The sequence below is a fragment of the Pteronotus mesoamericanus genome, unplaced genomic scaffold, assembly GCF_021234165.1.
Source record: "Pteronotus mesoamericanus isolate MK-2021 breed Mesoamerican mustached bat unplaced genomic scaffold, CSHL_Meso_final contig_24, whole genome shotgun sequence".
Classification (NCBI taxonomy): domain Eukaryota; kingdom Metazoa; phylum Chordata; class Mammalia; order Chiroptera; family Mormoopidae; genus Pteronotus; species Pteronotus mesoamericanus.
The window spans coordinates 27,380,560-27,524,738 of record NW_026555100.1 but is presented as its reverse complement, the minus strand read 5'-3'; the positions used below and the strand labels follow the sequence as shown (position 1 = coordinate 27,524,738).

At 39.6% G+C, this 144,179-nt stretch overlaps 1 protein-coding gene across 9 annotated transcripts; it reads right to left on the bottom strand.

Annotated features, from left to right (window-relative positions):
* Nucleotides 1-30,353: 30,353 nt before the first annotated feature.
* PCGF5 (polycomb group ring finger 5) lies at nucleotides 30,354-139,531 on the bottom strand. Of its 9 annotated transcripts, XM_054572835.1 has the most exons (13): nucleotides 139,418-139,531; nucleotides 132,089-132,173; nucleotides 104,498-104,641; nucleotides 103,349-103,389; nucleotides 87,724-88,018; nucleotides 71,226-71,322; nucleotides 65,558-65,613; nucleotides 65,388-65,447; nucleotides 62,333-62,481; nucleotides 49,835-49,933; nucleotides 47,961-48,050; nucleotides 40,378-40,437; nucleotides 30,354-36,238 (listed from the first exon to the last, which is right to left on the bottom strand). In XM_054572835.1, exons 5-13 carry the CDS (start codon nucleotides 87,833-87,835, stop codon nucleotides 36,191-36,193), a joined length of 771 nt encoding a protein of 256 aa, XP_054428810.1. In that variant the 5' UTR covers nucleotides 87,836-88,018; nucleotides 103,349-103,389; nucleotides 104,498-104,641; nucleotides 132,089-132,173; nucleotides 139,418-139,531; the 3' UTR covers nucleotides 30,354-36,190. The 9 variants fall into 9 exon arrangements, with proteins under 9 accessions (XP_054428810.1, XP_054428811.1, XP_054428814.1 ...); XM_054572836.1 differs by lacking the exon at nucleotides 103,349-103,389; XM_054572839.1 differs by lacking the exon at nucleotides 132,089-132,173.
* Nucleotides 139,532-144,179: the final 4,648 nt, after the last annotated feature.

Below are 144,179 nucleotides of genomic sequence, written 5' to 3'. Positions count from 1 at the left end.
ATAGTGGACCTGCGACATAGCAATAGAAATGACCAAAATGAAAGAGAGAGAGACTGACACAAATGAGCAGAAAAATGAGTGAACTATGGGACAAAATCAAGCAGCCGAATGGTTGTGTAATTCCAGTCTCTGAAGGAGGGAAGGCAGAAAAAGTATTTGAAGAAATTAATGCCTGAAAAATTCCAAATTTGATAAAACAATAGACCTGTAGATCCAAGAAGCTCAACAAATCCCAAGTATAATAAACATAAAGGAAATTACATCAAAGGCACATTAGAATCAAATTGCTTAAAACTAGTGATGAAGAAAAAATCTTAAAAGCAGTCAGAGGAAAACAAGACATCATCTAACAGAGGAACAAGAATAGAAATGAGAATAGATTTCTTGTAGGAAAAAATACAAAAAAACAGTGGAGCAATATCTTCAAGCACTGAAAGAAAAAAAGCTTTAGAAGTAGAATTCTTTACTCAGGGAAAATACTTTCTGAAAATAAAGGCAAAATAACAATTTTTCAGACATACAAAAGCTGAAAGAAGTCATCACCGGCAGACTATATGACCAGTACTAGAAAAAAATGTTAAGGGTAGTCCTTCAGGCAGAAGGGACACTTTATCAGACAGAAATCAGATGTGCAAAAAAGGAGTGAAAAGCACTGGAAATAACTAAGTAAATGTAAAGATTTATTATTAATATTTAATATATTTAAAAAATAACCTGCTGTTCAAAGTGAAAAGATAACAACGTATTGTGGGGTGTATAACACATGCCCAAGTAAAATGTAAGACAAAAAAGAACAAAGTATGGGAGGGGAGAATGTATAATGTTTAAAACTCTTAGACTATACTTGGACTATATATCGCTTGAAGATAGACTGAAGTTAAATATTTGCACTATAAACTCTAAAGAAAGCACTAAAACGGCAAGAAAAAGTTATAGCTAGCAATTCAGGAAAGGATTTCTCAAATAATAGTTCTCAAATAGTTCACAAATAAGCCGAAAAAGAGGACAGGACAAGAAGAAAAGGTACAAAAACCACAAAATACAAATAGAAAACAAATTCTGGAGTCCATAGCTTTGCTGTATAATTCAAGATTTGACTGTGAGGAAGGAAGCCTTAGCGCCTTAGGGAAGCACTTACACATCTATCTCATTGTGTATGCGAATGTGTATATTTAGTGCATCCTTTCCTGTATGTCTGTTACTGGCCTGAGTGTTGGGAATACAATGGCAAACAAGCAGAGAGGAGCATGCTTGCTGACGAACTGAGAGACAAGGCCTGGTGACTAGTTCTTAGATCCAGACCTGCTTTTCACTGTATTTAGGGAGCTCTTCCACTCCGAGACTTCTTTGGATCTTGGAAGAGAGGAATGGAAATAGAACAAATTAAAACAGCATGAGACTTACCCTTCTTATTGCGATTGAGCTGTTTATTTTGAATACGCACTCCTTGGATTGCTGCCAGTTTTTGTTCCTATCTAAAGTTTCGAAATGTTAATTTTGACAGTTGTTGCTGGTATTCTTTTTGCTTTTATGGAGGAGCAAACTTTTGGAGGTTTTTACACTCCCATTTCTGCTGAAGTAGTTCTCTGTGATGTTAAAAATTGTATTTAAACCCATAAGCATGTATACATTGTAAACTAAAAACAAAAAGTGCACAAAATAAAGTGAATAAAAACATAAAATAAATGTTGGCCAAGTTCTAGAACATTATAAACACTGCTTCTCTTTCAATGTAACTTTGGAGTAGGGAGCAAACTCTAATCCCTGGGAAGACAACTATACATCTGTGTGTCTTGGGTGTAGGATTTCCAGGTAAAATACAGGATGCCCACTTAGAATTGAATTGCAATAAAAGCAAATAATATTCCAGTATAAGTATGTCCCAAATATCGAATGGGATACAATTTTACCAAAATATCATGTAATTTTTCTGTAAGTCAAGTATGACTGAGAAATCTAGTTTTTGTTTTTGCTAAATCTTGCAACCCTACCCAGGAACAATAACAAACTCTGGAACTGCAAGGAACAGAAAGCCTTCCCCACTTCCGTTGCTGGCCGCTGGAAAGGGCCTGGTCTCGGCTGTCAGCTGCGACCGCGGCGCAGGGAGGCCAGCGACTGCCCCGCCGCAGCCGGAGCGCAGGTGGGTTTCCGGTCGCGAGGCAGGGGAGGAAAAGTGAGGTCCCGGGGGTGCAGATAATGACCTGCGAGGCTTCCGCTTTCTATTTTAAAATGTTCGGTGCTACTCGACTATCTTACAAGTATGCATTCCTTTAACATTGTTTAAGTTGGAGTGAAAATATTAAAAAAATTAAAGTTTGTATTGAAGTGTAACATATATGGGAAAGAGTATGCCAGTCATTATACAGCACAATAAATTCACATGAATAAATTCTTGAGTTTATATTAATTAAAAGTATGTTACTTTTTAAACCGGATTCTAGGCTTTGAAAGCCCTTTTTCTGTCTTCTTTCTGAAATCCTTACTTCCTCTGACAGACCTACTTTCCTCCCCAGCTCCCTGGATTTTGCTCATTTAAGGCACTAAAGTATTTTTTTTCTGGACCATTACACATCACCTGTCAAATGCTGGTTAGGATCATGATCTGTCTTGATATGGAGGTGCCCTATCTCCTCAATTTTACTCTGAGCTCCTTGTTATGGGAAACAAGTGTCCCCCTCTTTACACCGCCAACTCATTAGCATTGTGCTCAATAGTTCAGTGAGTTTTGAATGGTAATGGTGATGATTGGCATCGATGGGTAATACATAGAATTAGCTCCTTAGGTTGCCCTTGGATTGTCCAAGGTTCATTCTAGTTGAGTCGGAGAGAATTTTTCCTGAGTTCCTTTTGGCTCCGGGGTTGCTTTCTATTCTAATATGACATAAGGTGAAGTCATGAATTTGAGCTGCCCATAAAATACTTCCTACATTGTTTCCAATGCCAATCTCTCATCTTCCCCCAAGGGCACCTGGGAAGATTGTTTCTGATGAAGTAAGAGAGAATTGCTAAACACTGAGGCTTATTCAGAAACTTTTGTATCCAGAGAACTAAAAGCTGCCAACCAATTGACCTTTGTATAATGATGGTTTTGAGTCTTGTTTGATTAATGGAAGTGTATTGTTGCCATTAAAGCTTAATCAGAATATCAATCCAATGCAACTTAAAATGATCCCAGTAGGCCTTCTCACCACAGCATCCCAGTTGCTTCGTCCCACAGGCTGAAGGGCCCATCGGCTCAGTTTCTGGTCAGGGCACGTGCCTGGGTTGCAGGCCAGCTCTCCAGTCGGGGGCGTGTGAGAGCAACCAACTGGTGATTCTCTCACACATTGATGTTTCTCTCCCTCTCTTGCTCCTTCCTTTCCCCTTCCTCTAAAAATAAATACATAAAGTCTTTTTAAAAAAGAACTTTTTGTCTTGAACTTTTCAAGAGGGTTCTTGTGTTTTGTTTTATTTTCATACAAATTTACCCAGAGTTTTATTCTATTCTTTTATTCTTAGATCCTTCATTCATATTGATATAAAGACCACTAGGAATTGAATTATCCCCAGGCCTCTCAGGTATTTGGCATTTTTAACTGAGACCAGGGGCTCACCCCTGTCCTGACTGTATAAAATGTCATCTCAGTTTAGAACTGGGGAAGGAGCGAAGGGAAGGGCCTTGTGCTGAAAATTTTCAGCACAGCAATGTAGAGGCTCTTTTGCTGCTGTTCCTAATCCATTATGTGCCTCCTAAGTAGGAACAATTTTCTTTGCTGGACATACCCTTCTGATCAGGTTTATTCCACAAATCAGGAGCCTTTGCCTCTAGAAACAAAGAAGAACATTTTACACAGGGTTCCATTGTTGGTTAACCCCCTCGACTTCAGTTGAAACCACAATGACTTTTCTATAGAAAAATCAATACAAGTTATATTTGTTTGAATCTTTTAAAGAGCAGCAACACTTTCTACATGTTCTTACAACCTCAGGAGTTAGATTCCTGGATCCAAGTGCACCTCTGGAAACTACCAGCTCTATGTCCTTGTGGTGAGTTACTTAACATCTTTGGTTTCCTCCTCTATAAAATGGAGATTATAATAGAACCAAGTTCATAGAGGTGCAGTGAGTATTAAAAGAAATACTGAAAGGAAAGCACTTAGCACACTGCACTGCACGCAACCCAGTAAAAGTTCTACAAATGGTAGCTATTGCTTTTACACTGTTTGGCTTCTTGTTCAAATCCATGGAGTTTTTTGAGACAAAAAATGTCGCAGAAATTCTGTAGTTACAGAGATCCATCACTACGTCTTTTAAACCTCTGCCCTCAGAAATATATTTCTGTTAAGGCCTTACTGTTTTACAAAACAGGTGAAGTTGTTTTTTCTCACTTGCATCTCACACATAAGACCCTATCCATTTCTTGAAACCAAAAATGGCAAAAACCCCTTCAGCAGAAAGCCGGGGAAAGGAGGCACAGGGGAATGAGACCAAAATAAACTCAATAACGTTTGTCTCTTTTCCAAGTATTTCTGGCAAATCAAGTCTAGTGTTCATACTAGTTCAATTGAGTGTATTGAAAAGATATGGGGACATAGTTATTTTCACACTGAGTTAAGATTTTCATCCCAGTAGGGTATATACACATCGAACACTGTGACATTAGGGTGAGCTGTTGGTCCCCTCCCAAGATTAACCTTCATGTTAAAAGGGGCTGAGGACTTACTGTGAAAGCCTTTTTTATCTGCTTGAATTCCAGGCAGGAAACACCCTGGCAGTGAATAGAAACGGTCTGATGCAGGGGACAGAGAGCATGTCTTTGTGTGACCCCGGGAGTGAAATGTACCAATGAATATCACTCACAATAACTCATAAGCACCCCTGGAAAATTACTCCAAAGGTTACCCTGACAACAAGGACGTGACCAGCCTTATGTCAGATGGCCCGGCAGGGATCTGAAGTCTGTCAAGTCCCAGGGCCGCCATCCCAGAGGAAGAAACCAATGTGACCGCAGCTCTTACCTGTCAGTGTTTCTCAGGCAGCGGTGTTGTCTGTTTTGACCATAATGGGATTTATTCATTGTTCATTTTGGGGAAAAAAAAAATGCTTGTCAAGGGGTGGTTGTGATTAAATCTGGTAAATTTTCTCTTTTGATACTTTTCCAGTGGATATTTTGCTCCTCACTAGCTATCTTACAAAATGTGGGGGAATCGGCAACATTGTTGACTGTGACCCATGGAAACTACTGGATTTATTGTTAGAAGGCAAATTAAAATAACAAAAAATTAAAAAATATAATAGATGGTATAATTCATAATTGTGCATTGAATAACATGTGCAACTGTAGAGGGTGGCCTGGGGCGATTTATCTGTTAGTGAGTGTGAGAGAACCGTATCTATCACTCAGCCCTTTCCTTCTGTGTATTTCTTTGGGGTCTGCCTTTCTGCAGAGAGATTCTCTATGTTGGAAACTACACAAGAGAGCCCTCCCTGCCCTGGAGACCTACAGGTGTCCAGCTCTTCCTGTGACCGAGTGGGTAAGTTTAGTTCCAGGGTATAGTATTACAAAGCCCACTGTTGCCTCAGAGCTAAACGTCATTCTCCAAATAGCTTGCTCCCTCTGGCCTTTATCTGTCTGATTCCTGAGTCTCTCTCAATTGATTCTGAACTTAGGCAGAGAAAAAGAAAGTAATATTTACTGACCCGTAAAGCCCCAACCTTCATCATTTATTGAGCAGCTAGTATATGCCAGATTTTCTGAACACATCATCTCATTCAATCCTCCTTATGCCTGTGAGGTTGGCATCACTATCTTCATTTTTCAGAAAAAATGAGGCCGGAGACATTCCGTGAGTGTTGGGTAGTAAGGTGTAGAGCTGGGATTTAAGCGTACAGCCTTCTTATTCCAAAGCTCTGTAACGGTTTCCAAATCACTTTTAGGGGCAGCACTTTTTTCCCCCTAAAAATGAAATATTTTAAGCCAAATATGTGAAACAGAAAAAAGATGAGATGCTCTGCTTGTCACGTGTGTGAGGGGCTCAGAGCTCCACTCACCTCATTCTCCCACCTTCCATTCTCTGTGGTGACTCCTGGGTGTGTCCGGGGTAGCTTGTCAGAGCACAGTGTGCAAGCAACGGCCTCTCTGGACAGCTAAGGGACCTTTGCAAGGAGGCTGCTCAAGTTGGGGGCTGCCAAGGAATAGGTTGCAGTTCTCAGCTGTCAGTCCTGGGAACAGCTAGCGGCAGCCACTTGCTGAGCAGGAGTCATTGCCGGAAACCAGATCCTTGCCTCCTGTGCCCTTTGCCCTGGGGCTACCCTGCTTCCTGACCTGCCAGGCTGGGGGAGCAGGTACGTCAGGGCAGCCCAGCTGTCTTTTAACTGTCCCTCAAGCCAGGCTGGGCCAACTCTTCCCCAGTGTGGGGAGGGCTGAAGGGCTAACAGAAAAGGGCGGACAAGGAAGGGCACAACCTCAGAAAACCTCCTGCTCAGCTGCATGTGGATGAGCCGCGTTTCTGATGGGAAGGGGAACAAAGCAAAGAAGCACACTGGTCACATGTGTCATTCTTTCCTTCTGCGCCAGTGAAAGGTTTAATTTACGAATCCTGCAAACCCTCCTGACGGTGGAAAGATCTGGCCATATGGAAAGGTTTCCTACGGTTGCCTTGGCTGGAGAGCATGTTTGTTAAGTTCGTGCTAATTGTCAGAGATTAGTCACAGGGATGTTTTAGGGGATGAAGTCAGCATCTCGGCCCTACGTGAGGGGAGAGCTGGCGTCAGTCACAAGACATTTCTGTGAATGGTTTGTTTTGCCCCTGCCTTTCCTTTCAGAGGAGAATAATTTGTGAGCTTTTCTGGTAACCAAGTCTTTGTTCAGTAACTAAGAAACATCACTTTGTTTAAGCCTCTAATAATTATTCTTATGACTCTCATCTTAGACAGGTTTTGCATTTCTTGCCTTAATTAAGCAGAGACTGCTTCCATTCCAGAGGTCCTCTGTGATTTTAATTTACATTTTGATAGATCCTGCGTGTGCAAGCTCTGGATGTTGTTTTTATCTGTGGACAGAGAAACTCAGTGATAAATGGTGTGCTTCTGAGTCCTTCTCTGTGTTTGCCCTGAATACGACAGAGGCTCTGCTGCCTGCTTCAGGAATATGGGAGAAAAACTCAAGCGTTTTTTTTAGTGGTAGCAGCCCCCAGTGGTAACTGGTCTAGTTATAGCTAATGTATAACAAGTTGCCCCCAAATTCAGTAGTTTAAAACAATCATTTTGCTTATGGTTTTGTGAGTAAGATTCAGGAGCAGATCAGCAGTTCTCACTGGGCTGTATGAAGCTGTGGCTGGCAGATGTCAGCTGGGGCTATGTTCCTGAGAAGGATCAGCTGAGCTGGGCGTCCGGAGCGGCTCAAGCCCATGGCCAGCAGTGGCTGTTGACTGGAAACTTCACTGGGGCTGACCAGAAGCCTACATGTGGCTTCTCCATGCTGTGGTCCCAGGTAGTTGGATTCCTGCGCGGTGGGGAGCCTGGCTTCTTAGGTGGTGGCAGGGCAGGTTTCCCCAGAATGAGTGTCCTAAGAGAACCAGGTAGAAGCAGTGTGGCTGCCTCTGACTTAGCCCCAGAAGTTACGTCACATCACTTCCACAGCATTTTATTGGTTACAGTTGAGTCACTACGATAGTCCCAAGGGGAAGCAACATAGACACTGCCCTAATGAGAAGGAATTTTCATTTGCTACACCCATTCTCCAGAATGATGAACTCCAGAGAGAATTAGACTACTTCTCCCATTCATTGACTTTCCAGCTAAGTTCTGCATTTTTCTATAGTAAGGGAAGAAATTTTATCCTTTTTTACCTTTAAATTTTCCATTCTCAGAGGAGGAAAAAAAAATGTATCTCTGATGTTTATTCATCTATTCTTTCATTCGACAAATGTATCAATTATGGGCTTGGCACTGCACCAGAAGACTGCAAGTGGGTGCCCATCCCCAAGGAACTCACGATGTGGCAGAGCAAGAAGGAGCCATGTGTTTCTAGAATTTCTTCAGCCACGTGTGTGTGACTTGCAAGAGCAACAGCTATCCCAGTGACGGTGTTGCGGAGTTGGAAGGCAGAAGGTATCTCTGAGACTGGAAGAAGAAGGAAGGAGTGGCAAATTTAAAGGGCCTCGTTGGGGCCAATCCCTGCAGCGGCGTCAGGACAGCACCTCACAGCCACCTGGCTCAGGGTCAGGTATTCGGGGTGGAGGAAGAAAAATGTAGAAAGAGATTAATTCTGGACATTTTAAGTTTCTGCTTGCTGCCTGGAGCCCTACCTGGGAGGGAGTAGATGTTGATAGACACTATTTGACAAGAAAGCAAGACTCAAAAGCTAGTGAAATGCTAAATAATTTCAAATATACAGTAATCTGGCTTCTCCATGTCTAGCTCCTCTCCTCACTGTTGGTAAGCTGTAAACAACTCAATGTGACCAGTGAAATGTTCAAAGCCAATGGTGTTCGAGCTACTGTGGGTATGGCTCTTTTCATTCATTCATCTATATAGTATTTGTTGGGCCCCTACGATGCACCAGGAACTTGCTAACCATAAGGAATGAATTGGTGAACATGATCTGTCTTAAACACCTTGTTTTTTTGGAACGTAGTTCTGTTTTGGTCAAATGTGTTGAACTTGTGTAAAGAGAATTGATTAATATCCAACCTCAAACCAAAATAGGAGCAGTCACTCCCGAAAGGAAATTTGATTTGGCTTAAATAACACCAAAAATGTCAAACGCTTGCATGGTGAGAATTATACCACCAGAACCACATGGTGAGTCCCAGGTTGCTGGCATGATGGCTGGGACCACAAAGACCTCCCAGTCCCAAGGGATTCAGTGTGAATTCCCTGTTTGTGCAGCACGTTGGCAGGTTAGGATGTTGACTTTTAATAAGAGTACAAGGATCAGAAGGCTTGCTGGTGCACTGGTATGTCTCCCTCTCACAGGGGGCACAGAGGAATCTCAATTGGCCATTAGTGGAACACTGATGAAGACAAACATCCCACCTGAAAAAGCTAAGACCATTTGTGATGGACAGAACTTCATGTCATGTTTTCTAAAAGTGAAAAACCTCAGTGAACAAAGAAATTCTTAGTGTTATAGTCCCCTTTGTTCTTCTGATTAAAATACGACCCCCTCCTTTTGCAGGGAGAGTACCTTAATCTATTTTCAGATACATATTTACATTTTTTTGCTGTGATTTACCTTGTTTTCAAAATGTGTATCCAAATCCCTTTTCAAAAGTGTGTTTACTTGAGAATAAAAGAGCTTCTCTTTGCTGTAGATTCTTAAACAATTTCTGGAAAGGTGGAGTAGGCAGGGTAAACTGGAGTGTACTCATGCATACAAAGGAAATGTAAAGCTGATGTTTCAAGGACTGAGAGGCCTGGGTTCTGTGGTGGCCACTCCCTCACAGCTTCCCACTACTCATTCTGTAGTGGCAAAAGCTGTATTTCAGAATTTCTGAGTCTGCGGCGTTTGGCACATGGTCATCTGTTGGATCTCAGATTCCTAATCATGTACCTGCAGAGACTGCAAGATTAGAGATAATAGTAGAAAAATTGGGGCTGTTGGCAGAGGCTGGTTATTTCCTGCAGCCTCCCCCGAAGGGAGAGCCTAAGGGGCACGCTCAGATGAAGTATGCCATGCCTGAAAGCAGAAATGGAAGGAAAGAGAGATTTTCAAATAGACTCTTTCTGCCCATAACCTGCAATCTAAGATGATTTAAAGTTCCATAATTTGGACATTTTCAAGGTTAGAAATCCCAAGTTTGTATAAAATCGATGCAAACCCCAAAACGCAGAAAAGAAAGATATTTAGCAAGAGGTAAAATGGATGGGATTAGGGTAAAAGCTAATCCGATTCCCCACTTACATCCCCTTAATATCGCTCATCAAACATTCTTCGCAAGACAAGAGGCACAATCTGGCTGAGACACCCTGGCAAGCTGGTTTCCCCTCTGCTCTGCTGCCTCTCCCACCACGTAGCTATTGTATCAATTGCGTCAAGGTGGAGGCCATTAAAGTTTGACCTTGAGGGCAGGCAGAGCATAGAGAACCACAGTGAGGAGGTAGGAACTGATGGGCTCTCACATGTCCTTCAGTCAAGGTTGCTGGCCATTATGGGTAAATTCCAAACCTAACTGGCAAAAGACTGGGACCATTCAAGCCCTAAGGTGGTTTGGAGGCCATAGAATTTGTACTGGTAGGAAGTGGGCTGCTAACTACAGCATTCTCTAGGGGAGCATCCTCTCCTGTGCTCGCCTGGGAGGTGGCCATGGAGGCCAGGAGGCCAGGAGGCAAGGGATGTCCTCCAGGAGAGCAGAACCTGCATGACCGGTTGGCTGGGTGATGGAAATAGTCCTTGCTCTTCCTGTTCTGCAGCATATAATATATGCTATGGACCGGTGACAATAGTGACTTTTTTGTATGGGAGCTTGTATTAGATTTATCCTTTTTGTGAGGTCTCAGTTAATTTTCACTTATGGACGGACTATGTAAATTTTGTGGAAGTATGAACATGTGTTGAATGGATGTGTCTAGATGTTGGAAAGCCAAAGAAGTGTACTGTGGAAGACCGTGGTTGGGTAGTTTTCAGCTCAGTGATCTTTCTCCCTTTTCCCCTTCCCAGCAGAGCCATTGTTTTGTTTGAAAGTGACTCAGGCAAAGGGACTATATTCCTAATTATAGAGATAAAAACTGTTGTTTCGTGCTAAGTGTGGTAATCCCATTTTCTTTGCTGTTGTTTGGTTTTATCAATGGGCTTGAATGTAATGCTGGCTAATGACTCTTGTTGGGTGTCTGGGGAAGATCTCTGGGGGGGGGGGGGAGAGAGAGAAAACGCATCTTTTGTTGCAGGACTGTAGGAAGTGCTTATTTCTGGATGGGACCCCGGGAGTGGCCTCAGACCCCTTGAGTCTATGGGGTGGGCAGTCCGATACAAAAAGAACCTAGATCCTTGTTGAGACCAAGGAACCAAGTTAACCCATCCACAAACTTCTTATGATGAAAAATAATAAATTTTCCTTATTGTTTAAACAAGCTGAACTGGGGCTTGTAATTATTTGCGTCCTAATTCCCACAGAGCATAAAGAAGGAAAACTACAGGTATTGATGAAAATTATATTTGGAATTTGTATCTTGAGGCTGGTGAGGAAAGGCTAGAGAGAAGAGCCCTGTGGATAAATTGCCATTTGTTTGCTTGGTAAAAAATTAGAAGGATGGTGTTGTCTTCCAGAAATCATGATATAAATTGCACTGGAGGGTTATTGACCTGTAGAGTCACTGACTGCTGTTATGCTGGTATAAACAATGTGCAGTCTGATGAGGTTTTTGGAAGGGTCATTTCTGAGGAGAACTGTGGCATGTTTTTCTATCAGAAGCTCTATTCTAAACAAGGACAGGGGCAGCTCATTGGCTGTTTTTCCTTCCGTGTGAGAAGGAAGCAGCCTGTGTCCTCACTTGAGCTGAGCAGGGTAATGATCTCAATAAAACTTCCAACTTCATAAAGGCAATTTCTCTCTGCTGAAAAGTTCCAGGCAGTTTGCCGAATTAGATCTTACCCCATCACGATCCATATATCACCAAGAAAACAAACAGCTCCTTCTGCTAGGTCCCCAGCACTGACTTCCAGGCTACTGTCCATAAGTAAAAATAAGATTTGGAAGACAAAGCTGGGGAGATGACTCAGCAATGAGAATGATCAACTACATGCAACAACGTGGATGTGTCTCACAAATGAGAAAGAAGCCAGATGCAAAACAGAACATGCTTCTTAAAGTACAGAAACAGGCAGAACTAATCTCTGTGTTAGAAGACGGGAGAGAGGCTGACTTGAGGTGGGGACTTCCAGCTGGCAGGGGGCAGGAAGGAGGCTTCTGTGTTACTAGAAACATTCTGATTCTTGATCTGGGTGTTGGTGATACAGGTGTGTATTTAGTGAAAAGTCATGATTGCTCAGTGCCCTTGTTTTTTGGTATATGGTAATTCAATAAAAAGTTTGCTTGAAAATTACATAAGTGGCCCTGTCTGGTGTGACTCAGTTGGTTGGAGCATTGTCTCATACGAGAAAAGGTCGCGGGCTTGATCCCCAGTCGGGGTGTGTCCAAGAAGGCGATCAATCAATGTTTTTCTCTCCTGTCAATGTTTCTCTATTTCTCTATCCCTTTCCCTCCCCCCCCCCTTTTCTCTCTTTCTAAAAGCAATGAAAAAGTGTCCTCAGGTGAGGAAAAAATAAATACAATTTTAAAAATGACATAAATGACCCTAAAATTCATAGTTTAAGAAAGACACAAGGCACACATATATACATACATACATATACAGTTAGCCTATGGTTTCCAAAGTAAACTGGACTTTTTGTAAAGAAAAACTAAGAATATAGAATTAGGTTTACCCAATCCAAGTGTCATTCAACTAATGTTATATATTTGCAAGTACTTTCCATTCTTCTCAGCAGTTTTGTCCGAGGGGCTAGCACGGGCTAAATGTGGTTGTGATTGTCTTTTTGGTGTTTGTGCTGGAGGGACACCCATTCTTCGGGGCTTGCAAAGGGTTAGAGCCTCTCCAACAAGGCACGGGTTGGGGCAGAGCAGGCAGGACGCAAGAGTCTTCCACACCACGAGGAATGGCAGCAAACAGTGCCCTGCGGACTGGTTCAGCCCGCGTTTCTGAGGCGTCTTCTCAGCACCGAGCACTCTGCAGGAAATAAGGGTATGAACATCAAGACCTGGCTCCTTTGTCTGGTTTTCTCTCAGTCTAACCAGAAGCTTGAATTCTGCCATCACCTCAACCCATTTACACAAACCCTAACTTTTAAGCAAAGTTTCTTTTCTCAGAATTAACTAGGAAATGTTCCCAAAGTCTCTGTCACACCCTTTGCATGTTAAAAGTAGCACATGTAAGAATAATCAGTGGGTGTCAGACAGACATGGCTTTACATCTTGCCCCCACTTGCTAACTGTGTCACCTCACAATGTATTCGCTCTTTGTAAACCTGTTTCCTCACTTGTAAAATGGGACAAACACGAGAATCTACATCATGGGTTGTTGTGTGGATTAAGTATGAGGAGTGAGGGAGGTTGTGAGGATTTGCACAGAGAGCTTGCTACCCTCAGCCGGCAAGTAGACAAATTCCATCAATACTAGCTGTCATGTGATCTCGGCATGGCTATTAACAGTCTCTCTGAAGACCCCAGCACGCTGTCTTCCTGTTCGTCTCTGCCCTTCATGCCTGTTAGACTAGGCGCCCCTTAGGGCAGGGCTGAGCTGTGCCTATCTTTCAGGTGTCCTTAGAAGCAGCCTGATGCCTCAATAAAAGTGGGAGCAATAAATGTTTACTGAGTTGAATATGTTTGTGTTTGACATTTAGTGACCTTTGGTTTATAAACCCAGCACCTCTGCAGAGGGACTTTGCATGCAAATGATGTCAGATACACTCAAAGGCTTCCACCTCAGGCCAGCAGGTATCTGCACTGTGGAAGACAAGAACCTGACACTTTTTACGGGCTTTCCTGGTTGAGGGAGGTGATGGTGGAAGTTGGAGGTCGTGGCGGTTGTGGCAGTCAAGAGCATGAGCCCCTCAAACTTGAATGTGAGGGAGAATCACTTAGAGAGTTTGGTAAAACACAGATTCCTGGGCCCCTCCTCAGTAGGTAGGTGGCTGGGGGAGGCTGAGAATATGCAATTCTAACAAGTTTCCGGGTGATGTTGATGTTGCTGGCTCGGGACAATCCTTTAAGAACCACAGGGCAATTAGAGCAGGGCTGGTGGAGCCTGGGCCACTTCAGATCAGCAAGTAACAGAGGCAGAGATAATTAAATCAGAATCTTGGGGGAGCAGGCCCCAGGCTGTGGAGTTGACCCTTGAATGCTTGGGTTTGAACTGCGTGAGTCCACTTATTTTTGAAAAAATCTGCATTTAAGTGAACCCACGCAGTTCAAACTGTGTTGTTCAAGGGTCAACTGTATTTCAGCTCCCCAGACGAATGCAATGTGTGTTTAGAGTTCATAACCCCCACATTACATCCACCAAGACAAATGGAAAACTTAAGGGGTAAGGGTAAGTGGTGTGGAGAGAGTCTTATACCTATGGAGTATGACCCAAAATTCATATATGTCAGTCAATCGTGACCGGTACTGACTGCCAAATAGCAAAAGAAGTCCCGCATATTTCTGGGAGGTTGCTCAGGTGATGAACGCAAGGAAATTGTTCAGTTCCCTGTTTGCTGTGCACATGTGGCCGTGGGGGAAATTTCAGTATAATTGGGAAGCTCTGTCGTGAGGACAGGGTTCTGGCCAAGCCCAGCGCGCTCATTCTGGACTCTGCAAAAGCAGGGATAGCTCGAGCACAGGGGCCCAGAAGGCTGGCCCCGAGACCCGTGAAGCTCTCTGCCCAACACTGATTTTCTAGGTATCGCCTGAAAACGCGGCCCAGTGTGGTTGCTTGGTAGGTGTCTTTTTTTTTTTTTTTTCTTTTTCTGTTGTTAAGTTTCCAAATGTACTTTTTGATGAAAATTTATCTCTAGCTGATTAATAACAGGCTACGTTTATGGGGCACTTACATTTGTTGAGGTACTTTCTATGTTATTATTTTATTTAAGCCTCCTAAAAGCCTGTAAATTAGGTACTCTCATTATTGCAGCTTTACAGGAAATGGAAGCGCAAAGTGCGTTAAGTAGCGTGTCCAAGGTCACATATTCAGTGAGTAGCAAAATCAATATTCAAGTGCAGGGACTGGCTCTGGGGGCTTTCACTGCACCAACAGCGCTCACAATGGTGTGGTCCTAGGACCCCTGGGGTCTCGGAGGCCCTTCAGAGGGGTTCTGCAAGGTCAAAATTATTTTGTAATAAGACTAAGATGTTACTACATTGCACTATAGTTCTGACATGAGGATTTTCCAGAGGATGTGTGATGCATGATGAGGTCATTGCTCTGCATGAGGACTTGTGTATTCTTGTGTTTTAAAATGTTCTCAGTTTTAACTTGTAATGATAAATACTGAACGATATTAACACATATAAACACAAGTTCCTTGGAGTTCTTCGTGTTTTTAAGAGCTGTGAAGGGTTCCCAGGAGCAAACAGTTTGAGAACCGGTTCTGCCTCTGAGGTGAATGATATCACCCTCGTGGAGGTATCCATCCATCTGGAGGGCCTTTGGGGACCCTCCTGCCCAGCTCCATTATATTACAGGTTAGGAAACTGAGGTCCAGATTGCCTGTGGTTTACAGAGGTCACACAAGGTCATGTGGCTGACAAAGATGTCAACACCAGCACTAGCACCGGGCCAACTTCCATGTGTTCTAATTCTGTCCGAAGAGAAACTGATTCATATTAAAAATTTTAAGAATTTGAGTAAAGATCGATTTGAATAAGGCAGCATCACGTCTAGCAGGTAGAAGGGCACTTCGTGGAGCTGTACAGAATGAAAGGCAGTTAAACTGCCAGGTCACTCTCCTTTCACGAACGGCAGGTATCCTAACTCATTCTTGCTGATTCCATTTCTGGGGGAGCTGAAACTGTACTGAGTTGTCTCAGTTTGGTGACATGGGACTTGGCCTAAGCAACTCCATTTGGGCCCTCTTGTGTTGTTTTTAACAATTCCCATTGATTGGTTTGTGACAAGGAGACCCGGCCGGTCCTTTCTCACAGGTGTTCCTAGGTTACCAGATGAGGCTGGAAGCCCCCCACAGCTTCCGCAGCACGTCTTCCACAGAAAAAAGGCTCACCCCCTAGTGCTTTTGGAATCTGTCCCTAATGTTCATTGTGCTCATACAAATCTCTCCTTTTAAGTGACAGTTTTTTCCCCCCAGAATATTTCAAATGAAATAAATATACATCAATTAGTGTGGAGCGGCAATCAGCAATCAGCTCCCTATTCATGCGAGCTGGTGACCCAGAGGCACCCCCCCCCCCGCCCCGCCTTGTGGAAGCAGCCAGGGGACAGGGACACTGCGTGGGAGGCCTGGCCCCACTATTACACACTGTAAACAGCCTTTCACAGTTCTTTCTCTTGAGGGTATAGATCCCTGAGAGATTGCCGGGATGAGGTTTCTCATTCTTTCCAAAGTCGAAGAGGCCAGCAAAGTTAAAAGCATTAGTGAAAGAGGCAGAGGTGCTTATCTCGCTCAGCCAGAGTTAATGAGGAGGAGACTGGGGTGCTCCTCTGACTGTAAACACCCGATTCTTGCACGCCCCACCCCTAAAGGCGGTGGGTTGCGTCCTCTCAGTCTTCACCCTCAAGGTCCACCTGCTTCATTCTGACTTGCCCCCAAAGGCAACAGACCTACTGAAGGCTGATGGCGCTCCCTGGAGGCCAGTGTGGGGAACTGTGTGACGTCCTGGCAACCACTTCCGCCTTCTCCCCGCCTTCCAGGGCCTTCTGCTCTGGTCCGATCCTCTGCTTGTTCTCTCTCTTGCCAAGTATATCACACACACACACAACCACGCACACACACGCGCACGCACACTTTCATATATGTGATCATCTAGAGGCATGCATACCCCTCTTTAACCCCTTTAATCATCTCAGCGCTTAACCAATTTTTGCAGGAGAAAATATGATTCCTTGTTTTTATTTCGTTTGTGTTGCCTTAACTTAATCACATCTAATAAGACTCACAGGAGTGTTAGTAAAATAATTCTACTAAGGGAAATCAATGGCACCAGCTTTGAAGTAAAATTAAGTGCAGTGGAGAGAACCTTGCAGGGCCAGATCCGCGACCCAGGCTCCCAGGTGTGGGTGATGAGTGGTGTTGGTGCGTGGGATTGAGGGGTTTCCTTGCTGTGGGGACTTTAAGTGCTAAAACTGGGACAGCTGGTCACCCTATTCCCAGGACTGGATGGCGGTCCAGGACTTTCATCCTCTGGGGGGATTCCTCTTCTATCAATCAGAAGTGGAAGAACTCAGAGAGAGGAGAGGAAAGGGAAAACAAGCAACCCTTACAAGTTACAGGCATTTGGGAGACACACTTTCACAGACATTTAGGAAGTTGTATTCAGTACTCTGAGTTAAATTCAATGGCTGGCCTCGTATTAATTTTGTTCTTGAATCCCTCATAATAAAATTCCTTAAATAATATAAAAGCAATCCAGAATTTTTTCCAAAGGAACAGTAATAATTTTCGTTTATATATATTTTGTCTAATTTCTTATTACTCTAAATAGGTTATGCATCTCATAAAAGTTGAAAAGTAATAGTTTCCTTTTAAAAAATTGAGACATAATTGACATATCAGTTTTGGGTGTACGACACAATGATTTGATTTTGCACATTTTTCAAATGATCACTACAATAAGTTTAGTTAATGTCCGTCTCCACAGGTAGTCACAGATTTTCTTCTTATGATGAACACTTTAAAGATTTACTCTCTTAGCAACTTTCAAATACACAACACAGTGTTACTAACTATCGTTACCATACTACACATTATATGCCTAGGGCTTTACATTTTATAACTGAACATTTGTGTCTTCTGATCACCTTCTCTCATTTCACTCTCCCCTGCCGCCACGCGCCTGCAACCTTTCTGGAAACCACCAATCTACTCTGTATCTATGAGTTCGGTTTCGTTCCTTTTTAAGAAATTTCCATATACAGGTGAGATGGTATTTGTCTTTTGTCTGGTTTATTTCCCTTGGCATAATGTCTTCAAGGTCCATCTATGTTGTCAAGAAGTGGTGAGGTTTCCTTTTTATGGTTTCCAGTGTTTGTGTAACATTCTCTTTATTCAATCATCCATTCATGGACATTGAGGTTGCTTCCAGGTCTTGGCTATTGCAAATGATGTTGCAATGAACATGGGGGAGCATATTTTTTTTTGAGTTAGTGTTTTCATTTTCTTTGGATAAATACCCAGAAGTGGATTTGCTAGATCATATTGTAGTTTTATTTTTAATTTTTTACTGTTTCCATAGCAGCTGTATGAATTTCATTCCCACCAGCAGTGCACAAGGGCTTCCTTTCCTCCACATCCTCACTAACATTTATTTCTTGTCCTTTTGATAATAGCTATTCTAACAGGTGTGAGGTAATATTGCCTTCTGGTTTTGATTTGCATTGCCCTGGTGATTAATGATATTGAACACTTTTTCATATTTCTATTGGCCATCTGTATATCTTCTGTAGAAAAATGTCTATTCAGATCCTCTAACCACTTTTAGAATGGATTTTTTTTTCCATTGAGTTGTATGAGTTCTGTGTATTTTTTGGATGTTAATACCTTATCAGATATATGATTTATGAATATTTTCTCCTATATTTTTATTCTGTTGATGGTTTTCTTTGCTGTGCAGAAACTTTTTAGCTGGTATGGTTCCACTTGTTTATTTTTCATTTTGTTGCCTTTGTTTTTGGTTTTAAATTTAAAAAAATGACCACCTATAAGCTAATATTAATTAGCTTATAGCCTATGTTTTCCCCTAGGAGTTTAATGATTTCAGGTCTTACATTCAAGCCTTTAATCCATTTTCAGTTATTTTGGTGTAAGGTGTAAGATAGTGGTTCAGAGTCATTCTTTTGCATGTGGTTGTTCAGTTTTCTGAAAATGATTAAATGAAGAGATTTTCTTCCCCCATTGTATATTCTTGGCTTATTATTGTTATATTGTTAAATATGCAGACCCAAATTGTATGTACATTGTGTATTCTTTGTAATTAATTGTTCATAAGTGTGGGTTTATTTCTGGACTCTATTCTGTTTCATCGATCTATGTGTCTGTTTTTAATGTCTACACCATACTGTTTTGATTACTATAGCTTCATAATATAGTTTGAAATTAGGAAGTGTGTTGCCTTCAGTTTTGTTCTTTCTTAAGGTTGCTTTGACTTTTGTAGTCATTTTTCATTCCATACAAATTTTAGAACTGTATGTCCTATACCTGTAAAAAAGAAAGTCACTGGAATTTTGATAGAGATTGCATTGAATCTATAGATTGCTTTGGATTAATGATTACCTTTTCCTGAGCACTTTTATTTACTCCTCAGAGCAACATTGTCTTTTCATTACATCAAATTGATAGATAAGTAAACTGAGTCTTAGAGTGCCTGATAACTTGCCCAGAGCAAATGCAGAGAAACATCGCACATCTGACCACAAAGTCTGTTCTCCTTCCTATGCATATTTGATTTGTTTTGCATATTATCTCTTACCTTATCAAAACAAAATGCAAGCTTGAAATTTTATAAACATCTCTCCCCGCTTCCATCCCAATAATTTTTTCATAGTCTATAATTTATCCCCCTCCAGTGTCTTTCCTGTGGCCTAAATGTTGTTCTCTAATAAAGTGCAAATGTCTCCTATAAGTTTTCCCATCCACCAGGAGAGCTCAGACTTAAGCTGCAGTCATACCTTGAGCTGATTGTCATGGGGGACCACTTGAGAGAAGCCACAAGTGCTGGCCCTCATGGGGCAGGCATCTGACTTCCTGGGAAAGACCCCAACTGCCTTATGAGGCCATGTTAGCCACAGTACTTAGAGAATCCTGTCTGAAGTCACTTTTTATCCCTTAGTGTTTATGTAGTTTCTGATATTTTATATAAATTCAAACAATGCAGCACAGAATGGAGCTAAGAGTGAGAGTTTCTCATTTCCTTCCTGCTGCAAATCACATGCCTCGTTTAATTTTTCTGTAACTATTTCCCTTAAAGTGAAATCCAATCACGTGTTTTTCTACTTCTAAGACTTTTTCTTATGAACTTACTTTTTGAGGAATATTTAACTTCCATCCACACTGGATCAGCTTTACATTAAGCTGTCATCGCAGAGAAAGACAATAGATCTCTCTTTTATAAATAAAGCTGATTGGTATAAAATAATCAGAGATTGATATGGATATTCTTTAGGCTGTTTCATTTCATTATTAGAAGTTAAATAAGCAAATTACATTTTTCCATAGCTCTAAATAAGGATCTAGTGCACCTGCACTCTTCCATTAAGAATTCATTGAATATCTTCCTGGTTGACAGACTATGCACTAACTTCTCCATCACCCTGTTGATGCATAAAGGAAGACAGCAAAACACAGGGGTCATAGATTATGTGACTGTGATGTGCCAGAAGTGAGGATCCCCAAAACCAGAACCACTAGGTCCAGGTGGTATGGACAAACATGCTCCCTCCTCCACTCTCTGCCAGCCCCAAAGGAAACCCCCAAGTTTTGGGGTCTTTTGACCTGACCTATTTTTCTGCTCTGTGACCCTCACACTTTAGGAGTTCTTCCTTAAAGAAAAGGGGAGACAGCCCACGTGTCTTTGAGATCACATGTCTCCTCTGCACTGCGGTGTGTTGCTTCTACAGTCAAACAAAAGGAAAGTTAAGAAGAAACAGTGACCACACAATACAGTTGAGTGCATATATTTGCAGACCTTTTCCTAAGCTATAATCTATTATACATGTGTGGTATTGTTTCATTCTTCTAACTAGCTTAAACTATTTGGTGGTTAAACAGTTATGACTTTTCAATTATTGAACATGTAATGTGACTGCACATTCTTCCTTGTTTATTACTCTATGTGATGTTTTTCTAACTCCGGTTTTTTGAATGGATGAACTTTATGTCGATGTTATGATTTCTCTTAAATTTCCCCCAACCCCATTCTTTGTTACTTGGAGCTTTGAGCCTGTTAGACTTTTCTATACTCATACGTGGGGGACATTGTGGGTTTTCAGCTAATTTGCTCTGAGAACCAATGATGGAGGGCAGGGGCCGCCTTGATTCAGGGCGTACCTCGCAGATGCAAAGAATTTCAGATTCCTTAGCACCCAGTCAGATCACATAAAGATGCACAGTGGGAGGAAATGTGAAGGACAGGTTTTTGAAAAGTAAGTTTTTCATTTATAAAAACTATGCATTGAGCATTTGCTGTGTGTCAGGCACTGTTCTAAGCCTGGAGGGTGCAGCGGTGAGGAGAGATGGATAATAAACAAACAAGAATAGCACCTACATTGTTGGAGTTTTAAAGTTAGAAATATAACATTCTTTTGTCACAATTTCAGATAATGCAGAGCATATAAAGCAAGAAATGAGGCCACTTTCCTCCAACTCTTTCCTCACTATAACAATGTCATGTGTATTCCTTTAGATTTTTACCAGGTTTGTACAAACATAGGCAGGGATGGGCACAAGTAGTTAAAAGTAATATAAATAATGCAATAATTAATACATAAATAATAATACAAGAATAAACTCTGTTTCGAGTCCTCACAACTGTAAGCCTACTTTTGCCCACCCCTGTACGCATATGTATTGTGTGTCGGGGGTGGGGATTATAATATATGTATTGTGCTTCACCTTTTTCTTCCTTATCAAGATGTTAAATGCAACCCTCCTCATCAGACCATATAGATCTACTGCCTTCTTTCCTATGCCACAGGAGGATTTATTAATCCCTTTCTTTATTGGTGGACGTTTAGATGGTTTCTACTTTCTTGCCGCAGTGAGTGTTTTTTGTATTACATCATTTGCAATGATGATAATATTTCCGTAAGCTAGAATTCTTCAGCCAGGATGTCTGGATCAAAGAACATGCATGTTAGTTTGATTTTTCTGATGAAATCATTTGAAAGTCACATAGGGGAGAAAAGGGGAAGGATTGGTGAAGAATCATAAAAAAAAAAACATCAGAAAAACCAGCTGCTAGTGAAGAGTGCAAACAGAACAAGATGGGAGTATAACTGACCACAGAAAATAACTGTCCGATGGCTTTGCCAGTCCATCAGGAATCCCCATAAATTCCACAGTTGGACCAAGTTATCCCATCTGAGCATCGTGAAATTGCTATCAGATGGTTTTTATTTCATGCTATTGGCCCTCACTCAGACTGTATATTTTGTGGAAGCACAATAAGCACTGCCAAATTTAACCCATCAAACAGTGTATTGAATTACACTAAATTTATTTCATTTAGTCAGTATTCCCAAAGTGCCCGCTCTGCATGTCAGGCACCCTGCTGGACCCTGGAGATGCAGCAGTGAATCCAACAAATGTCATCAAACTCAACAGGCTGGCATGGGAGAGAGCTATTAATCCAACCCCACAAACATAAAGTTCCCACTGTGACATGATGAGGTATCTGATACCTACCAGAGCCTCTAGCCCCGTCATGGAGTTCTGGAAAGACTTCCCTGAGGAGAGGTCTCTTGGGTTGAGTTGGGAAGAGTTACATCAATTAGGTAATGATGGCTACTGAATGAAGGGTTCTTTAGAGCTACTTAGGTAAGAGGAAGGGAGTGGTAAGCATCAGCAATCAGGAGAAACTAGCAAGGTAAGGGGTGCAAGAAAGCCAGGTGAGTCTGGATGGGACTTGTAGATCATGACTGTGATGTTGTGATTTATTATAATGTATATTTGCTCTTTATCCCCATTTCTGCACTTGCCAGAAATGGGGATAAAGAGCAAATATACATTATATTTTCCACTTTCTAAGTGATTAGAGTGGTGAACGTGTCTTGCCTGTTTATAACAAACTCTGTTTAACCACCTGTGAGTTTGCTAATGATGTGACTTTTGGAAATCACCTAAGGATGGGGGCTCATACCTAGAGGACCAACCATGCGGTTGAAGGGTTGGAACGCTCAGCCTCGCCTTCCAGACCTCTAGGAAAGAGAGAGGGGCTGGAAGTTGAATTGATTACCAATGGCCAGTGGTGTAATTAATCATGCCTATGTAATGAAGCCTCCATTTAAAAAAAAAGGATGGGATTAAGAGCTTTCAGGCTGGTGAACATGTGGTGGTTCGGGGTGAGTGGCTTCCCCAAGCTCACCTTGGAGAGAATGTGGAAGCCCTGTGCTGTTTCCCTATGCATTTCTTCCACCTGGCCATTCTTGTGGTTTATTTTTATAATAAACTGGTAATCTAGTAAGTAAAATGTTTCCCTGAGCTCTGTGAGTTGCTCTGGCAACTTAATTAAATCTATAGCTGGTAAATCAGAAGCCTAGGTGACAACCTGGACTTGCAGCTGACATCTGAGGGGGTGGGGCCAGTCTTGTGTGATAGAGCCCTACACCTGTGGGATCTGACACTCTCGACAGTGTCAGAGTTGAACTGAATTGTAGGGCACCCAGCTGGCGTCAGAGAATTTGCTGGCCTGGGGCCCCTGCCCCCCATATACACTGAAATTTGGTAGAGTCCTTTGGGCAAGCATGAGTCAAAACGTGAGTGAGGAAGAGGGTAGAACCCAGAACATGAAGGTCCTCATAGACCATTTTAAGGATGCTGTTTATCCTAAGAGAAATAGGAAGCCTTTAAAAGGCTCTAAGCAAAAGGTTGGGGGAGGGGGAGGATGGGGTGATATAATCAGATTTGCAATTTGAAAACATTGTTCTAGACATAGAGAATGGGTATAAGAGGGGGGCGTGGTGAGAGCCCATATAAAGGCCCAAATACAAGACTTTTACAGCCGTTCAGTTAAGAGAATGTGGTAGATTGACTAAGGCGGTGGTAGACGAGATGCAGGCCCAACGCAGAGATATTGCGGAGGTAAACAGATAGTGCTGGGTGGATTGGCGGAGGGTTAGGAAGGGGATTGACCCCTAGGTTTCAGTGTGGGGAACTAGATACATCATGGAACCTTCACTGAGGCCGGGCGTACTGGGAACAGCACTCTTTGGGGAGAGGATCTGAAATTCTGCTTTGATAATGTTTAACTGTAAATGTCTTTGAAGGAGCCAAGAGGAGCTTCCTAGTGGGCTGGCTGTTGGGCATGTGGCTCAGAGCTCGGAGGAGTGATGGGCTTTGGAGAGATTGGTCTGCTGGTCCTCTGAACAGATGTGGTCACTGAAACCATGGGCCTCGGTGAGATCCCTCAGGATGAGCATAAAGGGCAAGAAGAGAACCCAGGGCCAGTTCCAGGAGACTGTCCACAGTTAAAGACCCAGCAGAAGAGGGAGACATTTGTATGGCCCTGAATGTAAATACCTCAAAGTTTGCTCCCTAGACATCTCACTTGTCCCCACCTAGTCCAGAGAGGAAGAATGAGAATCAGGGGAGACTTGCATCGTGAAAGCCAAGAGAAGAGAATTTTTTTTTAAGAAGAATGCAATGGCCCCCTTGTTGAATTCTGCTGAGGGTACAATAACTTGGGCACTGAAGTTTGGATTTCTTTGTGTGCCTAGGCACTGCATCCCTAAGGGAGATGGATATGTTGGCGATGACCTTATCTTGGCCTTTTACTGTTTTATAGACCCTCTGTGTCCTTCTCTTTCTTCCTATTCCAGACTGAGTGGTCCTGCAAGTCTCCTCCTGGAGCCTCAGTCCTTGGTTGTTTGAGCTTTCTGTTTCTGAGAGGGGCTCTATTTAATTTGTCACAAATACACTTTCACCGCAGTTGAATTTGCTTGATAGATCTTGGAAGCTGAAAAATCTGTGGTATCTGTAGGGCTCTCTTTTTCAGCGTAGTGATTGCCAGGAAGATCCTTTTGTATGCATGACCCAGAATAGTGCCGGGCATGTAGAAGGTGCACAACTGTTGCTTATTAAAAGCCGTGGTGGTTAAAGACATGGGCTCTGGAATGTGACAGACCTGCATCCAAATTCCAGCTTTAACAGTCACTAGCTCTGTGACTTAAGGCAAATTACATAACCTCTCTGAGTCAGTTTCCTCATCTGCAAAATGAGGATCATAACAAAACCTCAAAGTTTCTGAGGACTAAGTGAGATATACATGTAAGGGGTTTAGCAGTCTGACAAATATTATGCACTTAAGAATCATAGCAACAGTTTCTTCTGCTGTTGTATTTTCATTAGATTTTTTTTTTTGTTGGATTCTTCCAGTTTTTTCCAGAAAGTACTTGGATTCCAGATTGGCAGTCTATTTGTCCTTAGTTTGTGTGTGAGTGAGGGAGTCACTTAAGTCTAAAAATAACCTGCCATCTTTCTGCTTTAGACACTTTTCTCTGTGCTCCCAAGTACCCTGTATGTATCTCTGTCACTGCTCTGAGCACGCAGCGTTAAAATTTACTCATCCATGTATCTGTCAGCTTCGCTGGGCAATGAAATCCTTGAAGGACCTGGTACCAGCACAATATCTAGCATATAGTAGGAGCTTTAAAAAAAGGTTTATTAGCCCTAGCTGAATGTGGATCGAGTACTGGTCTGTGAACGGAAGGGTCCTGGTTTGATTCCCAGTCTAGGACACATGCCTGGGTTGTGAGCCAGGTCCCCAGTGGGCGGGGGCGGGGGGCCTGCGAGAGGCAACCACACATTGATGTTTCTTTCCCTCTCTTTCTCCCTCCCTTCTCCTCTCTAAAAATAAATAAAATCCTTAAAAAAAAACTTTATTAAAAGCATAAAGGAACGATAGTGCATGACTAATGAGGCCTGAGCATGGAGCAACCATGAGACATATCTCTAAATTTGCAGGACTTGAAGCAAGAATGACTCATAGCATGTCCCTAAATATTTCAGAGTGATATATAAAGCCACACAGACATGCTCTGTTCTTACCTGGGGCCCTGCAGCCTAATCCCCAGAGGGCAGGGCAGGCTGTTCTCTCCCTGGGCAGCCAGCTGCCTGTGAGCTTGGGTGGTTTTATGGACCTGCTGGGGTGGCAGGGGGTCAGAGGGCGGGCAGCAGAAGCCTGGCCTTGGCACGGGTGCCCAGGTTGCCTGGGTCCACTGGAACCTGCCTGCACCCCGGATGAAGACTCACTTGTCAAGATCCCCAGGGAGCCAGGGCCTCCCCAGATTATCCCACCCAGAGGTGAGGGAGGGGTTGCAGCCATCTGTGTGCCTGAACAGTCACGTGGGCGAGCTGGGCTGTGTGACTTTAACCAAGGAGCACCCCTTCTGTAGTTTCCCGGGTTAGAGACCATGACCCCCACTTCCCTTCCCCCTGAGGGCCCCCATTATATGGCATGTTCCTCTCCCCTAATTCCTGTTTATTTGATTAGTTATTGAACTTTTGAAAAAGTTTCTTAAAAGACCAAACAGGAAAAAAAAATGTGTTGTGCAGCTTGTGATTTGCAGGGCCTTCTATTGGCCGGGGGCCCTCCTGCCCCAGCCTGGAGATGGCGGCGGCAGGCCATCGGTGGCTCCGTGAAGAACAGTGAGTTCATAGTGTAGAGTCACCGCTCATCTAACTCAGGTTTTTTTCTTCCCCCCCTGAGCACTACCGTAGGCCAGGCCCTGTGCTAGGGGCGGGTCACGGGGCTGAACTACACTGGCGGGTGTGTGCTCAGGGAGCTAGCAGCCCGGCAGGAAACAATGGAATGAGTGTTACAGGAAGGGGGCGGGGGGGGGGGGGGGGGGGGGAGGGGTGTCGCCAAGGCGGGAGCTAGAGACGGGAAGTGACTTGCCCAAGGCTGCACAGCTAGTGAGTGGCAGAACCAGGAATGAAGTGGGGCTTCTGGACCGCTGCTCGTTTTCCTACCATCACCCCACTCAACCCAGAGCTCTGGGGCTGCCTCGGAGGGACACCCAGTGGCAGCTCCAAGCCGTTCCGCAGTGAGCATATTTTTAAGAACCAGAAACACTGTCTTTGGGCTGTCCCCTCCCTTACTCCCTTGGCCACCCCTCACTCACTGCCACCAGCTGCTCCCCCAACTGTTTCCACGTGAGAGGCCTGGGAAATGAAGGCCGCCCGGGGCCAGCAGGGTGGACTGAGCCGCCCGGGAGAGCCCGCACCAGCGCCACGGTCAGAGGACAGCCTCTGCGTGGTAGATCTGCAAAACAGGAGGCTGGGTTTGCTTCCTCCTCCCTATGCTGCTCCCCCTCGGAGTGCCCGAGAGTCAGCAGTTGTCTTGGATTCGGGGTTAGGACACGACTCCGTTTGCCTTTCTTCAGTCCAGCCCTCAGCTCCCGGGGGCAGCCTTTTTGAAAGAATCTGGCCTGGGATGGCGCCAGGGCCTCAGTCCCTCCCTCTGGGTTGGATACTGCACAGCAGAGCACAGCAGCGTCTCTTTCCATCTGCCTGTGCCATCCGGAGCTGTGTGGGGTCATGGGCTGTGTGTCATCTTGCCTCTGGACCAGGTGACCACAGAGAGAGCCATGTTTCCTTGGGAGCCTGGGCGGCCTCTGTTCCACGGGACAGGACGGTGGAGGAGGAGGGGTGCGCTCATACCCCAGGGCCACACGCTGCCCAAGGCTCCAGGTTGCCTGGTGGGGTCCCGATCAAAGACAATGCTGCAGGGATTACGGAGGGAGGGTTTATGCGGAGGATTTCTGTGGTGTGAGCTGGGCTGGGCGCACCATTCCTCAGGACGGACAGGTGGAGGGTGCTGCTCCCTCCACCAAGTCTAGTGGGAGCGGAGCTCCAGCAGCACCCACGGAGAGCTCTGTGTGTGTTACTGTGGCTCTGGGGACACCTTGCATGTGAGTCATCACACTCATAGGAACCTAAAGGCCGGCAGTGGGAGACAGCTACCAGGCTGATGAGAAACAGAATCATCCTTGATGGTGGGTCACTGTTGCATGCCCCTTGGGGTCCCTATGAGGGACCTGCAATAGGAGTGTCGGCCGGGAGCCACTTGGAAGGGACCCTGCATGAGCTGGCAACCTGTGCGAAGAGACAGCCCCTGTCATAAGAGGCTGTGGGCTGTGCCACTGGAACAGAAGGTGAGGACCAGCAGGGGCAGCCCACCGAGACAGACACATGGCCCCTGCAAGGTGAGTGGAGGTTGGAGGGCCGGAAGGGCACCCTCTGAAGAACCCAGGGCTGCCGAGAAAGAAGGGACTGTGAATGTCAGGCAGCGCTACCTTGGCTTGGGGCCCCTTAGACCAGCCCTGCTGCACTCAGCTTCCCCGCCTCCCCCACCTCGCACCCAAACCAGGGAGGGGAGGAGACGGAGGACACCATCCCCCTCTATTTTGGGAAGAAGGTGACCTTTTATCATGCCCGAGTTAGGAGCAGGGGAGAGTGTAACCCTGCAATGAAAACTGAAACGTTGATTAATATACTGAACTGAACTTTCCAATTTCTGAATGAGACTGTGTTTTGTGCTGAAAAAGTCCCAGGACTGCTGACATTTTTATCCAGTGGAAGGGGACTAGGAGAGGCACAAATTAAATAAGTAGGTGTTTTAATTACATCTTGGGTGCTCTGCTAGCTCAGCATCACGTTTACAGTAGGGTCTCATTCACCGTGCAGGAGGGACGAAGTAAGGTACCCACGCTTAGCTAAACAGTGGTGGAGCCCAAGCTGGAGTCAGGCCCGTCTGGTTCCAGCGCCTGTGGGAGAACAGGGCTGTATAAAGGGCTCTGGGGACAGAGCAGGCCAGGCCCACCACTGAGAGCAGGTGCTACGGGCTGGGCCGCGAGGGAAGACTGTGGCTTCTCCAGCAGGGGGCGCTCCGGCCAGCAGGGCAGCAGGCTCTGTGCAGAGCTCTCGTGAGCGGGTGCTGCTGCTCTGGTCACCGCTCTGCCCCACCTTGGCTTCCTGTGGACTGCAGGGCTCCTCGTAGCTCTAATTGCTCTCTTTCTCAGGACTCTTTCCACTGCTCTTTGCCTCCCTAGTTCCAGCTTCTTTTTCATGCATCTGCTTAAATGTCATTTTCTCAGAAAGGTCTGGACTTACGATTCTGGCTCACAGAATTTATTATCTTCAGAACCCTCACTGTTCTTGTTATTACATATTTATTCAATTTCTAATGTTCAGTCCTTCCCCATCCTGGAACCTCCATTAACATAAGGGTAGTCTGTTTGCCTCACCCATTCTATCCCCCATAGCCTAGCACAGCGCCTGGTATACAGTGGGTGCTCAAAACAGTGTGTTGGCCACAAGAATGACATACATACTGTGTCGTCTTAGGCACACACTGGCTGCCAAGTGTTTATCCTCCATGTGATCGAGCCTGCAGGGGCCAGGAGGGCCTGAACACAATCTCTATAGAGCTTGCAGCTAAAGAGGGACCCAGTGGCCCAGGGGAACAGAATTTGCTCTTGAAAAAAGAAATCGCCTTTCGGTCCTGTGTTGGGACCCAAATACATCTCTGGTGATGGTGAGTTATTTAGATTCACTTTTACATCATTAAAATTGGGCTAGGAATGCCTACCTCATAGGTATGTTCTAATGATTAAATGGGTGTGAGGGAAAGGGAAGAGTCTTGTAAAGTGCCTACTATGTGCTAGACCCTGTGCTGGGTTGTTTCTGTATTAGCACATTCAGTGGGAATGCGTTTTATGAGCTACCATGTGAATGGAATAGCTCTAGGTAAGCAAAACTTGAGTTGACAGTATTTTAGTTCACAGCAAATCACAGAACATTGGCGTGCCCTTGGGTTGCAGCTGGGTTGAGACGGGAAACAAGCATGCTGTCCTTTGCTGTTTCCTCCGGCATTTCTCTGAGCACTTTCTGCGGCCTTGCATTCCTCTGCACACCTATGGGTAGGTTGGTACTGTTCCCGCTCCACCAGCGAGGACACAAGACTCAGCCAAGTTAATTGCCCAAAGTTACATAACAGAGTGATCCTGCTCTTAAACCCAGGCCTATGGGGCACCACATGGCCGTGAGGAACTGAAGAGTGTCCTCCCAAATTCCTATGTTGAAGCTGTAACTCTCTAATAGAATCTAAGAATGTGACTTGTATTTGAGATACTGACTTCAAATGGGATCATAAGGGCCAGCGGGGGGAGGGGGGCGGGGAGGGGGGACGACCCTGATCCAATGTGATGGATGCGCCTTTGAGAAGAGGAACGACACCAGACTTGGTAGAGGTAATTGTCGGCACTGCCTCTGCTTTCTGAAATCTGGGTTCTTTCACTACGGTTGTGTGGGTGTCAGTTACTACGCAAACGTGTCGTGTGAAGGTGGAGGTACACCACACTGTCACTATCCCTCTTGAAGCTCATACTCTAATGGGAGGACTAACAAACATCAATTACTGTGGTTGTCATAAAAGTGCTGAGGGTTGCAGCGGAGGGAGAAAGTCTGGACAGGCGGGTGTCACTAGCATAAGACAAAGCTTCAGGCCATCAAAGTAACAGCAGGCAGAGAGAAGAATCACGGCAGCCCCCCTGACCGGAGTCTTCCTTTAGCTTACCCAGAATGCCTGAGGCAAGTATACAGGGAGGTACTGATAAAAACAAAGTCGCTATCTACCTGGCTAAAGAAAGCAGTCTTTCAACCCTCTTGGGCCTTTCTTTGATATCCAATTACATCCAAAAGATTATTTGGATATGATGAATATAACAAAGTAAGTTCTCAAGCACATGTGTGTGCACTCAAAGTATTATTTGAAGGGCAGTCTACCATCTTAAACAGCTCAAACTCTAGAAAATGTTTATCATCTCAAAAACTCAACAAATTTCAATAAAATTTGCTACAGTAATACCTAATGGATACTTTTAAATGGAGATACAGGCTACAACTATTACTATTAATGATGACAGACAACAGATTATGCAATCAATTTTTTAATAACAAAGATACTATTTTTAACATGGTCAAGTATACTTGGCTAAGTCCAGATTTAAAAAACAGAAGTATCTAGCCCAACAGTACGACCATACAGCTTGTACAGAACATTCCATAGATCAACAGAAAATACATCTGAGCACAAAAATAAAAAATATTTAAAGAGAATCTCTAAGCAGCATTTTATTTCTGCAAAACAGACATATATCTTGTACTGATTAAATATCTACAAGTGCTTTTCCTTTACAAAAATACATATATTCTTAATAGACTAAGTCATTAACAATGACCTGGTAATCTTTCACTTCAATTTGAATGATTTATAAGCGAAATCTTACAACCACAAAAAGGTTTTTTATTTGTATTAAGATGTTACCACTTTTGACAAAAAAAGCTTAAAATATTTTATATTTCAAAGGAAAATTAGCAACACAACTGTACAATATATTCTATGATGGTTTTGTGTGATGTGAGGGCTACTCTATTAAAAACTGGTGCTCGCTGTTGTGTTGCCCGATGCAGGGACGCGCAGGACACCGGTGCCCCCTCACAGGCTCTTGTCGTGACCACAGCTTTGTAAGGACACTTAGGCCCCATCCCCATTCTAAAAAATACAGCAAAAGAAAACTGACCCCAAACATTATCAGTCTGATCCCATTACATTTCTACTGTGTAGAACTCCTGCTCCAGTGGACTGACGAGAAGTCTGTGGATAAATACTGTTTACTGTCTCTACGAGGCCCAGAAACATTTAATCTTCATTTGTACTAGATTAGTTTCTTATTCCATGAAGCTCTGAAGGATGGAAGAAAACTACACCCAGTATTTAACATATATCAGTTTCACTCGATTCTAGATTTAAAGGTAGTTAATTAAAATTAAAAAGCATTCCTGAACAATGTCTCAGTGTTGGATCCTAGAAAAAGGGGCATAACAGGTATACAGACACATTTTAAAAAGCATTTAAAATTAAATTATTTGTAATTTCATAACTTTCTAAAAAAGAAGTGCTCGAGCATTTCAGTTGTTTGAAAGCACAGTAAGAATAGCAAATAAAGACATTACTTGTGAAAACTACGTTATACTAGGAAGGGAATCACTTTTAAACTACTGGGAAATGCCATTGTGGTAAGAAAAAAATTGCGAAAACCTTGTAATGTGTATTTAAGTACATTTTAATGAACATTTCCTGATGTTTTTCCATCAAAATATTACCGAACTAAATATATCAAGTAAATCCAGAATTGGTTGGTTATTTTGTGCTTTCAAAGGGTTTCAGAGTCTCTAGTGTATTTAATATTTTTCAATCATGAATAAGCCAGATGTGGCAGACAAGTTCCTTACTGTAGAGAGAGATATATATCTTAACATAATAATAGCATTTTGTGTTTTTGTGTTTCTAATCCAGAAAATTAGTTATGGCAAACTCATTCATTTTTGCAATGTTCCTACAACCAATATCTTAATGTGTAAAGCTTACTTAGCTTGCTGGAAAATTCATTATGATAAACCACAGCATGTAACAGTGCATCCATTTTTATCCTCTCCAAGGAGGTCTATGCAGTGGTCTATTAGAAAGACTTCATGGTGCGAGCTTTATCTTTAAGGTGGCCCATGGCGTGAGCTCCCAAGGAGAATGGTGTAAGGGGAGTGTCTAACTAAGTGTATGTATGTTTTGATCTTGATCTGAGACCCATTTTGCCAGATTTGGCTGCATGGTTGAATTCTAATAACAATAAAGTAATCACTGAGAAACAGGACAGGGACTTAAAACAGGCCTTTATGAAAATTTTGCTTTTGAATACAGGAAAAGCATTGATGTATGTGAGTCCAACAGAATGTACTATTTTCTATACAAGTAAGCATGTCAGCACTTTTACCAAAGTCTGTCTTTAATAAAATTTCTCATATTATTAAGAACCCAGGAACCAAATAGACATAACGTTTGTTACTACTGCCTCCATGGAATAAAAAGCTTCTCAAGTTAGAATTTAAAATCTGCATTTCAATTTTCTTTTCCATGTATGTCCTCCTCCATCCAGAGAAAGGCTATCTGCTATGTTTATCTCTCTCTCAACTTTGAGGATTTCCTAAGATCTGTAAAATAGTTCTGGAAAAACAAGAAACATATTTGAAAGAAAGTGTGCTCTGCTAATTGTAAGAAAAACCTGCATTTGATTCATCTCACCATGGAAATTCATTTTAAAGCCTTTCTTTGGTGATAACTTAGCAATTACTCAAGGTTATTGCCTAATATAAAATTAAATTGCAATCTAAAAATTTCCACCCTCCAAACTGTTAAGACCGTCTCTCCAACATCATTATTAATTAGCAGTAAAATGTCTTTGGTGATACGTACTTCCTTATGAAAATCTTTTAAAAAGTGATTACTCTAACTTACAAGTGCCAATTTAGATATGAAATCATTCATAGGAGACAGGTACAGATAACTCAATGTATGCAGTAAATCTAAAACAGAAATGCACAGTTGCAATGAGGCACTTTCTCTTAAATATTTCAATAAAGCTAGACAGTTCATAATATTACATAACACACTTTTTTTTCTCTTACAGAATCATTTAAATTTAGATTAAATTTGAGTATAATATAGTTGAGCAAACTCATTACATTTATAAAATGTGGCATATTAGTATGGGACAGATTTTCAATGAATAATGAAATAACATACTTTTCTAAAAGTAGATAAAAGACATCATCTAAGGTAGCTTTATCCCAGATTGAATGGGCTAATATTACCTCATCAATGAGCCTTTTAATTTTTGTACTTCTTGAAAGCATTTTTTTTAATCTAGAGAAAAGGCCACATTCTAATTTTTCTATTAACTGATGCGATTTACTTCAGTTAAAGTGATGTCTATAAATAACAAGCCTTTATATCCAAGGTTCCTTGACCCTTTTACTAATATGATATCTAAGGCAGAGAAAACAGATTACAAAATCTTTTATGGAAGTACAATTCTTTCAGTTTCTTACTTGAAAGAAACAACACATTAAAGAAAAACTTGATTTTATTTCTTCTCTGATTTTGCAGATTTAGAGGATTATTCCTATGTTATTTATATAAAGTGTTTTACTAGCACCCTAAGTTTATAAAACTAACCACAAAAGTTGCCTGTATTTTTTTCTATACCTGGTTTCTTGCAAATTCCATAACCTAACTTAGGGAATAATTATCTGGGGATTTAGTGTGTTACTAGATATGAAAGAGGTCCCATACTTAGAAAATCATAGTTGATCATTTATCAAAAAGAGGTCAGCTGAAGAAATCTGTGGTTCTAGCAGTGATACCGCGTTACTCAGGACCACCATAAAATGTACACCTTCCCCAAATGACAACTGATGTCCTTTATGTCAGGTTTTCACATGTTTTGGCACATATTCCATTGCATTTCAGTAAAAACATTAATACATTAGAACTATTCTAAATTCCATAATTGCTTCCTATATATAGGGTCCGACAGAAGTAATGCCTGCTAGAGTGTGATTGGTAGGTAGTGATATGGGTGTAATAATTTAGTTTTAATTTGAATAGTTCCCCTAAAATGTCGCATGGTGTGCTTGAGTATGATATTGTTATGTTACAGAATTACATGCTTATGATTTTGTAATAAAAGATTTTGTAATAAAAAAGGGGCGTTATTTGTGCCAGACCCTGTATTTCCTTGGAAAATAGTGAAATTACATATGATGAAGCAACAGGACAACTTTAAAGAGATTGTATATATAAAATTCACTTAGGGTTGTATGTTTTGGCTTCGGACCCAAAAACATCCAGGTTTCATTAGTGGTTTTAAAAATGCACTCTCAATACATTTTGCATTAAGTCAATTAAAATTAACTTCCCTATGAAAACATTATTTTAACCACTGATCTAGATGTCACAAATTTATGATAAATTTTAAAATTTCATAGGGATATAGGGAGTTAGATTTCACAGCATAAAATAATTTCTGTAGCTACAGAGTAAATTCAAGTTTTGGTTGACTGTGATGGTAACGGTCTATTCCAACCATTTTGAAGATTCTGAACAACAACAAAAAAATCTGCCTTTAAAATTCTTCTTGTTAGCCCTTCTGAGCACAGATACAATGAAATTGCCATAACCTTTTTCAGAGAAGCCAGAACAAAAACAATTTAAAGTAGACTTGACTTGAAACAAAGATATATGGAAGAGAGAATTACGATATTTTAGCCTTTTCACTGTGAAATGAATCAAGATTTAGCTGTATTTTGTATGTGTTTCTTAGAGTTGTACAATATTTTATTCTAAGAAGGATTTTGAGAGTCAGAAGGCATTAATCTGTGATACATTTTACTGGAAAATGTAGCACATCTACCATGTATACAGTATAAAAACTATGTGTGTAACACACAGATTGTGCTCATGTCAGATTTCTAAAACAAATATTTTTCCTACCGTTCAAGATTTTTTCCTAAGTTTCCGAGGTTAACTTGTTTTGAAGCAAATAATAAAACAATTTCCAAAGAAGTTTTTTTGAAAACTACTATAAATTTTAAAACATTTAAAATGAAGTTCTTCACATAAGTTAAAGTAACAAGACTTCTTTGACTTGCACACGAATCTCAAAATTAATGGAAGACTTAACAAAACTGCAAAATCAAGGACATTATCACAGCTCTGACCTTAATGAACTTACTTATAAAACAGTAATCCCATTTCCCCCAATTGCTACAGCATCTAAAATGAAATATCCTCAGACTATTAATTTTGGTTAACATATTTACTACACTGCTTTTATTCTATTGTATGCAAATGTTTTGGAAATGTGATAGGTAACTAACAGTTTTAATCTACAATTGCTCTGAGACTTTTGAGATCCATAAAATAGCTAATTATTATCTGCTCTAAAGATCCTAATATTTAAAATCATCATAACCCTCTGCATGCCACAGCGACACATACCTAAGGCCAAAGTAAAAAGAGAAACAATTTACTCATTAAATGAGAGCAACAATAGAATAATGCATCCATAGAATGGGCTATACAATGACAGTTCATGAAGCAGCACCCTCTAGTCATAAGGCATTATGAAAGGAGATTAACCTTACTTACAAATTAATTTTGTTAGAAGTAAATGTGATCAGCTGCCAACATTTTGAATAGTTGTGAATCTAACTTCGGTTCTCCAAGAAGCACATACATTTTCAATCTGGAGGGCTAACATACCCTCCTTGTGCACCTGGCAGACTACACTGACAGATGACTTAAAATGCCTACAATTACAATGTGCACAAAGAATAACTGGAATCCTTCCCCAAAGATGAACTATTTTGCACACAAAAATCTTGCTGAGAACAGGACAGTGGCTCAGAAACCACTTTTCTGAATATATTTCCCATACGAAATAATTTCAAGATATAATAATTACTAGTTTCTTGTACAATACACTATTTAAACAAGAATAAAATAGTAAGTATGTGAAAACTGCAACACCACAAAGATTAAGTTCTAGTACTAGTGTAATCAAACATTAGAACAGTCTTGGGACAGGCAAGCAAACACCCAGAGGGCTGCATCGCGGCGCACGGCGGACTGACCCCCACCGTGACCTGCACACTGTGAGACGACACAAGTAACTTATGCAGATGGTTCAGTAGCAGAATGGCACTTGGTTTGCTCTTAATAGAAATAACATAAATGCGACCGACAATTTAGAGACAGAAAATGGCCTTATTTGCATGCTGAAAATCTGGTTGTGTCCCTCTAGTCCACACACCGTTCACTGTGCAGTCTGTCCAGAGTAAACAAATAGTGCAGGGTTCATCTCAGTGGGATCTAGGCCCCTTGGTCTAACCAAAATCAATTCTTGGTCGATACTGCAATACCATGGGATATGACTATAAAATAAAAACAGATGATGAGTAAGACTGTGTTTATATAAAAACAATATAGATTATATACAAAAGATTTTAAGAATGAAGAGTTATAATTTCCAATACTTGCTGATACTAGTGATTACAACAAGGTGACATTAAAACTCTTTATATTTTTAATTAAATTTATTGGGGTAACATTGATTATGAACATTCCATAAATTTCAGGTGTATAACATTATAATTCACTGCTGTATACTCTGCTGCTTGCTCACCCCCCAAAGTCTATAGTTTCCTTCCATTACCATATATTTGACCCCCTTTACCCAATTTGTCCTTCCCCACCTCACGTCCCCTCTGGTAAACACCGTTCTGTTGTATCTATGAAAACTCTGCATTTTTTAATTGCCATTATTTTTCTAGAATCAGTAAAGTTTTCCATAGTATACAACAAAGGTCAAGTTAGAAGGCCTAGAGAGGTCACACTGGTTGCCTGTGTGAATGATACTAATGTAACACTTAGGGTGAGGCAGGGCCTGTGGAGGACTGAAAGCTACAATGCCCTTCTTAAAGGTGTTCAAAAATCATTAACCGCCTGGGGATGAACAAGGCAAGTCCATACCTGGATTCAAACAGGGCTGCTGTTTGTGAGCGCCCACTGACTCACAAATTAACAATGACACCTTCTTCCGAGAATCTATTTCTTTTTAGTCAGTTTTGACATTTGTTTTCTTTTTTAGAAAAACAAGTAGCTAATTTGTTACACAAAATATTTAGGTTTACTGCCTCCTTTTCAATAATCAGTTGATACTATTAAATACTTAGACTCGATTCTTCTATAATTGAATGGTTTAGATTGTCCTTCATGTTACTCTATGTAAAACACACACACACACACACACACACACACACACACACACACACATATTAACATATGGTACTAGAGAGCTTCCCGTAGATAAATGGTATATGCTACACTGCTACCTCTGTGTCTGTTTTTACCCTCTGTTTTTATCGCATGTATAGAACCCAAGTCAGAAAGGGTCTGGAGAACCAATGGTTTTCCTGTTTTTAAAGCTGCAGATTTCTCCTTTTCAAATGAACTTTTGAGGAGCTACTTTCATGAAACCAAAAAGGGCTGTAATGGCCATTGGCTGTTTCCCCTTTATCTCAGTGTGGGTGAACGCGAAAGTCCAGGACAGAGAACCATTTGTCTTCATATGAATGAAAGGGACAGATGGAGATTCTGCAATGCTGAAGATGACCTTATCACAGCTATGTTGCGCACCGAGAAAACTCAGTGTCAGAATCTCTTTCACCATTCAGCCCAGGATGGGACTGGAGGGTGGGAATGAGCGTTGCTAGGACTGGTGGTACCACCACCAGTGTTTCTAGGGGCTGGAGTAAAAGTCACAGATGGTCTCTCAGGGTTTCCATGCTCTAAAGTGATTTTGGTTTAAATTTTGTTCGCTTGTTTTTATTTTAAACTTTATTTTGTTCTCCCTGAATCAAGTAGCTGGGAGCGGGCCATGGAAATCTGCACTTTATCAAATCCCCTGGGTTTTCTGAAGCCCAGCCAGATTTGGGGACGGCTACCGAAACACCCAACCCAAACTTCACTGCTTCCCATGCCAGCAGAGCCCAGCCCACAGCTTGGCTTTCGTCACAATGATTCTGCTACCTTTGCTTTCCACTCCTGACTGCTAATTCTGCACACTTTCTGCAAATAATTAAGCCATTTGTTCTAGAATTTGTTCATAATATATAGAAGAATCCATCACTGATTTTACTGGCATGAAGGTGGAGAGGGAAGTACTATAAAACGGCTTGGTTAAGTAGTTGAGGTTTTCTCAGTTTAAGGCCAAAAATGGTTTTGTTTGCCACCTCCCCCCGCCCAGGGAGCCATTTGTGTTTGTTCGCTCTATGGCGACATATGAAGCTTAATAGTTTCATTGACATCTGCTACAGTACTGGAAATTAAGATGAACTTAAGCTCTATTTGTGTTTCAGTTTGTTTTCTCAATCTAAGGAAATATGGCGTATCACTCCTCCCAGTGTTAAGTGACTGCACTGAAGGACCCTGCATTTCGTAGAGCTGCTGCTAGTCCTCAGTCTCATGAGGAACTAAATATAGATACTTCCAAAGTGTTTATTTCAAATGGGATGTTAGAAAATCCTACAATTAACTCTGATGTACTGTTTTTCTTAAAAACAAGTTCTTTATCATAACAACAACCTGGCTTTACTGTAATTTGGAGAATACAGAAAAACACCAAAAAAAAAAAAAAAAAAAAAGGAACATCATTTATGTCACCATCCAAAGATAACTACCATAATTATTTTAGTTTATATCCTTCTAATCTTTTTGCCTATGTACTTAGTTGTCTTTCAAAACTGAAATCATACTACATATATTGTTTGGTAAATAATTTTGTCCATTTAAGGATTTTGTCCATTTAAAAATAAATTTATTTCTATACTACTTAATATGATCATTTTTAAAAGCTGTGCGTGTCTTTACATAAATGAGTTATAAATTATATTTTATATGTGTTTTATATATATGCATATATATACATATATACATATGAAAAAATAAGTTAGCAAACAAATCTTTTTTGCTGTATATTTCACTTTATTCCTCCCCTCTTTTATTTGCTATTGCAAATTAATCTTGACCCAATGATCTACAGTCTAGTCCCTGTACCCACCTTACCCACTACCCCTGGATTGGTTCCTAGAAGTGGATCTGCTGGTTCAAACAGCATACACATTTTTAAAGCCTTTTTGCTAAATACTGCCACACAGGAAAGTGGACTCCAAGAAAGTTGTTCTATTTTTATATCTCCAAAAGAAGTAGGAATGCCCTAGCGCAGTGTATTAAGAACTCAACTTTCAAAAAGTATATTTTTAATATTTAGAATAAAAAACCAAAATATTTCTCCTTGCCCCCAAATTTTGAACATAGTTTTAAGATATGCAAATTCAAGGGTATGACCATGAAGTAAGAATTATTTCTCTTTTTTTCTGTTCTGTTAAAAAGTTTTTCAGTTACTATTTACATGCAACGTTATATTAGTTTCAGGCACACAGCATAGTGGTTAGACAATCATATACTTTACAAAGTGTTCCCTGACATTTCCAGTACACACCTGGCACCATACATAGTTATGACAATATTATTGACTATATTCCCTATGCTGTACTTCCTATTTCTGTGACTATTCTATAACTGCCAATTTATACCTCTTAACTCCTTCACCTTTCACCCAGTCCCCTAATCCCTGTCCCGCCCTGGCAATCACCAATTTGGTCTCTGTGTCTATGTCTATTTTGTCTGTTTGTTACATTGGTCTTTAGATTCTACACATGTGTGAAATCATATGGTTTTGTCTTTTTCTGACTGACTTATTGCACTTAGCATAATACCCTCTAGGTCTATCCATGCTGTTGCAAATGGTAATATTTTGTTCTTTTCTTATGGCTGAGTAATATTCCAAACAATAGGAATTTTAAAGAAATGCTATGATTAATCCATGGATGAAGGCTGATCATAGATCATGTATGTACAGTAACTGTTACTCTACTACCTTTAGTCCCTTCTGTTTTCCAAATTTATAATGTATATGCCATAAACTTTCCTCAGGTCCATGTTTGACTTTTCTCAGTGCATTATTAAATTTGGTCACTATTATTCTGTATTAAAAGCAGTAACCCCGTAAAGCACTGAGGGCAGGGCCTAGCAAGCAAGTTCGCAATTACATTTAGCTGCTGCCGTTATTCAGCTTCACTTCATCTGGCATTTTATTTCACTTGTGGGTAAAATATTAATTTTAAAAAATAACACCAAAAGAAGTATTAAGCATGGAGCGGAGATCCAATATGGAGGAGAGATTTCTCAAGGGATAAAACTGGTAATTATTAGAAATCCCTAACTCATAAACATTTATAATTTCATTTTTAGTTTAGTAAAATAAGTAGTTATTTCAAGAGCACAAAAATAATGGAAAACTTTGGGGACTTAATTTGAAAAGAAGTTCTGTAGCTCCAGTAAGTACTTGTTCACAAAGTTACATGCCTTAGAAACTTGAGTTTGGGGTGAAAGCAGTCCCCCTCGGGGCGGCATCGCCGGGGTCATATGTACAGTCGTGAGTGCCTCTTACCTGATACAAAGGGCCATCCTGAGGGCAGACTTGCGAAGCTGAGCAGTTCAGACACCGAAACTGCGGAGGAGATGAACTCATCAGATAAGAGGCATCCACAACTGGATACATATTTAAAACTGATAATTTAAAAATATTTTAACGTCAAACGAGTCAACATGATTAATTTTAAGTAAAAACTTTCCAAAATATGGTATTTTTTAAAAAATTGATTTTAAGAACTTAGTGACTGGTAAAATTTAGCTTGAAGTAATTTTAATACCTAAATAAGAGTTTTGCTAATATTCTGCAAATATTTTACCAAAATGGTAGCCCATCCTTTCCATACCCTCTTCAAACACTAATTCCTGGGAAAACCCTCGCCGCTTCTGTCCAGGAGGGGCGCCCTATTTCTTCCATCCCTTTCCATGAGTAATTTCTTCTAGATCTCCTCTTCAACTGCCTCCTGAAAGTAACACTGTTTAAGGGAATCAGAGCTCTGACAAGGGCATGAAATTTGCCTCAACCTGTGAGCGATCCATTTTCTGTTTTAGATTCGGTTCTGTACATTGTTTAGATTATATTCTTAGTCTCCATATGTAATTTAATACTATCAGATTGTGAGCTTCTTCAGTTTTTATTTTATTTACATTTGCAATCTTAATAGTTAAGGCCCAGAACTGGTTGGTACAAAGCAGCACTGAAAAATGTTTTTTGAGTAAGTCAATGAATGAACATATTTTAAAACTATTGAGTAAATTCATTTGTAAACTAACTTTTAGAAGTTTAACCATTCATATTAAAAATCATTCCCAAAAATTGATTTTTCACTAGTATGTTCAACATAATGTTCAATGTTATGCTAACATAATTATGCATATGTGAATTCAACATTGCATATATCTTCCAAGTGGAAAAATATATATATAAAAATGTAAGTTGTATATTAACCAGGGTAAATCTAATATCCCAGAGCAGCTTTTAAAAAGATGTAGTTTGAAAGAATACTTAAGTAAGCAATAATTAAAACAATACTGGCAGCCTTTTATAGAAAATTTTAGAAATTTTCCATTTCCCCCAAGACTTCAGCAATTTTTCACCTACAAGTTAGTCCCTGAATTTCTGTACAGGGCTCATCAACATGCCATAAAACGTGCCCGGCACTGCTATCCTCGGCAACCTCCCCCTCCCTCTCTGAAGAGTCCCCACGCTCTGTCTTTCAAACTTGGCCTAACTATGCATGTCCCAAATAGCATTTAATCAGAGTAAAGAGTTAAGGTGGAAAGAGACAGTTTTACTATCCCCCCCACCCCATAACTCTCTTTGGTGTCAGTCAAGATAGATACTTGCTTTTCCTAAAACTGCTTGATAATTCAAATAAAGCAAAGCCAGACAAATGTGGTACAGCAACTTCAGATATGGACTGGCAGGGCTGCTGGAAGATAAAGCTGACCAGGGTCATCTGGGAAAGACGGGTTCTACCGAGAGTGGGTACGGTACCCCCTGCCAAGAAGAGGTGAGCAGGAAGGACATGGATGAAGGTTGATCACAGATCATCTATGTACAGTAATTGTTACTCTACTACCTTTAGTCCCTTCTGTTTTCCAAATTTATAATATATATGCCATAAACTTTCCTCAGGTCCATGTTTGACTTTTCTTGGTGAATTATTAAATCTCTTAAACAGAGATATTAACAGTAAGCTCTCAGATAAGACTAAGTGTAAGGGGAATTATAATAATAAAACTAACATACATAAGCTATTAATAACATTTATTATGCCAGGCACACTGCTAAGTACTTTATACTATCTCATTAATTCTTACTAAAATTTTTCAAGGTAGCTAGCACTTCCTAAATTTTAAGGATCAAAAAACTGAGGCAACACTAGAAAGCAGGACACAAGTGGGAGGAAATAGCTGCAGCATATATAACAAAAGCTTGATATCCAGAATACATAAAGAGCTGCTAGAAGTCAGTAAGAGACAAACATTACATGAAAAACGTAACACAGCAATGGATATGAAAAGAAATCTCACAGAAGAAATATAAAACTGGTAATATGCAGTGTTGGTGAGGATGTCAGAAAATGGGCATTTTCATACATCATTGGTGTGATTATAAATTGCTAAAACCTTTTCAGAAGACTATCTGTTACTACCTATCAAAATTTAAAACATGCATACCCCATTGTAAATCCACACCTGGAATCTAGCCAATGAATATACTTGCAAATGTGCAAAAAGATAGATGTACTGGCATTGTATCTCACTTCCTGTAATGTCAGAAAATTAGGAAAACATCTAAATGTCCAGTGAAGAGGAGTGTTAATCAAGTTATGCTACAGCCACACAAACAGAATGCTATCAACTTGTTACAAAGAATTACTTCAAATTTTACTGATTCTCCACAAGACATATTATCAAATAAAAAAAAGCTGCAGAACAATATATATAATTCCATTTATATTTCAAAAAATGTGATGAATACTGCATGGATGTTATAAACAGGATCCATGTTTGGTACTTAGTCAACTAAGTCCCTTCTAAACTGAGATCTAATTCTGTAATTCTACACTCTCAATTCATAGGTGTGGAAGCCACAGGGCAAGCCAGTGGTCATGGATAACATCTCCTAAAACCCTGTTACTCAAAGGATGGTCCAAAAGTCATATGCATTGGCATCCCTTGGAAGACTGTTAAAAATGCAGATTCTTGGTCCCCACCCCCAACCTACTGAGTCAATCTGTTATTTTACCAAGATCCCCAGATGATTTGTAGTCACGTAGACAAGCACTATTTTTTTAAAGGTACATTTTATCCCACTAATAAGCAAAAGATGAACCAATATTAATAAGCTAATGTTGTGGATAACAATCTTGAGTATAACAATCTTGAGGCTGCAGAACTGTTATGAACTGAAAAATTTCTAAGAGTAAACTAAGATTGACCAGATATCTGATTTGCAAAGATAAAAATCTTTTCAAAAATGCATCACAATGAAGCCAAAGATCTAGAAATAACGGGGGCATATAAAATAGGCTGAGCTTGAAGTGGAGCTGCTCTAGGCTAAGGGAGAGGCGCACTGCTATATGGTACAGGAGCTGTGTCGCACTCTTGAGAAATGGAGGCAAAATTGATTTCCCTGAGATTCTCCTTGGGGTCTACAAACAGGACAAGGTATAGAGGTGATCTGTGTATGAAGTATCCTTGCCTGAGGCAAAAGACCCAGAAGGGCGAGGTGGCATCCAATATGAACTGTCTTTATTCAGAGACAGAGTGTAGAATGGGTAAGGAGATATTCCACCACACTGAATAGAATAAAAAACTGCAAAGATGCCAACTGCCAAATCAAACTAGAAGTTTAATCCAATGACCATCACAATCCTATTCTCAAGCCCATCTGTAAAAAATAAATGGGAAAAAACTAACCAACACAATTTTGTAAAGAATTAAGAAGTAGCTTTGCCCTAACAGATACTAAAACACAGCATAAAGTAACCTAGAAGGCCCAATTATTTGCCTTGTAAGTTAGTTTGGACTTTATTCAAATTTAACCCAAAGGAAATGGACAATTGAGGGGTTCTAGATAGTGCTGTTTTGTGATCAAACTTTTATAAAAGCAATATAATGTGTAATGCTGGTATAGAGAGAAGACCTGCTCAGAAGAACAAAATACAATGCCCAGGAATGAATGAATGAATGAATGAATGAATGAATGTATGCACACACATACAAATATATATGATGGTACACGCACATCTGTGTGTGTACAAATACATGTAGATACATATGCATAGATAATAGTGACATCTGAAAACAATGAGGAAAAGCATAGATTATTCAATAAATTGTGTATCTGACAAAAAACCCCCCTAGATTGTGAGATTCTTAGCCTTGTTGTAGATAGGTGTGTGTAAATAAGCAAATCCCAGGCGGACTAAAATGTTTAATGTAAAGATGCACTAAAAGCAAGTGAAAGAACCACCAGGTGGGCACTTGAGGAGGGCGGCTGTCCCCAGCCCGAGGCGGAGGCAGGCAGTGAGGCCAGAGGGCGAAGTGCTGTGAGCTTTCAGACCCTGGCATCTTGCTAGCAATGGAGGGTAGAGGTGGGAAGGTATGTGACTGCTAGTAGGGGTTTAATCAAGAAATGACTTTTATTGTTAATATGTCCATTCATTTCAATGGTCAGAATTCATTAATTACTATTATTATAACTCATATTTAAGTGGAACAAGAGCAAAAATTTTAAACTGGTTTAACAAAAACAACTGGAAAGTTGAGATTCAGATAAATGGAATAATCTTTAGGATATATTTTGTATAACTATTACCTTAGAAAACATTTCATTCAATTTACTCTTCAAATATTTATTCAGTGTCTCTATTAGGCACTGTTCTCAGTGCTGAGACTCAGCAGTATACAAATATGATCCCTGACTTCTTTTACATTTCAATTGGGGGACAAACAATACACATAAACAAGAGGCACAGTATATCAGATGGTATGAAATACTATGGAAGGCACAGAACAGGATTAAGAGGGGAGGGGGTTGGGGGGCTGGGTGAAAAAGGAGAAGGGATTAAACAAAGGGGAAAAAAAACCTTCACGGGCACAGGCAACAGCATGGTGACTACCAGGGGGAAAGGAGGTGGGGAAGGTGGAAGAGGGTAAAGGGGGAATAAATGGGGATGGAAGGAGCCTTGACTTGGCGTGAACACTCAATACAATACACAGATGATGTATTATAGAACTGAACGACAGAAACCTATATAATTTTACTAACCTATGTCACCCCAACAAATTCATTAGTTTTTTTTTAAAGATTAAGAGTGCCAGAGTGGGAAAGGGGATTGTAATATTAAGTAAAGTCAGGGGGCTTGCTGAGGTGGTGACGTGGAAGTGAAATTCTTTGAGTGAAGGGGTAAAGGGAGAACATTAGGTGACACCTAGGGAGGCCAGAGCAAGTCTGGCCACAGGAGAGAAAACACACAGGCCAGTGAGGCCAGAGTGCAGGGGGCCAGAGAGAGGGAGAAAGGGTACGACCCGAGAGGTATCTGGGGAAAATCATGGGGGTCTGCATCTATAGGTCCCTGGAAAAATTTTGGCTTTTGTCTACATGCTACAAGGACTTTGGCTTTTATCTACGTGCTACTGGATGTTACTGGAGAGTTCAAAGCAGAGAAGTGACATGTTCTACCATGTTCCAACTGCTGCACTGGACGAAGATGGGAGGGGGAAACAGGTGGCAGAAGGAGTGGAAGCACCGAGCGCATGTAGGAGGCTTCGGTAGAAATTCTGGAGAATAGTTGACAGTGGCCTGGATCAGGGTGGCTGAGTGAGGCTGGTAAGATGCAACGGGGTTCTGATTGTCTTGTACACTATATAGGAATATATATGTAGTGTAGAGGTCGCCATATTTGCTAAAGATGGATAAAAGAAAAAGAAGCAGGGTTGACTTCAGGGATCTTGACCTGAGAAAGTGGAAAAATGGCACTACTAGTTCTGGAAGGATTGAGATTGTGAAGACTAAGGGAGAAACAGGTTGGAGGAGAGGAGCAAACAAGTACAGGTTTGTCATGCTGGAAAGAAAGAAAACAGGCTAATATATTATTTTACTGATGCACTAAATAGAAAATATAGTCATTTCTCTATTGGTTGAGTATTTAGGTGAATGAAAAATCGTATGATAGTGAACCATTTTTGAACCATCTGTTGTTAAAATATGCCTTAAACAACTAAGGATTTCAAGCTATTCTGAAAGCGGTAATCAAAATTGTAACTGTAGCAAAGGTTGATTTAACTTATAGTCTATCAATAACAATTCCAATGCATTAGCTGTTTCATGCTTTGACCTTAAAATGACTGGCAGCGTGGGCGACCTTGGGAAGGGATCTTGTGATGGACGGTGAGCGCTAACAGGGCCCCACAGTGGATGACTACTTACATCCCTTCAACCTTAAGGCAAACCCACTCATAACAGTGGTTTCAAGCACATACTGAAATGCCCAAAAACCTATCAAAGAAAGCTAAAATTTTATCAATAGGACATTAATATTAAGTGTAGTATCACAATATCTAGGCCCCATCGATGCTGAGTAATGACTCTAGCATCTGTGCCTGCTGTCTGAAACATTTTAGTTGGAGGGATTAAATGAGGGTGAGGATCATTAAAAAACTAGGAAATGTTGGGTAAAGGCGAGTAGTAATTTACCAGAAACACAGACAGATTTTTTTTTTTTAAAAAGAGCTCTAGAGAGGTTTAGTAAGTTCAAGGGCATACAACTAGTTGGTGACTAGTAACTGAACATATATTTTCTTCCTGGTCATGATAATTCAGCCTCACAAAGAAGGCTTTACCCAAGTGAGACACAAATAGAAAAAAAAATTGTGACTAAGAAGCTACGTGCTTCATTTACTATTGTATCATAAAGACATTTCTTCCTAAAAATAGCCAAATATCCTACCCATTGAATGGCACACAAAAAGATATTTTGAGGTTTCATAGAAGCTCCATAGACATTTACATTTAATAAAAGTATGTTTTTGAACCACCTTACCATGGCAACCCTCATTATATTTGGACTCTTTATTAGCTACCTTTGTGTGAGATTAATTTTTCTTAATTTTGAGATTTTTATAATTAATTTATATTTTCATAATATAATGAAACCTAGCTTATAGAGAGGTTAAAATTACAGAGTTTAAAAATAATTACATGTTGTACCCTAAGTACCACATAATCTTAAGGGCTAAATGGAGGTCATTTAGTCTAACCTTCTAGTCAATCTTAATGTTTACTCATGTGACCAGATTATGATGAGAGTTTCTGTTGGCACTGCTACTATATTCCTTTCTACTACATACTAGCTTTATAATCCCTAGCCCCTGATATTTCCCTAATATCAATGTTACATATAATTCAGATGAGGTATGCCTGAACCTTCTAATTAACCCTGATGAAAGATACAGTTCAAAATATGAAATTTTCCTTTTAGCAGTTTTGGATTTTCTTAAGATTTTTCCTTTTAATCATTTCTCCCATATTGCTTAGGTTGTAAGGCACAATAATCTAATCTGACATCAGAAATCACTGCAAATGTGCTTATCCTTCAGTCTAATTTTATATTTTCAATATAAATCAAGTACCTAAAAAAATTTATCTAGATTTTACCCTATTTGTCCCCTCTACCATGACCAAAAAAATAGTATCTTATCAACCATTAAACATATTAGACAGGGCATAACTTAGTCTCCTCACTTTACCTCCTACTCCATATAGTTCAATGTTCCCATATTTTATTAGGTTTTAAAAAAATGTGAGTGCCATCTTCTCTGTCTTGAGGTTAGTAGAACTCTGAATATATTTTACCGGGGTTTTAAACTCACCTTAAATGTACCAAAACCACATTTAACACAAACCTTGGTCTTGTACTTGGGACTAATTATCATGGAGTAGCTGGGAGAAACAATAAAAGGAAACCAGTTCTTTCTCTTTCTCAAGCTAGATTGTTCTTTGAGTTTCTAAGTAACACTGCTAAATTTGAGTAATGTAACGGTATGTAACTAAATATACACACAGAAGTAAATATAAAAGCAATTTACATTTTCGCCTCTTAGTCGCCATCTCGTCATGTAGATGAATTCCATAGTATGATCCTTCCCCATAATTTCACCATTGCACAGCACATCCAACTTTAAAAAGAATAGTTACAGGCCCATTAACATAAGAATTTTGAATGTATATGTGTTTTACATGTTTTTTCAAATTTCAAAAAAGATTCAGATAAAATAGAAATATTATTCATTTACTTAAAAAGAACACTGTTTTTACTTAAAGCAGATATAAATATCATGAAGCACTTTTTGTCTTGTCCCACCTACCTGTATCTCAAGTTCATATACACAATTCTGCAAAGCAATGTAAATTTTCTTAGTCCATGTCTCTGTGCAAGCTTTGAGATTTTAAGACATAGATCTGTGATTGCTTCTTACTGAGAAGAAACTGTGGAAACCTCACAGTTCCTCACAGTGGTTTTAGAGTCATCTCTCAGAATCCTTTCACTTTTCCAGCCCAAGATTTGAAGGAGTTACTTTCCTCTTATTAGTTTGTATTTGAAGAGGGCAAATGAATGAATGTAGAGATGTGATTCACGGGGCCTTCAAGGCTAAGTTGACAGCACCGGTAAGACCATGCCACTGGCCTGCGTCTCCTAGGGCTCTCAGGCCTCCCTGCTCTGCTTGGTTGATAACTTGCATTAATACTTCCAGGACCCTCTTCTCACCTTGCATGAAAACTTCAAAAAAGGGTTGTACTTATCAATGCTCACCTTTATAGGAACCAAATGACACCCATATGTGACTATCATTTACTAATTCAACAAAGAATAATGAAATGTTTATCATAGGTCCCTATAAATAAAGCATTTTTGTTCTCTAGCTATTAAGAGCAAACTAACAGAATTAAATTTAAAGGGTGGAAAGGGGGAAGAAAAACGGCTTTTAAATAACTGGCTAGACAGAGAACAGAGTTTTGAAACTTAAGTCTAAATGAGTATAGTGCTAATTGTATTAGACAAGTTATTAGCTAAAATATATTGATTTTTTTGATGATTTACGGTGTCTCATATAGACCTCAAAATGTTTTTCAGGTATTATTTTATGTTTAAAAGAACAAAATAGATCATTTCATTTTATCTCTCCTATAAAATAGATTCATAACCAATGCTGTTACAGAATTTTCAGCTGTATTTCCCTAAATCATCCCCTACATGTTGGGCAGTAAAATGGGGGGCGGGGGGAGGAACGGCATTAAATATTACTGAAAAATCATAGAAAAAGTCCTTTGCATTAGGATAGATAAGGACATTGTGCTATGATCAGCATCAGGGCACTTTCTCTCTGTAAAGAAATTGGTAAACGACATTTATGCAGATGCAACATTAAAACACTAGGCTTTACATAATGGTAAACAGTATATATACCATGCAAAAAAAGGAATGTTATTTACAAAATCCCTTTTCACACTGTTTTACATTTTAAAAAAGAAGTCAATGAAGAGTAGGTAAAAATGGATCACAAAAATCTCAGATTAAAAAAAACAAAAACAAAAAAGACACAGTCTGTGGCACACTGGTATAAAAAAACCAAAATAGAATCCAATAACTGAGATACTTATTTCGAGAATACTAAATGTTATTTAAGTATCTCCTCTAATTATAAAACACTAAGTACCTTAGTATCATGTTTTAGTCAGAAGGTTAAACAGAAACTTTCGGTTTATAACAGAAATATTCTGTTTATAGGAAAGATTATATAAACAGAATATTACATTTTAAGAATTAAATTTTTAACATGAAAATAACCAAAGTTTCCACAAATTTAAATTAAATATATTGTCAGTTAATTTTTATTTATGCTATTAGAATTTTACTTCGGATCAGAATAATCAAAATGATCAATGTCAGATTATTACTTACCTCATAAGAACTTGGAAGTTTTAGTTTTAAACTTAGAAATTTTTTTATAGTTCCCACAGTTACACGTGTAGAACATCGAATGAATTTCTTCATTAAACCCTACAGGAAATAAAGATTACTAATTAAAATATTCTACCTTGTTTTATAAAGAAATCACAGGTGTTGTTTCCACTACCATCCCGAGTACTTTCAAAATGTATTCTGAAAATGTTTCAATTCACAACTCTTTATTACTCCTGAGTAAAAATGTTCCTAATTCTTAGATTATGTGATATTTCTTCAAGAATGTACTATCATGTGTGCCAAGAAAATCCTGGCAAACAGAAGACTGGCATATCTCTACACATTTTGGTAAAGAATACATCATGAGTTTTAACTGAAAGTAAAGAAAGGTCAAAAAATATTTTATTATATAATGTCACTTCTGAAAGCATTAGGGGCGTTTAGAAAAGTCTCAAAACTTTTAAATGTTTTAAAAAGGAGCAATGATTTCAAATGGGGCCCTAGGGGTCAATACAGAGAGGCCAGTTTGTCAACAAGAGCCCCTGCAACAAAGTCCTGTAGAAGGGACTCTTCCCTGGGGAGAGACACAACCAGTCAGTGTTTGATGCTCTGTGGCAGTGCTCTACGGGAAGAAAAACAATGCTCTATGCACCTTATTTTTTTTTAACTTCATAAGCAGTACTAACTTACTCTAAGGCTGAATATCACTAACATTTAAGAATCAAAGCAGAATGGACACAGAAGCTAAAAATGAACTGAAATGAGGTTGTAGGCATGATAAACATGAACCAACTTGTAAAACAAACTTACATCCCCAAACCTTAGAAAATATCAATATTTTCTAAGAAAATATAAAAAACTAGCAACTGGATCTTTTAAAGATATAAAGTATTACTTCTACTTATATGTATACAAAATTAGACAATTTGGAAATGTTCTTAAATTCACTGCGTCAAAAGCAGATACAGTCAATATGTATTTCCCAGCAAATGTATTCCCAGGAAAATATATTTCCTAGCAACGACCAACAGAAACAAATCTACTTAGTCACAAATCAGATGGTAAAGTATCCATTAAAAGAAAAGAGAAGTTAAAAATGATCTCTAAAGCAAACATACTCTAACCATTTCAAAGAGGAAGATGGACATTCTATACAGCATGAAAACAAAGGGATAAACATCCACACAGATCTCTGTTATCTGGCCACATCTCAACCACATCAAGGTTTCCTGTCTCCTTTCTTGCTCCAAACGGCTAATACATTTTATAGGTCTCAGTTAAATTAGAGAATAGTGTGAGGGTACTGAAAGATCCTCTAGGTATATGCTCATCTGTAGAGAAATCTGTTTAAAGAACCTGCTGAGATTACTATGAAATAATAATCTTTTAGAAATTATTAGTAATAAGAGGGATGTCAGAAGAGTTGAGAAGATTTATAAAAAGTACAAAAAAGCTTGTCTCTGAAATTTATAATTTAATGAAATTTGACATCAATGTCTAACAAAATTCCAGGCTGGAATTTAGTATTTAACTTGTAGTTACTTAGAAAATAAAAATAATTATGCATTCTCTCTATAGAGACACTTTCTAATTATGTCAAATAACCCTTTTTGTTTCCTAGCTAGGTATACCTGGGATTGCTCTACCGCAACGATTATTAACCTTTTTCATCTCATGGCACATATAAACTAATTACTAAAATTCTACGGCATGTCAAATACACACACGTGCGCGCGTGCAAACACACACACACACACACACACACACACACACACACAAATAGGTATAATTTTGATTCATGGACACCAGAGAGCTATTGTTGTGTTGGATATTGTCATTTTTTTACCTGGAAAACCTAAGGGAATAGAGGTCAATGCCCCTGACTAAGTAGTTTTAAAAATTCTTTTCTAAAACTATGTTTTGAAAATTCTTTCAGCTCACCGGTTGAAAAATCACTGCTCTACAGATCTCTGAAAAGTAATTACCACTTTTTAAGAGGGGCAGTGACAACTGAGAGTGTCCAGTAGGAGACGATGGGATGGTAGGCAGAACCTTAGAGAGATGACCCTGCGAGCAGCGCTGCTTCCCTCCCACTCTCTCTCATAGCCCACATGGAAGAGGGAGGTGTGCGCCCGACACGGGGTGACGGGGAGACGCTGCCTGGCGCGGTGGCTGGTGTAGCCCAGGCCCTGTGCAGCGGCCCTGAGGGATCGCCATTTCTGGCACGCTTGTGTATTTGCCAAAATGATTTAAGGAAAGAGATTTGTTTTATGTTTTCAGAATGTTACCTTTCCCTTTCAAGACCCAATCCTCTTGCCTTCTTTTTCCTTCCAACTTGGGCCAGAAGAGGAACAGTTCAAAATATGCTTTTTTTCTGCTTTAATGTGGTTGCCCTAGAGTATTCTTTATTCCTTTGTTCTAGGAGAGTTAAAAGACTATATCTGAAATTAGATAGTGGTCCATATCGCAAGTTAGATAGGCTTCTAGTCCTAGGATACAAATCAAACATTTCTAGTTCTTATGAGAATGATTATTGAGGTTTTATTTGTTTGTTTTTGATTGTTCCTTAAACCCAAAGCCCTTACAATGTTTTCTCTCATCTTCAGAATGATATGGTTATTATCTCTACCAGCTAAAGTTTGACTTTTTAAAAATTGATATATAATTCAAATATCGTAAGTCACTATTTAAAGCATACAATGAGGTTGTACAACCATTGCCCCTCTAATTTCAGGACATTTTCATCACACAAAGAAGCTCCATCCCCATCAGCAGTCACTACTCATTCTTCCCTTTCCCCAGGTCCTGACAACTACTAATCTAATTTCCATCCCTATAGATTTGCCTATTATGGACATTTCATATAAGTAGAATTGTATAATATGTGGCCTTCTGTGTCTGGCTTCTTTCACTTAGCATAATGTTTTCAAGATTTATTCATGTTGTACATGTTGTGGCGTGTAGCAGTATTTCATTCTAGTTTATCACTGAAAAATACTCCAGTGGGCAGGTTTATTTTGTTTACATATTCATCAGATGATGGACAGTTGTTTTCACTTTCTGGCTATTATACTGCATAATGCTGTCATAAATATTCCTGTACAAGATTTTGTGTGAATGTGTGTTTTCAATTCTCTTGGGTATATATTTGAAAATGAAGTTGTTGGGTCATATGGTAACCCTATGTTTAACTTTTTGAGAAATTGCCAAACTGCTTTTCACACTGGCTGTGCGTCATCCTACCTTCCACCAGTAATGTATAGAGTTCCAATTTCTCCACATTCTACCCAACATTTAATTTTTTCCTTAAAAAAATAGCCTTCCTAGAGGATGTGAAGTGATATCTCATTGTGATTTTGATTTGCATAGCCCTAATGACTAATGAGGTTTAGCATTTTTTCATGTGCTTATTGGCCATTTGTGTACCTTCTTTGGAGATATACAAAATAAGATATACAAATCCTTTGCCCACTTAAAACAAAAGTTATCTTTTTGTTGTTGGTTTGTAAGAGTTCTTTATAAATTCTGGATACTAAAGGCTTATCAGATGGATTTGCAAATATTTTCTCCCATTCTGTAGGTTTTCTTTTCACTTTCTTGATAGTGTTCTTTGATGTACAAAAGCTTTCAATTTTGGCAAAGTTTTGTTTATATTTTCTTTTGATGCTTGTGGTGATGGTATTATTTCTAAAAATCCACTGTCAAATCCAAGATCATGAAAATGTATCCCTATGTTTTCTTCTTAAAGTTTTACAGTTTTAGCTTTTTCATTTAGGTATTTGATCCATTTTGAACTAATTTTTGTATGTAGCATGAGGTAGGGATCCAACTTCATTTTTTAATATGTGGATGTTCAATTGTTCCGGCACAATTTGTTGAATGGTGCCATGCTTTCCCCTTGGATTATCTTGGCCCCATATCAAAAATAAACTCATCATAGATATATGGGTTTATTTCTGACTCTCAATTCTATTTCACTGATCTGTATGTTTACCTTTATGCCAAGTAAGTGTTTTCACTGAATCTGAAGAGCAATTTGGATAGGATTGCTGTATTAAGCTTTCAAATCCATGAATATGGGATGTCTCATTTATTTAGGCCTTTTAAACATTTTTTAGCTTTCAGTGTATCAGTATTACATTTTTTTTTTTGGTTAAATATATTCCCAAGTATTTTATTGTTTTGATGCTATTATAAATGGAATTGCTTTCTTAATTTCATTTTTGGATTGTCATTCCAACTTTACTCCTAATTCTTATATCCAGCAACCTTGCTAATAAACTTAATAACTATAAGTTTTTCTGTGGATTCCTAAAGATTTTCTATACACAAGATCATGCCATCTGAAAATAGAGTTATACTTCTTTTCCAATCTGGATGCTTTTAATTTCTTTTCCTTGTCAAACTGCTCCAGCCAGAACCTCCAGTAAAATATTGAATCGAAGTGGTGAGAGAAGATATCCTTGTCTTGCTCCTGATTTGAGGGGGAAGAGCTTTCGGTGTCTCTTACCATTAATTATGGTGATAGCTGTAGGTTTTTGTAAATTGCTTTTTATCACATTAAGGAAGTTCCCTTCTATTTAATTTGTTGAGTGTTGGGTTTTGTCAAAGAGTTTCTCTTTGTTTTATTGAGATGACCTTGTGGGCTTTCACCCCTTTATTCTAGTTATGGTGTACAACCATTGATTAATTTTTGCCTGTTGGTCATGGCGTATAGTCCTTTTTATAAGCTGAATTCAGTTTGCTAGTATTTTTTGAGGATTTTTGCATCTGTATTAATGAAGAAAACGTCACAGTTTTTCTGTTAAAAAGCACTTTTTTGTAATTTTTATTGTGGTAAAAAAATAACGTAAAATTTACCATCTTAACCATTTTTAACTGTACAGTTCAGTAATGCTATATATATTCACATGTTGTGAAACAGATCTTCAGAATTTTTTCATGATGACAAACAAACTCTATAAGGATTAAGTAACAATTCCTTTCTCCCCTGGTAAACACCACTCTACTTTCTGTTTCTATGAATTTGACTAGATACCTCAAGTGGAATCATAACAACATGTCTTTCTTATGACTGACTTATTTCACTTGGTATAATGTCCTCAAGCTCACCCATGTTGTAGGATACGACCTTTTTAAGGCTGAGTAATATTACATTGTATGTGCTGTATTTTGTTTATCCACTTATATATTGATGGACATTCGGACTGCTTCTACCTCTTGGCTATTGTGAATAATGCAACAATGAACATGGGTGTCCAAATAGCTCAAGACTCGGCTTTCAACTTTTGGGGATATATACCCAAAAATGAGATTGCCTGATCACATGGTAGTTCTTTCTATTTTTAGAAATTTTCAGGAAACCTCCATCCTGCTTTCCATAGAGGTTGCACCTTTTACAATTTTCCAATAGTGCACAGGTTTTAATGTCTCTATACATACTTACTGACACTCTTTTCTGTTTTATTTTTGACACTAGTCATTCTAATGGGTGTGAAGTGATACGTTTTAATTTGCATTTCTCTGGTAATTATTGATGTTGGGCATCTTTTCATGTGCTTCTTGGCCATTTGTATGTATCTTTGGAGAAAGGTCTACTTAAATCCTTGGCCCATTTTTTAATTGGATTATTTGATTGTTTTTCTTTCTCAAAAATGAGAGCTCTCATTTTTTTCTTCTGGTCTGCATCTGTTTTTCTGCCAATACTGTGCTGTTTTGATTATCACTGTTTTATTGTATAATTTGAAATCAGGTAGTGTGATACCTCTGGTTTCATTCTTTTTTCTCAGAATTGCTTTGGCTATTCAGGGTCTTTTGCGGTTACATACAAACCTGATGGGTTTTTTTTTGTTCTACTTCTTTAAAAAATGACATTGGGTTTTGATGGAGATTGCATTAAAGCTGTATATTGCTTTGGGTAATATGGACATCTTAATTATATTGATTCTTCCAATCCATGGACATGGAATACCTTTCCATTTTATTGTATTTTTTTTCAATCTCTTTTAATAACGCTTAGTAGTTTTAAGTATGTAAGTCCTTCATATCCATTGTTAGGTTCATTCGTAGGTATTTTATTCTTTTTGTTGCAATTGTAAAATGAATTGTTTTTTCTGTTTATGAAATTTCATTGTTAGTATATAGGAATGCAGTGGGTTTTTGTACATTGATTCTGCAACTTTATGGTATTCATTGTTTCTAAGAGTCTTTTGGTGGAATCTTTAGGGTTTTCTATATACAGAATCATGTCATCTGCAGAAAGTGCCTTTATTTATTTCTCTTGCCTAATTGCTTGGGCTAGGACTCCCAGAACTATGTTGAAGAAGGATGGTGAGAGTGGATATCCTTTTCTTGTTCCTGGTTTTAGAGGAAAAGCTTTAGGTTTTTTACCACTGAGTAGGATATTAGCTGAGGGTTTGTCATATATGGCCTTTGTCATGTTGAGGTACTTTTCCCCTCTATATCCATTTTATTGAGTGTTTTAATCATAAATAGACATATCTCATCAAATGTTTTTTCTGCATCTGTTGACAAGATCATATGGCTTTTATCTTTTATACTGTTAATGTGCTGTATTACACTGCTTGATTTGCACATGAGGAACCTTCCTTGTGCCCCTGGAATGATTCCAATCCTTTCAAGTTTATTGAAACTTGTTTTATGGCCTAAGGTATAGTCTATTCTGACAGATATTCATTATGCACTTCAGAAAAATGTGTATTCTGCTGTTGTTGGGTATTCTGTCAATGTCTGTCAAATCTAGCTAGCTTTAGTGCTGTTCAAATCTTCTGTTTCCTTATTGACCTTTTTGCCTAGTTCTACGTATTATTGACAGTATAGTATATTGTTCAGCTGTCCGTTTCTCCCTTCAATTCTGACGGTTTTTGCTTCACATATTAAGGGGCTCTGTTGTTAGGTATGTTTACGTTTAACTTATATTTTCTTGATGAATTGACACTTTCGTCATTAAAAAATTTCCTTCTTTGTCTCTGACAATTTTTGTCTGCAAGTCTCTTTTTTTTCTGATATTACTATAGCCATTGCTGTTTTTTTGGTTACTGTTTTGCATGGCATTTCTTTTTCCAATCTATCTTCAACCTATTTGTGTTTTTGAGTCTAAGGTGTCTCTTGTAGACAGCCGATAGTTGTACCATATATTTTTATCCATTCTGCCAATCTCTGTTTTTCACTGGAGAGTTTAATCCATTTCCATTTAATGTAATTACTGATAGGGTAGGATTTATATCTGCCACTTGCTATTTCTGTTTTAAATGTCTTAAGTCCTCTTGTTCCTCTATTTCTCAATTACTTCTTTATTTCATGTTAAAGAGATATTTTAATTGCCTTATAACTTCTTTTCCTACATATATTCAAGTTTCTTTGTGACTTCACTTGGGATGACAATAAACATCTAAATTTATAATAATCTACTTTGGAGTATTACTATCTTAATTTCAATAATATACAAATATTTGCTCTTACATGCCTCCATTCTGCCCATCCGCCCCAAATGTGAGAAACAAAAAAATACATTTTGTCTTTTATATTTACCTGTGTAGCTACCTTTACCAGTGTCCTTTATTAATGTGGATTTGAGTTATGGTCTAGGGTCCATTCATTTAGGCCTTAAGGATGTCCCCTTCATTATTTTTTTTTTTTGAAGGGAAGGTCTGGTAGGTTCACATTCTGTTAGTTTTTATCTCGGAATATCTTAATATTTCCTCCCTTTTTAAAAGATATAGATTTTTGACAGATATAGAATACTCACTGGCAGTTCTGTTTTTTCCCATCATTCTGCTTATGTCATCCCACTGCCTTCTGGACTCTATCTTCTGATGAGTAATTAGCTGCCAATATTACTGAAGATCATTTGTAAGTGATGAGTCACTTCTTTATTGTTGCTTTCAAGATTCTCTCTTTCAATAGTTTGATTATGATGTCTCTTGCTATAAGTTTCTTTTTTTATCATACCTGATATGTTGAGCTTCTATATTTGTAATGTTTTCATCAAATTCAGGAAGTTTCTGGCCCTCATTTCTCCAATTATACTTTCTGCCCCTCTTTTTTTTTTTTTTTTTAAATTAATTTTAAGAGAAGGAAAGGAAGGGAGAAAAAGAGAGAAACACTGATCAATTGCCTCTCACATGCGCCCTGACGGGGGACCAACCAGCAATCCAGGCATGTGGCCTGACTGGGAATCGAACCTGGGATCTTTTACTTTGCAGGATGATGCCCAACCAACTGAGACACACTGGTCAGGGCTGCCCCTCTTGTTTTTTCTTTTTAGAGACTTCTATTATATATGTATGTTGATAAGCTTGATAGCGTTCTACAGGTCTCTTGAGAATTTGTTCATTTTTATTCATTTTTTTTTCCTGTTCCTCAAACAGAATACACTCATCTATCTTCAAGTTTTTGGGTTCTTTTCCTATGGTTCAGTTCTGCTGTTGAGCCTCTCCAGTGCATTTTTCATTTCCGTTATTCTTTTCAACTCCAGAATATTTTAAAAACAATTTCTTTTTAAATATTTTTTATTTGGTGAAATTTTCTTGTACTTTCATTTAGATGTTTAGACATGGTTACTTTTAGTACTTTGCACATACTTAAAATGGATGATTTAAAATCTATTAAGTCCAATGTCTGGACTTCTTCAGGGACAGATTTATTGACTACTTCTTTCCGGTATATGCGCTGATACTTGCTTGTTTCTATTTGTCTCTCTCCCTCTCTCTCTCTTTTTTTTAAACTTAACACTTTAAATAATATGACAACCATGAAAAATCAGATTCCCTCTGCCCCCTCAGGATTTATTGTTGTGGCTGCTTCTTATTGCTTCTCTTTAATGACTTACCTAAACTTAAACTAATTCTGTAAAGTGTGTATTCTTTACATAATATGGTCACTAGTTTCCATCTACTGATTGAACAGAGATTTCCTTATACACTTGTAAAAAGTAAGTCTACAGTCTTTGATGAGGGACTCTGTATTTGTTTTGGGGAACATCTCCAACAGTAAATCAGGTTGTTGAAAACTCTGCCTTAGTTTTCACTTCCTGCTTGTGCAGAGCCTCAGGGTTAGCCAGATGGGAGAGCTTAGCAACCTACTGATGCTTTTCCTGAGCACCTATACAGTCCCATGTATATGTCTACTCTTCTAGATTCCCAAGATTATGTCTGAGCTTTTCAAAGCCCCTTGTAAGTAGGGTATTATTCCAGGAACCACCAGATAGGTCAAATAATGACAATCATTTGGCAATTAGAGTTTCAAAGAGCTCCACTCTCTTTGGTCCCTCTGGTGCCTGACAGGCTGTAGTGGGAACATGGGCTGTTATTTTTTTAAGACTACTCCAGGCCTGGAGAGTGGGGAATGGGACTAAGGCAAGTTAAAATGACACAACATCAGACATTTTTCTTGATTAATTGCCCTATAGATTTCTGCGAGCTTTTGGTTAATTATTAGAATTCTGAATAAATTAATTTTGGAAGTCTTTTTCTGCCAGTTTTTTTTAATTGGTTTTATAGAGGAGCAAATTTTTAGAGGTCTTTACTATTTTCAGTGCCTTACTGCTTTTGCATTGGCTTTTAAATTATAAAAGCAATAGCTATCTCATGTAAACTATACATGTAACTACTCCACCATCACATCTGAGAATCACATCTTACTGCAAAGGAATAAGATGGTTGAGGAGGGAAACAGACATTGTTTCCCTGCCTTTAATAGTTTAGAATTATCTTCCAAAGACAATATAAAAAAAAAAAAACATTAAAAAAGAAAAAAAGCATTAGTGCCTGGTATCTTCATGAACACAATAAATGCTGATTTAGTAAATAACAAACTAAGCCCTAACTGAGTAACAAATGTAAGTCCTATAGGATTTCAGAGACAAGGATTCACTAAGGTAGAAAAAGCATCACAAAGAATAGAGATTTCTGCTGGAGTCTTGACAGAAGCATAGGAAGGTGGTGAGAAGAGGGAAGAACATGCCAAAACAGAAAGATTGTTCAAAATTTTAGAGAATTTTAATATTCTTAATATAAGGCCTTATATATTCTGGATGCAAGCCCTTTGTCAGGTATGAGTGTCAATTCATATGTAAAGCAATAATTGTTTGTCTTGAGAGGACAAATTCCTCTCACTGGTCTTATTCGTTTCACTGATGGGTACAATGGCAGATAAACTAATGGCAGGGGCTAGCTAGGTAAAGGCCTTGAATGCCATCTTAAGGAGTTAAGACTTGATTCTATTGGCCAGACTGCAAACTATGACCACGGCTCTCAAGTCAACTCGGGATGGGCACCTATCTTTTAAAGCAAAATTTTACTAGAACACAACCATGCCAGTTCATTCATCATAGTCTATGGCTGCTCTGGAGCTACAATGAGTAAGTTGAGTAGCTGCAACACAGACTATATGGCCCGCAGAGCTTAAAATATTTACTATCTGACCCGGATTTCGTCCTTCACTCTCTGTGCCTTAAGCACACTCAGACTGTGGACTCAACCCTGGATGATAAAAGAGTAATTAAAGGTACAAAAAATACTTAATAGACTACTTTGAACAATCTACATATAAAGTGAGCAGCACTAGACTGGGGAGTTTTTCAGGACTTACGACAGGCTGAATGCAAAGAGTAAAAGGCCAAAGATTACTCCAAGGTTTTAAACTTGTATGATGCAGTGAAAGATGGTAATGATAACTGAAATTGCATGTTTGGAGTAAATTTAAGTGAAAATATAATGAATTCATCTTTAAATATGTGCAGTTTTAGGTGTTAGGGAAATTCCCAATTGGGACACTTACTTTCAAATGAAAAATCCTGCAAAGAAGTATACTTCACATTTATTTATAAAATACTCAGCCTTTCTACTGACTTAATTCTCACTACAAGATAATAACTCATGTATTCAAGAATAAAGGATAATCCAATCTCTACTAAGAAGAACCTCCCAAAATGGGGATTACAGAAGTGACTGGCAATGAGAGAAATGTAAAGGTTATTAAAAACTCTGATAAAAAGACTTACAGAAAAGAAATGATGGTGATCCATCAGAGCATAAAAAGCAATAGAGAAGCCTGGGAAAATTAATAGGCACAATAGCCACATCTCTAAAGATTTCTGCACTTTATGATGTGCCGTATCCAACCAGCCTCTAGTAATTAAATCATTATCTTATTGTATTATACTGTTTATTTGTATAAGACCTCATCAAAGTTCCTTGAGTAAAATTTTTTTCTTATTTACATCTTCACTGTTCCATATTCACATAGTTGATTAGTACTCATTGACTCATTATGCTCATATATTCTTTGTTGCGAGATTCTGGGAACACTTAATCTAAGATGAAAATTCATTTTTAATTACCTAAAAGAAAAATGTCATTATGTATTAGTGAAAATTCATGCCCTGGCTGATGTGCCTCAGTGGACTGAGCATTGGCCTGCAAACGAAAAGGTCACTGGTTCGATTCCTAGTTGGGGTACATGCCTGGGTTAAGGGCCAGGTCCCCAGTTAGGGGCATGCGAGAGGCAAGTGATGGGCATCTCTCATGCTGATGTTTCTTTCCCACTCTTTCTCCCTCCTTTCCCCCTCTCTAACAATAAATAAATAAATAAAATCTTAAAAAAATGTATTAGTGAAAATTCAGCCCACTGGCTTACAGATTATACAGTGGAAGTAAAAGAAGAGACATTGAATATAGTTATTTGAATAATACATGGAATACAAAGAAAGCAGCATTCTCTCTTTGGCTAACATTTATTTGCTAGGACAAAGTGACAAAAATCTATTTAAATGATAAAGTAGTAAACTTTTACAATGAAAACAAAAGTTTCTTGCAATTAAAAAGCAAGAAGGGTGTTTTAAACTCTCTAGTATGGAGATCCTTTATGAAAAGGTACAATTAGCAGATAGATACAGAGAGAAACAGTGTTAGAAATGGAGATTCTATAGGAAATATCTGGGCGCATCCCAGAACTTTAAAAGATCACAGGCATTTTATGACATCCAATTTTACTTCAGAACCAATTAATTATTCATAAAATGTGTTTGCTATGACATAGTTTTTTATGAGTTGCAAATAAAAAAGAGAAACGGAGAAAATTAGAAGAGGATGAAAAAAAAGGTTGGAGATACCACCAAACATGAAATGATGAGTCTGAGTTGGTTACCACACTTTAGAAGGGAAAAACAATGCATATGAAGTTCCAACAAAGGTATATCAAGGAGGTGGACAGGAGAAAATAGAGACGTGATTCTCAGCATCAGCCACTAGGTGGTGGCATTGGCCCAGGACAGTTCAGTTGTGTGGGTTGGAAATCGGGTGCATGGAGTAAGCAATTGCTGGGCCACTTGTAGGTACAGGACTGTCAGAGAATGGTATTCTACTTGACTATATTAAAAACTTTGAGGGCAAACATTAGGAAAATTCATCAACAAATTATCAAAGGTTTACTATAAAATAATTATAAAAAATACAACTGTACTCATCCACTCACCTTTACTACATTGTCCCCTGATTGTCCGTTATTTCGTAAACAATCTAAACATATAGCAATTTGTGGGTCACTTCTGTGATAGTCTTTATCATCTTGATTTTCATCACCTTCTTCATCTACTTTAGGTTTGTCAACTTTTGAAGTATCATCTGTAAAATTTAAACAAAACTAAGATATAACTCAAAGTTGATATTAAAGTTAAGCAACAATATATTAATCATTGAAACAAAAATCAACTTTAAAATCTTCCAACTAACTCAACAATAAAGATATTTTTAAAAACTAACAGTGACTTAACATAGCTCACCGGGACATCCAACTAAAAGATTCAGAACTACTTTATTTGGTCACAAAAATAACTGCAATTAGTGATTAGATCACTTTGAAAGTAAATAGGATATAAAAATACTTCCAAATTTTATATATATTCAAATTTAAAACCAAATACTCTTTTAAAACTATAAAGTAGTGATTTCCAATCAGTGTGCCATGGCACATTGGTGTGCTGCAAGATTACACCATTAAAATATCCGATTATTTTAAACAGGAGCACTGAAATCTTTTCTCTTAGACTGTCAAATAAAATTATGACAAGAGCCAACACAACAATAGCTATCTGGTGTGAATGAATCAAAAGTATAGCTATTTGTCAGACCAGCAAAAAATATATTTTAGTAATTAGTTTTTGTGTGCCATGAGATGAAAAAGGTTGAAAATCACTATATATAAAATATTCTAAGTTCTCAAAATTTCAAATTAGTAGATATTCATAAAATCAGCTAGTTAAATGAGTAGAATTATCTTTTTAAACATGTACATAGCTATATAACATGTTAAAACTCCATTAAAGGAATCTAAATAGTATACTTCACATTATACCTGAATGTATTTAAGCTATGAAATACCTTCGGCCTACATATAATACGACTATATTTGTTGATTCATTCATTTATTGAGTGCCTTCATCTCTATTAGATATGCACTGTTCTAGGCTTGAGGGAACAATACTGAAGCTAGAATGTTATCATCCTCATTCTCATAGTAGTCAGGGTATAGGAGGAGATTCAGAAAACTGAAGAAAACAGATGGAGAAGTCAGGTAAGGCCTTTGGTGGAAGAGATAAAATAGACAGTGTGGCCACATATATGAAAGATAATAAACCCAAATTTGGAATGAAGCAGAGATTCAGGGAAAATTTCCAGATAAAATATCTCTAAGCTGAAACTCAAAAGAATTAGCCAGCCAAGCATTACAGTATAGAAAAGCCCGGGGGAGGGAGGGCGCAAAAACAGGTTAGCTCCTATATACTGACTGTAATACAAGCATCACAATTGTATCATAAAAAGCAAGTGGGGTCTCTTCTGCATTCTTTCTTCTACATATTTATATGGAACCCACATAGGCAGTAGTTGCATCTTAAACCAAACTACCTCCTCCCAGAACAGATCCAAATTCTCCACTGAAACTAAAAATCAAAAATTACAAAATAAAAGAGGGAGAAACAGGGCCCTGGCTGGTGTGGTTCAGTAGATTTGAGTGCCAGCCTGCAAACCAAAGGGTCGCCGGTTCGATTCCCAATCAGGACGTATGCCTGGGTTACAGGCCAGGTCCCTGGTTGGGGGCGACTGGTCTACTAGTCAATGTATCTCTCATAAATTAATGTTTCTCTTCCTCTCTTTCTTCTTCCCTTGCCCTCTCTGAAAATAAAGATATAAAATATTTTTTAAAAAGAGGGAGAAGTAATGGGAAAAGGAAGAAAAATACAAAGTAGGCTGCAGTCCTTCACAAGTCAATCTGTAAGATACATAGAGTCATAAACTAAACTTACAATATAGCTTCTGATGCCAATCCCCTGGAATTTTGTCCTCTTGAAAAGGTAGTCAAAAATTGGAACATTTGGTCAACTTTACATGGTCTATATTTTTTCTATAGCACTAAATTATAATTTACATTTGGGTAAAACAAGCCTTTAGTTAAATGATTTTTTGTCAGGCTTGTTTTCATTTTAGTTAATTCATCTTTTGTCAGGCCTATTTTGTGGTTACAGATAAAAAATAATCCCTTACTACCTTATCCCGCTTATTCAAAACTATGCTCAAACCTCCCCTAATACATGAAGCTGGCATTGCACAGTTAAATTAAACTAATGAAACTATGATCCCCATTTTACAAATGAAAACAGAAAAAGCATTTTCTCACCCATTTTACTTATTATGTATAATGAACAATCCTTTGATCTTATGGGAAAACCAGAGGTGGGAGATTGAGCTCACAAATGAAGCTATGAAAACACACATGTTGTTGTAAGATTTAAGTGGTATTTAGGTCATCTTTAAATAAATTTTATATTTAAATCTTATACATAATAGGAAGTGATACTACTTCCTTATAATTTCAGGTATGTTATACTTTTTTTCTTTGTGTCTTATTACATACTTACTAAAAACCTTCCTCTGCCCAGTAATGTTTGCTACTTTGCTAAAATTATTAAAAATGTACTGATTGCTGAGTCTACTAGGACCCAAAAGAGAAACTGAACTTTGAACATTGATGATAGGAAAAATTCCAATAAACACCTAGAAATATTTTTCAAATTTCAGGATATGTCAGCTCCACTATGAAAACTTCATTTCAAGATCCCCTTGCTATGCACTCAGCCACATCTCAGTTCCTTCTCCTATTCAAACAAACATACAATATAAAATAAAACAAAACCTTTCACTGTTTAGTTTCAGGCTATGGCTCTTTCTTACTTCAGTTTCCTTTAGGTCTCCAGCAAATACTGCTACAATCAGTAGTCAAGTTTTCTGTTTTATCTCCTTTTTCTCTTCCCAAAGTCCAATTTCCTCTATTTCCTATCATCTTTAACTGGAGTGGTCTCAGTCTTTTATATAAAAGTTTCATAATAGGAGAAAGGTTCATAATATGAATAAAGGACCACATGAATTTTGTACAGGAGAAATGTGAGCTTGGAGAGAGAGATTAGTTCACCAAAGCTACAAAAATCTAGCCAATTTGAAAGATGCTGTCAGATACAGACGTAAGAAAAAGTCACCTTGTCCATTTTCTTGAGGCTTATTTTTCTTCCAAAATTCAGATTCGCGCTGAAGTTCTTCTAATTTAAAAGAAAAAAAGCACAAAAATAATAGGAACAATCATATAATATGTCACAGAAATGCTGGTTTCATAAAATGCAAATCTGCAAGTAGCCAAGGAGCAACTTACGTTCTCGTAGTCCAGGGACCAGTTTAAATATGATTTCCTCTAATGTATTATCCAACCTTCCAAAGGGGAAAAAGAGAATAGACTAACAATGAAGATATCAAAATCCAATATAAACAATCTGAGATCTCCATCTTATAGAACAAGTAGAACATGCACAGTTTCAACACATCTATACCAAAGTTCTCTGCACGTGGAGCACACTTATTTCTAGCTTTTCCCACAGTGGTAGATTTGTTACAAAAATGGTCCTAGTCCCCAGCTCACTCTATATCTACACTCTCTGAACACGACTTAGACTCCCTCCCTTAATCAAGAGAGGGATTCAATCTACGCACCCCCAAAATATGGGCTAACTTTGAAATATGCTTAGGCCAATAGAATATGACACAAAAGACACTGCTTAGTTCTGAGCCTAAGCCTAAACAGGCACTACGTGCTTTTGTTTGCTCTCTCTCAGAATCCTGCCAACCATGAGAACAAGTATGGAGGATGAGGCACCATGTACAAGAGAACCTCGCTGCCCACCTGAGGTCAGCAGAGTGGCCTATCTATTCAATCAGCAGCTAATTGCAGTCACATGAGTGAGTCCAGCCAAGGCCAGAGGAACCACCTAGATCTGTGAATCAAAGAATTGTGAGGAATAAGAAATGCTTTTCTTTAAAAAAAAAAAAAAAAAAAAAGTTGTTTTAAGCATGACATTTAAGGGGTGGTTGTTTTTGCAGCAATAGCTGAAATACTCTCAAAATCTCTACTGCAACTCTAGCTCTTTCGTATAAAGGAAATAAATTCTATTTCTCTCTTCTGAGAAATTTAGACCATTTAGTCATTCTCTCTCTTCTTAGATAAAAAATGTAAATATTTATCTTGACATTATTCTAGTTTTCTTTTCCTGATAAGAGTGTAACTCTTCTTTTTCATGCCTTTCATTTCTTTAATCTCATTCTCTTGCTCCCATAATTCCCTCTCCTCTCTTCCTACCTTCATCCTGCTCAGCAGCATTATTCTTCTCTAATTACAAACATGTAGTTTCCTTTATCTTAAGAAATCCAACCTACATTTAACCTGTCTTTTCAAGCTGTTAGCTGTTTCCCAATCTTTCCTTCCAACTGGAAAAACTCTGAAAGTGTAATTGACATTATTTCTGTCACATACTGTTTTTGCTTCCTTTCCTGAACTCCCCAAATCATCCACAACTTCCAACTGAATAGGTTTAAGATTTTTTAATTATTTTGCAAAGTCACTTTTCTCTTATACTGTTCTGAAGCAGTTTGATAGGGTTGTCTACAACAGCTTCCTTCAAAATGTTTGTTCCTGGTTTTATTTTTTTCTGTCTCCCTAGAGAAAGTATTTTTCTTTTCCACCTGCCCCTAAATCAAGTATTTTCAATGCTCTGCATTCCACACGCTCTGACCTTTCCTGTAGGCTGCCTTCCTGGAGGACCTCATCCACTTCTGTGACTTTGTATAAACAGATAACATATATTTAAATTAACTTATACATATTTATATTAAAATTATGTTTAATTAATTACCATATAAGCAGATAACTTTTATATACACAGGTATTACATCTCTCTGCTGAGCTCATGTTCCACATCCCCAACCCATGTTGAATATTTCAAGTACCTCCTTTTGTTCATCTGTGTTACTGTCTCATTCATCCACAAACAAAATACTGAAAACCACTCTCATTGTCTTTTTAAAAATTACATTTACAAAAAAGACCATATTTCTTTCCAAAAGGCTCAACATGAAAGACTTTTCTTAATACGCATACTTCTTCCCACCCTTCTCAATTCACACATTTATATCTCCAAGCTCCACTGACAGTTCCTTCTAGATACTTCTCCCATCTCATCTTTCCATACTTGCCACCGTTCTCGTTCCTCAATTACCACACTACTTACAATAGGACAGTGTAGAGCTATTTTCCTTTAACTTGACCTGCTCATGATAATCAAATTAGTGCTTAAGAAAGATTCATTATTTGCCTGCTCAAGAACTAATTTCTTCCCACCACCTGGCTTCAAGTCTTTATATAACTTGAGCCCAATCTACAAACCATAACTGGTGGTGTTATCTTACCATGTCTCTTCTCTAGCCAGCAGGAATGCCTTGTCTTTTGCAATCTGTTTCTCTCCCTTATTCACTTCATCCTGGCTCAGTTACTCTTTTCCTATTCTCCAACCAAATCAATGTTACCTTATTCTTCAAGACTTAACTCAAATACTAACTTGTTCACAAAGTTTCCACTGACTATTTAATAGTAGTCGTACTTAAAAGTAGCATTTCTCTTCTTAATTTTTTTTCTTTTATCAAAGTAATACATATTTATAATTCAAAAGTCACGCTTCGCCATAAATCTTATATTAATGTAAGTTTTATATTAATACACTAGAAAAGATTAATATACTATGTAACATTCTTATCCTGATTCCTACAACCCCAGAGGCAATCACATTCAAGTCCAACCAGTTTCTTGTAGTATTTACTTTCATATATATATGTATGTACACACATATATGTACACACACAAACACACACACACACACACACACACGACAAAGCCATGCTTTTTTTGCTATGCAGATTTTTTCTGACGTCCTTTTAGGGAAGATAAAGGTTTAAGTTCTCTCAGTTCTCTGATATCCTGCCATTCCCCCTCCTTTCCTCCTAACATACATCTTTTCCTTACTTTCATCTTCTGACATAGTCTTATTACTATTTTTTAAAATAACAGTGTTTATATGGCTATGATTATATAAATATTCACAGTGTACTATGTCTATAGATGCCCCCTCATTCAGCTCTTTCCTTCCCCTGGAGTCAGAAAATAAAAAAAAAGAAAGCAATTACTGTGCACTTATTCCTAAATTCTCTAGAAGAATTTCTTCTCACTTATGCACAAACAAATCAGGAATCCACTACTTTCATTTCTATTCCTCTGAGATATCCCTCACCAATCTGATATCCTCTCTGTTCTCCTCACCCAGTTTAGGACTGATTTACTCCACAGTCAGTTAATAAAAGCCACATCCATGTATATACTTCAATTCCCTTGTCTTCTATTCACTTGCTCAAAACTACTTGGTACAACCACAACTCTACTTAAATCCAGCTCTCCATTAACTCTGCACTTTGCACCCATGGCTGCGGGAAAAAAATCCACAACCACATCCCTTCAAATTCATAACTATAACCCAAATGTGCCTTTAAGGTTGCCAGGAAGCATACTGCATTTCCCCAGTCCATTTATTCTCTCACTTTCCTGGACAACACACTTTTTTCTGTCCTCAAACCCCTACATCCGTCCTTCTCCATCCTTACTCTTAACTGGTAAAGATCCTCCTCTGTCACCTCCCAGTATATTTAGTCACCTGGGTCTGCTCAACCATCGCCATCATCAGTCTGCTTTCCAGTTCCCATTGTTGCTACATTGTTTTTCATCCTTTCAACCAGTATTAATTGAGAATCTGTGACATTCCAGGAGTTATCTTAGGTGTCAGGAATACTAACATTCTTGTTCTTATTATCTCTGGGTTTGCCTTTAAAAAAATGCCTTCATAGCAATTTTAGTGGTATAGAAGAAAAAAATCCCTTTCTATAGAGACTATCATTAGATAAACAAAAACTGAAATATGGAAGGCGATTAAAGTATTATACCAAAGTAACCATATTGTGGTTACGTAAGGTAACATCTCTATTCTTAGGAAATACACACTAAAGAACTCAAAGGTAAGGGTAATGCTGTTCAAGTGATTCAGAAAAAAACACAGAGCAAACATGTACGCATATGATAAAGCAAATGAGATAAAATGTTAACAACAGACTACAAATATTCCCTGTACTACTTTTATTTTTGCAAATTTTTATAGTTTTTAATTATTTTCAAATAAAAATTTAAAGAAATAGATATATTTTAGCCAAGGGATTAGATTTAATTAAATAGATACCTGAAGGAATCCAGTCACTAACAGTCAAAACCAAAAGTTAATTTGTTAAAACATAGCACTTTAAAATGGAATAGGTAATAATTACTATTTGTTCACAGTTTTTGATAAAAAGCATCAGGAAAAAATTTTATTTGACAGAAAAAGTTTGCTCTGTTCTCCTCTGAATCATTTAAATCAGAATTTCTTGCCCTCAGCACTACTGACATGTTGGTCTGGATTGTGGGAAAGCGGGAGCTGTCCTGTGAATATAGGATGCTCACCAGCATCCCTACCTAGCCTCTACCTACTAGGTGCCAGCAGCACCCACCCAGTCCTGACAATCAAAAATACCTCCAGACACTGCTAAATGTGCACTGGGGGAGGGCCAAAATCACCCCTGATTGAGAAGCACTGATATAAATCTAATCAACAGAAGCCTTGCTCAGGACTATGGACTACAGTAGACCAATGGTTCTCAATGTTAGCATATTTCAGACTCATCTGGAGGGCTCGCTACCTCGATAGGCTCCACTCTCAGAGTTTTTGATTCAGCAAGTCTGAGGTGGGGTCTGAGAGCTGTCATTTCTAACAAGATACTCATAGCTTGGGGACCACACTTTGAAAAACACTGGGCTAGACATTTACCTGCAGATAAATGACTTCAAGTATAGGCACCAAAATAGAAAAAAAAAAGTCTGAAATGTAAAACTTGCCAATCCAGATTTATGGAATGATGACAAACATCACACAGAAATGAACATTATATAAGGCTAACGAGAGAACATCTAGTACAGTTTTTAGATGTGTACTTCCCTAAGATCCACAGATTATCTGTGATAGAGCTATGCCAGGAACAGTGGGAAGAAAATAGGTTTAGTGGTGAGGACACTTGACTTAAAGCTGGGAAGTGACATTTGAGTTTGCTGAGACCTTAGGCAAATTCATGGTAAATTGTAATTTTCTAATCTGGAAAAAAGGGTTTGGATTAGGATCTTACAGACCATTTCCATCTTTAAAACTAAATGATTATACTTAAGTAAATGGTAGCCATTTAAAAAAAATTCTATAAGTTTTACATAAATGTGAACTCTTTTTTGGACATATGATAAATTAAAAACAATTAAGAGTACCAAAATTAGTCTTCCTCACTATTAAGTCTGCCCTCTTTCCCATACCATGTAGCTCAACAAAAGTAAGAGTTTTGTACCCTGACTGGTGTGGCTCTGTGGGTTGGGCTTCATACTGCAAACTAAAAGGTCGTTGGTTCTCTTCCCAGTCAGGGCACATGCCTGGGTTGCGGCCAGACTCCCAGCTGGGGACATGCCAAAGGCAGCTGATCGATGTTTTTTTCCTTTTTTTCTCCCTCCCTTCCCCTCTAACAAATAAATAAATGAAGTCTTAAAAGGAAAAGTAGTGTGAATAGAATATTAAAATACTGAAAATTAGCCACAACTAAATTAACTCTGAGAGCCTGAGAAAAAGTTATAATTTTTAATTTGGAAATGTATTTTTAAAATATCTAATACGTACATCCTTCTTTTTTAATTCTGCTTAATAAAATACTGCAAAATGAAATAAAATGTTTAAAATGAAAATCATAAACTTTTTAGGAAAATCATAAAACCTATATTAACTGAGTCAAGATGCCAACAAATATTATGATGCACAATAAAAATTATTAAGTGTTTATGTAATTTATTTAAGTTAGATGAACTATAATAAAATACATTTACTTACCTCAACATTTCTAATGGATTTGTCTCATGAACTTGGTTGCCACACCTTGGACAATCATTGCTATCTTCAAAGTGCTGAACAATACAAGTCTTACAGACTAAGAAGAAAGAAGGTGTTAGGTTAAAATGCATCATTTGGATTTTGAATATAATTAGAAATAGTCTTTAAAAATTAACCATTATAGGTAGAGTACTAGTCTTTAATCAAATTTTAAATTGTAACACTGAAAAAAAACTCAAATGAAATAAAGCCTACTGCCACAATATAAAAAGTATATAGCTTGTTGTTTATTTTTTTAAATTATATTAACAAGCCAAATTTATTCATACTAATATAAAAAAGCTAGTTCATGTAATAAAAATGGTTCTTCTTAAAGTAGGACCAAAAAATGTTTTTACCTTCATTGTTAAGTCTGCATTTATTTCTTTTGCTAGAAATTTATTTTAATGCAAAGTAAATAGCTCATTTAAAAAAATGAGCGTTTTCAATGTTTGTATTATTTTTTATTGGCAGTATGCTCCTGGGACAAAGCATGAGTTACAAGGGAACTTCTGGCCTTTGCAAAGTACGAAGAGTCTGTGCTTACAGTAGGTCCATGATTCCATGGAGCACAAAATATGGTAGTGGCATCAAGTTGGTACAAAGGCACGAGAAGTAAAGTGAAAGAATGATGGCAAAATTGACAGGGAAAATTAAGATTTTAAATAAAGATTCTAAACTAAGATAATAGAAATGTGATTTGTTATTTTTTTGGCTACAAGCCTATATATGGCCTACATTTCCTTCAAATAAACTAATCTTTCTTGCTATGAATCTCTCTCACCTTTCCCTAAGCTTCTATTATCTACTTTGCCAACTGTCTTGCCTCAAAACCTTACACATATTTACAGCACTGAACTGTAAGAAATGTTCAATCCACTTCCCTATCTCAATACCCCCTCCTCTAATACAGAGAGGCTCCCCTAAACCCCATTTTACAATGCCATTACAAACAACTTCTTTTTCCCATCCTCATGCCCCACACTATCTAAAAGAAGTAAAAGTTTATCTAAAAGACTGAGCAAGAGTAAACACTAAAGGATTCTGATCACTGAAATTAGGTCTGAAAGTTCAAGCATATTACATACACTAGTCAGAGCAACAATGGTCAGGAAGAATTCTTCTAGGTATCGAATTTTAAAATCATTAATACGTGTAGACAATAATATCTTGGTATTTCTTTTCATTGATTCAATAGACATTTACTCAAGACCACACACTGTACTAGGAGTTAGGATGCAGGAGTAAATAAAACAAAGTCCATTCCCTTACAGAGCTTTTATTCTATTTGGGAAAACAAATAAAGGATTTTAGTAATAGTGAGACTTCAAAAAAAAAGGTAGAGAGTACTGTAGGCTGACAGCTATTTTTAGATAGTGTGATCAGGGTAGGACTTTCTAAGAAGGTGATACTGAGCATATTTTTTTAAGTACACCTGGATCCCACTTTCTCTTTTTACGATTACATACAGATGTTAGGGTAATACCCTGCATTACAATTCTCTCAAAATATGGGTTAAGCATAGTATCAGAAAACATTAAAAATAAAAAAGATTAGATTTAAATATATCTTATGTCCTCCAAATCTCTTGGTTCTAAAAAGGTGCTAAAAGTCTTTGAAAAAGCCAAAATAATGTTTGAGAAGGGAGGGCCACCTTGTTAAGCCATACTGAAGTGGAGGACAGAGAAGCTAAATTCCTTTAGAAGATTGCTAGTATTTGCTCTTTCCCCTAGAACACTGGTAAGTATCTGAAATTTGGGAAAGGAAAAAAAAAAAAAAAAAAAGACAGATTAGAGACAAAAGTAAAGGTTGATCCCTTCCCAGAGCTCTGATCCTTGTGGTTCGAAAGGTTTATCACACTCAAGGACTGAGGAATTTCTGGTTGTCTATAGCCTTGGCCAAATACAGAGACACGTGATATGCCCAGAGCAAGCCCTGATCTGAGTCAACCAAAAGGCTGAGGGTTAGGAGTCTGTCATCTGAAGGACAAAAACACTAATCTAGGTTGCTGAAGACAGAAGTGTTAACACTCATCCACCCAGAGGTGCATACAGTTTCAAGAATAAGTCTGTGTTAATTGCTTAAGACCAATACAACAGCAGTGCCCAAGGATGCTGATGGGGAATATTAGTCTATAGTCTAGATCTAGACCATCCAATATGGTAGCCACTAGCCAACATGGGGCTACTGAGCACATGAAATGTTGCCAGTTCAAGTTGAGATGTGCGGTAAATGTAAAATACAGTAGGTTTTAAAGGCTTACCATGTAAAAATAATCTCAGTAATTTTTTATAATTACATGTTTGAATAATATTTTAGACACACTGGATTAAATAAAATATTCAAATTATTTTCATTTTTTTCTTTTAAAAAATGTGGCTACTAGAACATTTTAAATTAACAGGTGGCTCACACTTTATTTCCACTGAACAGTGTTAGTCTAGCAGGACATAAAAAGCCCCATCCGGAGAAGAATTTATATTTCACACCAACATTTGAGATACAATATGTTATTTTACTTTTGCAGATGAAGAAGAGGTTCCTACGAGCCAGGTAATCTATTGACTCTCATGAATGGCAGCACAGAGACTTGAATTCAGGTTTTCTGATATGAAACCACAAATTTTATGTCAAATTTTGAAGATTTTTTAACTTTACAAAGGAAAAGAATGATATTTCTACATTACGTAATGTGCCTCCAGGCCTAAAACATCTTAAGCATCTCTGTTAAATCTGTTAAAGATTTTTTAACTTTACAAAGGAAAAGGATCCTAAAACATCCTAAGCATCTCTGTTAAATCTGACCACCAAGTACACATGACAGATAAGCCATCCCACAGGGCATAGGAATTTACCTTATTACATTGTTACATGAAAGAAATGAAAAAAAAAAAAGTTTTCCAGAGGCTAAGGCCAAAAAATTGTTTTTAATTTTTTTAAAATAGTTTTAGAAAGAAAAAATCTGAAATGTTGAAATATATTTTTACTCTAATTTTCATTTTTGTTCAGATGATTTGGCGGTGGCTGTCATCATTGTCATTATAATCATCAACACAGGGTATATGTACCAGGCACCACCCTAAGTGCTTCAACATATATTTAATTCAACAAAATTTAATTATTTAATCCACATTACAACCCTATTAATTAGGCGATGTTACTGGGCCTCTCACAGATGGAAAAAGTAAGTAGAGAACTTCATCAGTTTGCCAAAAACCCGCAAGTCAGTAAGGTAGTAAAAGCCAGGATTTTACTGAAGAGCCCATTTTCTTAACCAATACATGCCTATGTGATACATTTTCTTCTAATTTTACTTCTATTGGTCTGTGATAATTTGTTTAAAAAAGCCTTCACCCTTAGTTTGGGAGCCTTAAATATGTCTACTTGTAGAGTTAGAACTCCTTTAAAACTGAGTATTTAGCACAAAATAGCTCTTTTAAGCACCTTACTTATTCCTTAAAACAAACAAACAAAAAAAACCAACAACAACCCTGTAGTAAATACATTTACCTCCCACATGCTTTTAAAATTAGAACCTGAGAAAATCCAAGCCAGAAGTTCAGTGAGGATTTGCTTTCCCTTAGATGTTTACAAAACTTATCTCTACAAAATACCCCTTGATTCTTAATTTTTAATTTGGTTTATATCAGCTGTAAAACACATTTTTAAATATCTTACAAGATTTAATGCCAAGCTCTTTAATTGCTCAACTGCTGTACTGGTTAACTCAAGTGGTCCAAGATAAAAAGGTCCCAGTCTGGGTTAAAACTATATGGAAACTAATTAGAATCTTCATTCTCACCAGCAACTGTACCAGCAGATAGATGTTGTAGCCACGAGAAACACATAGCTCAGAAAGGGAGTTAGGCTCACCAAAGCTATCCCCAGTTGAAAAAAACACTTAAATAGCAACAAGTGCTAACATTTACTGAGCACTAACCAAATATCAGGCTCTGGGCTCAGGGCTTTGCATAGACTATGGTATGGAGTGCTACCATCCCCCTTGGGCAATGACGAATGCACTACTGGAGAGCCTGAGTAGGCTGCCACGGCTGTCCACAGCTGCCCAGCTGTGTAGCACAGGTGACATCTATCCCCAGGCTGTGTGCCTCCAGGCCTAAAAACCAAATCACTATGCAAGGCACCATAAAGGCAGTAACTCTTGGTTCCTGGCATCAAGATTTCTTATTTTTAACTGATTTTTATATTTAGTCCATCACAAACATCATGAAACTTCTGCCTAAAGCTTACTAAGTGAAATCCTTTTTAATTATTTCTTAGATTTGAACTATATTGTTGCACGTGTGTCAACTACAACAGTGGTTCTCAGGTTCAGATGGGTACTACAGTCACCACCGAGAATTTTTAAAGAACAAATTCATGCCCCCCCCCACCCCCAAACCAATTAAGTCAGAGTCTCTGAAAGTAGCACCAGGACTCTAACTTTGCAAAGCTCTCCACTAAGACAGTCGAAAGATAACTGGGAAATCCTGGCCAGAGGAAGCCAGGAGCTGGCCACAAAATCCTTACTGACTAGTACCTCTGATGGAAGGACCCATTCAAAGATTTGGCTCTCTACCAAATCATAGTCAGAAGTCACTTTACTATTTACCATTAGGAAATCACTGTCACAGGACAAAACATAGTCAAAGAATATGGGATTACCATAATCTCTCCCTATAATGCAGAGGCAAAGGTAGTACAGCACAATTTTTCTAGACAAAAGACAATCTTGAGGCAGACTGCCTGGATTTGAATCTCAGTTCTGCCATTAGGCACATTACTTACTTTGTGCTTCTTTGGTACAAGGGAGATTGCAAGGAAACCTATCTCACAGGATTCTTGTAAGGATTAAATGAGATCATATATGCAAAATGTGTAAATTAGTATATGGCAACTTGTAAACAGTCAGTAAATATAAGCTAGAACTATAAATCATATCACTTGATGAACAAAAAATCATAACAAGGAGAATCAGAGTATTGAATATTGAATGGCAACAGACTATGATTAGTTTGATGTGTCCATCTTATGACACATGATCTTGCTAAAGGAACTTGAAATGTCTATTATGTATTGGTATTAATCCTCTGCAGCTATGATCACCCTAGAGATAGTCTTACAACTCAAGTATATTTTCTACACATTGTTTCACCTGAATGGGAACTGCCTATCTTTGCACGTATGATACTTCTTTTTCTGGGTTGGAGGGTCCAAGATTCACTACCACTTCTCCATTATACATTCTTTCCCTCACTTCACATGTGTAATACAATTCCAGCACAGTGCCACTGGTCTAGGAACTACCTTGTTCTGTCTCTTCACTTTATACCTGCTCTGAAGTACTACTGTATGTTGATTTCATAGTTTAACTAAAGAAAAGCCACCCTACGTCCTTATTTTTAAGTTCTTGAGAGGTTGGGGAGGGTGATGTTCTTCACAACAGGTACTAGGACCATTTGTTGTTGCTCCCTTGGATATAGCCACATCGCTATGTATCAGAGAGCTAGTTTCCCAGCTCTGATGACACAAAGTAATCTATACAAATTTCTTTTCTTGAGCACTAATTTTGCTATCATTGATAATAAAACAATAATCTTTTCCCTCATATCCTTGGTGATGTCACTCATTAGTAATGTTGTTTATGAAAAGTGATCAAATGCTGACTTCCTTTGTTAAAATCATCCTAATGTGTTGGTTTTATCTGTCAACATAGAAGCAAGTTTTTCTTCCTTCCTTAAGCACTGTCACCATCTTATGTGCCCTTCTTGAGTAACACTCACTTGATACAGTTTGTTTTGAAAATTTTATCTGTTATCTACTAACAGTTTATAAGTAAACTGTGGTCATCTGCAAAGAGAAGACACATCAACTTCCAGATTTTGACACATATTCTTATGGGTGAAACTGACAATATCTTCACAAAAATTTTCCAGAATATTTGCTTCCATGAGAGAGTATTTCCTGGTTTTACTTGTGTAAGGAACCAATAGATACCTTTCTTTATGTGGCACATTTCTTTCAAAGGCCTACATGAGTTGCAATTTCATGAATAATATTAAGGATAGCATTACTTTCTACTAAGAAGAATGCTTTATTGTTTGTCCCACCAGAGAAGCAGGCAGCAAAGTAGTGGGATCTTACATCAAGCAGGCCAGGAGTCCAAATTGTCCAGGAAGGCTGTAATTTCATAGACAGACTTATGGAGTCAAGGGGGACCCGAAGGTTAGGGTGGAGCTTGGTAGCTTGGTGAGTACAGCAATACCCTCATACCCCTCCTGATCAATATAAATTCTGTGACCAGAGTAACCACTACCTTGCATATATTCTTGAAAACTTTGTTCTTCTCTACTTCAACTTTTCTACCTCTCTTTTTCATCATACTTGCTCAGTTAAACTATTAATCCTGGCTAAATCCAACATACTCTGTTCACACAAGATTATAGCTGTGGAAGGAAAATATGCACCATGCTGATTGGTCTCTCACCTTAAATTCATGACTAAGAACCTAAAGTGGGTCCTTCATCTGCCAGGCATTCATACCCAATGCACCAAGTCCATTATGATCTCCATCAATACTTCATACCTTCTCCTCTCTCCTCAAATCCACAACATGTCCTCCCTCAATGTCACTCTCCACTGATGACCTCGCTTTCATTTTACTGAAAACAAAAGTAAAACAACTGAAACAAAGAGAATTCATACCACCACATTACTAGCATCCATACTTTGTATTCTTATTTTCAGAATTTCCATGTGCCTATATCTAAAGTCAATCTCTGCTCTGTGCACTTGGTCCTGACCCAAGGACACTGCTTCAGCATCCTTCCTTTCACCTACATTAGTCTTTTGGTATCTACTGAAGATTCCCATCAACCTTCAAACACATTCTCTATCTTAAAACAAAACAACTGTTGACCCCTTGACCCCACTTCTCTTGTCAGCTATTACTCCATTTCATAACATTCTTTACTATCTAATGCATAGTTTCAAAAGTTAAAAGAACTGTGTATCTCATATACTTCTTAACATTGTTACTAATAATAGATGGCACCTAGATTAAGACCTACAATTATTCTTCCTTATTTAAAAATAATCATCAAAACAAGTACTATAATCACTTTCATGAATGAGTGACTAGTTACTGCCAAAATACTGTTTGAAATATGTAAGATCACTACATCAGCAAACTCATTTCTAGTACAACCCTAAAACAGTATATCTGTACCCACTAAGTCTTTTATGTAACTTCTACATAAGCCTTTGATTTTTTCCTTAAAAAATGATAAACAATTTATTTAAACTAAAAAAAGAAAACACCAAAAAATGAAAACAGTTCACCCATTTCTCCCCTGCCTCAGGCAACCACCAATCTATTCTCTGTATCTATCAGTGTGAGATTTTAAAATGTTTTTTTCAGATTCCATCTATGAGAGAGATCATAATCATCCAGTGTTTTTCTCCAACTTATTTCACTTAGCATAATGTCCATTCATGTTATCACAAATGGCAAGATTTCATTCTTCCTTATTAGAGAATAATATTCCTGTGTGTGTATGTATACCATATCAGATATTTTCTTTTATCTATTCATCCATTGATGGATACTTAGGTAGTTTCCATATCTTGCCCATTGTAAATAATGCTATAATAAACATGGGGGTTCATGTATCTTTTCAAGTTGGGGTTTTTGTTTTCTTTCAATAAATATCCAGAAGTGAAATTGCTGGATCAAATGGTAGTTCAATTTTTAATATTTTGAGGAACCTCTGTACTGTTTCCATAGTAGCTGCAGCAGTTTATAGTCCCACTAACAGTGCACAGGGGCACCCTCTCCTCCACTTTCTCACCAAAATGATACTTCTTCTGTTTGCTAATAGCCATTCTAATAGGTATGAAGTGATATTGCCATTATAGTTTGGATTTTCATTTCTTTCATGATTGGTGATGCTGAGTACTTTTTCATGTACTTGTTGCTGGCCATATGTATGGCTTTGGAAAAATGTCTACTCAAAACCTCTGCCCATTTTTTAATCAGGCTATTCTTTTGCTCTTGAGTTGTATGAGTTTTCTGTATTTTGGATATTAGCCACTTATCAGATACATGATTTGCAATTATTTTCTCCCACTCAGCCAGTTGCCTTTTCATTTTGTTGCTAGCTTCCTATGCTGTACAGAAGCTTTTTAGTTTGATATAGTACTACTTGTTTATTTTTGCTTTTGGTGTAAGATTCAGAAAATCATCATCAAGGCCTATGTCAAGGAGCTTACTACCTATGTTTTCTTCCAGGAGTTTCATGGTTTCAGGCATGTTTTACTTTTAAGTCTTTTTCTTAATCCTTACCTGAAGACATTTTTTCATTGCTTTTAAAGAGAGAGGAACAGAGCAGGAGAGGATGAGAGGATGGGGGGGAGGGAGGGGAAGTAAGAGAGAGAGAATAGAAAGAGAAAATGAGAATTCTATTGGTTGCCTTCTCAAATGTGCCCCGACTGGGGATCAAACCCGCAACCTGTGTGCGCGCCCTGACTGGTATCAACCAGTGACCTTTCAGTCTACAGGACAATGCTCCAACCAACTGAGCCACATTGGCCAGGGCTTACTTTCAAGTATTTAACCTATTTTGAGTTCATTTTTTGTTTATGGTATAAGATAGTGGTCCAGTTTCATTATTTTGCTGTGGCTATCTGATTTTCCCACCATTTATTGAAGAGACTGTTCTTTGCCCATTTTATATTTTTGGCTCCTTTGTTGTAAATCATAGAGCATATATGTATATTTATTTCTGGGTTCTCTATTGTGTTCCATTGATATCTGTGTCTATTTTATGACAATATCACACTGCTTTATTTACTCTATAGTAATTTGTAATATAGTTTGAAATCACGGAGCATGATGTTTCCATCTTTGTTCTTTTTTTCTAAAGATTGCTTTAGCTATTTGGGGTCTTTCATAACTCTATGCAAATTTTAGTATTGTTTGTTCTATTTTTGTAAAAAAAATGCCACTGGGTTTTTGATAGGGATTGCACTGAATCTGTATATTGCTTTGGGTGGTATGGACATTTTAATGATATTAAGTCACCTGATCCATAAGGATGAAATATCTTTTCATTTATTTTTATCTTCTTCAATTCTTTCATTAATGTCTTATAGCTTGCAACATACATATCTATCACCTCCTTGGTTAAAGTTATTCCTAAATATTTTATTCTTTTTGATGCAATTGCAAATGGAATTGTTTCCTTCATTTCTGTTTCTGATAGTTTGTTGTTAGTATACAGAAACACAATAGATTATTGTGTACTGATTTTGTATGCTGCAAGTTTACTGAATTCATTTATTCTAACAGTTTTTTGATGGGATCAAAAATTTCGATAGACCTTTAATTTTTATTCTAAAAACAAATCTTGACTCTAAAAACTCAAATTTTATAAAGAGTACGTTCTAAAGAGAATTAGAAGGTTCAATTTATATATATTCTTCATTATAATGGCTATTTATTCAGGATCAATAATAAATTCAGATCATGCCTTGATATGTATGTATGTATGTGTACATACAGAGACAGGTATACAGTTATGAAAACATAAGGAGACTCATTATATATACATTTTAAATTCATATGTTGTTAAAGAAATTTCAGAAAATATAGCCAAGCAGAGAAAAAACTAGGGGAGTGGCAATTTAATATGAAGATATGTCCGAGTCAGCTGTCCAGGATTCAGAACCCAGCTCTAGCACTCATTAGCTATGTTTCTTAACCTTTCAGAGTCTCTGTGGAAAACACTGAAATATGAATCTGAAATATTCTGCCCTCAAACCTTCTCGTAGTTTGCTCCTTCCTGTTATTTTTGGACTCTGCTCAAATGGTAAGTGTCAAGAAAAACCTTCCTGTTTTATTTTTCCCTCATAGCATTTGATACACACAGCATCTGAAATTACACTGTTTACTTGTGTATTATCTGTTTCTCCTATTAGAACATAAATTCTAGGAAGGCACAAACTATGTCTGTCTCATTTATTGTTGTGTTTCCACTGGCTAGAATAAGAACTGGAAAAATGTAGGTGCTAATAAACATTTGTTGAATGATTAAATACCTTCTAGAAGGATCCTTGGTAAGATTAAGACAATGTAAAGCTCACAATCCCATATATGACATTCAATAAATGACAGATATTAGTTTAATCTTTCATTAGCATTTAATTACTGCATGATTAGAAGTACAAACTGCCTAGTTCAAGAGATGCTAGTGTTATAAATGTGTGGTCCAGAGCGCTGTTTCTCAGACTTTAGTGCACCACAGAATCACCTGAAGAGCCTGTCATTACACAGGTTTGTGGCCTTCTCCCCAGAGATTCTGATTCAGAAGGTCTACAGTAAGGCCTACAGATAAGCACTTCTAACAAGTTCCCAGGTGATGCTGCCAGTAGATGCTGCTAGTCTGGTGAATGCATCTTGAATAGCAAGTATATGTAGCACAAGATTTTTAAACATTTGAGTATCAATGTATTGAAAGTTCTCTATAACTTAAATTCTTGTGTATTTATAATACTTTTTGAAAGAAAATAAATGGTAATACTTAAATTTTACCATTTTAAGATTAAGTTATTCCTTCATTCTCCCATATTACCACACAAAATGAGCAAGTCCTTTAATTGTCACATCAAGTATATTTAGTTATCAGTTAACCCTTGTTCTTTGTGTAAGTTAAAAACTAAGTACAACAATGTGTTTTTCCAAAGAATTTATTCTTAGGGGGATTAATGCCATAATCTCTGAAAGGGCAAAAAGAAAGAAATCCTGTCCTATACCACAGAATTCTGAGTCTAAACCTTCCCATTTTTCCTGAGGAAAGAATCATTAGGTTCTTAAAGCAGACTCTAACCACAAGAGAGTGAAGGACCAATGCACTGTATTCTTCACATTTTAACTGCTGGAACAAAGCTCCTTTGTTCTCAGTTTAGGTGAAGAGTCTTCCATCTTAAGTCAACAACCTATACAGCCACCAGCAAATACACTCTAAGTAACCTCAGAAAGTTTCTCAGGACCCTGATGCAAGAGAGAGAGAGCATCCCTTAAGCTAGAACCACCAATCCCCCGTTCCCAACCCAGCATCTCTCCCTCACCTTACCTAAGTCCCACAAGACTCCACTTACATACTTTAGAAGACAGTTTTTCAAAATTCATTAAGTCCTGAACAACACTGTCTATATGCCTTTCAAGCTACCTATCACTGCATTTGAATCTCTGAAAGGAAAAACACACAATAAACTAATGAACTCACTGGCTATTTATTTATTCATTCATTTAAGCTTTTACTGAGCACTCAAGTACCAGGTACTGATAATACACTTAACCCAAATCTGTCTGTGGTAGCAGGTGGGTGGCATATCTGGAGGAGATGATTTTTGGAGAATGGGTAACTGCTAGCCAGGTATATAGGAGAAGAGCATTCCAAGCAGAGCAAGTAGCTAAACCAATTATTTGCAAGTGTGTATTAGATGGTGGGACAAAAGTGAGTCACACCTAAGTAGCTTTAATTTATTCTGAGGATACTAGGGTATCTTTAGGAAATTTTGGGTCAGCTAAAGAGTGATGAAGACAGTAAGATGTTTAAAAAATCACCACTGGTTAGGTGTAGGCTGCAGTGACTTCGGTGAGAAGTAATGAGGGCCTAAACAAACAGTCACAGGGGGAAGGAAGCGAAGTGACAGATTTAAGAGATATTAAAGGGAAAGACCAGTCAGGACTTTGTCCCTGTTTTGGTCGTGAAGGTAAAGAGAGTCAACTGTGCACCACATTTCCTGTTTGGATAACTGAGTGTTAGAATCCCATTCATTCATTTTTACATATGTTGAATTCCAGGCAGCTTTAGGACATCTGAGCAGACATCCAGTGGGATTCTGAAGCTCAGAGGAAAGGACTATACCAGAAATAAAGATTTGGGAGAGACTGGCATAGGTAGTTGTCGTCTCAGAGTAGATGAGTTCACAAAGAAAAACACAGATCCAAATACATATGCAGAAATTTCTTCTTGTCTGATGAGTTTTGCTTGATAGATTAAGTTTCAAATTTATCCTATTTTTTAACCACTCTATCCTAGTGGCTAGCAAAGTGCCTGACATCTATTTATTTATTTTAAAAAATTTAATAATTGTGTGAAAGTTTATTTCCTTAGATTTGTTGATTAAAATTATCTCATAGACTTATAACCCTAGTTGATGTAGATTTAGTTCCTCTAGTATTAAGTGATTATTTAAAACTAAAAACTCATTAGTGTTTTAAATTCTTACCTCACTTAAAACTCTTATCTTTTTACAGAATGTCCTTGGCCTGCTGTAGGGAAGTGGTATTAGTAGGCTTTTGTAAGTGGCCCCCCCACCAGCTCCTTGCCAGGAGCCCAGGATGCCGCCTGCCCTGCCATCTCTGCCTCCCCCTTCCTTCTGACTGGCTTGCCCCTTTCTTCTTCTGTCTAGCTGGATGGCTGGGAATGTCAAGGGCTGCTGCAGCCAGCCGCCCTGCTGCTCCTTTCGGCTCTTCTTTCCACATGTACGGGGAAGCCAGTCAGTGTTAGCTGTAGAATTTCTCAATCGAAGAATGGAAGAGCAACAACCTTTCTGATTTGATGAGAAAGAGCTGAATTGCCTTTGCAGAGTATTTTGAAAAAAGAATAAAGCAAGTTCATCTATCCATATCGAAGTAGGGAGAGCCACTCATGATCCCCGCTTCCCACCCCAATGCACCTCCACTGCAGCCAGGCCCCAAAATTAATGTCCCTGCTGAGAAGGCCTAGGACCTGTGTCTTTGGGAATTTCAGAAAACACTATTTCCTTCTCTTGCATTCCATTCTGCTGCCATATCCTGACACACGCCTGTTATTTTAACATTCTGTTTCATTATTTTCATCACATTTATCAACATCCAATTTTATTTTATACATTTCTTAACTTGCTTACTCTTTCTTCACTTGACCAGAAAGTCCAGAAGGACAGATTCCATATCTGGCTTTGCTCACTAATAATAAAACTCCACTTATATATTTTGAACTTGAACAGTAAGACCAACATCTTTATAATTAATTTTCATAATGAGACCTATTCTTTACTTATAGTATCATAAACTTATAGTCTTTGTACAATCTTAATAAAATATTATTTTTATATGACTAAATCAAGATTGAAAATATTATGAGGTATCACAATGTCACTTAACGCTTCTCATTTTCCTCCTGTCCATTTGGCCATCTTACTTTCTATTTTATATTGCTCCCAAATCATAGTACCACTATATCTGTCCCACATTATACACGAGAAAACCAGGTAACATCAAAGACCCAACCAATGACTGAGAGAGGAACACTGCTTCGTGGTACTATTTATTTTATCAATATAAATAAGGGAGTATATTGCAAGTGGGATAATTTTTGCCTTATTATAAGCCCTAATATAACTACAGACAAAAACAACAACAAAAAACAACATAGAAATCCAAGGACTGGAAAGTGCATAAATATTAGCACTACAGAAGCCTCGGGTCTCCTTAGATACTGGGTTGAGTGCCTGACCCCATCATTTACTCTGTTCTGTGTTCTCTGTTGGTGATAAAAGGCCACATTTGTGATTTACCACTGTCTTTTAATTATACTTCTGCCATTTACATTCTCTCTCAGTGAAGAGGCTTGATGACTTCCAAGGGATTTTTCAGCCCAGGATGATTTGTGCAGTTAAACTGTCACTTACCCCTTTATACCTTAAATTGTTGTTGCAAACATAAATATAACTCTTGCTTATAAACTGATTATTTATACTTCTAGAATCTTTTGTTTTTCCTCCAAAAAAGTAACATTTAAATTGGGATTTCATTATGCCCCAAATACTTTTTCTTTGAGAACAGATAAAATCTATATTAAATAGGTAAGGAAAAAAAAAAAAGAATTTGTGTTTTCTTCTTGTCTTCCAAACAGAGTTGGCAACTATTGCTGGAAACATCCAAATATTTTTTTTTTAAAAAGAAGAAGCACAAATGTTAGAAGAAGCATAGCAAAACAGAGTATGGACCATGTTCAGGTACCATGGTTGGTCTAGTGGAAAACATGGAAGTGTAAGATAAAGTCCCCACTCTAGCGTAGCCACATCCTATTGGCCCTTCCTCCAAAATATATCCTCAGTCCAATCACTCTTCCCTACTGCCATCTCACATCTCATCGCCCAAGGTGAAGGTCCTGTAATTTTTCAGTTGACTTGCAACAATAGCCTTTTAATGGCTCTTCCTTGGACCTGCCAAGGGCATTCCTGCCTGAAGCCCTTGTATTTGATTTTTCCTCTGCCTACAATGCTCTTCCCATATATTCACAGAGCTCAATCCCTTAAGGTTTCTGTTCATATGTCCTCATATCAAAGAGGTCAACCCTGACACTCTATATAAAATAACCCCATCTCTACTATCTACAAGCTGCTTTCGTTCCTCTGCATAGCATTTATCATTAATGTCACACATCCTTATTATTAGTTTCCCCTAAAACTTCTTGAGAGCAGATTTTTTTTTTAAACTACCTTGTTCATTGCTGTATCCACCGTGTCTAGAATGGTGCATGGCACACAGTAGGTATTCAATAAATATCTATTGGATGATATTTAACTGGTAATTGTTCAAGTTAAATAATGATACATGGCAACAGTGACTTAGTATTTCAAAACAGTTCACAGTTCATTGCAAAATGAACAGCACAGGCCAGTAATACCCAAAGGAATATACACGAGCATAACCTGGAGAGGTTTTCCAAACTACACCTCCCCAGACCTCACCACAACCACCACCAAACCTCTCTGGGTGGACTTCTGAGCGTGTGTATGTTTAAACAGCTTCCTGGGTGATTCTATTTTTTTAATTGTGGTGAAATACATACAATATAAATTTGCAATTTTAACCATTTCCAGATGATTGTATTCTGCACCCCTGTTTAAAACTACTTTTATAATATCATGCCAGTTCAGCAGAGGGAGTATAGCTGAAAGCAGCATTAAAAAAAGAGAGAGACCATTTTATCTTAGAACATGGATTTCGGAATTGAATACAGGTCCACTACTCATTAGATGTGATACCAGGCAAATTACTTAACTCTAGGTTTCCATGGCCACAGAATGAAGAAAACTTTATACCCTCTTTTCCTTCTCACATCCACTCCAAATTGATTCACAGTTACTGTAAAGCTAAAGTGAAATCTAGTACATATATAAAATATCTACTTTTGTGCACATGATAGGCATTAAACTAGAATTACTGGAATTACTTTCATTGAAATAGAAAAATAAATTCATGTTGGCACTACCACAAAAGAATGTAAAATCCTGGCATATGTGACTATAAAATTTTCTCTTTCTCTACTGATAGGGCAGGTGAGAAAGAAACTTGTTAGGAATTCCATAGATATGATAACCTTAGAACAAAGACTCTTAAACTTGACTGTCCTTCACAGTCACCTGGAGAGCTTTTTTTTTTAAATCTTTATTGTTTTCCCCCCATTACTATTGAGTCCCGCACACCCGCTCCCCGCCAGCGATCATCCCACCGCTGTCCATGTCCCTGAGTCCTTTTTCCTTTTTGCTCCACCCCTCCACCCATGCCCCACCCCCACTAGCTGTCATCTTGTTCTCTACCTGGAGAATCTGTTAAATACATATCGATGGGCTCATTCCCAGAGTTTCTGATTCAATAATACTTGGGTGGGAGCTAATAACTTTCATTTCTAACAAGTTCCCAGGTGATGCTGAAGTTGCTGGTTATTAATTGAAGGGTACAAAGGTTTTGTTATACAAGATGATGTCTACTGTACAGCATGGTGCCTGTGAGTAACAATACTGTGCTGTACACCTAAAATTTGCTAAGAGGGTTTATTTAATGTTAAGTGTTCTTATCACAACAATAATAATAAATAACAGGCTGAGAAAGAACTTTGGGAAGTGATGAATACGTTATGACATAGATGTGGTGATGGTTTCACTGGTATATACTTACCTCTAAATTCATCAAGTTGTATACATTAAATATTTACAACTGTTTGTCAACCATACCTCAATAAAGTAGTTTAAAAAGTGAATTAAAGTATGCATATTTTAACAAAACCTTTCAGCAGATTCCTTCAGTATAATTTTTAAAAAATACAAACCTAAAATAGTTTACTTTTAAAAAACTATAACCCATGATATGCTTATGATTTTTAGAACATTTATAAATCAGATAAAAGTCAACTATGATAATCTGATTAACAAAAGAGTAATTTCATGTCACTGGTATCCCAATGACAAATAAAGATAATCCTGAAAATATATTTAAAGTTAATTTGTAGAATACTCATTGTTTTAAAAGTTAAGAACTAGATAAAAACAAAATGTGGTAATTTTAAAAGAGCAAGTGTAACCCATGACTTCTGATGGGTATATAACATAAAAGATTACTTACAGGTATGAAGGCATTCCGTCACTGTAGTTGGCTTGATCAGATATCCTTTACAGATATAGCAGGTGATGTAAGGATTGAAATCTTTCACCAAGTGTTTCCTTTGGGTAGCCATTCGTAGTTAACTAGGACTGGCTTCAGTAGTTCAGGTAAAGAAGAGTATTAAGTGGATGAAAGTCTGATCCCAAGAGCTGGTATGGAGTTCCCAACTGGATATCCTGAGGCATGAGAACTAACATCCAGATCTGTCATGAAATTGTTGGTCATTACTCCTTTTGGCAGTTCCACTTTCCCATACCTGTTTCCACAATAATTTAAAAGATGAGGAAAAAACGGGTGTTAAATTCCTTATACTGTATTAATCTCATTATATTAGCAGCAAGTGTTACATGTTCCAAACTGGGTAAACAGGTGAAGAGAACATTTCCCTCATTTTAATCTTAATTTGTAAACCTGCTACAATTTAATTCAGAATAATGGCAAACTCACCCAGTCCTGAAGCCTCAACTATCACCTCTATGTCACCAATGACATCCAAGGCCACTAACTCCCGTTTTGACAATTTTCCCTGTGCAGCAAAGATTTTAACTATCTGCTTGACTGCTCTATTAGGAGTTCCTGGCAATACAAGTTAAAGGATTCAAAACCGAAGTTATTATTGTCCCTGTCAAAATTTCCATTTTGTACCCATGCTCAGTGTGCAGTCAAATCAAGCTGATGTCCTTTTCCTTTCCATCCACAGCCACCTCATGCACCTACCTTCAGTCCATCTTATATTCTGCTTCGAGGTTAGCAAGAATGACAAAGAATGTCAGCGTCTCCTCTTTACAAATAGAAAAACGTTTACATTTCTTAGCTTGTTATGTAAGACCCTCCATAGACTGACCTTATCATACCCTTCAACACCCAGGCGGACTGAGAGGATCACTCTCCCCCACAGTCCACTCCCCAGGGCTCTCAGCCCTCTAATTGAGGGTCCTCCCTCTCCTCTGATCAGTGACTTTCAACCAATGTGCCATAAGAATTTTTAAAACATGCAATACCTGACTAGTCAGGGGCAGTGACCTCTCTTCCCTTAGACTGTCAAATAAAAAAATGACAACAGCCAACACAACAGCAGCCATCCACTGTGAATGAATCAAAATTATACCTATTTGTCAGATCAGCAAAAAATATATTTTTTGGTGTGCCACAGAATTTTAGTAATTAGTTTATGTGTGCCATGAGATGAAAAAGGTTGAAAATTGCTGCTCTAGAGCCTACCTGTCCTCCAAAACCCTTCTCCAGTGCTAACCTCAGTGTAACCTCTCCGTACTTTTTAACCCTTACTTCTCTTTTACATATTTTGTTTTATAGTTACATTCACTCTTCATCTCCTCTCTTAGACTGCAAAAATCTCTGACAGAAACTGGTCAAATTTAGTAAGTGTATATATAACCTGGGCAATGTTATTTATCCTAAGTCTCAGGATTTTTTTTTTGTTTGTTTTTAACCTTAAAATGAAAATAAGAGTGTCAACCTTCAGGAGTGGTGAGGATGAAAGGAGACAATATACATAAAACTAGCCCAGTAAAACTGAAAGTCACTAACCTTTTTCCAAACACGTTCAGCAAAACTGACCTGTACATAAGGTTACTTTAAAAAAAAAAAAAGTTTTAAAGGTCTCTTATAATAAATCTAACCTCTCAGAAAACACGACGTGAAAAAGGTGTTGATTTCCTAAGTTTAATTCTATAAACAGGAACTTTTTTTCCTATCTTAGCCGTTCAGTCACAGATAAGTATACATAAAGCAACCGGAAAAGTAAAAGGCATCATTCCATCCACACATCGCCACTGAGAATGTGCAAGGGATAGGTTCTGCGTGTAATTCTCCCATCCGCTCGGAATATTGCGTGGAGGATGTAGCAGAAAGGGAGCATAATTAACAGACGGGGGCTCTGGGTCCCCGTCCTTAGCGTTGCATGACCTTCAGCTAGGCATTTAATATCCGCGCCTGGGTCTGCGCTTTCCCCTCCAGACACTGGGATTGAGGGCCCTGCCTTTCCCACAGGTAGGTTTGCCAAGAAGCTCCAAGTAAGAGAAAGTCCTCTGAAAGAGGAAACGCACGGTCCGGACCTGGGGCAGTATTAAGATCCTAAGCCACGGAGCACTGTCACCAAAACAGAAAGCAAATAAGTCAGTGCACTGACAGCGCAGGGACGACAGGGAAGTTTTCTGCGTCGTCCAGCGGAGGGACCCGGCAGTACGGCCCTGGGCGGTCCAGGCACAAGTCTGCCCCGCCCGCCCCGCAGGTGCCCGGGGGCCCGCGGACGCCGCTGCTCCGCCGGGCCCGGCAAGCTTGGGAGGACGCACCGCCTCTCCCCGGGCCGGGCGCTCGCAGCCCGCCGCCCTCTCCGTCCCCGAGGGGAGGCCGCGCCTCCGAAGCCCCCACACCCCCAGTCGGCCACCCCCGCCCCAGAACTCTCCTGGTTCCAAACAGCGCGGGCCGCGGCAGGTGCCTGGAGGTGCCGCTGCCGTTCCCCCTCCGAGCCCCAACTTGAACTGGGAGTGCGGGGGCGGCGAGGTCCCGGCCCCTCGGCCACTCTCAAGCCCGCCCGGTACCTACCCCGCGGCGGCTTGCCCTCCAGCGCGCCGGCCTCACAGGGAAGGAAAGTGAAAGAGAAACAGCGCCTGCCGCGGCCTGGCCGGTGCCGGCGCCCCGTCCGCCCTCCCCCTGCAGGCGGGAGCGCGCCGGCTCCGCGGGGCCACTCGGCTCGGGCACGATAGGGCGCGACGGGCCTCGGGGCGCAGGGCCGGTGCCGCCTCCAAGGGCAACTCCACCCCCTTTCAACCGCCGGCGCCACTGGCTGGCCACGCCCCGGGCACGCCCCCGGCGCCACGCCCGCAGGCCACGCCCGCCGGTCCGCGCTCCACGCAGGTGCGGGGCGCCTCGCCCGCCCTGCTGCGGCAGCTTCTGTGCGACACGTAGCTTTGGCCAAATTTTTTATCGGTTCTTATTCTCTCTCTCCACCACCAACTCCTCCCAGTTGTTTTCATTATAACAATGTCTGGTATAGTTCTCCTGGTGGATTTAAAATTAGCCGTCAGTGTTGAAAATGGGTCACCCTGCGAAATAGTGTACTGAGCTGCATCTTCCCCAAGCCAGTCCCACCGGGTTGAGAGGGGAACGAAGACATCCTTTGACTTGCATCTTATTTAAAAATCATTAACTTGTTACTATGGGGTGGGTACAGATTGCATGATCGTTGATAACTGTAAACAAGCAGGAGCACTTTGGGGTAAATAGTTATGACTGCAAGGGTCAAAACAAAAAGTGTTACCTTTTATTGTTTTGTTCGGGATCTACAAAAGACCATTCATTGCAAAAAGTGTATTCAAAAGCATGCATTAAAAGATTCATCAAAGTCATTCAATACTATTCTGTATTCTACAACTTAGAAATGTCCATTATAACCACTATTTTGCTAAACATAACTTAGACCTGGTTCTTGGCTTCTTAGAGGACCGCAATCCAGTAAATCCCAGGGTAGCAGGGGAAACAGGGTGGTCGCCATCCGTAAAAAAAGTAACGAAAGTTAAAACTGACATCCCAAAGGGAATCAGCAACTTTCATTCTTGTGTAGTAGTATAAAGAGGTAAAGGTGTTGCAATTGCATCATCTTTGCTTCTGCAGAAGTGAGAGCAGTGATGTTTAGGGAGTTGACAGCAGTGTGTGTGTGTGTGTGTGGAGGGGGACGACTAATGCAAATTATTTGCTTTATTTCTTATTGACAGGAGTCACCTTCCTTATTACCACAGTGATAGACTGTGAAGATGGCTCTAGTGACAAACCAATGAACTCAATAACTGCTAATCCACCAGTTGAACAGGTTCAAAGATCCATTTCAAATTTAAAATACACCAAAAAACAGTCTAGGAGAGCTTCATAAAATATCCAATTCATAATGAAACTATGTAGAGTGGGCATAACATTTTTTAAAAATACCATTTTTAATATCACAGCTGGAGCAATACATTTTCTGAAACAGCTATTAATATCAATAACCACATTTTTAAGGCAAACGTGGTCTTTTTAAGCCAACATGCCCCTTTCCAAGTTGGGTCAACTTCAGTAAGTCACAGCAATCACAATGAAAATGGAAAACAAGTCAGGTCAAGTGACTTTCTGGCTGAAAGATTATTCTTCAGATCTTTCATCTGGGATACTAAATAGATCAATATGTGAAAAGTCACCCTATTACTAGTGTATTTAAAATATGTAATAGAAGATATTACTGTACATATTGTTACAACACACTATATAACTTGGTATTTTCCTAATTTGCACATTAACCTACTTTAAATATATTTTTAAAGGATAACACTTAATGAAGTCCAGGTGGCTTAAATGTGATTGCTGATCATTGTTGATCAACATTGTAAGTGGGGTTAATTAGCACTGAGGAAATGAGGTTGAGGATGGATATGAGGAGGACCTGCATTGCCAATGGAACGAGGGGGCCACAAAGATGCTATAGAGCAGTACCTGGAGACAGATGTGGAGGTGGGTCGCCATAATCAAAAGTGAAAAGGGTGTACTTGGGAGAGAACAGCAACCTATGCAAGGAAATCTGTACCTGGTGTCCCTAGGGGCAGGATGATTTGTAAAAAATGCTCAGTGGTTTCTCCCTTTCCCTCTTGAGCAACCACCTTGCCTTTTCCATTCCAAGAAAAAAAAATGCATAAACACGAAAAAATAAAAATAAAACAAAAACCTCACCTATCTGGTTTAAAAAAATAACAACAAAAGAAAACTCATGAGAGAATGTTACGAAGGGGCAAGTTTCCTGACCTATGTGCAGGTTCTAAGCATTTAAACCCGACTTTCAGCTGCTGTGTTGCCTGTCCTCCCCTGGGACAGCTTTACAGTAATTCACTCTTTAGTCCCTCGCCTCTGATGGGGCTGGAACAAACCACAGAAGCTTCAATATGAGGGGATGGCTCTGATAACAAATCTCAAATAGCAGTGGGACCCTCAAGTGAACAAAGGCCTGGAAGCAACTGGATATGCAGGACTAGGAAAAAGAAAAAGCAGATAAAAAGAATCATAGGTGGGAGTACGCTTATCACTAATCTACTTCAGCTTTCTCATTTTACAGATATGGCTGCCAAGATCCTGAGAAGTGGCAAATTCATAATCACAGAGCTGATTTTGGTAAAGCCAAGACCCAAACTAACGTGCTACTTCCATATTATTTACACCTCTCAAGATAACTTCTCAACTCTAAGAATTTAAGGGAGGTCCGGTAAGGAACAAATTAACTTAAAGAAAATAAAGGAACAAGGGGAGAGAAGAATGGATGAGGGAAGGAAGGAACTGCTTAGGTGGTATTTAGGAGGGAACTGGACACTGGTGATTTACTATCAAAGAAGCATAATCTGAAAGCAATAACGTGTTTCGTTTGATCATTGATCCAGATTCGTCCAGGGAACCATTAATGGCTCTTGATACCCCTTTGAACTACTTGGAACTATCTGTATACCTAACAAATGTTTTCATTACTTTATATTTTATGTCTAGATTTTTATTTCCATTAAGGCTGGACAATGGATGTGTAATTCTGTACTGAACAGTTCACAATCCTTCCTCATCTAATAAATATATCATCAATGAACTGTTTAATGGCATAAGGTTTTAACAATAGGGTTATATCTTTACATTTCCCTGAAATAATAAATAATATGACTTTTTAATTATGGTAAATTATTTTAATGTCTTAAATATGCTATTTAATCTTTTAACATGGAGTATCTCTAACATAAAACTACCCTCTGTATTCTAAATATCTCCCTACAAAGATTTCAGAATATATTAAAATTTAAAGTGTCCTACTGTGTCCAAATGTATTTACTTTATGGCCATGGATATATGATGACCTAAAACAAATGATGGGGGAATGGGGGGAACAGAGAACTAAAGGACTTCCAATCGCCCTTGACCAAGATTCTCTTTCTCCTAATGCAGCTCTCTCCTGCGATCAGTAATTCTCGAGGAGTCTCTCTGCTAAATGTCTCTTGAATACTTCCATTTAACCTACCCTGGTTTAGATCACTTTCTCTCTATCATCTCTACCTTCCATTACTTCGATGAACTCTTAAGCAGTCTCCCTACAGCTCTTCTCTGCCAAAACATTCTCCACGGCACAGCCAGAGACTCTTTCTAACTACAAATTTGTATAAATTTGATCACGTTCTTCCTTGACTTTAAAAACAAAAAACAACAACAACAAAACACCTTGTGATAAAGCCGAACACTTAATAAGCCCGTCCTGGATCCCAGTCACTTCTACAGTATTTCCCTTGGACCCGATGCTGCAGCCAAAATGAACCTTTTCACCCTCTAGCTAGAGAGGTGGGTCTTTTTTCAAATGTGCACCCTGTCCCAATCCCCTCACCTCTCCCAACCCATGTTAAATCTGGTCAAGTCTTATTTATCCTCTTCGTATCAGAAGATCTCAAGGGCCACCTTCACAGACTCCTCAAAGCTGCTGAAGAGTTTCCTGGATATACGAACGCCACATTCATACATAATAACTCATACTGGTTCTCTCAAGTCCCACATCACACTGTCTGGATTATCTGATTTACTGGTCTGAACCTTCTACTCGTGTGTAAGTGCAGTGGATACATTTGCCTAACTGTGCATCCCTAGCAGAGTGGATGGCAAACAGTAAACATTCATATAAATACTGACTGAAAAGCTGAATGATTGCACACACTCGAAAACATATTCTGTGTATTCTTTCTTTGGTTTCTCCTTGGAGGGATCTTTACAAAAAATGTGCTAAGGCATAATCCCTGCCCGCTAGGGCTACTAATTAAAATCACACCAGGGAGTGGAGACTTATCTACAAGAAACAATTATGGAGCAATTCACCAAATTTATTAATAAATTGTTAAGTGGAACATGATCAAATGATCACAATGCCCATTGAAAGATGGAATACCATGGGTGGGTAAGAAGTTAGTTCTGCATGCGTAAGACTGCCAGTTACAAAACAGCAAGGTAGAACACCAAGAGCTGAGGTATTAGATGAGAAAGGGAGAAAGAAGAGAGAAATGAAGTCAATGTACTAAAAGTGGGTACAGATAAATAGCATACATATAGGGGCAAGATTAGTCTGTGAAAGACTGTGTAGCTAGCTAAATATTTCAAAGTGCTTTAAATACATTATGCTAAAGAGACAGTTTGACAATTTTTTTTCTCCTTTGAGAGACAGAAAAACTAGCTGTATTTTTTTTACTGTGATGTCAACAGTTGGCTGAAGCAAGTTCCATTTATACTGAAAGAACAGAGACTGTAAGTAAAATAGGTACAGACTACAGGAAAAAACAGGATTTACTCCAATCATCAGGGCTATGATATTTTAAAACATTATAGAACCACAACTGTTATTTTTGGAGGTCAGATTAAATCTCTGAGGATCACAAATGAACAAATAACTTCAATACAGAAACTACGAATATTCCATCAAATCTGAATGTAGATAATTCTAAGTTAGGAGGGACTGTAGAAAAGTTAGGAAAAAACTTCCTGCCATTAAAAAAGATATGAAATTCAATTGAGGCAAATGCACTACAGAAACTTAGTAACATCAATATTCAAAGGAGACTAGGCACAAGAATTGAAATGGTCCTGACTTTACAGGTAGCTACGGTTTAGAAGTAAGAACACAGTCCAGAGAACCTGGTTTTTCAGCAGGGCAAGTCACTTAACTTCCTTTGGCTTCATTTTCTGCCTATGAAACCTGAGCTTAATATTATCATCTTAAACACTGGTCTACAGGGAAGATTTTTCTTTATATACTTGTATGCTGTTAAAATGAGCATATAGAAGATTAAATGAGATGATAAGCAAAAAGTGTTTTTTAAATTGTAAATTGTAAGAAATATAAGGTATAAGTGGTAATTTTGTGGAGCGCCAGCAGTTGAATAGTACCTAATAATTCTCTATCACCCAGCAGAGGTCTTGGTACTAAGATATATCCACAGATTGTTGGTAGAACAGATGAGACACTCGGGCATGTGATGGATCCAGGACACAGCATAAAACAAGGCACGCAGTGATCAGGAAGCTCTCCTCCTTCTGCACCAACATTCATCCACTCATTTTACAAAATCAAGTTGGGGAGACCTAAATATTTCACTAAGCAATTCCAAATCATACAAAGAAAACTAGTTCCCCCAAAATATTTAATAATTTGAGTTAGTTCAACATTGTAGAAGTGGTGTGCTAAATCTTTATTCATTCCCCTCAAATGAAGTGGTAGCAGAAATGTTTTCCATCAAAATGCAAATTCTCCAGGCAGCACCGTAGTTAAGTTCTTAGGATCCCAGCCTGCCAGAATTAGACGACTTCTTAGTCCATAGGATAGGACAAAGGCCAGGGACGGACCGGAGGCTTTAGTTATGAGTTAACTCTTTGGCAGGGTATTAGCTGTAACATTTTGCTGGCTGGGAGGCTGGGAAGCTGGAAGGAGGAAAGGAAGAGTATCTGAGAAAGGATGGCAAACCACCCAAGATGATCTTTGCTCTTGTGCTTCATAATTTTGTCTTGAATCAAAAACAAAACCAAAAACAAACGAACAAAAAACTCTTGAAAACAAATGGCAAATTAATGTGTTCATACTGTCATCAACTATTCAAAGCCTTAACGACAAAGATACTGGTTATTTTTTACATAGGTTTGCAGAAAAGCTAAGAGAAAACTGGTGTAAATTAAAACTGGTGTAAATTATATTAACTATAATATAAGATAGACATACTTATTTCTTGACCTTCAGGGTGATAAATCCTACAATAGTCTCAGAAGCTGTGATAACTTGTCCTTGATAATTCAAAAAGAAAGAAACAATATTTGTTTTCAGTGGTTTCTTCAATTCTGTCTGTTGAAAGAAGTGACTGGAAAATCTCCTGCCATTTATCAAACCTTCCTAATGAGAAGCTGAAAGAGAGCACTAGCATCTTAGGTTAGAGATGAATGAGAATACGAGGTGGATTCATAGAAAAGTGTACAGAACATAAGTTCCATGAGGGCAAGGTATTTTTCATTACTGCTTTATCCCTTGAATTAAGTCTAAAACATAACATGCTCTCATTAAATATGTGTTGAACAAATGAACATGCAAATAAATGAAATCTGACTTTGCAGTCAAGACTGCTTAGGTTCACATTCTGGCACAATCTCTTATTGGCTATGTGTAATAGGGCAAAGAACTTTTTTGGGTCTCAGTTTTCATCACTTAAATGGATGTGATAAAAGTACAAATCTCAGAGGAGTTTTTAAGAGGATTATATGAGACAATACAAGTAATACACTTAGTACATACATAGTAAGCAAACAAACGCTTGCAGAATTTTAAGACTGTCGTGTCTATATGATATTCCTGCTATTGGGACAAAACAACAATAAAAAAAGAATATAATTTAAGGCCTGGTGACAAACAAATACTTGAAACAAATGCCTTGGTACAATGTATTTGCTTTTAGGAAGTACATGGAGGCAGCAGTTGGTCACCCAACTTTCCTGTCAAGTGCCCTTCTTTCCCCTACAAGAATTTTAAAATAAGGCTTCTAAGTGGTAAATGAGTCAAGTATGAAAACCATGGCTTAACTTATTCATCACAAGATGAAATAAAAAAATACCATATATACAGAAGGCTAAAGAGTTTTATGAACACTTAAAACTCCAACTGAGTGACCTGGGTATAGTTTTAGCAAGGCAGGACTGAAATGTGACATATTTAGTAATCTAACATGTAATCAATTATATTTTACCTTACTTGAAATAACTTTGTATAAGTAGGGGAAAATGATGAGCAAGAATCACACAAAAGGGATGTGCAAAGAACAAGGTGTGGACCGTGTGTAGGCAACACTGTCTTACATAGGGAGACACTGAACTTGGCAAACTCTGACCTAGTCACCAGAGAAGTATGCTTGATCCTACCCAGAAATGGGTCATGTGACCTCAATTATCATCCTTCATCTTTGGCTCTGGTCCACACATCCACCAAGTCACCCTGTGAGTGTTATTTTGTGTTCTCTTGTACCAAAATACTATAAGCAAATACATGAACTAAAAGTTAATATTTTGTGACTATTTTGTCACGTAAATTTTGAGCTCTTACTCTTTAATTTCAATTGACTAATATCATTGTATTGTGTTGTATTCTTCAGGAAAAGATGTGTCGTTTTAGAGCTGAGGACCTTAAGAAAATTTGATCAGCTTACCCTGGACCAAATCAAGTGGCGAATCAGTCAGGGACAAGGTAAGAATCTTCCTGTTTCTGTAAAGCATACTTCCTTCAGTAAAAAAATTATGGATAAGCCAGTCACAAAAGGACAACTATTATAATGACTCCACTTATATGAGGTACCTAGACCAGTCAAGTTCATAGAGACAGAAAGCAGAATGGTGGTTTCGGGGGCGGAGAAGGGGAACAGAGTCCCTGTGTAATGGACACAGAGATTCAGCTGGGGAAGATGAAGAGTCCTGGCATGGATGGTGTTGATGGCTGTACAACAATACAAACATATTTACTGCCACTGAACTGTACACATAAAATGGTTAAATGATAAATTTTTTCGTTATGTATGTCTTATAATAAAAATGTTATTGGGAAAAATCTTTTAAAAAAAAGTAAAAGAAAATCACCAACAAACAGTAAGACCCTTGGCAAGCTGTTTCATGACCCTTGACCTGCCCATCTACAGAACTGCTTAGACTTGGAATACATAATTTCTAGCAGGACTTGAAGTTCTTCAATTGTTTGGTTGTAAAGTTTTGAAGCATTACGTAAAGTAGGGGTCAGCAAATTGTATCTGTAACATGGTAGGTGGTAAACATTTTAGGCTTTGTACACACACCACAGTTCCAATTATTGAACTCTTCCCACATAGGACAAAGACTGCCAAAAACATTATGTCAAGGAATGTGTGTAGCTATGTTCCAATGAAACTTTATTCAAGAAACAGGCAGTGAACCAGATTTGGCCCTTGGGCGATATTTTGCTGAGTCCCGACCTGGAGAAGATCTCTGTGAACACGTATAGATGATTGGAATTAAAAACTTCCTATATTCCCAGGGTTGATCACATCTACAATTCCAATAACTCTTCATGACTGTTTCAAACCAGAATGCTTGTAGTGCAACAACTTAACCTTATGATTTCTATGTTTCAGGCAATGAATAGAATATAGAATACAGTGGTTTAACTAACCAAAAGGTGACGGTATCATCACTATTCTCACCATCACCATCCTCAAATGGCCCAGAGAGTTAGAAATTGTCTTTTATTCTTTGTAAAGGTTTGCCACAATCTCCTCTTTCTCCTTTGTCACAATGGAGAAAGTCTACCAACAAAGAGAAAAGGACTATTAAACCAAACAGTCCCTATTTGTCATGGAGCAGGCTTTACCTCTCACCTCTGACTTCAAGACCCCAAACAGTCCTGGTGGCATTTCAAGAGAAAGTATTTTTCCGTTTTACCTGGGGTTCTAGACTGCTGATCTAGAAACACACACAGGGCTTTGAGCGGTACACTATCTGCTCACATGTTTAGACGCAGTGCCGCAAGCTGGCCTGACCTGGCCAGGTCATGCTGGAGTGTGAGTGCGTGTGTCCACTCCAGCCTCCCTGTGGCCACCTCGGCGCCTGCATCCTGGTCTGAGAAGAGGCCCTTAAGGACAGGGTAGTGAGAACTCGTCACCTCATCTCCTCGTAAGGATAGCAGCTGCAACTAGAGAGGGCACATTGGAAATAAGGATGCTGCAGCTCTGGGGATGAGATTCGGCCTGCCAGGTTAAGGAGACATACAGGATGCTTCTAATTCTCTGACGGTGAAAGGAATTTATGCAGCTGACAGGTACTGGCAATGTTCTCCCCTGCTAGCTTTTTGGATGACTGTTAAATGCAAACCCAGAAGAATCTGTGAACAGAGTAAAAGAGTTTCAAAGTACTTTTCACACAAGTCATCAAGACCAAGGTCCATTCACTACCTGTGTTGCTGAATTACAAAAGAGGAGACTTTGATATTCAATCACCTGAATACCAACATTTTAATTTACTATATCAAAAAACTGCAGAAAAACCCAGGATAGAGATGTAATTACATGTATTTGCCTATGCTTTTAAAAGGTAAGTTTTGTCAAGAATTGTCATTCTTGATTTAAACAACTTACAATGATAATTCACTTCTTAACAATTTCAGAAGGATGATGCTTACCACATATACTAACAAGGAAGTTAATTGGAAGTTGATAATTATAAATTAGTAGATAGCCATTTCCTTTACAGTTATTCCCTGAACAATTTATTCTTTAATCCTTTTTACAAATGAAGTCCAAAGTTTTAAGTGGACTACTCATTTCTACCAGAAAAGGAAAGGATGTTTGTAATTAGAAACTGAAATTCTAAGTATAGGCATGAATACTTGTATGAATGCTTTATGTCATACAAGTTAAGATAATTCACTTCAGAAGTATCAAATAAAAAACCAGTCATTAATAAAACTAAAGAAGTAGAAGTTAGCTTTTAAAAGTTGACATTTATAATACCCATACTCAACACCAATGTGAACCTTTCACACTTCTGTACTTTACTAACTTCATTGCTTTAATATGCCACATGAAACATACATACTTCACATACGCATTTATCATGTGTTAAATATTGCACGACTTTATTCTAACTGCATATTATGGGTTGAATTGTGTCCCTCCAAAAGACATGTTGTTGAAGTCCTAACCTCTGGTAACTGTGAAAATAAGGTCTTTGATGGTTTAGTCGAGTTACAGTGAGGTCACACTGGCGTAGCTGGGCTCTTCATCTAAGAGGACTAGTGTCCTCATGAGAACGAGACAGAGAGAGACATGCCATGTGAAGACACAGACGCATGGAGAGAAGGTAGCCATGTGGCAGCACAGGCAGAAACTGGAGCAGCAGCGCCAGGGCTGTGCGCTGGGGGCGGGCGGGGAAGGGGCGTGGGATTTATACGGCGCTTAATTCTGTGTGTCCTTTTGAATCATTTCAAAGGAATCAGATATAGATGAATACTTACACTGTCTGGTATAGAACTAATTTGTGCTATACATAGCCAAATAGAGCGATTACTTGATACATATATATACAGGCATACATATATGTACATGTCCACACATATGACAGTATATTTTAAAGACTGCATGGACACCGACTAGCATGATGTGTTTTTTTAAAAGTAAGTCACGCTTACTTTTAACTGATTATCTCTTTTCTGTTTTATAAGACAGATATCATCAAGACTTAATTAACAACTGTTGATGTTGGTACATGCATGGCATTGAATTTGGAGTGCTACACAGAACTATTAGCATTTATAAGCCTTGACCCTTGAAACCATTGAAATGGCACATAAGAACACTCCATACTATATATGGAAACATCTATAATATTCAGAATCAAAATACAGGCAAGTAGCACTTAGGAAGTAAAGCTTACTATGATAAAGAAAAATGTGGGTGTTTTGTAATGTTATGCTTTGAAGATGCTGTGCTATATCCTTTGTAATGCTTGTGCTATAAAAATTTTCATACAATTGCCACCATAAAGATAGAACTGAAGTGCAACTCACTCATATTTTTACAAAGATAAAAGCTTAGTAAAAATTCAAACTTCCTACTGGACAAGTTAAACTTCCTTTCAGCTAAAAATCTCACAGTTAAAAGAAAGAGAAACTTCAAGGAAAGGTATGAAAAGAATTCCTGTTTTTATATGGAGAGCTGCCTTCCATTTTCTTACCCGCACAGAGTGTAAACACAACAGAATTAGCATGCGTGTGTTATGTAAGTCAGGCACAACAATTCTTACAGGGATATTCACAGTTATTTGCCATTTTGATTTATTCAGATTCAATTCTCCATCTTATCCCTGTCAGCACAGCAGCCTCTGGGTACACAATATAAAATATTAACCAAGAAACAAAAAGGAAAGCAAGCAAACTTTCAGTTGCTTCTGGCCTAATAATTCACTTCCTCTAACAGACCAGCCTAAGAGTTCTTGGGGGCTATTGAGGGGCACGGCCAATTACGTTGATCAAATTACTTCTGAATGACTGTCAAGCGTGATCATTCTTAAAATCTGTGAAATGGAGACATAGTGAAAACAGAATGGCTTTGCTCAACATGTCAAACTGCACACTTTTCAGACTCTTCCAGGACGGTCTGGAAATGGCCGTGACATCTCTGAATGCCTGCCTTCCACCCCCTCCAGGTAAAAGGCAACTCCTCAAAGCCGCCTCAAGCTTCAACCCATGAAGTTTTCAACAAGTGGAAACTTACCCTGCACATCAGAGTCAGCTTCCTAAGGCAAGGCTGACACTCCTACCTTCCCTTGCCTAATAACTAATGATGCAATGAGCTGTAACAAGTACCCAGCACTGTGAGACAAATAAAATTACTGTCCTCATTTTACAAATGAGGAAACCATGGTACAGAGAGTTTGCAGGACAACCAGGATCACGCAGCTCACGACCAACGGAGGCAGGACTGGAACCCAGCAACGTGGCTCTCGAGCCATCCTTGGGCTGCCTGACCACCTTCCAGACCACGCTGCTCTGAGATGCGTCTGGGGCCTGGCACCACACAGCTTTGCCACCTTATCCCCTGTCTTTCCAACACAGAGCTTCTACTCCACACCTGGGCCAGACTCCTCACTGTCCTGCAAACACAACGTGAACACCGACCTCTAACCTTTGCTTATACTGTTCCCCACTAAATGGAATGCCCTCCCTCCTTCTCTTCAGCATCGATGGAGGCCAACTGTGACTCTATTACATCTTCCCAAACTGTTCCTTCTTCTAACCTTTCCACCTCATCTGAGTCTCTCTTTTCTGCTGGAGAGCGGTGTACCTGGTATTTCACTAGTGCAGTGTTAGTATTGATGTTTCATGCTCTCGCATCAGCTCAGATGGTATGCAGTCTGAAGGCAGGGCCAGGGAGGGCCCAGCACAGGTCTGTGAACCTAGTGGGTGCTCAAGAAATGCTGGCTGAACTTGTAACACCCTCTATAGCAGTACAGTAAGTAAAATTAATGCAGCATACTGTGATGAAGTAACACTCTAAGAAATCATCTTAGGACTCTGAGTAAAACTAAAGGTGCACGTAACTTCCTGGTACTCTGCAACCCCACAACCAATTCCACCAGTTTATCACGTCAACCAAGCAGGCACTTCTGTGTTTGGATATAGCAAGTCAGACTATGCATATGTGTGCGCATTAACAGCCAGGGACTGATATTCGAGCAATGTTCCAATACAGCATTGGAAATATAATGAGGATCCAAGTTTGTTGGAATCAAAATGATGTTTTGAAAAAGCTAGTAAGATGGGAAATGAAAATAAAATACACCCAGTTGCCATTCCGTTTTGCTTTGGATCATTTGTTTAGCAAACACTTCCCAGTACCTACATGTTAAATATTGTTCGGGGCACTGTGAAGGGTGCCACCACAGTCTATCTCGGGGGGTGTGTGTGCACGCACGTGTGCAGGTGCGTGCGTGTGTGTGTATGTGCGTGTGTGTGTGTGTGAGAGAGAGAGAAGCAGCTCACCTGAGAATTTTTCAATGTTAGAGTGAGATATTCTTCTATGTCTGAAAGAGAAAATAGATGAGACTTGCTCTCTTACTGCTGTCACCAAATTTTACACACAATTCTGAGAGGTTATAAAGATAATAGAGGCCTGAATCAGAATCAAACATTTGATTTTCAGTGAGGTTTTTTTTTTTTTTTTTTTTTAAAGAGCGAACCGGAGAGACCCAACAGCAGAAAGACAGGTGTGGCCTAATTGGTGCCAGGTGCCTAGCACTCAAGGCACTGAAACAGCTTTCCTGTTTTGCGCAGGGGTTTGGCCCCCCAGCCGTGGCCATGCTTCCGAATACCCTGATAGTGGCCGCACAGACCCCCCGTTCTGCTGGCCCCATGCTTCTATAGCAACCATGGAACATCTGTGGGCCAGTCATCTCAAACCTGCGAAGTCTGGTGGCATCTTCTAACAAAGAAAACATAAAGGTATCTACTTGTTTATGCATCTAACTAGGAGATTTCCAGGTTAGGCCTCAGAAGTAAGTTTTTCATAATGTGGCTACATTTAACACCCTCTCTAACACACACATTACTCAAAGAAGCAGAATAAAATTTCTATGAACTCCACATAGTTCCATGAGCAATAAACATGTACTGTGATCAAGAAAGGCATCACAAGAGCTACAGCGCTTGAAAGGGACTCTAGCAGCAGGTAGGTTCTTTGCAGAAAGGGGAGGAGTGCCTAACACCCCTCAGCAGGGAGGTGGGGGCCAGCCTTCTGGAAGGAAGGGGGAGCAGAGAAAGAGTCCTGGGGCATGTGAAGTTGTGAATCATTCATTTGCAAGTCAGAAATCACCCAAGCTCCACTTGCGTCTAATACTCGTATCAGCTCTCTTGATGCCAGAAAGAGCAAAACATAGAAATGGTGGAAATTAAAATAAACAAACAGCAAACACAGACAAAACATTCATTTTTGAAATCTTCCAGATTCTGCTAAGTGAATAAGTTGGTACGTGCACATCGATTCCACACTCCTTCATTCTCCAGTGCTTATTAGCTGCTAAACCAGGATGATTATATAAATTTTTTATCAACAAATGTCTTCATCAGTTTAGGCTGCTATAACAAAATATCATAAACCGGGAGGCTTATAAACAACAGAAATTGATTTCTCACAGCTCTGGAGGCTGAAGTCCAAGATCAGGGTGCCAGCACAGCTTCGTCCTCAGGAGAACCCTCTTTCAAGCTGCAGACGGCAGGCTACTGCTGTATCCTCATGTGGCCAGGAGCGGGGCAGAGGAAGCAAGATCTCTCCTGTTTCTAGGGGCATGAATCACTTTCATGGAGACTCTACCTTACAATGTCATCTAACCCTAATCACGTCCCAAGGGCCTACCTCCTAAAGCCATCATATTAGGTGGTAGGGTTTCAACATATGAATGTAGGGGGACACAAACATTCAGTCCATAACATGAGGTATCCTCTGGTTCCTGATGCCTCCTCTGAGACCTCCGCAGGATTCCCTTGCATGTAACGTTCTCTTCTTCTATAGGGAAGACTGCATCCATTCTCAATAGAATGAAGTAAAGCGAAATGTAAAAAAGTCAGATGACAGATGGGTAAATAAAATTGTGTAAGGAAAAAAAAAAGGATTACTCATAAATTGTAAATAGATTAAATGAGACTACTAAGCAATGCAAAACACCATGTACATTTCAAATTTTTTATAAATGTAGTGGTCGCAAACTGCAGATGGCCAGAGTGTCAACAACAATCTGTCTAGAAATGGCTTTAAAAGGGAAAAAGAAATTATTTGCCCCAAAGCCACTGAAATCTGCCGACAGGAAGCTCATAATCCCTGCAGAACAAACAAAAAAAAAATTGACCATTTATTTTTTGATGAAGAGAGCTCAAATTGCCTGACGTTCCTTGGAATCAATAAAGTTCGGTCTGACTAATAGAGAATGCTGGTAGAGACACTCTCCACTGATGTCATCAGTATTTTCCCTGATCCCAGGTAGCAGGAGTTGAAGGCAGCTCCTTGAAAGGTCAGGATTTCTAGGGAAATGCAAAACAAGCCCAAGTGAGGGGAATACCGAGGAAGTTCCTCATTACCCTGGTTTCTGAGAATTAAGCAGCTGGGGTGTGGCTCTTTTCTCCCCACTGCCTTCCAGAGCTCACACACATTTCAAAGGATCAGTCTCTGTGTGAATGAGGCAAAATTTTTGTCTTAATACAAGAAGAGCAAGACATGTTTTAAGTCTCCCAGATCAGCCTACAGACCCCTACATCTTTGCTACATCAACTGCAATCCATGGACCATCAGCATCAGCATCACCAGGGAGCTTGTTAGGAATGCAGAATCTGGGGCCCCAGGTGATTCGCAGGCAATTAAAATTTCAGAAGCACCATGAACGTACTAAAAATATTTCTTTCTCCTGGGATTAGATATTTCTATCCCCAAATGCTAGGGATAAGTGCAGTGAGACAATCTTACAATCTGAGCATCAAAATGAATGATAGTAATGGATTATAACTTTTATTTATTTATTTATAAATTCTCACCTGAGGACATGTTTATCGATTTTAGAGAGGGGGGAAAGGGAGGAACAGAAGGAAAGAACCATCCATGTGAGAAACATCAGTTGGTTACCTCTCAGACGTGGCCCCCAACTGGGCCGAACCTGCAAGCTAGGAATGAGCCCTGACTGGGAATCGAACTGGTGACCTTTCAGTTTATAGAATGATGCTCCCATCAACCGAACCACACCAGCCAGGGCTAACACACTGATTTTACTCATCATCCATATTTATAATAAGGAAATAAACAAATGGGTAAACCAAAAGCTCTTATTTATGATAGAATACCAACTTATAAAATGAATGAAAGTTAGAAAATCACCATTTCACAACCACCATCATTATCATGGATTCAGGCAAGAATCTCTAAAGATCCTAAAACCATTAGGGGGAAGTTCGTTGGGGAGTAGAACAATTACATAGTTTTGTAGATTCTCTCAACACGTTATTTCTAAATTACGAAAGGAAGACGATAACTTTCCAGTGAAGAAATCTGTTGGACCCTACCTAAACCAAGGGATCAAATTTAATGTCATGACCACGTGACATCATGTACCTGCTGAGGTGCTGCACTTAGAAGGTTAGATGTCACCTGTGTAATATTTCTGCCAAAAATGTATAACCTAACTCTAATCATGAGGAAATATAAAATAAACCCACATTGGGGAACACTTTACAAAACAAATGGGCTATACTTTTCAAAAATGTTCAGTGTCATGAAAGACAAACAGGAAGATTAAAGAGGCTTGATAACTAAATGCAATATGTGATCCTAGACTGTTTCCTGGACTGAGACTTCCTCCCCGTTGTTGTCTGTATATTGTTGTTATAAAGGACATCAACAAGACAAGTCTACCATTAGACAACACTATTGTATCAATGTTACATTTTCTGAGTATGGTAACTGTATCTCCTTTTTAGGTGATACAAACTGAAGTACTCAGAGGTGAAGGGTCATATCTGCAACTTATTCTTAAATAGTTCAGTGAGAATTATAATAATATGCATACCTAGAAAGAGAGCAAACGTGGCAAAATGTTAACAAATGTTCAACCTAAGTGAAAGGTACGCAGATGTTCATTGAACTATCCGAGCACACCTTCTGTAGATTTTGAATTTATCCAAATAAAAAAGTTAGAAATAGAAAAGAAACAACAGTGAAAATTATGGCCCCCCACAACCTTCTAGTAGAAGAATATAAACTACTATCACCAACTTCACCTTCTCCTTACCCAAAGTGGTCTCGGAATTGAATACCAAATAAATGACAGACTGAAAAAAGTTTTTTAAAAAGATCTTTAAAAGTTTTTTATTTTCTTTTTTTGGGAGGGAAAAAGCACTTTCTAGACTACAAGCCCCTTCTTTGAAAATGCACCTTTTAATTCCTTCTACTATGTGTAAGGGTGTGTTATTATTACAGGAAATAGAGTGGTGAAGCAGACAGATATCCTGTTCTCATGGAGCTTACATTCTAGTAGAAGGAAACAGACAATAGACAAATAAACAATGTCAGGTAGTTGTTAAGTGCAATAAAGAAAAGTGAAGCTGAGAGGGACTGCAGGGGTGTGAGGTGTGTTATTTAAAACAGAGTGATTAGAAAAGGACTATAGTCAGGCAACATTGAGCAGAAAGACCTGAATGAGGTGAGCGACTAACCTGTGCAGGGAACTGGGTAAAAAGCACACCGGGCAGAAGGCCACATGCCTGTGCAAAGGCAGGAGGCAGGATCCTGCTCCAACTAGAGTAGAGAGAGGAAGGAGTGGGTAGAAGCAGAGGTCAGAGGTCATGCAGTCCCTCACAGGCAGTGATCAAGACTTTCCTGTTTACTCAGATAAGCTGATTGCTGCCTCCCACCTCTTCCATCCAAAGTCCCCCTTGCTCTGGACAGCCAGCTCCACAACCCCGCCACAAAGGGAGCACCGAGGGGAAGCTGCTAAGTTTGCTCTGCTCGGTGTGGAAGGCTCTGTGCAGGCCTCTCATTTCTGTTGATTCCATCTCAGGGTATTTCTTCCTCACTCTAGAAACACACTGTCTAACTCCTGACTCCCTTCCCTACTCTTTTAACCCCCGAAGGTCTTAAAAATGTTCTCTTTGGTTTGGGGGTTAAAAAAAACAATGAGCCCTACCATAGTTCGTAAGTTTAAGAGTAACACTGGCAACACCCAGTGCTGGTTTTCCCAGATGCCATTATCCCTTCCTGGATGTGAAGGTTTGAAGGGGATGGAAGCAAACAAAGCAGGAGTGCTGTGCAGTGAAAAAAAAGTCTTTGAAAAAGCCCAGAAAGTGCTTCAGAAAACAACTGTACCGACCTCTCCATTCTCCTTTAATCAAACCCCGTTTTCTTCAAGCTCTGCTGTGAAGCTCCTTGAAGGCGGGGGTTATCCTGCTGTCTTTTACTCCTAGTGACAAGGACAGAGCCTGGTATTTGGCAGTTCCTTAATAAATATTTACGGGACTCTTTTATAAAGACTAAAATGCCAATTTCTTGGTAAGCTGATAAGGACTGCCAAATACTAATATACCATGCCTTTCATCTCTCTGAACTGCAAATGCACCATGAATGGTTCGGATGCAGCCCCGTGCATGGTGTGCTTGTTTGGCACACAGCAGGAACTCCCTAGGTATTTCATGGACAGAGGGCTGGTTAGATGGCTGGTGAGCTTCACAGGCCAGCCCACACATTGGACAGCAGTTGTGTGGGCTGGCCTGTGAAACCGTCATTTGTGATATTTATAACATTGCTTCCAGAGGAAAAAGCATACCTTGAGCTTGGTTCACAACAATCAGTTTATAAGCAGACTTTGGGATGCGACCCTGTCGCCTGTAACATTGCTCCCTGGGACTGTAGGTACGTTCTCCCTCATAGGTGGTTTGTGAGGGTGGCAGATCCCTGCTCCACGGGGGCTGAGCTGAGTGTATACAGATTAAAATTCTCCAGTAATTTGGAACCTCAGAAAAAAGAAAATTAATTCAATAGTATGCTTTCAAACTATTTGGGAGCAACTGTGCTCAAGGATGAACGATGTGAAGAATCAAAGAAATAAAGGTTTTGCCCAACTTAGTAACTCTAGTACGAGGTAGAAAAATATTTGATATTTTAAATATAATTATATTTATAAATCTACTCTCACTGGACTAGAAGGACTAGGATTATAAATATGTATGACATATAGTTTGGTTTACCCGTAAATTTTTAAAAGTTGTTTATAAGATAAAATTTTAAATTTTTTAGATTATATGTACATATAAATTATATACATATATACACATATATGTTTCTTCAACTTGGTGACCTACACATATCAAATCGATACCAAAAGTACTCATTTGCAGAAAAAGAAACTAAGACAGTTAAAGGGGGAAGGAAATTTGAGAAAGGAAAAGAAAAAGGGCAGAGCAAAACCATGACTTCGGAGTGGGGAAACTTCACAACATACGACTCATTGATTTTACCCTCCAAGCTACCCCTCTTAGCATTTTCTGGGTTCCCATGTTTATCATCTTCTGAGACATTTGAGAACGAAAGGTTTGCCTGGATAGAAATGACATTTCATATCAATTTATTCCCCATTTCACCAGTTGCCAAGCAGGCTAATTAAAAACAAAACAAAACAAAAAAAATGCTGCAGAGAACGGAAGAGTTTGAAACAGATGGCTAATAAAAGAACTTAAAGGCTATGCTATGTCTATGATTCTCACAGCTTGGTGTAGTCCTGGATTAAATATCCAACCACATTCAGCATTCGCAGCATTTGAAATCATCTGTCTATTACCAAGTTCTAAATGTGTTCCTTGTTTTTTAATGAAGTGAAAATGAGCATGTAGAGAGTCAGCTGGGCCAGAAATATTGTGTTGAGGGCCCACCATGTACAGGTACTATGCCAGGTGCCTGGAACACGATGGTGAATTAGGCAGACATGACTCTGTCTTCATGGAGTTTGCATCATGGAAGAATTAAGTATTAATTAAATATCCAGTAAACATTAGTTAAGGGTATCTAAACAGTTGAGAGCAAACTTCTAAAAAAAAGGAGAGATTAATATAAAAAGTTTTTCATGGAAGATTTAAAGGTCATAGTTCAATTTATATCCAATGCTGACATCCTGTCTAAGGTATCCCTAACAAATACAGTATTTTGCCGTGTACAATGCGCTCCCATTTTGTGTGCATTATACACAGGATTATTATATCCATTATTATACCAATAGTACATAATCTTTATACCCATGTATAATGTACATGGGTACATTATTTTCCCTCAAAAATTTGAGCAAAAAAATATGCATTATATATGGCAAAATATGGTACTCTCTTCCCTATTGCAAGGCTAGTCAGAATAATTCAAAAGGACTAAAGATGTACAGAAATGTATATAAATTAAACATTATATTCAAAATTCTAAAAATTTCTTTACAAAAGCAAATAACTATTCAAAAACGTGTTTTCTCAAGTTATCACTATCTCATTTGTAGTTGTGGTTACATGAAATGGGACATTTTTACAATTTTTGATGTGATCCTCCACAAACTCAATAAACTGCAATAAACAGCAACTAGTTATACAATCACATTATGAAATTGTATAAAAGTAGTACATGGGCTTACAGTAACGTGACACATTTCAGAAATGGGGGTCTTGCTGAAGTCATTAGGTTCACAATTAAAATTAGCCTAAATCAATCAGGTTTAAAACTTTTAACTACCTATGTTTGCTTCTGTTCTTTGTAGAATGCCTACATTAAAAGAATCAAAGATCTATAAAATATATTTTAATTCTTTTAATTTTAATTTTGAAATTACAGTGGAAAGCAAACAAATTGTTAGAGAAAGTAGAAAACAGTAAGAAAGAAAATTTCCATTAAGTAGCTGGTTTGAGATACAGTTTTTAAGAAGTGAAAAATATAACTCATACAAATATAAACTGAGCATGTGTCAGAAGTTCATTTAAATCATTAATGAGGAAACCAGCAGGATGATGCCTCTGGTTCAGTGGGGTACAGGAAAGACTGAAGTATATATAGTCAATGAAAGACAGAATATTGAAATAAGATTGCTGATTTAGATATAAAACTGGTTAAGATCCTATAGTCGGTAAAACTCTAAACTTTGAGGGTTATCTTCTCTATTACACAGAAATCACTGGCAAGTTATCCATCTACAATTAAGATTTAACTACATAGAATCTGGGTCCTAATTCAATAGTAAACAGGAAGTTAAAGAAAGGTGCATTTCCATAGAGAACTGCATGATCCTTTGCTGAGTACGTCTGACAAGGCTCCAACGTAACACTCAAAGGACATGCAGTAATTCTTGTGCCTTATTTCTAAGCATTCAGTAATTTTTTAAACACTACTATTCAATAAACCTTCTGCTATACAAAACCCTCCTGAATGGGTTAGTCTTGATAGTGGCCCGTTCCAGAGACCTAAATTAGCTCTTAAAATTCTTGTACCGAGAAGTACGCTGGTGGCTAGTAACTGAACATATTCCTTCCCACACCAAGGCTGCGAAATCACTGTTTGCTTGCCTGTTAATTTTTTAAATTACATTTGGCTTCTACTGTCAGACATCAGCAAATTTTCTGCTTACCCTGTGTTGTTTCAAGTCATTCCCACCAACACATTTCTTTACTATTTTTCTTCCTTTTAAAATATTCCCTTGTATGAATACTAATATGTCAACATTTTAATCAAAAAATATCTAACTCCTTCAACAAAGATACAAGTTCTGAGTAACAGTTTGAAAATAAGCATCTTATTATATAGCATAAAGGTCAAGCTGTCCACCATCCACTCCTTGTTCCAATATTAAGAGGCACACTCAAAATATTTATTATATAAGATCGATATGTTAACCTCTGCTAACTGAAAGCCAGTTAAGTAACAAGAAGGAACTTTCTAAAGGCTTCTAAGGAGACGATATAGTAAAAACTTCTGGCTCTATATTACATTACAGTTACAGTATCCCTCATTTAGAGCCTTAATAATTAATAATAATGATGGCTGTGATACAACGTGCCAGATACTGTGCTAAAGGCTTTACAAATTTTATCCTGTTTCATCCTCACAACATTTCTGTGAACTAGTTTGTATTATTAGCTCCATTATTCACATGAATAAACTAAATCACAGAAAATTAAATTAACTTTTCCAAGATCACAGTGGTGGTGGGTTTCAAATCTAGGTTATTTAGGTTCAGAGCTCATGGTCTTAATCACTGTGCTACATCAAAGGAGAAAACAGAAGAATTATAAAAACAGGAATACTACTACTACTACTAATAATAATGGCACTTACATACCTGTATGGTACTTTTTATATGCAGGCACTATTCTAAGCAATAAACATATAAAAACTTATTTACTTCTCACAATAACCCTATGGGTTAAATATGAGTAATATTCCCAATTTATAGAAGGAAACATTGAGACAAAGAGTAGTTAAGTACTTGTTCAAGGTCACAGTGCTAATAAGATGCAAAGCTGGGATACAACCATGCTGCTTCTTGTAACGATTTGAAAAGAACAGTGTAAGTACCGTCCTCACTCTTCAGAAACTCCAAGGTTGGAAATCACCACATTGAAGCATGGAAGCATAACTAAATGTTCATTACTATAATAAAAAATCATCAAGAACAGATTAAAAGGTTTTCATTCAGCCTTGTTAAGAAGGTAAAAAAGTAACACACTTAAGCAAAATTTCATCCAAGATGAGTTTCTTTAAAAAAATGTTTTTCTGGAAAGCTAACTCAATACAGAACAAATGAGGTTTACATTAGCTTTTAAAACCCCTTCTAATAAAAATTGCTTTTGTTCTTGCAGCTCTGGGGTTTCTCAGAATCCCTCAGGGGCTGTGGGTGGTTGAGGAGGAGGGGAGAAGCTAGGACCCTTGCTTCCTTCTCCACTTTCAAACAAGTAGCTCTGTTTATATCTTTTACATGTTGGGTTTCCCCATAAACTTTTGCTTTGATGTGACCTAGGCTCCCATGAGAACTTGGTCTGAGTGGGCAGATCTTCTTGACTTTATAGCCTCCCCCATCTTCCCCAGCAACCCAAAGTTGTACTTCACAGCATTTCTCTTCTTGCTTCTCAAATCTTGTGCCCTAATCATTCTCCAGCTCGACCTTACCTTTTCTTTCACCTCTGTCCACAATAATCACAACCACAGCTTACAGTCAAACTCTTCCTACACAGCAGGCTTTAGGTCAAATGTGTTTACATCACTGACTTAGTTTCGACTACTGGCCCTATTTTATAGAGTGGGAAACTGAGGCTTACTTTACCCACTGTCCAATGCCACCTGCATGATGGAAGTAGGCTGAAAAACTAGATGGCTCACTCTGATGGCCCCCAATTCCTAACCAGAGTGTTATTCTGCCTCTCAGTCCAGTCCATGTCCATCCCTATTCATCCACTGAGACTCTGTTCCAGACTCAATCTCTTGCAAACAAAAACAAAAAACAAAAAAACACCTTTCCTGCTGGAGCAGCCTTTTACGGAAGCACCTCAGCATTGACATAAACCATGCTCCACTTTCAATACAGTATCATCCACAGAGCTGATGCGAATGTTTAGAAAATCGCCTCTTGTGTTCCTTCAGACATGAGTGTGTGCTTGGCTCTCCAATTAGACTGTTCCTCAAGAAAAAGGACTATATCCTCAGCTCTTTCTACAGCCTCATCTCCTCACTAGATTACTTAGAATGGGTTTGAGTACAGTGGAGGAAGATGTTCAATAATCAGCGTTAAGAGCCCTGGCTGGTGGTCAGGACATCTGATGTCTAGTCCAGTTTTGGCCAAGACCTTGTAGAAGACTCTGTCATCGTCTCGCACCCCCTCCTGCGTCCTCAAGGCTCACTTTTGCAGGTGAACACCCGTAGCTTCTCCTCTGGCTCTGGGAGCAGGCCAGGCCCACACAGAGAGTGAGCTGGGGATCAGCGCAGTGAAAGCCTCCAAGAATCAGCCCTCATCAAGGATGGGCGGGGAAGTTGCTGAGCAAATAGCCCAGCTTCCTCGCCCTCTGGGTAGAGAACTCCAAATTCTGTGGGCTGTCTGAGTTCCCGCAAGGGACTAAGCTCCAGGTGTTGCCCACAGTAATTCTCTTGAAAAGGTACCTTTACTGGCTTCCTTTTCCTCCCTGCCCCACTTGCCCACTTTCTAGGGGAGGGGGAGGAATTCTCCCTATTTCTGGGGAAAACCTCTCAAATAAACCACTTTCTCTCAAATCCTTGTCTTGGGGTCTGTTTCTGGGGAAACCAAACTGAGATTTCCTCCCCTTTATTACTTCATTTCTCCACCCATTAAACTGCGGGGGGTGGGGGGGCGGGGGGAAGTGTGCTGGAGAGAGGATCTCTTCAGGCTCCAACATCCTATGCTTTCAATGAAGTAGAGCAAATTTCAATATCAAACTAAAACTGACAATGGAGGTTACTTCTTAACTAAAACACTGCATCCTGTCTGGGAGCTGTAGCTGAACTGCACCCACGTTCGCGTGGAAGGAGCTGGGAGGTACTGCCCAGGTCTGCACAGACCCCCTCTTGCAGCCCTTGTGGGGTGCAGCTGGCTTCTGCAGGGATGGCCTCAGACTTTCTGTCTGAGGTCATGTACTTTCCCACGGTAGCCAACACGCAACGCCTGAGGGATGCTGAAGTAGAAAAGCCTGGCCGTCTCAGCCCAAGCCAGGACAACTCTGAAGAGCGATTCTAGGTCCACACCTCCCTGTGGGGCCAACCAACATTGTCCTTGGGCCTATACACCGCTCAACTTTTCCTCCTGCTTCCTGCTTCCTTCCCACCCTTTGAAGATGACTCCCTAATAAACATCCTGAGCGCTAAACTCCACTTCAGAGGCTGCTCCCCAGGGAACCCAACCTGTAACAATTACATTTTAAATTTTGTTTATTATGTCATGAAAGTCATAGACTCTGGAACTTTGTCTGTGGAAGTGGGGCTGTTCCTTTTAATGCTGTAAGACCAGAAAGTGGCAGAGACAGGGGAAAATGCTACGTTTTTAATAAAATGGGAACTGGGCAGATATAAACCAGCTATGTATGAAATGCAGTTTTGGTTTCTGAACAAAAACAAGAAATACATAAAAGGTCAGCCTAGGTGGTGAAACCGAAAGCTGAGAAGTCAGATGAGGCAGCCTCAGAGGGTGCTGAAAGACAGAGCTCTCGTGGGGAAGTAAAACAAGAATGGCCTTGCCAAGGAGGACAGGCAGACTAAACATACCAAACACACCCAGTTAAAATTCATGGGATAGAAATAATCCATTTGAAAGAGGGCCCTTTATTTCAAGAGACTACATTCAACTTATAAGAGATCATACCACGGTATGACAAAGGCAAATGCCATCCTGGGAATTCCCACTAATTAAGCTCTGGGTTGGACCACTCCACAGAAGAGGCTGGGGAGATTCCCATGATGCTATCACCGGGCAGGGCCTTTACTGAGAACTCCGCAACAAAACTGAAAAACAGAGACAGCTTTCCGACCCACGGGCAGACCTGCCCCCAGGAGGGATGCTGCTCTGTCAGGGGGCGTGCCCAACTGGTGGTGCCTGGCCGCCTCCCCTGCTGGGCTGTGACCTCCTGAAGAATAAGGGGCGTGGGGGTAAGGAGGGCAAGTGAAGTTCAAAATCAGGTGGGTAGGAGAGGCATCATGGAGCAGGTGACATGTAGGTAAAGACCGAAAAGAGAGGGGAGTTAGTCTGATGGTTATCTGAAGGGTGGCCACGTAGAGGGAAATGAAAGTGCCATGGGCAGAAGCAATGCTGATGCTGGAGGGACAGAACAGGGGGACAGCAAGGAGGCCAGTATGGCTGAGCACTAAGAGGGCACTGAGGCGAGGAGATGAGGGCAAGATCTGTACAGCTTTCTGGACTGTGGCTTCTATCTGGAGAAGATGGGAGGCCATAGGACCAAGTAATTGGGCAGAGTGACATCATCTGATGCTTCTATTCCCCTTCTCTACACTGATTTTTTTCTCCATAGCTTTTCTCACCATCTGACAAATTATACGTGTTATCTATTTAGTGACTGTCTCAACCAAATGGAATATAAACTCCACGAGGGCAGACATGTTTTTGCCTGCTCTGTTTACTGCTGTCAATTTCCCTAGTATCTGGGACTAAACAGATAATCAACATTTATTGAATGAATGAATGGAATGTTTCTACAAATGAATGAATGGAATGTTTCTACTTCCTGGGAAGATCTGTGCTTAAATCAGTGTTGCGAAGCCAAAACAACGAATACTTAGGATCTCTTTTAGGTATGTGTTTATGACTTTCATGACATAATAAACAAAATTTGTTGCGGAGTTCTCAGTAAAGGCAGCGCCTTTACTGAGATCCTAAAACCAAACATATTTCTAATTTCTAAATACCAAATGCCTTGATGCAGGGGAAAACCACAAAAGCACCAGCAGTTTGGAAGGTATTGCATTTACGGAACTCATTCATTAAACATATATTGAGCAACAGTGTCTATGAGATGCTCACTGGTGAGGTTTAAAATGAATAGGATTTCACAGATACTGCCTTTCTGGGTGCTACAGGCTGGCTATTCTCTAGATAGGAGGGAAGACACAAGGAGGGAGTGGGGAGAGAAGCATTTACAAACCAGTTCCCTGTTTATCAGGATGGAGAATCCCCTTTGAAAATCACTGACCTAGCTGATCCTCAGGGGTGCCTCCTGGGTGCATCATACTTAACCCGTTAGCAGCATTTACTGCAAGCAATCACTCTCTCTTCTTTGATATACTTTCCTCACTTGCCTTCCAGGACATCATCCTTTCTTCATTTGTCACCTAACTCCTTGCCTGATCATTCATGGTGTGCTTTGCTATTTCCTTCTTTCTTCCTGACCTCTTAACATTGAGTACCAAATGGTTCAATGCTTTGTCCTCTTCTCTAATTCTACTCATTCTACTGGGGATCTTATTCAGTCCCATGGCTTTAAATGTCATCTCTATGCTTTCAACATCTCCTCCGTCACCTCCAGACTCACATCCAACTACTTACTCTGTATTAGTTTTCTATGGCTGTTGTAACAAATTAGTGCAAATTTTGTGGTTTAAGACAACACATATTTATTATCTTATAGTCCTGCAGGTGTCACGGGGCTAAACTCAGATGCTGGCAGAGGGCTGTGTTCCTTTATTGAAGCTCTAAAGGAGGATTCATTTCTTTGCCGTGTCCAGCTTCTAGAGGCCACTTACATTCTTCTCTCTTCAAAGCCAGCAACACTGCATCTCTGACAATCCTTCCAGAGTTACATCTCCCTCTGACCACCACTGGAAAGGTTCTCCACCTAACGATTCCTGTAGTTAGGTGGGGCCCATCCAGATAATCCAGGGTAATCTCTCCATCTGAAGGTCCTTAATTTAACTATGTTATTCTAAGTGAAATAAACCAGTCAGAGAAAGACAAATACCATATGATTTTACTCATATGTGGGATCTAATGAACAGACTGAACTAACAAGCAAAACAGAGACAGAGTCATAGACAGCAGGCTGACAGCTAAGGAGGGGGTGGGTAGGGGGAGGAGGGATTAAGGAAAAAGGAAAAGGATTCATGGACAGGGACAACAGGGTGGTGAATGCGGGGGTGGGGTGAGGAGAGGAGTATAAGGGGACTAAATGGTAATGGCAAAAATATATAATAAAAAAATTTAACCACATTTGCAACATCCCTCTTGCTACCTAAGGTGACATATTCACAGGCTCTGGGAGTTTGGGGACCATTATTCTTCCTCCCATACTCTGCATCTCCAAAGAGATTCAAACAGACACCTCATCCTTGGTACATCCAAAGTGAACTCCAACTCTCCCCTCCGCTCCAGGTCTCCTCCACCGACGGCTTTCAACATTTCAGTTGATGGCAACTTCATCTCTCTAGTTGTTCAGGCCCCAAACTGTATTTTCATCTTTGACTCTTCTCTCTCTCATATTCCACATCAAAGTCACAAAGAAATAGACCTGATCTTCAAAATATATTGAGAATCTGACAATTTCCCATCATCTCCACTACCCCTGGTCTAAGTCAGCACCATCTTGCATAGAATTTCTGCTGTCACTTCCAAATGGGTCTTCCAGCTCCTCCCTTAACAGTCTGTTTAAAGAACAGCTGGGCACGATCCTTTTAAAAAGTCAGTCAAATGATAATGCTTTTCTGATCAAAATGATGCAATGTCTCCCCTGGCTCACTTGCAATAAAAGCCCAAGGCCTCCACCCAAGTTGTCTTTCTGGCCTCATGTCCTGCTGCCCATGCCCTTGCTCCCTCCACTCCAGCCACACTGGCCACATGCTATGCCTCTAACAGTCCTGGCAGACCTCACTTTGGGACTTGGCTCTCCTGTTCTCTCTGCATGGAATACTCTTCCCCGACACCTTTGGCTCACCGTCTCATCCCCTGTATTAGTTTTTAATTGTTCCCATGAGCAATTACTACAGATTCAGTGGCTTGAAACAACAGCCCTATTATCTCCTAGTTCTGTAGATCAGAAGTCCAGGTACAGCATGGCCCAGCTAGTCCGTGGCTCAGAGTCTTACAAAGCCAAAATCAAGGTGTCCGTAGGCTTGGATTCCTCTTTGGAGGCTCTGGGGATAAATCTGCTTCAAGGTTCATTATGTGTTGGCTGGATTCAGTTTCTTGTAGCTGCAGGACTGAAGTCCTGTTTCCTTGCCGGGTACCAGTCAGAGGTCGGCCTTTGCTCCACTTGCGTTCCTCGTGCCCCTCCCCCTCCTTAAGCATTGGCAGGTTGAATCTCTCCAGCATTTCCAATCACTCCAACTTCGGCCACATATCTCTTCGGACCACTACTCTACTATTAAGGGCTCATTGATTAAATTAGACCACCCTGATAATCCAAGACGGTCTCTGTATTTTAAGCTCTATAACTTCAATTAAAGCTGTAAAGTGCCTTTTGCAATGGAACTTTACGAACAGGGATTAGGTTCAGGGATTAGGGCACGAACACCTTCAGGGGCCTTTGTGCTCACCACACCTCCTTTCCTGACCATGGTATTTCCACTGCGGCCCAGCTCTCGCTCCCCACCCACCTTTCATTCCCCTTATCCTGATAGACTCTTTCATTTTTCTATAGCTCTTACCATCTTATAACAAACCATATAACAATATTTATCATGCTGATTTATTATTGTCTTCCCCTGATAGAAAATAATTCCATTACATCAAGAATCTTTGTTTTGTTCACTGATAATTGAAAGGCTACCCAGTAGGCACTCGATGAGTACTGTATTTCTTGAGTGAATTAATAAGCTTAACCGATCCTAGAACATTACCTAAACTCCATTTCCATAGATTTCTTTTTAGTTTCAACAGTTTTAAAGCAGTACTTTAAACAAAGATTCTTAATTGATGATAAGGAATATGGGTAAATATCAAAGATATGATCTCTTAATATTGCCCCATAGCAAAGGTCAATAGTATCTAACTAGCTTAGTTCTCATTAATAAAGACAGCAATGCATGTTGGGGAAAAAAATGTTTATTTTTTTTTCCAAAAATAAGAACACTTTATTTTTATGCTATTACCTAGATATACAAGCAAAACAAACTGAGTTGGTTAGTCAATCTGGTCTCAAAATGTACAGAAAAATAAATGGAATAAAACTGTCATACAAGCTTTTAAAAAATCTCTACAGATGCCTGTGGGGTGGAAAAATAATCCACACTGCTTTGAGGAAGTACCAGGAGAAGAGACAGAGACTTGCTGAGGTTTAAGATTACTGATTGCTATCGGTCAGTTTAAGGCTGGAGAGAGGATGACAAAGCTGTAAATAAAAAAAAAAAATTAAAAAAAACAACAAAAGATGATAATATAAGCAGCCTCCTGGACAACTTTGAGTGTTCCAACATTTGTATCATAGGAGTGCCAGAAGAGGAAGAGAAAGAGCAAGAAATTGGAAATCTGTTTGAAAAAATAATGAAAGAAAACGTTCCCAATTTGGTGAAGGAAACAGACATACAGAAGAAGTGTAGGAAGCACAGAGTCCCAAACAAGATGAATGCAAAGGGGCCCACTCCAAGACACATCATAATTAAAATGCCAAAGTTTAAAGATAAAGAGAGAATCTTAAAAACAGCAAGGGAAATCAGTCAGTTACTTACAGAGGAGTTCCCAGAAGACTGTCACTGATTTCTCAAGAGAAACTTTGCAGGACAGAAGGGACTGGCAAAAAATATTCAAAGTCATGAAAAGCAGGGAGCTACAGCCAGGATTGCTCTACCCAGCAAAGCTATCATTTAGAATTGGAGGGCAATAAAAAGCTTCCCAGACAAGAGAAAATACTAAAGGAGTTAATCATCACCATACCACTACTATATAAAATGTTAGAGGGACTTATTTAAGAAGAAGTTCACATTTATGAACAATAAAATGGCAAAAAATACAAATCTATCAACAACTGAATCTAGAAAACAAACTAAGCAAACCAGGAGAACAGAGAGAGAATCATGGATACAGAGTATGTTTTGATGGCTGCCAGATGGGAGGAGTGTGGGGGGGATGGGTGAAGAGGTGAGGGGATTAAGAAGCACAAACAGGTAGTTACAGAATAGCCCTGGGGATGCAAAGTACAGTATAGGAGATGGAGTAGCAAAGAACCTACACGCATGACCCACAGACAGGAACAATGGCGTGGGGATTGCTTGAGGGAGTGAGGGGTGCTGGGTGGAGGGGGACAAAAGGGGAAAAATTGGGACAATTGTAACAGCATAATCAATGAAATATAATTAAAAAAGAAAAATAATGAAAAAATTTTGGAGCCAAAGGCAGTTTAGAAATCAAATCCCAACTTTACAGAGGAGGAAACAGAGGCTCCAAGAGGGTGACTTGTCTAATCTACATAGCTAGTCAGAAAAACATAACTGTTGCTTAAAGGATTTTGACAAAATCTGTAAGTATTTATAGATACGGACTTGTTGCCAGCAGAAAGCCAAAAATGAAGGAAAGCATATTTTAAGGGAAGAATAAATAAGACATATTTTGAATGAGGTTCTCACACAAACACAAAAGACAGCAGGAACTGATGCAAAATAGTTTCTAAATTTACCAAATCACCACCTTCTGTTTTCTGAATACCTACAATGGGAATGCAAAGGAGCACAATAATTCGGATCTATATTTAAAACAAGAGGCAAGAGCTTGTTTGGTATTTTTAAAGACAATCTTTTATTCACTTTTGTGAACTCCTCATTATGAAAAAAAAAGATTGCTTTATTAAGGCAATACACACAGGGTGATTTACTCAATGGGTGAGCATCACTGTAATGCAGAGGGAGAAAATAAGTCTATTTTTGGAGTCACCAATCAACTTTCCTCACCATGGTTACCGGCTGTGTTTCATAACTTTCCAGAATCACAGATGATTCAAAATGACCTTGGTAATAATTTAGAACAAATCTCCTATTTTCTACATGGGGAAACTAAAGCTTAGAGAGGTGGGAAAGACTATCTGACACCACAGTCCTTTAATGACACATGACAACAGAACTCAAGTCCCCTCTACTCCTAAGGAGAAATCATTGCCTCAGAAAAAGCGTACCCTTAATTTCTCTCTTGGGTTTTTTTCATTTGTCAACTATATTAAATTGTTTTGGCAGTTAAAAATCTCCATATGTTTCTACATGATTGGGAAAAACCTTTTGAAAAGTATACTTTTATACTTATAAATTCAATACAACTTGAAAATATAGATGTGTTCAATACTGGTTCATATGCTTTTTAAGGTTTTAACCAGTTTCCTACTAGACAAAGAGATCCACCTAAAAGAAAAGAGATAAACAATATGCAGTGTGTAGGCCTCTGTGAAGGCCTTTGTTATTTCAGACATTTAATATTCATACTCTTTGATCTCTTTAACTTTCTTCCATTTTCAGGTAGATATATATGTATGTCTACATACATGCACCTATATGTATATAGTTAAAAAGATATTAACTTGATTATTTGGCAAAGGTAGCTCAGACTAAAAATTAAAGCAATAAAATTTTTCATGCCATATACTACTAAGTGGAATTCACTTTTAAAATGACCCTTACTCAGTAAGAATGGATTCTCAACACTTTAGAGATAAATCTTGAGATTTCTTTAGACTCTTGTATTGGTTCATCCAGCATTTATTTTATGTGTCTACTATGTGCCAGGGACTGTGTTATGAACCAAAAGATCAGATCCCTGCCCTTACTGAGTTCACAGTGTAGTAGAGGCAGGAATGAACGAATACTTGTCATAGCACAGTAAGTGCAATCATGTAGCTGCAATGGGGACAGAACGGAGGGAGATAACCAAATACCATGGAGGTGACAAGAGGAGGTCTTGGAAGGAAAAGAAAATTATCAACAGGGTTTCTTAAGGGTAGGATTTTTCCAAGCAAAGAAGATAACAGTTATGTTCTAGGTGGGGGACCCAGCATGTGCAAAAACAGAAACTAGAACTCTAAGTGGAGTGGCTTAGTCAAGCCAACTGGCAGAATGCAAGGCTCCACCTGCTGTACACCTGTATCCCTGGCAGCCAATGCTAAGTGGTCTCACTTTATACCAGCCATCAGGGGACGTTCAGGGCTCCCCAGCAATCACACGTCATATCCCCTGTGCTACTATTCTCCCACTCTCCTAAACCACTCTTTCATGCCTTTATCTTTCTTTCAAGCCTCCAATGTTTCCTCCCCAGTCCTCAACTTAGAAGTGAATAAACTGCCAACTAGGGAAATGACAGGTGATAGCGTGGAGAAAAGGGAGGGCCAGGTCAGACGGCTCTGTATGACACCCTGGAGATTTGGACTTTATCCTCAGGCATAGAGGACCACGGAGACCAGAGAGGACTCTGGCAGAAGGGCTATGAGGGTCAAGAATGGAGGGAGCAAACTCCACTGAGGAAATTAACATGAAGGAGACTTAACTGAAATCAGTGGCCTTGAGGCAGACATGATAATTTTAAGGAAATAAAATCTAAGGCCTATTTTATGATTGAATGATGAGGAGGTAGAGGAGAGGATTCCAATTTCTTAGCAGCATAATAATATTTATTTTTAATCTGCTAGTTTTAAAGCTTATTGTCTCCAAGAAATTATAATTAACATGATTTTAATATACATAAAATTGTATCATCTGCTTCTAGGAACATCCTTGTAATAATAACAAAACAATTAACCTTTGAACTAAGACCTATGATTTTTGAGAAAATCAAATCATCAGTCTGCCATCAGTACTGGAAATTCCTGAGAATAGAAACAATCCCTTTATCAAGACGGCAAGCTGCTTTCTTTTCAGGACAAGTTTGGAGCCAAAAGAAAAATGTATAAAAAATACTCTAAATTTTTCTAAATAATTGGCAAATTAAAAATACAAATACTAGGATTATGGCTATGTAGAAACTTTGCAAGAGCACATATTTATAGGTAAACATATACGTAGGGATAGTAAGAAGTAAGTTTGTAGCCTCCTCTGGAGAAAACAGAGGGCATCAAAGTTTATAACATAATTTTTCCATGATCTCTCACTAAAAGGATGTAGAAAACAGAAGGATCCCCTGAATAAAGAGAAACCAACTTTGAATTTGCTTATCACTTCCAATATCCCTCCTGTATCAGATGACATCTGGATTTTAATGGAAAGCCAGTTTTTCCTGAGGTATGCCTCCTCTGACAGCCACCTCCGCCTCATCTTAAGGAACCTCGCAATCCAAGAGGAATCCCTTCTCCAAGGACTGTATCCATAAAGCAGGTGGATTCGTGTCATAAAGGCTCTGTAAAAAAGTGCTTCCCAGACTGCTACAAAATCCACCTAAGAAGAGCTTTACCTCTGAGTCATGGCAGAAGTGTGCAGAGCTCTTAACAGTGGTTCTCAATCCTATTTGCATATAAGTGTCACTTGGGAAGTTAGACAAAATATACATACACACATACACAAATATGTATATTATATCTAGGCCCCACCCTGGACCAATTAAGTCAGAATCACTAGGGACACAGGTTCTAGAAGCGTCTGAAGAGCAAATAGAGTTGACTACCATTAGCCGGAAGCTTGCTTCCCGAAGTGTGATCTGTGGACCAGGAACATCCCCTGGGAGCGCATTAGAAATGCAGAATCTCAGGCCCCACCTGAGATTAAATGAGTTTGAGTCCACAGTAAAATGTCCTGGAAGAGTCTGGCAAGCTCTAAATGAGACTTGTTGATGAGATGGGTCAACCCCTCACCGCAAAGATCACACTTTGGCCCAGATTAACACATGTATTAAGTGTAAGGTAATCCCTCAGAAACTGGCAGGACAGCTCCCCACATACTGGACAGAATGCTAGAGGGAAGTCCTACCACAGTACAGAGCAGGCACTGGTTTGATGTGTAACCCTCACGGGAGATCACTGACTCGCCTTGTACGTGAGAACCGAGAACCGTTGAGTCTAGGGAGGCAGGAAATGGGACTGGGGAAAAGTACAAAGGAAACCTTAATTATGCCTGTAATTATTGATATTTTTAAAAATCTAATGTCAGACTTTAAGTTTTTCCCTGAGGTCTTAAATATTTCTCTCATTCACATAACAAACATTTTTTCTTTCAGGTATATTAAATCTCTTTAGTCAAATGCCAATGAAACAAGATGTCTAACCTTGGTGAATATATAATTCTAATATTCCTTCATCTCTTGCTTGCTAATCACCTTTCTAAGAATTGCCTCACAGAAAACTAGGGAGCTATGAAAACTGCTGGAGATCCCAGGTGTGAAATGGCAATGCCGCTACTGGTGAACATCTGGTAGACCACAGCTGGGAGCACCAGGGGCAAAACCGGAAGTAAAAGAACTGGAGGACAGTCTGAGGATGCAGCTGAGTTAGATTCAGGAGGCAACACTGAAGGTAAAGAAATAGCAAAATGTTATTCAAATTCACTTGAACTTGCGCTTTAAAATTACTCTATCAGAAATTCAAGATAAGGCCAATCAATTAAAGTCATTTCTGTGAAACAAAAGCAAATATTGGCTGGCTGTATAGCCATTCTCATTATTCACGGTCCTCCAAATGACCTCTCCCATGTCTCTCCATTTCTCTCCTTCTACTCTTCTGACCCAGAATAGACTGTATTAGTTCAGAATGGAGAGGTAGGTAAGATCTGACTTGAAGCAAAAGCAGTGAGAGAGGATAGGAAGAAAGCAGGAAATATTTATGAAGCAGAAGCAAAGGTGTTTCAACTACTAGACCAGGAGTTAGCCCTCCCTATACATCAGAAGGAGCTGGGGTTCTCTTAAAAGTTAACTGATCCCTTGGGGCCCAACCAAAGCCAAGTAAGTCGGACTCTTGCGATGGAGGAAGTCATTTGAATTTTTAAAAAGCTCCCTCAAACGCTGGTTGGTGTGGCTAAGTGGAATGAGTGCCAGCCTGTGAACCAGAGTCACAGGTTCGATTCCCAGTCAGGGCACGTGTCTGGATTGCAGGCCAGGTCCCTAGTAGGGGGCACATGAGAAGCAGGCACACATTGATGTTTCTTTCCCTCTCTTTCTCATTCCCTTCCCCTCTCTCTAAAAATAAATAAATAAATAAATAAATATATATATATATATATATTTTTTTTTTAAAGGCTCCCTCAAATGATTTTGAGACAGAGTGAGGGCTGGAATCACGGTTGTGAGGCAGGGTTCTCTTGGAAACATTTCTTAACTTTTAACATATACTTTTTAAAGCTTCAGATCCGTGTAAATCATCCCCTAATCCACTTATTACCACTGTGTTACTTTTTTTCTTACTCATTTTATTTTGATCAACATGATCCATGCAAATTATTTAAGAACTCAAACAGTGTACCAGGCTTAACATGAAAACACAGCAGTAACCTGTGTCACCTCTCCCCTCACCCCCAAACCCATTTCCCAAAAGCAAACTACTTAAAAAAATTCAGCTATCTCGTTTGATATTTAACTATATATTCCTAAGTTTTTTATATATATATATATATATATATATATATACTGATATTTCTTGATTACTTTTCAACTTTAATTTAGTAACTCATGTAACTGCCGATGTCCTATCATGCATTAGCTTATCTTCTTTCAGTCTCCTAGTACACTTATAGCACCATTTTTTCCCAGCCTCTCTTGCAGTCATGCATGGTCAGGATTGATATTCAGGCTGTGTGTTTTAGTACCGTTATACGGTTATTAAAATACTTCCACATTGGCTGCTAAATGGCTGCTGCCCAAGCTGCTCTCAAACTCCCCGAGGGACCCTCTTTTGTCCCCCTGTCCCATACTCTGGCAAACAAAGGGCTAACATTGATACAACAAGGAGCTTCTGGAGAGCTCTCTTCTTATTTTTGGTAGTTCTTTTTTTTTTAAATTATTTTTATTTTTCAATTACAGTTTACACTCAATATTATTCTGTATTAGTTCCAGATGTAGAGCAATGTGGTTAGAAAATCATGTACTTTACAGAGTGGTCCCCTGATATTTCAAGTACCCATCTGGTCCCATACTACTGACTACATACCCTATGTTTTAATCTACATCTCTGTGAATATTCTGCAGCTAGCAATTTATACTGCTTACTCTCTTCACCTTTTCCACCCAGACCACCCAACACTCGCCCCTCTGACAACTGTCAGTCTATTTCTGTATCTATGAGTCTGTTTCTATGGTATCTGCCTTTCTCTGTCTAACTTCTCACTTAGCATAATACCCTCTAGGGCCAACCATGCTATCGCAAAAGGTAAGATTGCATTTTTTTTTATGGTCGAGTAGTATTCCAGTGTATTAATGTACCAGAGCCCTCCTGCTCTATAGCAGACCTGTGTTATGATTGGTTAGTGCCTGGGTTACCACTTGTTGACCATTTTGAGTACTGCCCCTAGGTGTGGCCTTATGATTAAATTTTCACCACTGCAGTAGGAGTGAAAGTGATGTGCGCCACTTACAGGCATGGGCCTTAAGCCTTTGTCCCTCACTCTTCTATCCCCATCTCATAGGCTGGCACAGAGATACGCTACCACCAGGTTTTAACCAAGCAGATCAGAACAATGTCTTAGAAGGTGGCAGAGCAGCAAGATGGAAGGAATCAGGGTTCATGAAAGGCTGCACAGAGCAGAAGCATCAACTCAATTGAAATGCTCATCCTTGACCTGTCAAATGAGGTAAAAATAAATTCCTTTGTTCAAGTCACAGTCCCATGGAGTCTCTGTTATAGCAGCTTAGTCATGTACAGTCCTATGTGAATATCATTATCTGCAGAGCCCATTCACTCATGTGTCTTTTCTTTTGCTGTTACTTCTCTGGAGTTTATAATTGCCATTTTTTAATCTACCAGGTTTTTTTTGAATCAATAATTCATCCCACATGCTCCACAGGACCTGGAAAGCCCCCCTGAAGAATGTCTTGCATTTGGTCAAATATATCAGATGGTCTATCAGTTTTGTTTTGGTTTTCATTTGGAAAGTCCGGGAGTGGCCCCTCCCCCTATTCTGATCTGGACTGGCTTCTGTTTAGGGCTGTGCTGTCATGTTGAAATTTCTCGTATCATCCCAGAATTTTCTTCTGCTTTTCTCCTATGTTTGACTCCCTGTTTCCAGAATCTCACTTATTATTCTTTCTTGGTTTATGCCCACATTTTGGTAAAATACAGCATCTGATGCATAGAGATAAGCTTTTGAGACCTCCAACTGTCTTCCACTTGATAGTTTGTGTTGGAAATACTAGATTGTAAATAATTTCTCTCAGAATTCTGAAGGAATTAATCCATTGTTCCTGCGATACTGTTAGAAATCTGGTGCCATGCCAATTTCCAATTTTTTGCATGTGATCTGGGTCCCCCCGCCCTGCCAAAGATGAGATTTAGGATATTCCCATTTTTCTTGGCATATTGAAATTTTACAATGATACGCCTTATACATTGGTGGATCTTTTATCATTCATTCTCCTGGCTATTTTGTGAATCCTTTTAATCTACAAATGTATGTCCTCCACTTCTAAAAAAATTCTCGTATTACTTCTTTGATAATTTCCTCTACTTTTATCTGTAGTTTCTTTCTGGAATTCTTATTAGTATGATATAATCTCTGCTGAACTTATCATCTATTTTTTCTCTCTTTTTTCTTGCTTTTGGCTTTTAGTTCTACTTTATCTTCTGGTTGTTCCAATTATTTTTTTTTACCATGTTACTTTTAATTTCCAAGATCATTATTCTCTGATTCTTACTTTTTTATAGCTCTGTCTTATTGCATTAATTCCATGTGGGTTGGTTTTGATTATTTTCATTTTTATTCTTGTCCTTGCATTTGTTTCCCCTATGATTTTTTTCTCATTTGTTCTGGTTTCATATTCATTGGCCATCTATTTGTATTTAAGAGTAAGGCACTAAAAAGCTCACTGCAAGTTCCATGTTTACAGAGCAGAGGAAGTAGGGCTGCTGAGGGTTCACTCTAGTTTTGTTGTTTTTGTTGTTGTGGGACCTCAGATGTATTTATAGGAATTTTCTCTAGGGATCTTCATTTCACCCAGAGAGGAGTCCTTTAATATGCTTCCTATATTGGTAATTACTTAACTATCCCAGAATCAGGGTAGGTAAAAAGAGCATAGGGTCTCACTGTTTGGTATGCACAGTAGTTAATTAAATTTGTTTTCAGCTGAACATTTTACCCCTTCCCTCTTTTTTTGCCTGATATCCCTAAATCAGGAATACTGTTCATTTACTTCAATTTCTCCCAAGGAAAAATGTCCAGTATCTGGCAAGGACTTCATCTTGCCATAAGGGGCAGGGAAAGTTAAGCGAGGCTGTCGTTTCTTTTACAGACTTTCAATCAGTACCTTATTGTCAGCCCTAGGCCCTAATTCAAAGTCTCCAATTCCAGAGCCTGTCTGGGATTTGGGGGGATAAACTAGCTTTTTCTTCCCAGTATCTACTCCCAACCTCCTTTAAGGCACTTAAGTATCAACTTTCTCCGCTATACTAAGTCAGTTGCCCCAGGTCTGCTTGTTTTTCACCCTCCAAAAATTGGTTGGCATCTCCCATCTGCTGTTGCCTCTTCTCAGGTTTACCATTTCTGTAGTGGTGTCTCAGTGGGACGGACAGTAAACACATGTTCAGTCCACCAAATTCTAATCTAAAATCCCTGTAACTAAATCTTACGACCATACAAATTGCCCCAAAAGATGAGCCTTTATCAATTTTTTAAACACCTGTAATTGTTCTGTTTTCATAGACACATCTGATTAGCTACTTTTCCAATGATAAGATACCTTTCTAATGATTTCAATGTTTATCATTTTCTTTTTTAAGTATAAAAAACTTATTCAAGAGAATCTTTTCTGGATACCACAAAAACACTTAACTTATTGACTTACTGAATCTTAAAAGATGGTATAATTTAGAACACTAGATTATAATTAAACAAACAAAACACAGATTTTCATGCAATAAGGGTGTTTTTATTGTCTCCTTCTTGCCACTTCGAATCTAGTCAATGGTGACCTGAGCTGACAGGTATTTGCCTTGATAACGATCAAGTGCTTTCCAAGAAGACCTTTGACTACCACACAAAATCATTGTCCATATTGGAGTCTTAGCTGTTTTGCTTCTAAAGATACACGAAGGAGGGATGATCGGAACATTTAAAAAATAATTAAGCATAGGATTTTTCTCACATTCAAAGGATTACAACTTTTTTGACTACCATCGAGAGGATACTAATCTGAAGACTCTTAGCCTAAAGATTTTGATCTTTAAAGATGAAAACTCATCACATCTCCTAAACACTAAATTCATAGTTATAGAAATAAGAAATAGCTATAGAGTAAAAATAAGAGAAAACTAATATAATACTTTTGATCTAATTCCACTCAAAAGGAGCACATCTTCCATACATATTTTTGCCTCCTGCTATTAGTCATGACCACCCTGAAAGGAAAAACATTTTTTTTCCTAATAAAGAAAAATGATTCCTATGAGGAAAAAAATTAAAATGTCCTATTTCTTGAGCTGGGTAGCAGTTGCATGGATATTCACTTTTTAATAATTAATTGAACTGTACATTTACATTTCAGAAGCTATATAGGTGTTATATTTTACAATAAAAAGACTTTCAACAGTTAAAAGAGAAATAAAAAGGTAGAAATTTAATTTGTCATAAAACAGTGCTTTACTCTCATTTGGCCATGTATTAGACACACTGACAGTGATAAAAGAAGAAAACTCATCATGATTTATCTTAAGTGCCTAAACCAGAGTCCCACCAAATTTCAATAGTCACCTTAGTTGTTTTATTTGAAATACTTTCTTTAAAAAAGTTCTTAAACTTCACAGTTGACCTTGCATCCCTTAAGGTAATATTGAGACTACTGCATACGACTACTTATATTCAAAAAGCTTTCACATGAAGTACCTGGGAAATAGAACGGTCATCATTTTCTCCTATGCTGCAGATAAGGAAACTAAGGCTCTCAAGAGCTATTAGTAAGGTCACCAATAGCGACAGAATCAGGACTAGTTTCAAGTATCACGTGTCTAATGAGGGCTCCTTACACATCTTATGAGGAGAAAGAACTTTCCACTTTTCCAAAGTGCTGAATTCAAAAACACGATATCAAAGCTGGGTGCGGGCGGGGTGGGGCGGGGGTTCTCCTCTGACATCTGTGGGTTTCCTGAGGTTCCCTGGAAGCACGGAAAGAGCCACTGGGCATGGCTGTAACACTGATTAACTAAGGACTTATGCTCAAACCATTCTGAGTCATTATACTCACTTCTAGTTAACACAAAAATTCACCTGCTGCTTCAGAAGTTAGTTTAACTGAAGTACAAACAAGAAAGTTAAGAGTGGCGAATACTTTATGTTTAAAGGGAACAGATATCTCTTTCCCATTCTTACATAGTTTCCAAAGGAGGGACATTCCTGACCCACTCCTGTCCTCGTGCCCTCATCATCTCCGTCCTCAGAGAGGCGAAGCGATTCATTTGACAGCCATGGGTCTGTTTTTCAGTTCTCAAATGGAGTTTTTCTCTCAAAGATAATAGGCATGAGCGATTTGGCCTCTTAATCTTTTTCTTTGTCTGGGCAGTGGCAGGCAGAAACTTGGTTATTTCTGCTCTGCAGTCTCTAACTTTGCATCTGGTAGGGGGGGAGTCCAGACGAGGGTGCAGATGGTGCACAGGACGGCTTCGGGCTGCATACTAAGCTATGTTCTCCAATATGACTTTCATAAATAACCAAGTTAATATTTTGCTTATTGACTGACTCTTATCCGTTCCTTGATTGGTGAGGAAAAACTGGTGCTTTTCCGGTGTCCGCCTCAAAGGTGCCATTACCTGCCTTTTAGTTAGAAGTCTGAGCACATGGACTTGACTCCACAGCTCTCCTTGAGTGGAGTTCCAGGCCCACAGACACTGGTGTTCTAAAAGCAGTGGGTGATATGGCAGATAAAATACTGCTATGAGCAATTTTTCAGATTTTATTGCCTATATTTTATTCTAGGAGTTTTATGGCTTCAGATTTAAGTTTTTAATCGCTTTTGAATTTATTCTTGTGTGTGGTATAAGAAGGTGGTCTAGTTTCATTTTTCTCCATGTATCTGTCTACTTTTCCCAACACCACTTATTGAATAAACTACCTTTAACCCATCATATAGGCTTGCTTCCCCTGTTGAATATTAATTGACTATAAAGGTGCAGGTTTATTTCGGGGCTTTCTATTCTGTTCCATTGAGCTATGTTTCTAATGCAGTACCATGTTGTTTTGATTAATATGGCCTTATATTATAGTTTGATACTGGGTAGCATGATTCCCTCAACTTTGTTGTTCTTTCTCAGGATCACTGTTGCTATGCGGGGCCTTGTGGTTCCACATAAATTTTTAAAATATTTGTTCTAGTTCTGTGAAATACGTCATTGAAATCGTGATAGGAATTGCATTGAATCTATAGATTTCTTTGGGTAGCATGGACATTTTGATGATGTTAATTCTTCCTGTCCATGAACATAGTATGTGCCTCCATTTACTTGTATCCTCTTCAATTTCTTTCTTCAGTGTCTTATAATTTTCTGAGTGCAGGTCTTTTACATCCTTTGTTAGATTTATTCCTAGGTATTTCTGAAGCAATTGTGAATGGGATTGTTTTCTTAATTTCTCTTTCTGTTACTTCATTATTGGCATATGAAAATGGAACTGATTTCTGGATATTAATTTTTTACCTTGCTGCTTTGCTGAATTCATTGATCAAGTCTAGTAGTTTCTTGGTGGAATCTTTGAGGTTCTTTATGTATAGCATCATGACATCTGCAAATAAAGACAGTTTTACTTTTTCCTTTCCAATTTGGATGCCTTTTATATCTTCTTGTCTGACTGCTGTGGCTAGGACTTCCCATACTACGATGAATAAGAGAGGTAAAAGAAGACATCTCTGTATTCCTCTCAATCTTAAGGGGAACGCTTGTAGTTTTTGCCCATTGAGTATGATGCTGGCAATGGGTTTTTCACATACAGCCTTTCCTCAGTGGAGCTCTCCTCAGTGGAGTTCCAGGCCCACAAACACTGGTATTCTAAAAGTAGAGGACAAGCTGAATGGTGAGGAAGCATTCTAAGATTTTGTTCAGTGGATCCTTTACTTCTACTGCCCTATTGAGCAATACTAAACTGAAATTCAGAGATTCCAATTCTTTCCAGAAACACACATCTGTGATCTGGGTAAGCTGTAATCTTTCCAGAAAGTCTTTAAAAGATGTTAGCTTCCTCATCTTTTAAATGAAGAAATAACTCCCTTATATTTAAGGTACTTTCCAAGTCTACGTATTAAAAGCTTAGAAAGGCTTTAATAATAAATGTACTCCACAATTTTTTTTATTATTGTTCAACTACAGTTGTCTCCATTTTCCCGCCACCATTTTCTCCCCCCCCACCCACCCCAACTCCACCCTCAATCCTTCCCCACTTCAGCTTTGTCCATGGGTCCAAATCTATGGATTAAAAGCTCGGAAAGGCTTTAATAGTAAATACATTCCAAAATGTTTAAAAGACAATGACATTGAAATATAATCATTTCAACATCTTGACCTCCTAGTTCCTTAAGATCAATGACCTTCTACCTCATGCCTATGTCACTTTACCACCCTCAAATTCAGGCGCATTGAGAATTTACATCATCACTCATAACTGACCCCTCCATAATAAGACACTCTGAAAGTTCCCCATGCCCTTTGCCACTAGCCTCAGAACCACCCCTCCACATTACCATTTGTCTCTTTTCTTTATTCTTCCTAAACCAGCCACTCACTATACATTCTAATTTCACATCTCCTGCTCATTTTCCCAGCCCATCAACACTCTGATTTCACTTGCATGTGTTCTTAACAAGGACCTGTATGGAGTTGGCAGTTTCCATGATACTCACACCATCTCCACTTCCAACTTTCTGAGCACTGCTGGAGAAAGCCATAAATACAGGGAAGATCTGTTCTATCACAAGGCCAAGGCCTTTTAACAACTTATCAAGGCCCTCATCCCTGTTGGCTCCTGTCACATGCAAATCCACAGCTACTCCAAATCCTTCCCACTCTCCTCTACCTCCCAACTTACTTTCAGCAAATCAACTAGCCTCCTCTGTTAATTTTTTTTCCCCAACAGAAAGGAACCAACCCACTTTGAATGCAGCCACTCTCCCTCTCAGCTTCCAACTTTCCTCTCCAAACCTTAGTTCTCTTTGTCTTCATTTAACCTCTTTTTCCTTCCATGACACATCTGTTTATCCATGAATAACTATACCTGTGTCATGACGAAGGTCACCAAAAAATGTATTATTCAAAAAGAGACTTTCTGTTAGAATAAAAGTGGACACTATTTGTCCAAATATTTGTTAATATATCATTCCATAATTAGACTGGGATAGCAGTTGTGAACCGAGGCTGTCCCGGGCAATCAGGACGCATGGTCACCCTATCTTGCTCCTATCCTTCCTACCTGCGGAGGGCCTGGTACATTAATTACCCTCCCACTCCCTCTCTTGATCTTCAGTTCCTCCTTCTCCACTGACAGCTACAACATTCTCGAACTTAAGGTTTTGCTTTTTAAGAAAGTTTCACTGGCACTCCCACGGCTTCCAGTCACTGACCTCTCAGATTTTCACAGGCCAGTCATAGCTGACAGGAACCGCCCCATCTCCTTTCCCATTCAGGCACACTCTCCAGGTACCTGGCTGACTTCCCTCTCCACTGCTGCACTGCCCCCAGTCTCCACGGCGGGCGACTGACAATTGTCTCATTAACAAATCTCATGACCTCTTCCCAGTCTTCAGTGTCAGCCCCTCTACTAATCAGCCTCCTCCAAAGTCGCCTTTGTCATCTTTTTTTCCCCCAACCCAATCTCTTCCTCTTGCTTCTTTCTTCTCAGTGTCCTTTCAGCCTCTATCTGTCTCCCCGTCTAAGAGCACAAATAATGGTTTACCAAGGCCCTACTCTGGCCTTTTATTCTTTCCCCCCACACTCTGACCCCTTCTCACAGCTTCACCATCCCCTCAAAAGGATGTCCCCAAATCTTCCTCTATTTCCAATGGCTCCCATCCATCTGGATTGTCCATAGGCAGAAAAACATGAAAATATCCAAATTCAAACTTATAATCATTTCCATTAATTATACAAATTTCTACTGACTGCACACTACTTGTGGTGCCTTTACTTGTGGCCCTTCCTGACTATTTCAATTCCTGCTATTGCCACCCAAAGTCACTCAGTTTCAGCTTTGATTTCCCCCTCGATTCCCTCACCCAATTAGCCAACAAGCCCTGCTGCATTTATTCCTACAAGGTCACACCCAACGCACCTACCGCTACCATAATTCAGGTTCTTGCTGCTTCTCTTCTGGAGAATATTTTCATAACTTTCTACCTAGGACTACCCATTGCTCCTCTCACGCAGGTTCATCTTAAAGCATAGCTTTAATTATATCATCCCCCACTTAAAATACCTTTGATGATTAGCTACTGCCTACTAAACTGGCTCCTTCAGCCAGCAATCAAGATAGTCACCAGATGGTCCTAACCTGAACATCAGCCTTCTGTCCCACTATCCTCTCCCCAGGACTCTGTGCCTCCAGCTTCACCACATTCCCCTCCATTCCTGGATATCCTTCACGTCTTAGTACAGGTTGGTCCCCACATCCCTGCCAGCTGAAGTCCTACCAGTTCTTTAAGGCTTTACTCAAAATTCTTTAATAAAGTCTTCTCCAATTTTTCCTTCTCTGTAGTCACAAAGCATTTTTGATAGGCCTCTGCAACCGTTCTTCCAGTATGTAACATAGCGTTTGGTTACCTATCTTATGCTCCCTACATATGATTCTTCAGCCTCTCAGTGAAACAGTGTCCATGTCTGATTAACCTATATCCTCCTTATACTGCCTGGTATATAGTAACCTGAGACACTGGAACATTAAGGGAATATTAAGTTAACTTTGTATCCATTATATAGCACGTAAAATAATGAAAATGTACTTAACGTCATCAAAGTTAACTATGCTAAATTCTTAGGAACGCCTAGAAACTAGCCACTTTTGCAAGGTCCTCTTGTTAGGTCACTGTGAATCATTTTATTTAAACTAAAGCTACAGTCGAATAATGCATTCTTTATGGGTTCCTTAAACCACAGAGATGGACAAAATCTTAGAGGTCATTCCATTCCTTTTCCGCTCTCATCTCAACCCCCAATTCTCCAGGTGAGAAAAATGAAGCTTTGAGAGATTAAGCTGTTCCCATGGCCACATCCATCAGAAGTCATGATTACAGCTGTTACCGTTCATTGAGAGCCTAGTGTACACCAGACACTTTACATACGTTATGCCAGTCCTACAAATCCTTCTGCGTTAAGCGGTACTACCCCCATTTTGGAGATGAGAGAATGCTCAGAAAAGTTAGGCAGCTTGCTACCGAGAGCCAGCCCTGTTAGGAGCAGAGCTGAGCTTCAGCCCCAATTCTATCCACTGTCAAAGCCTAGGCTTTCCTAATTGACACTGCAGCAGAGGCAAGACCTACCATGTATCTTTCCTACTGTTTCCCCAGTTAAGCTAACTAAGCCAGCATGCACACTTATAAGTTATAAGCCATTTTACTGGAAATTCTGGAGACATGAAAATTAAAGAGTAGCTTCTTTACTATAAAAGTTCTAAGGTTAATTACTGCCAGCATTCCGACTGTCAGAAAACTTCTTCAATCTGGGAAAGAGATATGCTTTCCTACATTTTCGATTCTTAAGTATATTTTCAACGTAAAATACATTGTTTGTCCAACCACATTCAACAAGTACTTGTGGAGCCCCTAGATGTCTAAGGCACATGAGAGGGTATAAGATAAGAGTTTACTCTGAGAGTTCACAAGAGGCAGACAATCAACTAATGGCAGAAGTCACTCTTCCTCCACTTAAGGAAGCTTTGGCTAATTCAGGGACTTCTGACAATAAGTCAGAACCCTTGGTTTTTATCCTTGTGCCACGTCTTGGTCAAGCAACCTCACTGTGCCTTAGTTTCCTCAGAAAGTGGTTTGTAAAAAGGAATGAAGTATGCCAAGCAATTTCAAGGTCCTTTTTAGCTTTAAATTTCTCTAAGCTCACTCATGTGATTATGCTTCTGTAAAGCGACCACAATGACTGTTAGTGAAAGGGGACTGCTCGGTGCCCAATCTTCTAGGTGACTTTGGACGTACTGAGTTCTTAATACTGCTACAAGACTAAAGCTGACTAATACGCTTCCAAAGTTTATTGTTTATTCTAATATAAAGTTTACTAAAGTTTACCCTCTAAGGAGGTAGTAGCAAGCACTACATTCAAATTGTTCTCCCATTTATATCATTGGCTTATTATTATAGCTTTAATTTGTTATGCTCAAATTGTTTAAAATATAATTTAAGTAACTTCTTTGATCTACTTTTCCAGTGGAGTTCAGTTAGCAACATTAACAATAACAAAGCAGAGTTAAGACCTCTGCAGAGATGTAAATCTTATATTCATTTAGCTAAATCAATACTTCATATTAAGTTCTACCTGCTATGGACCTTCCCAAACTGCAGCTAAATTTGAGGTTGGGCCATAGGCGTTGGAGAGAGAAGGCTATAGAAATGTCAGTATGTTAAATATCAGTATTTTTGCTGATTCCATTTCAATATCCTGCACTTTTTTTTCAACTAGGACAGATAATATTTTTAATCCTCCACTGACTTAGACAGTAACACACTTTCCCATGACAAGGCTCCACATGCCTTCTCTTTCTTCATATTCAGCATCTTAGGACGTGATGCGCAAACCTATCTTGTGCTGTAAGTTAACCGCACAGAGGAAGAAGTCAACCAAAAAAATTCGAAGAAAAAAAATGAGAACTGTACCGTCTTAGTGCCTGGCCCATAAAGGCACTGAACTTTAACTATCAAAGATATTTCTACTAAGAAATCAGGAAAAATGAATTACTTTATTCACTAGTCAACAAATACTGCGTGCCTAATATATGCCAGGCATAGTTCTAGGTGCTAAAGTTACAGCAGTGAACAAAACAGGCAAAAATTCTTGCAAGCCCTGGTTGGTGTGGCTCAGCTGGACTGAGTGCCAGACCGTGAAACAAAAGGTTGCCGGTTTGACTCCCAGTCCGGGCACATGCCTGGATTGCCTGCCAGGCAAGCTGGACCCCCACTCCCCAGAGGCAAGGGATAGTTATTTCGCTCCCTCTTTCCCCCTCCCTACCTCTGTCTCTAAAGATAAATAAATAAAATCTTTAAAAAAAAATTCCTGCCAGAGTAGGGGTTTACATCCTAATGCCGAGAGCGCATTTAAAGAACACCTAAAATAAAATCATTTCATAGAGTGATTAAATACTATGAAGACAATGAAACAGGACTAGGAGGAGTGAAGGGGTAAGAAGCTACTTAAAGTGATCAAGAGGGCCTTCTTTGCTAAGTACAGTCCTAAGTGATGAGAAAATTTTAAGGGTTAGTTGGGGTGGAAATGAGTCAAGTTAGCCTTTCAAGGGAGGTCACAATGGTCAAAAGTTTTTTATTAATGGCAAATTATTAGGATTTGGCTTTTCACCCCTGCCCCCTCCAACTCTTTAAGTAGGACTTCTCTACTTAGAAGCCACTTACTTTTCTTTTAAGAGCCACCAACTTTTCAAGTTTTGCTGATGACTTTAGCGGTACTTAAGTAGAGGCAGTTACTAGAAGGATTCTCTCAGAGCCCAAAACCTCACTTGACACCATCCAAATTCTGAATGAGACAGGACCCAGCTCTGCAGCGAATCAGCGCTCCTCCACCGACTCATTAATGCTGCCAGGTGGACTCTTGTAACCTTTCCAAGAATGTGGAACAAGCCTCGGGAAATCTGCGGAACCTGACACCCCCGAAAGTTGCCCCCAAATCGCGGAAGGGGAGAAAAAATAAACCGTCACCCTTTTGCATTAACTCTTCCCCGCCCCTCCAGGCGTCATTGCTGCAGTAGGACCGCTAACCCTGGGTCAGAGGCACGCGGCGAGTACGCGCGCGTGTATACCCCGCAGGAATCATCGGTGCCCGGTTCGCGGGGCGATGATTCATTCAACGTTTTGGAGCTCACGGTCACACGTTCTGGGCGTACTACGACGGCCGTACACGCAGCTTCCTTAATATTAAACAAATGTTTCAAAGTACAAACGCCGGGAGCCAGAAACACGTAGACCCAAGCCAGGCGGCGGAGAGGAAAGGCACGTTTCGGCTGCTCTCTAAGTGTTCCCGGGTCCGGGAGGGGAGCGACAGGCACATTTGTCCGCCCCTTCGGTCCTCACCTCCATTCCACCCCTGCAAGCGCACGGGCGGCGCCCGCAGGGGGCGCGGCGGACGCACAGGTGGGTCCCCGCCCGGCTCTGCCTCCTGCCCCTCCCGCCACTCGCGGCAGGCCGACGCTCCCTCGCCAACGCGCCTCCCGCTCGCCCCTTTCCTCTCCGTGACATCTTATATAATAACCCGAGCGAATCAAAACGGAAGCGACGCGCGTTGCTGGGGCCCGTCCCCCAGCGGGGACCAGATGCTTGCGTCCCCCGCCTTCAGCCCCCGCACTAGGCGCCGGGGCGCGCGGCTTCGGGGCGGGGGAAGGGCCCGAGCGCCGACTCGGCTCGTCCCTCCTCGGAGAAGGCGCTGCTGTGGCCGGTCCCCGTCAGGAAGCAGCGAGCGTCACCAACTGCGTCAGCTTCTTCAAACACATTTCATGGTCTCCCTCCAGCCAGGGAGCCGGCTGCTCCCTTGGCGGGGCCGCGGCCGCGGCTGGAGGGAAGCCCTCTGGGGAGGAGAAAGTTCCTCGGGGCCCTCCCCTCGCCCGCACAGTGCCCGGTCCCGCCGCGCCACCCGCTCGCACCAATGTCAGGTTGGGCAACTTGTGACCCCCGGGGGCCGGGCCGCCCCTCCCGACCGCCAGGCTCCCCGAGAGCCGGGAGCCTCCCCCAGTCCAGTGGAAAAGAGCGACGTCAGAAACTTCCCCGGGCCGCGCCAGGCGGGGAAGCCGCCCGGGTTCCCGCACATCGCCCTTACCTTGTTCTCGAGAGGCCACGATCCGGGCGGGCCGCGCGGGGCGCGTGGTGCGCGAGCGCGCGCGCGTGGGGCGGTAGGTGAGGGAGCCCGCGCCGGCGGGGGCGGGGCGGGGCGGCGGGGGTGCGAGAGGCGAGGGGCGGGGGGGTTGGGCTGGGCCGGCCGGCCAGGCGGGCGGGCGCGAGCAGAGCGGAGCCGGCTACAGCGGCGGCGGGCGCGGGGCGAGCGCGCCCAGGGGGCGGAGGAGTTGCCGTGGGTTTGTTTACGCATTGCTGCCCGGCTCGGGGCACAGCCCGCACTCCCTGATTGGACACAAACTGGGGCACAGCCTCTCGCTGCCGCCCGCCAGGCCTCCTCGAGCAGCCGCCGCGCAGCTCCGGGAGCACCCTGCCCGGCACGGCCCGCGGCGGCGCCCGGGCCTGGAGGGGACGAACCGCCGCGGCTGCCAGGGGCGGCCGTGGAGCCCACATGTTTGCCCAGAGCTCTCAATCGCCCACCTGTAGTGGCCGATTGGCAAGGAGATATTCGAAACTTGTGACGCCGGAGACTGTATATCACCCAACCATAGAAGGGGCACTCACCCCCTCCCCCCAGACGGAGGAAACTTGCCCTTGAATGGATAGAAAGGAAGCTCAAATGTAGATCTGCCCCTTGGGCGATGGTCGCGCCGGGGCTTCCTGTATAAGCTATCCCCGGGAGCTGCAGTTTCTTCCCCTCCGGCTCCCAGCTTCTCTGCTTGTAATCCATCCCTTTGCGCAGCAAAGTTGCCATCCCAGAAATGACCTTGCCTCGTGGTGCTCGAGATCCTCCAATGACTCCTCATGTTCTCAAGCCCCAATCCCTTAGTCTCAAAGTCCTTCAGGCCAGGCCTCTACCTTTCAGTCTCCTCTCCACTGCCCAAACATCACCCCCGCAGCCTGGTCTACAGACAACATTTCAGATGTCTCTGTCCCTTCACGACTGATTTTGATCCCGCTCTGTTCTCTACCAGGAAACCCGAAAATCCCAGAGCTCCCTTCACTTGTCAAACCCTCAGACTCAGCTTGTCTTCTGTATCCATCCCCCTCCCCTCCCACCCCCGGCAGAATCCACCCTATGGCTGGCATCAGCATGGCTTGAGGGTCAGCCTGTGCCTACTCTGGGCCCCCAGTCGGCTGTGGATTCCTGAAGAACAGGAGCCTGGTTCTGATTGGGCTCTGGAGAGGAGAGAGACGAACGCTGAAAGAATACAATTGTCTCTGTGTGTTTGCAGCTCTGCTGGGACTGTAAAACTCAAAAGGGTCTCCTGATAGCCACAAACCTCGTCGTGCTAAAAACAAACACATCCAAAAACTGAGAATGCCCTCCATCCCGCTGTGTCTCCTCCCCACCACATCTAGCTCTGCATCCTCTATACATATAATGGGTACTGAATAACCCTCGGAGGAATAACACTCAAATGTTCTTTAAGTTGAGGCTCAAGCGATCGAAGTGAGTATAGTCAATAAGGAAGGAATAGACATGAATGGCCATGGACCCAGTGATTTTACAGATAATTCCTAGGCTAAGAGTCCCTCAACTCTGACGGTTAGTGTGCCTCGCCAATCAGACCCTGGAGAAGTGGACCCTAGCCCTTCCAGAGTCTTGGGATGGCTAGATTTCTTTCTCCCATGGTGTGCTGCGTCCACTGGGGAAGTTGCCTTGGAACTCTGAAGGCAAATCCAAATGAGAGTAAAGTTTTCTTTCCCAGATAATTCAATCGCGATAATTTACTTCAGTAACTTCGTTGCACAGGGGTGGACAAGAACTGGAAGTGCAAGCAGGGGAAGGTGAGGCAATCCTGAGATTACCAGCAGCTGCTCCAGGCTCCTCCCCTAGGGCTGGAGGGACACAGACAGGAGGCGGCCGGAACCCTTGAAGGGTTTATCCTGTGGGAGCTGGAGCCTGGTAGGAAATGTAACCACTGCTGGGATGCCTCCCAAACTAGAGAGAGTGGGAGAAAGCCCCTGACTCCTTCCCTCCCCCAGCACTGCAGGGCCACCCAGTGGTAAAAAGCAGGAGAAGCCCGGGGACAGGATGGCAGAGGGCAGAGGTCAGAGCCCCTATAATACACATCAGGAGGAGAGAATGGGTCTGAGAGTGCAGTGGCAAGGGACTAGTACTCATAGCTTGGGTGCTGCACCCGGTTACCTCAGGGACTCCTCTCCTGCGTTAAATTCTGCAGGGCAACACAAACTTTTTCTTTCCGAGCCCAGAGCTCCCTCTTTCTTTTTCCTCTTTGTCCCTTTGCTTCCATTTCCCCATCTATTCTCTTCTCTATCACGATTCCCTTACATTTCCTTTTTCTCTCTTCCTTTTCTATCTCTGGCTCTCATTTTCCTCTTTGAGTTCCTATACTTGTCCTAGGCTCCTGATTTCTCTTTTCCCCACCGAACCTCTTCTGACCTCTGCTTGTCCTGCTCCTTCCAGAGCAGGATGGCAGCCTTCTTTGGCATGACAGAGATGAGAGGTTCCTGCGGTAGGTAATGAAATTCAGAACTATCACATTGTTGTCCCTCTAGACACTGAGTTAGATATTTCACATGTTACCTCATTGAATCTTCAACTCACACCCAGTATCTGGGCACCACTGAATATAAATTTGGTGGCTTTACTGTTGCCCATTACAGAGAAGGCTTTACTAGTGTAGGTCACCCTCAGCTCTGCTGACAGGTCTCTTACCTTTCCTCATCTATAAAGGTCTCCTTCCATTCTTTCTTCATTATTCTATATCTTTTCCTTTCATTAGCACGGCTATTTCTCCCAAATCCCAACCTTCGAATACATCTCCACACTAAATCTCTAGTGGTTGAAAACGGCTTTTGAAAGATAGGTAGAATTTCAAGAAATGGAGATTGAGGAAGGGCATGCTTGGTGGAACAGGGAATATTATCATCCAACTTAACTGAAACCCAAAAGACAGCTAGGAAATAAAAACCAGATTTCAGGAATTTGTCTTTAGGTCCCAGTTCTCTAAGACAGACTACTCAGAAACACAGCTTAACCCTGACTATATTAAGCTGAGTTATAATTCGTACAATTAAAATCATAGCATTTTAAAGCCATAAAGACATTGTCTGGACTTTTTTTTTTTGGCCCAGCTTGTCCATTTTTAAGTGAGGAAACTGAGGCCCAGAAGACTTAGATACCTGGAGTATTATGGGGGTTACCCATGAGCGCTAGAGTTTGACTACCTGTATTCAAATCCCCGATTTGGCAAATGTCAGGCTATATGACCTTGAGCTTATTTATGTTTAACTTTTCTCATCCATAAAATAAGAAAAATGATAGAAGCCTCCTCAGTGGGTTGTTGTGAGAAGGAAATGTTTTCACAGGTAAAACGCATAGCATAGTACCTGGCATAGAGTCAGTCTTCAATAATTGTAGGTGAATATTACAATTTCCCACAGCTGTTCAGCTAGTAAATACCAGAGCCAGAACTGTTCCTTTGAAGTTTTTTAAGGCATAACTGAGTAATCTCCATTACTAGAGGTTAAGTCTTAGGGTACTTGTTGAATGCCACCTGTGCAAATAGGGTGCTCCTTGGATCTGCTGTTTAAAGAAATTCTCCCTAATCCTTCGAGCCCCCACTCCTCTACCGCTGCTTGCCTGCTCGGCCACCTGCCCCAGCAACCCTGCTGTGCAGTCAGTACTACATACTATGAAGCTCCAGAGAGAAGGGGGAACGTGAAAAAATTACCAGTGGACATGTATTTCATTGTATATGTCAACAAAATAGTTTACAAGTTCTGATACAGTCAAATTTTACTGATTTAAATTTCAAAGGACCATTTCAAAAGGACTATTCAAATTTCAAAAAAAAAATCATTGAACTAAAGGCATTTGAATTATTTGTCATTGCTCAGCCTACGGAGTATCAAACCTATGTCTTAAATTTTGAGAGTTCCTTAGAGTAGTTCACTGGGACCAAGAAAAAGCCACCTTCTAATTGAGCATCCAATCCTTCAACAAAACTGTGATGGAACAGAATCTTCTTTGTCCTTCCACCTTTCCTTTCTGAGTCCCTGGTCCCACTTTTCAAAACGCTCCAGCACCATGAGCTTCAAGCAGTATACTCTCTAGGCTATAAACCTCCTGAGGCAAAGAACCACAATTTATCCTTACCCTTTTATCTCTAGGATGTAGGTTAGTATCTGCTGCATAGCAGGAGCTCACATGTTGAATTGTCTAATTTGAGCAAGGCCACACATACCAAAGGCATCTCTTCTTCCTCCCCCCTCAGATCAAATCCTTGCCTCCTCAGTTGACTCTCCTTAGCTTAGCTGGCAGCCTGCTACACTAAATGACCAGAAAGCGTAACTACAGATGAATGTGAAAGAAATATGCATTTTAGAATGCAAACTACATTCAAAAGGGGGGTTGTTTTAATGGTGTAAATCCAGGCAATATTTTAAGAGGGTCAGGAAGACATTTTGGGGGCAGCTGGACTGTCCTAACACCTTCACATCACATCACACAAACTGAAGCTTATCTCTTCTATAAATAAATACTATTTGACTTTCACTGTTACACACTTTAGTTTAGCTTTCTTAGATTAATTTCTAGATGGCCTCCAACCTACATATGGCTATATTAATTATCCTGCTCAAGCCATTTCTTAGAAGGCACAGTTTTCTTTAATTTTAAAAAGTCAATCATTGTCCCAGTTTTCTCTTTTACTTCAAAGCCAGAATGATGACCCTATACCTTGATCATTTACTGACTCTTTAGTCTCTGAGATCTTTCT

Bases quoted from the DNA above. Each gene is read 5' to 3' on its own strand.
- PCGF5 (XM_054572835.1), bottom strand. From the start codon at position 87,835: ATGGCTACCCAAAGGAAACACTTGGTGAAAGATTTCAATCCTTACATC. The intron at 65,448-65,557 runs GTAAGTTGCTCC...CTTTTAAATTAG, and splicing joins GGTCCCTGGACTACGAGAAC to AAGAACTTCAGCGCGAATCT. The intron at 62,482-65,387 runs GTGACTTTTTCT...TAAATTTTACAG, and splicing joins GCCTCAAGAAAATGGACAAG to ATGATACTTCAAAAGTTGAC.